The 144,179-nt window shown below is 38.3% G+C and overlaps 6 protein-coding genes, 1 long non-coding RNA gene and 1 pseudogene across 15 annotated transcripts; 3 read left to right on the forward strand and 5 right to left on the reverse strand.

The window, feature by feature from the left end:
* The first annotated feature begins 11,913 nt into the window (after nucleotides 1-11,913).
* On the forward strand, nucleotides 11,914-17,355 carry LOC103322370 (Eukaryotic translation initiation factor eIF2A family protein). Of its 2 annotated transcripts, none has more exons than XM_008224281.3 (14): nucleotides 11,914-12,088; nucleotides 12,725-12,810; nucleotides 12,905-13,259; nucleotides 13,350-13,536; nucleotides 13,913-14,147; nucleotides 14,225-14,293; nucleotides 14,775-14,876; nucleotides 15,265-15,305; nucleotides 15,557-15,690; nucleotides 16,171-16,234; nucleotides 16,341-16,437; nucleotides 16,536-16,654; nucleotides 16,830-16,852; nucleotides 16,952-17,355. In XM_008224281.3, the coding sequence occupies exons 2-14, from the start codon at nucleotides 12,771-12,773 to the stop codon at nucleotides 17,037-17,039; spliced, it is 1,554 nt and encodes a 517-aa protein (XP_008222503.2). In that variant the 5' UTR covers nucleotides 11,914-12,088; nucleotides 12,725-12,770; the 3' UTR covers nucleotides 17,040-17,355. The 2 variants fall into 2 exon arrangements, with proteins under 2 accessions (XP_008222503.2, XP_088901282.1); XM_089045156.1 differs by lacking the exon at nucleotides 11,914-12,088 and adding an exon at nucleotides 12,322-12,432.
* A 640-nt stretch (nucleotides 17,356-17,995) lies between these two features.
* Nucleotides 17,996-20,639, reverse strand: LOC103322371 (mitochondrial ribosomal protein L51/S25/CI-B8 family protein). 6 transcript variants are annotated; one of them, XM_089047346.1, is made up of 5 exons: nucleotides 20,486-20,639; nucleotides 20,282-20,381; nucleotides 19,847-19,930; nucleotides 18,671-18,777; nucleotides 17,996-18,472 (listed from the first exon to the last, which is right to left on the reverse strand). In XM_089047346.1, exons 3-5 carry the CDS (start codon nucleotides 19,924-19,926, stop codon nucleotides 18,300-18,302), a joined length of 360 nt encoding a protein of 119 aa, XP_088903472.1. In that variant the 5' UTR covers nucleotides 19,927-19,930; nucleotides 20,282-20,381; nucleotides 20,486-20,639; the 3' UTR covers nucleotides 17,996-18,299. The 6 variants fall into 6 exon arrangements, with proteins under 6 accessions (XP_088903472.1, XP_008222504.2, XP_088903474.1 ...); XM_008224282.2 differs by having other exon boundaries at nucleotides 19,847-19,926; nucleotides 20,278-20,381; XM_089047348.1 differs by having other exon boundaries at nucleotides 19,847-19,926; nucleotides 20,263-20,381.
* A 1,785-nt stretch (nucleotides 20,640-22,424) lies between these two features.
* On the reverse strand, nucleotides 22,425-31,035 carry EMB2777 (Sas10/U3 ribonucleoprotein (Utp) family protein). Its single transcript, XM_008224284.3, has 17 exons — nucleotides 30,878-31,035; nucleotides 30,533-30,655; nucleotides 30,142-30,233; nucleotides 29,849-29,903; nucleotides 29,149-29,297; nucleotides 28,720-28,866; nucleotides 28,399-28,538; nucleotides 26,887-26,974; nucleotides 25,764-25,943; nucleotides 24,561-24,734; nucleotides 24,386-24,463; nucleotides 24,112-24,251; nucleotides 23,900-24,026; nucleotides 23,194-23,447; nucleotides 22,978-23,044; nucleotides 22,803-22,871; nucleotides 22,425-22,697 (listed from the first exon to the last, which is right to left on the reverse strand). Exons 2-17 carry the CDS (start codon nucleotides 30,642-30,644, stop codon nucleotides 22,566-22,568), a joined length of 2,004 nt encoding a protein of 667 aa, XP_008222506.2. The 5' UTR covers nucleotides 30,645-30,655; nucleotides 30,878-31,035; the 3' UTR covers nucleotides 22,425-22,565.
* Nucleotides 31,036-50,197: 19,162 nt separating this feature from the next.
* LOC148920548 (uncharacterized) lies at nucleotides 50,198-54,826 on the reverse strand (annotated as a pseudogene).
* Nucleotides 54,827-56,826: 2,000 nt separating this feature from the next.
* LOC103322381 (5'-3' exonuclease family protein) lies at nucleotides 56,827-70,728 on the forward strand. 3 transcript variants are annotated; one of them, XM_008224292.3, is made up of 15 exons: nucleotides 56,827-57,110; nucleotides 57,431-57,656; nucleotides 59,260-59,339; nucleotides 59,970-60,008; nucleotides 60,769-60,787; nucleotides 63,049-63,102; nucleotides 65,371-65,498; nucleotides 65,580-65,648; nucleotides 65,815-65,900; nucleotides 67,002-67,111; nucleotides 67,710-67,760; nucleotides 68,180-68,238; nucleotides 68,955-68,999; nucleotides 69,881-69,955; nucleotides 70,392-70,728. In XM_008224292.3, the coding sequence occupies exons 1-15, from the start codon at nucleotides 56,967-56,969 to the stop codon at nucleotides 70,509-70,511; spliced, it is 1,305 nt and encodes a 434-aa protein (XP_008222514.1). In that variant the 5' UTR covers nucleotides 56,827-56,966; the 3' UTR covers nucleotides 70,512-70,728. The 3 variants fall into 3 exon arrangements, with proteins under 3 accessions (XP_008222514.1, XP_088902357.1, XP_016647309.1); XM_089046231.1 differs by lacking the exon at nucleotides 68,955-68,999; XM_016791823.2 differs by lacking the exon at nucleotides 63,049-63,102.
* A 30,234-nt stretch (nucleotides 70,729-100,962) lies between these two features.
* LOC103322386 (uncharacterized) lies at nucleotides 100,963-105,920 on the forward strand. The gene is made up of 8 exons (XM_008224298.3): nucleotides 100,963-101,122; nucleotides 101,740-101,846; nucleotides 102,604-102,647; nucleotides 102,760-102,851; nucleotides 103,148-103,256; nucleotides 104,188-104,201; nucleotides 104,865-104,966; nucleotides 105,647-105,920. Exons 1-8 carry the CDS (start codon nucleotides 101,075-101,077, stop codon nucleotides 105,758-105,760), a joined length of 630 nt encoding a protein of 209 aa, XP_008222520.2. The 5' UTR covers nucleotides 100,963-101,074; the 3' UTR covers nucleotides 105,761-105,920.
* A 3,161-nt stretch (nucleotides 105,921-109,081) lies between these two features.
* Nucleotides 109,082-113,410, reverse strand: LOC148920549 (uncharacterized). The gene is given in 5 exon segments (XM_089044665.1): nucleotides 109,082-110,034; nucleotides 110,037-110,755; nucleotides 110,757-111,302; nucleotides 113,057-113,233; nucleotides 113,346-113,410. Coding segments are annotated over 5 exon segments (2,460 nt in total).
* A 6,866-nt stretch (nucleotides 113,411-120,276) lies between these two features.
* LOC148920550 (uncharacterized) lies at nucleotides 120,277-120,637 on the reverse strand. Its single transcript, XR_016124736.1, has 2 exons — nucleotides 120,603-120,637; nucleotides 120,277-120,513 (listed from the first exon to the last, which is right to left on the reverse strand). It is a non-coding gene; the product is annotated as an uncharacterized LOC148920550 (long non-coding RNA).
* Nucleotides 120,638-144,179: the final 23,542 nt, after the last annotated feature.

The raw sequence follows: 144,179 nt of genomic DNA on the forward strand, positions 1-144,179 counted from the left end.
CTCTTTCTAATAAGATTTTAAAAAGGTTATTTACATGTGTTGCTTGTTTTTGGGCTTTTTTTAAAGGGAAATTTACATAAATATAATCTGAATTTTTAGGCATGTGCGTTATTACCATATAAACTTTTAATTTTTATTTTTAACCACTTGAACGTTGTAAAGTGTTACAATCCACCACATATATCTAATTCTGTTAAAATTTCCATTAAATTTAAGGGTATTTTTGTCCATTCCTTGTAACTAACCAAACAAAAGTATAAAACATTGCTTGTTTGTAACACAAAAAGGAGCAGCTCCTCCTAGTCATTTTTATTTGGTTTATGAAGATAGTTGTGAAAGACTATAGGTTTTGTTCGTTATTGCATGTGAAAAATTATGATTATGTACAGTGTATTACTACGGATATATATGTTAAAATGAGGAAAACTTAACTGCTTGGTTATTTTTATGTTTTTTTTTTAATTTATATTAACTTGCAGTTTGTTATAGGCATGTTCATTATAAGGACTGCACTTGTTGTAGGACTTATTTGCCAATGGTAGATGTTTATGACCTTTTAGTGATATTTAGTAAGACTAGTACGTAATTGGAAGGCAACTGATTCCTTCTCAAAACTATGATGAAGTTATAAAATTCAAGTTCTAGCATTTGATGCTAGATGGAGGGGGAGAGAGTATTTGCCCATAAAATTCACAATCTATGAAGTTATAACATCTTTTTATTCTTTTTAAATCTGTGTTTTACATTTATTTTTAGTTATAAGGAATAAAACAAAATGCCCTTAAACTTAACGAAAACTTTAACGGAGTTAGACATAGGTGGTGGATTGTAATACTTTACAAAGTTCAGGTGGCTAAAAATAAAAATTAAAAATTTAGGTGATCATGGCGCACATGCCTAATAGTTTAGATAGTATATATGCAAATTTCCTTTGTCCACCCCCATCTTATTTCAAAGAGAATAATAATGATTATCAAAGAGAATTTGCTTGAATGAATTATTAAACGGAATTTTAGGAATAATAGTGGGTGGAAAGATAGGATTGTGTTTTTTCAAATTTACATGATGGGTGAGAAGATAAAGTGGGTGGGAAAATAGGACAGGAGTGGAGGCTACTCCATCCCAAGGCCAGTGCATATTAAGGCCTCTTTGAGGACTTATAGAGGGGATAACCCTTTTTTCGGTTTTAACATATTACCCATAAATGGGTAAAATACTGAAAAGAACGATCCTTACCAACCCAACCGTTCTCTTTAAATGGCAAATATGTAAAATATTGATCAGTCATTTGTGACAAGTTGGTTTCAATTATGTAGACAATGATATTATTGGGATTGGGTGGGGTGTTTTTTAAATGGTGAAATGCTGTTTTTGACTGCCAAATCTAAATTTGTGAATTTTTTTTATAAAAATAGAGGAAATGTGATTAATTTAGACTATGACTCACATTAACAAATCATAATCGTATTATAAGACCTCTTTTGTTTGCAATCATCAATTTTGACTACCCACTTTTTCAAGGGAGGTCACATGCATCTATCTCTATCTTAACCACCTATCAAATCCACCTATCATAAGAAAAACCACTATTAAGCTAATTTCAAATTTCCCTATTTCAATAGAAAAATGTCCAGAGAATAGATATTGTACATTGTTTTCTTTTGCGAATTAAATGCTGATAATCAGTTTATTCATGTGCGTATGTGAGATTGTTAAATGATGCAATTCTTACTACGAAACTCACATCAACAAATGAATAAGAATCACATGCCATAGCATGACGATAAATGGAAGAAAAATTAATTTTTTTTGTGTTTGGCAAAATAAATAAATAAATAAATTTGTTGTTACATGCCTAGTAAAAATTTGGTGTCACATGCCATATAAAATAAATTTTTTGAAAGATTTTTTTTAGGGTTCATTATGAGAATTCTCCCATATCAACTTTAGTTAATTCACGCAGACACAACTTCTTTTCACTCCCTCTCTCCCGCTGAAGAGAAGGGGCCGTTAGAGCCAAGAAATAAGCAATATCTTCGTAGGAAAGAGAAACATATCATTTTCACTCTCCTCTCTCCCTCTTTTCCCTTGAAGACAAGGGGAGGGGGATGGACATGTAAATTGCAAGGAGAACACAAGCACAAGTCACAAAAAAACCTAGGCTCTTATACCATGCCAAACAAAGTATATGAGAATGTTTATATATATCGGATATTTCATACATGTATTCTTCTCAAATATTGAGGTATTTATAAAAAGTACAAAGAATATGTGTTAACCTTAAATAAACCAAGAAATAAATTTAAATTACAATAGAAAATAAGTGTTCATTATAATGAGACTAAATAAACGGGTAAAGAACTAAGTAAGGACTCGCCAAACAGAGGGAGAGATAAGGAGAGGGAGAGTGATATCCTTTCAAATTATAAAAATTGTAACTTACATTTGATTAAGGCAAAACCTCCCCAAGCCAATTCCCCAGATTTTTTTATTGGAAAAACTAAACAAAAAAATTTGAAATTCAAATAATTTAATGAGGTTGGTTAATAATGTCAAAGGTTGATAGGGTCAACATCTCTCTTGTAGAGTTCAAAAAGGCTTCTTGAAGGTGCAAAATCACTGTCAAGGCACAAGCTTTTCCCAAAGCAAACAACCTGCCCCATTCATTCTTTTCCATTTTCTTAATGATGGTGATTTGGTGATAAGGAATCTCCACCCAAATCCCTATTTTGAAAATTTTCTGATTATTCAAACAGAAAAACATACCTATCAATCTATACCAAATCAGACGGGAATCATTACTTAAAATTATACAAGAAAAAATTCTGCACCTATCTTTTCTCCCATCACAAGATTGCCAGCAAGATTACGTTGATGCTTTAATTTGTCGGAAGATGTTTTCAAAATAGAATTTTATCTGCATCGCACAAAAAATAAGTATTTTATTACAAAGGCAAAGGGTGTTCATTAAAATAAGCAATAATCTTGTTTTCCATCATATCTAGCTTTGCTATCTTGTATTTGAATTCTGATAAGAGCAAATCAATTTTCCATGATTCTATCTAACGGTTTTTTCTTCCACTCATCACTAGCTAGTAGGATGAAATTCAATCTGTTAATGGATCATTTTTCTTTTGGTCATTCTATTTAGTAAAATTTACATAAATATAACCTAAACTTTTAGGCACGTGCGTTATTATCACCTAAATTAATAATTTTTATTTATAATCATCTAAACTTTGTAAAGTGTTGTAATTCACAATCTACGTCTAATTCCGTTAGTTTCCGTTAAGTTTAAGGGCATTTCCACAATTAATTATAACTAAAAATAATTTATTTTTTTAAAATAAAATAAATTATACCATACTTCTTCTATGCCTTACTAAGGTTAATTGTCGCCCACCCTCTTTAGATACATTATACTTCATGTTGGTCTTTTTTTTCTTCCAATTACATGCCAATTTTCTTAGAAGATGCTATAATAAACAATCCCCAAAAAGTAGCAGGACCCTGCAGCCCAAGATGGCACATAGGTTGATTGTTTATAGCCTGCACTTTCCGACCCAACTTGACAACAAGGAGCCATCTGCTGCAGACCATCAAGAATTCAAGAAGACGAAGAGTTTGCAAAATACATCCTTGTTAATTTGGTGACTGTAATTACTAAGAAATTATGAATCTTAAAAAATAATAGTAATCCAAAACTTACCTAAGGAAGTCTCTGGTTAACAAGGTGGTGTAATCCATGCTAATTAGGTTAAATTTCATTCGGTTTTTTCCTTTTTAAAATTATTTTTAGTTACAATTAATTGAAAAAATGCATTTAAACTTAACAAAAACTTTAACGGAATTAGACATAGGTGATGGATTGTAACACTTTACAAAGTTCAGGTGGTTACAAATAAAAGTTAAAAGTTTAGGTGGTAATGGCACACGTGCTTAAAAATTAAGGTGCTATTTATTCAAATTTCCCTTCTATTTAAATTATATAAATAAATAAATAAAACTAATCTGTTAATCTTTACGAATTTACTAACTAATTAGATTTTGAGTGCTTCTACAAAAAGTAAAAAAATTTCAAAACATAACTACTTTATTTTAAAAGAATAAATGCATAAAACAAATAGTTTATTAAAATACAAATAATTTAAAACAAATGAAACAATATTTGTGTCCAATAAATTTTTTCTCTAAATAAGGTTAAATAAAAAATCTTATCGACAGATGCATAAATATAGATTGAGAAGTTTAATACGATGAAGCATTTAGCAACGCCACATAGGCCGGATTTTACTTTGTACTTAGAAAAAATAAAAAAGTAATTTAGCCTTCATATCCTTAACATTTTAAAAGTTCTAATATATTACCTGTTATCTGTGCTTGTATAAACATTTTGGGCCCAATTTTAACTTTCGGCCTATGTGTCGGCCCGATAGGACCTTGTGTAAGAAATTATATCGATAAATAATAAAAATGTGCAGACCATAAACTATATTTGCATACTTTATTTCATAATTTCAACAAAATAATCTTATGATTTAAGCTTCGTTAGGATGGTGTAAGGATTTAATAGGTTATAGTTAAAATATCATCTAAAAAATAATTTTCTTTTAGCTAAATTAACGAGGGAGCCAATGGCTTGCACATAGATATGGAAGATCTTAGGCCGCAAATCTTTTTTAAAGATTACGCTCTTGTTCCTACTTCTTACATTTGGGTTTCGGATAGTTTTGCTCCAACAACAAAAAAAATGTAAGATCTTATAGGAAGGGTCTAGACTTAGTCTATTTGTTATAGGGCTCGCCCTACCCAGGGCCGGCCCTGACTTTTGGGTGGCCCTAGGTGATAAACTAAATGAGGTCCCTTCCCTTAGTATACAATTGCGAAAAAACAACTAATAAAATAATTTTACGTAGCGCGTAGTGCGCATGAATAAAAAAGGACAAACTACAGTAAACCCCCTAACCTATAGGGTCATTTACGAGTTCATACCCGATTTTGGGAATATTTATGGGTACATACACAACGTCGCAAAAAATTACAGATCGCCCTCTCTATTAGCGATTCCGTCATGAAATCCGTTATGTGCCTACGTGGCGTCTGGCCTTCTGTAATTCAGGAAATCTATTTTCTGCATCTCACGTCCCTGGGTTTCGTGCCCAAAACAACACGTGGCATAACGTAATTAAAAAAAAAAAAACCTAATCGTTCCAAAAGCTCATCGTCCCTAACTTCTATCACCGAAATCGATTTCCCCCCCAAATCGAAACCGATTGCACAAATTGAAACCTAATCCCTATTTTGCATCGATCGAAAGCGCAAAGAAGGCTGGGTTGATGTAATTCGAGATGCCCTGGGGTATTCGTCCTCGTGGTTGTCGTGCTCCTCGTTACTGTAAGTTGAAGGCAGTTTTTAAATTTTCTTGCTTTTTGGTTTCCTCGCAACGGTTTAAGATGCGTGCAGTTTGATTTTGTCTGAACCTTTCAGTTGCTTTAAAGTGTGCTTGATAGTGATATTTGTGGTCCATGGTTGATAGTAAACGTAGTTGTGTTGTTGAAAAGGCATAAAAAAAAGCACTTTTTCTTTTCAAACCAAACTGCTTTTGATTGGAGACAGTACTTAGTGGTCCAAAACCTCTGCATTTGTTTATGTCCTTGTTTAGTCACCAGTTAAATATTGAACAATTGTGTATTGATAGGTTTGACTGTTATGTGGCATTGTAGGTGAAGATGATAAGTTTACTATTCGAATGAACCATGGGGGTTCTTTATGTGACAACCTGTATGTACATGAGACTCTGGATTTCATTGATTTTTGTGATAAGGACCAAATGTCTATGTTTGAAATTGGTCTGATGGTTAAGGAGTTAGGCTATGATGGTATAGTGTTATATCACTATGAGCTTCCCAACTCTGCTTCTGTAGAGAAGCTTATGTCTGATGAAGATGTTCTGAAAATGTGTGAATGTGTGCCAGGAGTAAGGGAGATAGATATATTTTTGACACAGTTGGCTGATGACCCTTATACCTTTTTAAACAAACACAAAGATATGGAACTGCAAAGGGTGGAAGGTTCTAGGGTCCAAAAACAGAGGTCAGTCGTGATTAAGGATATAGGATGTGCTGATTCTATTCCTCTTGTTTCTTATGTAAGGGCAAAGGCTGCTGCAAAGGGTAAAACACTGAAGATAGTGGAGCAAGAACCAGTGGAGGATGTTGGGGATTTTTCATAACCTGAGGCACCAAAGAATGCAAAGGGTAAAACATGTGGCTGAGGTAGCAAAGAAGGGAAAGGCTGCAAGGTGTAGTATGGATAAGGAAGTGGCTGACCCTGAGCCACCAAAGAGTGTAAGGGCTACAAGGTCTTCAAAGGGTAAAGATGTGGCTGAACCTGAGGCACCAAAGAGGGCAAGGGTTACAAAGGCTACAAAGGCTACAAGGTCTTCAAAGGGTAAAGGTAAAGGTGTGGCAATGGCAACTGCAACAGATGGGGAAGATAGTGATGCATCCTTATCAGATGCATCTACTTTTGTTGACAGTGAGTATGGGGGAACATTGAAGAGATAGCTGAGGAAACCATATTTTTGCAACAGTGGATTGCAGACCATTCCCCAGTTGAAGATACTTTTCAGCCTCTTGAAGATGAAGAGATAAATGAGGGTGGTGTTGTTAATGAGGGTGAAGGTGGTGCTGTAAATGAGGGTGGTGTTGTTAATAAGGGTGAAGGTCCAAGTGGGGACCAACCTTCACAAGCTGGCCCAAGTGGGGACTACTCTTCACAAGCTGGCCGAAGTGGGGACCACCCTTCACAGACTGGTCAAAATGAAGACCAACCTTCATAGACTAGTCAAAATAGGGAGCAGCCTTCTCGGACTACGGATTTTCACCACATAGATCTTGAAGACACCAGATTGGAAGAGGGGGATCAAGCAGTGGAGGATGAGTTAAGAAGTGTTCATTCACATGAAGATGATGAAACAGTTGCAAGGGGGAAAAAATTCAAACACTACAACCATGAAACAGATAAGCAAAATCCTGTTTTTGATACTGGAATGATATTCAGTGACTGTAAGGTTTTGAGAAGCTGTTCGTGAATATTGCTTGTTGAGTGGGAAAGAGGTTACTTTCACCAGGAATGAAAAGTATAAGTGAAGGCAGTTTGTAAAGCAGTGAGCTATCCATGGCAGATTTATGTGGCTTGGAAAAACCCTACAGATCGAAGCTTGGTGGTGAAATACTATAATCCCAATCACAATTGTGTCAGAGTATTTCAAAACACACAAGCCTCAAGTAAATGGTTGACAGAGAAGTTCCTGCCTAGGATTCAGTCAAATCCCACCATGCCTCCACAGTCTATAGTGAATGCAGCATCTTCTGAGTTTAAAGTAGGTATATCTAGGATGAAAGCTTACAGGGCAAAGGCAGACGCACTTCGAATGATTGAAGGATCAGTTGCTGAGCAATATGCCATGCTCTGGGATTATTGCCATGAGCTGGAAGACAAAAACCCTGGCTCCATAACAAAGATGCAGTGTGAGTTTGTTGATGGTGAAGCTGTTTTCAAGCGTTTGTACATTTGTTTAGAACCATTAAAGAAAGGGTTTAAGATGAACTGTAGGTCTTTTATTGGGTTAGATGCCTGCCATCTAAACAGGGTTTATGGTGGACAGTTGCTTACAGCAGTTGGGATTGATCCCAATAACGAGACTTAGGTCCTAGAATATGCTGTGGTTGAGATGGAAACAAGGGAGTCATTGACATGGTTCATTGATTTGTTGGCCAAGGATGTGGACATTGTTAATTCTTATGGATGGGCCTTTATATCTGACAAGCAAAAAGGACTGCCTGGTGCCTTTGAAGACATTGTGCCTAATGCTGAGACAAGATTCTATGTGAGGCACCTTTGGGATAACTTCAACAAAACGTATAAAGGTAAAGTATTGAGGGATTAGTTATGGACATGTGCTAGAGCTACCAATGTGCCTTGTTTTAACTATCAAATGGAAGTAATGAAGACCTTAGATATCAATGCATGGGAGTGGCTTGCTGAGAAGCCACCAACACAATGGAGTAAGTCTCATTTCAGAACACATATTAAGTGTGATATGTTGTAGAATAACTTGTGTGAAAGCTTCAACAATAGTATCAAGATAGCAAGGGACAAGCTAATTATCACAATGCTAGAGATGATCAGGTGCTTGTTGATGAGAAGGATCCAGTGGAGGAGGGACAAGATGAGCAGTTGGCCTCATCAAATATGCAAGAACATTTTTGACCATGTGCAACAGAAAAAGCTAGAAGCATGTAATTGTACTGTGCAATGGTCTGGTGGTCCTAAATATCAAGTGGATGTAGGAAGAGGTGACCAATATGTGGTGGATTTGGATAATCACACTTGTTCTTGCAGAAAGTGGGACTTGTCAGGCATTCCTTGTGCTCATGGAATTGCTGCCATACATTACAAAGGAGGTAAAGCTGTGGAGGATTATGTGCATTCATACTACAGCAAGGACAGTTACATGGCCCTCTATAACAATCTCATTATGCCAATTAATGGATCACAGCTATGGGAGAAGACCAACTAGCCAACAATAAAGCCCCCAGCCTACACTAGACAACCTGGAAGACCTAGAAAGGTGAGGATAAAAGGAGCCGAAGAGAGAATAGATAGGAGTGGGAAAAAATGGTTGGGAAGACAAGGAATGCAAATGAGGTGTAGTATTTGTGGCTCAACTGGCCATAACAAAACCACCCACCATCGGAATCTACCTCAAAAGGAAAAACCCCTTTCAAGGGGTAAAGGAAGACCAAGAAAGATATCTAACCAAGACCCTGCAGTTGCTGCTGTGAGTGCCTATTTTTATTGCTAGGTTGTGTAGATGAAATGTTATGTTGTTTCTTCCTTAAAATGGAAAAGAAATTTCATTGTTTTATTGTTTGAAGCTGAGAGTGTATTTTTTCTATAGGATGAAGCAAAAGCAGCTGCAAGAGTTAGGAGAAAGAATGCATATGTAAGGGCAAAGGTTGCTGCTGCTGCAAAGAAGGCTGCACTAAATGCTTCCCAGCCAAATGCAGCTGAAACTGCTGGAATAGGATTGAGAGCATCCAAGAGACAGAGAAAATAGTCTCTTAGTTCTTAGTTCTTAGTTTATGCAAATTCCATTTGATTTTGAACTAGTATTATGTCTGGTTTTGTGATGTGGCCTTTTGAAGTTTACTTTATGGTATTTTGAACTCCAAGTAGGGACCGACTTCTGGTTTTGGTAGCTGTTTTATTGTATTCCAGATTAGATGCTCATGTTCATTTTGTAAAATTGAGATGCAAATGTTGGAAATGTATGCATGTGTTTTGAACTCAAAATATAATGGAATTTGCCTTCAAGCAATTGTTCAATTGGAAATTCCCTAACAATTGTGCATACATAAACATTCTGCATTTCCAATTTGCCTCACAATTGTTCATACATAAACATCTTTCATACAACTTCACATGAGAAATTACAAGAAACAGACCTTTCATACACAAAGCACTTTGATTTTCCAGAATGTCCCACAAATGGCCACAAAATACATCACCCAACTCTTCTAAGACATAGACCCTAAAATGTAAGTGCTAATTTCACATTCTTGGAAGATCCAGAGTCTCTCCATTCCACTACTAGCATTCCCAACAACACAATCAAAAAAATTCAAGAACCCAGAACACTTGCTCGTAGAAATCTTTGTGCTTTCAAGGCAGCTTCAACCTCTTTTTTCAATTTTCGGTTTTCCTCTTCTTCCTTACGCAATCGTTTCAATAGTCCAGATATCACAATCTTGGACCTTTCGCATACCTGTGGATCATACCATTCAAAGAATGCACAACCTCTTCTGACCCCATAATCGGCGCAGCCCCAAAATCTTCTCCCAGGGTTGTTGTCAGTCCATGACGTCGTCGACGACATTAATTGCCGCAGTGACAAATGGGTTGGCCCACTTCGCATCTTCGATTTGCAGACATCGTCGACCTCGTCGACATCGTCGTCTTTGTCTTATTCGAATTGGAACCTGGGCATCCACTTTTATCGATTTTGGGGGCTAGGTCTGAGTGGGGGCTTAGATATGGAACACAATTTGGGGGTTTTCTATTTTTCTTTTTTGAATTAAACTAAACCACGTGTTGGAGCGAAAACCAGGGACCTGATCTGCCGAAAATGCCCTTAAAAAATTATCCAGCTAGACGCCACGTAGGCACATAACGGATTTCATGACGGAATCGCTAACGAAGGGGGCGATCTATAATTTTTTGCGACGTTGTGTATGTACCCATAAATGTTCCCAAAATGAACTCATAAATGACCCTATAGGTTAGGGGGTTTACTGTAGTTTGTCCAATAAAAAAAGGTAGTATGTATTATAATAGGACATATCTCTGTAAAAAAAATTAAAAAAAATAAGATTAGATATTTGATATTATGAAGGAAATTACAAATTTACAAATCAACATTCCATCAACCAATAATGGGAACATGTCCCTGATATTGGTAATTTGTATTCTTAAAAGATACATTAAAACTAAGTATTTGTTCAAAATACTAAACACTTTCCCTTAAGATTGGCTTCAGGCTTCAGGCTTCATCACATGAGTTTAAGTACATTTGCAACGATAAGATACATGCAATTCAATCAAGTATTCATAAATCTGATTACCACTCCGCATCTCTATGTGTTTGGTTCCTATTGGAAATTGAAACAATAGTTTGATGGGTAGGAACAAATATAAAGAAAAAATTATAAATCTGATTACCTTTTCAATTTCTCATGCTCCTCCCCTCTTGGTCACAATCAATCTCAAAGACAATTTGGGAGCTTTTTAGTGTGAGATTGATTCTTGAGGTTACAATACGATATTAGAAAAGAAGGATGAGAGAAATTGAAAATAATGGATATGGATTGAAGGGAGATGGGGAAAACAGAGAAAAATATGGTGGTGAATTATTAAGAGATCGGTGGATTAAATAGAGTTCCATGGAGAAACAAACTAGGAGAGGCACTGCTGCTGGCCGCGTGGGAAACGAAGAACTTATGGAAAGAGGAATTGCCTTCCTCATTTAATTTAATTGCTGACTTTTTATTTATTTTTTATTTATATATATATTCTCGCCTACCCCCAAGGCCCTGGCCCTGCCTGACCCGTACAATACTTAGGGCCATAATTGCCCGTCATTGAGTAGGTTTTGGGCTCCATTAGACCCTACTTAATCCCTTTTACAAGTGGTGCGGGAAAGTATCTCACTTGTTTATTCATATAGGAGAATTCTTAGTAATGGGTTTGAACTTTGGTGCTATCAAGTAGCTCAAATTCTACATTATTCAAGAGCTTCTTTGGGCCTTACAAACCTTCTTAACCTTCCACACCACTCCTCCTACAAGTCCCGTGAATTTATGTGATTTGAGCCCATTTGAGTTTGTTGAGTGGTTTGGTACAAAGGAAGCTGCTTGGCATTTCAAGGATGCATGTAGAAAGTGTTTTTGCCTAGGCAACATAACATCGGTCAAAATCACCAATTGGAAGCTTGTCTCTTTATGCTTGGTGAAAGAGTGGGCTTGAAAGCCATGAGCTTGATACGACTTTGTTCGCCACCTAGAAAATGAGTAGATTGCATGTGCTTGGTGTGATCTTCCCAAGTACTAAATTAGATTCAGACAAAAAAAAAAAAGTGCTAAGTTAGACTTTCGCTCATCATGGTACGAATATTGTCAATAATTAATTGTTTTTAATCCTTGCTGCCATGTGTCGTGTTTGATACGTTGCACATGTTAGGGCCAGGCTTTTGTTGTGAGCGGGCATGGGATTCGTTGGCCCTTGAGCACGATTGGCCTCTGAACCTTTTGGGCCTCAACACCATTTATAGACTCTGTGATGGAATGTGGCGGGATTAGATATAAGATATAACGGAAACTGAAACTCAGCAACAGTAATAAAGTTCATTCACAGAGTCACAGTCATAGTGATTCTTCTCCGACGTCGTTTAAAGTTCTCCGATACCCATTGAGTCCCGCCGGAGCTCTGACGCAGGAAACATAACTGGGACTCTAATCCGATTAAGGTCTCTCTCTGTCTCTCTCTATGATCTATCGTACATATATATAAACCCTAGATGTTGAAAATGACTTAGCGCCGTTTGGTTGCTGAGAAATGATGGGGAAGTAGGGTTCGGTTGATATATTCAGGTTTTTTTTATTCGGCTTTTAAAATTAGCTATGAATGAAGATTCTATTGTTGGAGGACAAAAGACAATGCAAAGAAATGTTTCTCTTCAATTGTGTGTAAAGGAAGTTGCAGTCTGTAAAAAAAAAATAAAAGAAGAAGAAGAAAAAAAGAGCCTAGGAACTAGCCTATTGTTACTGTGCATAAGTTCAACAACAGGGAATGTGAAATTTGGCACCAAAGGTAACTGGTAACTTGAAGGTTCAATAGAATTTGATATGTATTTGGTTTGTAATTTTCCTTATTTGTTTTTTTAGATTAAAATTTAATGTGTTGGGTAATATTTTTTAAAAATAATTGAAGGTTCAATGATTCATATCTTTGTTTATTGGGATTTTGCATATTATTTAAGCAAAATTGTTCCATTGGCAGAAAAAAAGGCAGAATTGTTCTTCATAAATCTGTTATGAATGAAGAATTATGGCTCATACAAAATCTAACCCATAAAGCACTTTCCCAAAACTTTTATCAACAGGTTCAGGGTAAGCTTTCCTTGACATATATACCTCTGTCAGCTTGCTATGGCAGCCTCTGAAACTGCCCCGCCTCTGGATATCTTAGGTACTAAATCATATATTTCATTCAGTATTAGTTAGTTAGCTATATCCTATATGTTTTTTCTGTCTCTCTTATTTTTCTTTCACCTCTCTCCCAGTTCGTGGCCCAGAAGGGTTCTCGCTTTGGAATGGGCCCCCATTTAGCAATGGGCAACCTGGTATCAAGCTTGAAAACATTTCCTGCACAAGTACAAAATTCAGTGAAGATGGATCGAGGCTGATGGTGATGAAATCTGATTCAGTAATTAGCATATATGATTGCAGCAGCTACAGGGAGATCAGATCTTTTCAAATCCCCAATGTTGCTGCAGCTGCCTTGTCCCCACGTGGGACTTATCTGCAAACTTTTCAGAAATCATCAACGCCACAGGAGAAGAATGTCATCTTATGGAACACCGAGACTGGTGATCCTGTTTATCAACAATTCCAAAAGAACATGACAAAAGCTACATGGTATGGCAACCATATTGTACAATGTCTTATATTTCATGTCTTGTTTGCTATGTGAAATGTATTTCGATTGTAAAATTCCATGCTCTTCAGGCCCTCAATTAGATTCAGCTCTGATGAAGCTGTTGCATGTCGACTGGCAACAAATGAGATACAATTTTTGGATGCTGGAGATTTCTCTAAACCATTTATATATCGGCTAAGAGTTCCTGGAGTGGCTGCATTTGAGCTTTCTAAGGCACCTGGCTCCCATGTGGCAGCATTTGTTCCAGAATCCAAGGTTTGTACTTCATGCCTTTGGTTAATAACTTGATTGTAGAGACTTCTTTATGAATGATATCTAGTATGGGAATCATGTGAACTTTAAAAGCAGTATTGGAATTATACTAAATATTGTTGGACATTCTGAACTTCAACTCAAAGTATTCAACTCTTTTGGAGTTTCAAACATGGAAGGATGTAGTGTCAGGAAATTGTGAAACTATGCAGTGTTTTGGACTTGGCACATTGAATGGGTGGAATTTCATCCACTTAGTAGCAGATATAATCTCAACATTTTTGATAATGGGGCTGATTTTTCACATTATTATCTCATGCTAATTTTGTTCTTTCGCTTTTTTGTTCATTTATCAAAGTTCAATTTTCTTTCAATTTAGGGGATTCCTGCCAGTGTCCAGATATTTTCTTGTGCAAAAGCTGTACAGAGTCAACCTCTTGCTCGACGGAGTTTCTTCCGATGTTCATCAGTGCAACTGCATTGGAATAATGGCTCAACCGGGCTTTTAGTTGTGGTACAGTCAGATGTTGATAAAACCAATCAGAGTTACTATGGGGAATCAAAGCTCAACTACTTGACAACAGATGGGACCCATGAAGGACTTGTACCTCTTCGTATGTTCCAACTTCAATAGTAAATCAAAATTAACATTTAACTGCATGCAGCCTAATTATCCTTAGATATTTGCCAGGTAAAGAGGGGCCTGTTCATGATGTTCAGTGGGCATATTCTGGATCGGAATTTGCTGTAGTTTATGGCTGTATCCTTTTATTATGTTTTGAAGAGACAACTTAACAGGAGCAGTATATAAGACTCGGAATGTTTAGTGAGTATTGTTTGTGATGAAATTAAGCTTACTCTTCTTGACTGTATATCAAGAATCTTAGTACCACACGCACACACATATATATATAGGCAGCTGCACTTGGGGACTCTAGTTATCAGAATATTGAGGTGATTTTCACTCCAGGGTTTAAATTATTTGGACAGGGCAATATTATCTGGAGATGCAAGTGATCTTTTGAGTAGGGGTCTCTATGGTCCATCCCCTTTTCTAAACATATTACATTCAACTTATATGGGTTCTTCAGAATCATTGTAAGAGTATTCGGGTCTGAATGCTAATTTCTATGTGTGCATCTTTTATATTAGGATTTTTTATTTTTGTGATTTTCAGCTTGTCATGTATATATCCTTCTTGCAAATGTTCAGAATTTGTTATTTTCCTTGAACTGTATTAGTTATGCCTTCAAAAGCGACTGTGTTTGACAAGAAGTGCAATCCTCTTCTTGAGCTTGGAACGGGTCCGTACAATACTATCCGATGGAATCCAAAGGGAAAATGTATCCTTGAGAATTGCCACTTACTTCTTGAGAACATTAACTTTGTTTACTTGAAACAGCTAATTCATCTCCCTAATACTTTATAAGATGGCTCCTCTATTATTTTTGGTTTATCAAAATTATTTAGTGGGCATTATTTTTTAATGGTGGTTGCCTTTAAAATCAAGTTCTCATTTGTTATTTGGTAGCTTTGAGCAAGCTTAGTAACTTGTAGACATGCTGAAAAGAAAATTAGTGAATGGAAGGGGGGCCAAAAGTGACTACCAACCTGGGAGCATAATGAAACATAATATAATATAATATGGTATAAAAAAGATAATACTTATTTATTTCTCAGAGAAGACAAAAAGATCTATATATATTGTGGCCTTAATTATCTGGTTTGCAGTTCTGTGTTTGGCAGGCTTTGGTAACTTACCTGGTGATATGGTATGTTATTAAGTTATGTGTACATTTTCTCCTCCGGTCTATTTTCTGTATAGCCATTATTTTCTCCTCAATCATATAAAATTTTATGCAAGAAATTCGTCATATGTTATTTTTACTGGTTTTCACATACATGCACTTTGATGGTCTCATGATAAATACCTTTATTCTGGCTTGCAAAAGATGATAAAGATCATATATGTGCATTATGATTTCTAAAGTCAATTTGTCATTTTTTATTTATTACCATTTAGGCATTTTGGGACTATGTGGAGAAAAAACAGCTTGGGACAACTAGGGCTGAATTGTCTGTGACAAGCGAATGGTCTCCAGATGGATGCTATTTCATGACTGCGACAACTGCACCAAGACTTCAAGTCGACAATGGGTATGTTAACATTTGGTAGTGCACTTCATTTGGGTATATTATGGAAAGTTTCTGGGTTAACAAAAGGGTCAAGTATATGGTAGTGCACTTCATTGAACTAATAAGTGCACTAGAGCTATGCTTACCATTTGCCTATCTAGAATTTCTGTGTCACTTGTGGCCTTTGAAAAAGAAATGATTATCAATCTTCCAAATGAGTTGTTTATTGAACCTTCATCATGAGAGTAGTTTATTCTATCCATGGGCACAAAATTTGTTCATCTTCATGTTAACTATTCACACTTTTATATTGATTTTAACTGTTCATTTAAAAGGTGCAAAGGCACTCTGAGCATATTTACTCAGCTCTTGCATATTTGTTGGTGTGTGTGTGTGCACATTCTTTCATATGGGATGGATTGGATACATAGTCTGATGGTCTGGTTCAAAGAAGTTTATTCACCAGTAAACCACTTCATGTTTCTTCTCTCTGTATTGAAGGATTAAGATTTTCCACCACAACGGGTCATTATTCTTCAAGAAGATGTTTGACAAGTTGTACCAGGTCAGTGTTGATGGTGAAACCGTCTTTAAACTGCCTAAAAACAAATCTTTATGTTGTTCACATCTCCCTAATTTGGTTTCTTTCCTGGCCCCAACTATTTGTTCAGGCTGATTGGAAACCAGAGTCACCAGATAGGTTTGGTGACATTGCCGAACTTGTCAAGTCCATAGGATCATTAAAAGTTGTCGAAACAAAACCTCAAGGTTGCTCTCGTTTAAAATTTTCAAGTGCAGTTGACTGTGGATTTGGATTTTAGACGTATATTTTTTTGGTTCACTGAAGAACTTGGATAATTTTTCAGGAGACAGGTCCAAAATTTCTCAGACCTCTGCAAAAGCTAGCGCTAGCAACCCTCCTGCCCAAAAGCCTGCTGCTTATCGGCCCCCACATGCTAAGAGTGCTGCTGCTGTTCAGGCTCAGGTATACAGGATATATGTTGGTTTCATTTTTTTTTGTTGGTTCTTCAAATTCATGGATGAGTTCATCCTACAGATACTATTGACAATCATTTTTGGAAAACCTTTTACTAATTTGTATCGGAATGAAACAATTGCTTGATGTGATGCTGATGGTTTCAATGACTTTGTAATGGCAGCTGTTTGGAGAGAGCTCTACAGAGTAAGTACATGCCTATTTTGTTTGTTTCCTCTTTACATTAGGCTCTAATTTTTTTTACAGTTTATTCTTACAAATTCTTGTCCGTGTTAATTAATGAAGGACGGTGAGCAAGAATGCATTGAAAAACAAGAAGAAAAGGGAGAAGCAAAGGGAGAAAAAGGCTGCTGAGGCTACCAGTGGTACTTGATTGGAAGCAGGGTTTCTGAGTGAGTGATTCCTTTATACCTAGAGGTTGATTTCTAGGCTTGAGGGGTGGATTTTACAATTACCATCCTTACTCAGATCTGAGTGTAGATTTATTCCTTAAGCGGGATTTTTTTCTTCTCTGAAAAAATTTGAGCTCGGCATAGTTATCTGCAATATGATCATATGTTTTGTTAAAATGGGAGATGAAATAAAAGTGATGACAGGAGCTGGGTCTCTGTTTTACTTGATGTGTAACATTATGATGGTATGGTTGAAAATGATGATGATATTAAAGTTCGAGGATTGATTTTTATTTATGTATATTGTCCGTATATTAGTTAATTGAAAACAAAAAAGATTATATGTTGATATGCCTAGATTTAATTCTTGGGACATTTTGGAAAAAGCAAAAGGAGAGAAAAAAAATTTAAAAGAAGCAAAAATGGACAAAAATGCCCTTATTTATTTTTAGAAAGAATCCAATACATATGATTGATGCTTTTTATGCCAAAGTGAAAATTTTATGTCTAAAACCTAAAAAACCTTTAATTCTTTTGCAATGTGAACTTGCTAAACCATGTTGAAAAGAAAAAGAAAAGAAAAGCATGTCATTATCCGGCTGTTGAATGGTGTGGCTCTGTTGGTAGAAACCCTCTCTAGCTTTAAGATTGTTTTCCAATATGGTAAGTAGAAAACATTCCACAGTAACCATTTCTTAGGCTCCTTGTTTAAAATTCAGAAATACGTTTCTATTCAAAAAAATATATATCAGAAATAACACATTCTACACTGCACATTTCTTTTGCGCGCAACTTTTTGTTTTTGTTTTGTTGTAATTAGCCAAGTCTTATTCTTCGATGGTTTCCATTTGCACAGTCATCATATCGGGGTTGTTATCAAGGATGAAAATATTGGTCGTGCAGAAGGCATCAATGTTGGTTTTATATTAGGCCTCTGAAATCTAACATATCGGTGTATTGGCTGATATTTTCGTCTAACGTTGTTATAAATGTCATTTTTACAAAATAATATCACATGAAGGTGAAATATTTGATCCCAAAAAATACAAACAAAAACAAAGAAAGTCACATTCTCATAGAGCACTGGTTGAAATCCATGATTATATTATTTGACCAGGAACATCATACCGTATTCAGAATCAAGCAAATGATAAAGCACAAAACTGAAAACCAATTTGAACAATAGTCTTCAAACTAGGAGCTAAGATTACTTCAGACTCGTTGGGATTGTTTCATGTGCCTCAAAATTTCACGTCTGTTGTCCAGGTACCTTGCACGCTAGGATGTTTGGTTACATGTCTAGTCTTCAGTTTCACCACTTTTCTCCCCAGTGAATTTCTTAGCCTGGTTGCATATTGAAGAACCTCTTCTGGATCCATATTCTTCACACATACCACCCTCTCACTTTTGTTCTCTGTGCATTGACAAAGGAAACTCTTACAAAAGAATTTCTAAGCCTCAAGCTACTCATAAGAGTGCAACTATTTGTATGAGAGAGAGACTCTTACTTTTGTTCAATGTGCATTGACAAAGGAAACTCTTACAAAAGAATTTCAAAGCCTCATGCTACTCACAAGAGTGTAACTATTTGTATGAGAGAGAGGTGACTTACTGTATAAGCCCTTCAAATGTGGATGCTGACCCCGGATGAGTTCAGTAACCACCTCCAGCTGAGGATTCTTCTCCTTAAATACTGGTAGATATGACTCCATAAATGACCTACCATGTCAAAGGTTAAATTTATTAAAATTTGAAAATGAAAGTGCTAAAATTTGAAGTTCTAATATTTACCCATGATATACCATGTACTGTATTTTATTATGCAGGACAGCGCTATACAACACTATCCAGCTCCTTAGTCCAGCACCATACCTAACATAGCCAGGACTAAGTCCAAGCCAATCCTATCCAGCACAGTTCATAAAAATAGTCCAGTCCAATCCGATCTGGGCTAACAAACCCCACCATAGATTATTCCCTAAGGAAAGGATTAGAAATACATGAACCAAAAAGTGCAATCCAATCAAAATATCACAACAATACCAAAAGAGAAATTTCAGACATATACATATATATTAAGCTTTAACAAAACACTATAGGCTTAAAGCTTATAATGATGCTCCTCCTCCAGTAACTGAACCACCAATGCATTATCAACTTCGCTTCAGTTCTAAAGAAGAAAGGGCAAGCATGAGCAAGCCTACTTTTACTTAATTAAGCTACAACCTAACAGGTAATGCAAAATACCAAAGCAATTCCTAACATATAAAACCCAATCTGTTAACCCCAGCCTCATTCCCAAGTCATCTCCTAAAAGTGCAGAGAATTAAGCTAAGTTACGGAGTCTAAGCTCTACGGTCCAATTTCAAACTGCATCTAGAATGGCGTTCCTTGCCTATACTTCAAACATTGTGAGGAATTACCACCCAAGTATATATTATGATGAAACAAAAGCCCAAAAGCAAAAAGAAAAATAGTATCTTGCTATATCAAATTGCATCTAACAAAAACAAGTGGCCAAATTCATCATGAATACTATGGTTTGTTTTTTTTTTTTTTTACAAATTTATACATAACAACATCCTAGCAAATGATCTTGCGGTAAATTATAACTGTATCTTTCAAGCCACAGTTCCACTAGGAAGTGTCAATCAATATTTTAGAACAACAATAAAAGTTTTATCCGTGCATTTAAAACATTTATTTCCTTTATGAAATCAGATATCTAACTTGACAAAATACTCCCGCAATGCTCGGTTTACAAATAGTGGTGATTTGAGCAATCTACCTGATTCCCCTACTGCTTCCTCCCCAATCAGAAAAGCTCACAATCAGCTTTTGCAATTGCCACGCACCTCTCAAAGCCATCTGACATTAGCAAATTAATATATCAATGAGAAATTTTACAAGATACAATGAATAGAAATTCTGTTAAAGCTATGCAACATTCTTATGAAGCATAAAAAATACATCAAACCTCTTATATCATTCTCATAATAAGTTCTCAGTTATCCCATTTTCTGTTACCATATACACTAAAAGTTTCTCCTTCACCACCCATACAGCATCCATTTCCGCCATAATGATATAAAATGCACTCAAGAATTTATCACTTTGATGAAGCCTAAAATTTTAAATAAAAAGGAAAAAACTGGGAAAAAAAAGAGAGGATACCGTCGAGCAGCAGAGAGAAGAAGAAGAAACCTGGAGTCGCTGGACCTAGTGGTTGGTGCTGCGCGCGGTGTTCCTTCGAGAAGAAGGTTAGGTTGGGTTGGATTCTTCTTTCTTCTTCCTCTTCTTCCTTTTTCTTCTTTCTTTTCCTTCTGCCGCAGAAACCAAAGTATCAATCGTCTTGTTCTCATAAAGTTCAATGTTCTGTTCACATAATATAAATAATTCTAAAAAATTGAGATAAATAAAATCTTACAGTATAAGGAAGAAAGACCGATGATGCTTTGAAGAACGAAGATGGATTTGCTTTGAAGAAATGATGCTTCTCACTCCTTGCGGCTGGAGTTCCAGAGAAAGGGTGAGGGTCTCAAATTTCAATCTTTCTATTTTGTATGCTTTTGCAAAAAATAATAATACATTAACTTACCTAAAGATGTGTATAAATAGCAGTTGAAATCAACAATGACTAAAACATGAATTCGGCACTGTTGGAATTTCCGGCAGTTTTTTTACTTCCCTAAAAGTGAGTTAGGGGTTCGACTCCCCTGCCCAGCATTCAATTTCTCTCATTTTTTTCAGATTTATTCGTATAAAATTACAAAAATACCCCTACTCTTAATGGGATTCGCGAATGACACTAACACGACCCGGTGGGTAACGGGTCAACCTGTTATCAACATGATCCAATAACTTGGACTTGAATATTGAATTTTTTGTACGAATTTGTGTCGTATTAACGAATCGTGTACAATATTGTCAGATCTAATACAATGTATATAAAATGAAATAAGGTTTATTATCTGAAGATGTATACTTATACATCTTCAGTTTGCAATACACCTATACATTCCTCTTATTCAGACATCTGGATTGTTTTAGTGTGCGGATTCCAATGTTTGCAGCTGTGTTTCATTGCCAAAAAAAAAAAAGATTTGAAGATGTATACTTCTACAGCATTGACATCTGGATTGTTTAGTGTGCGGATTCCAATGTTCGCAGTTGTGTTTCATTGTAAAAAATGATTTGAAGATGTATACTTCTACAACATCGACTGGATATTTTTATGTAGCAATGTAGTGGCTTGATTTGGCAGCATATATAAGAGGAGAAAACTGAAGGAACATTGAGGTCCGCATGCTAAACAATCCGGACATCCGGATAAGACACTCAAAAGGGCAAAAGCATGACTTCCTTGAGTATAGAGACCGGGGGGGAATTAAGGTCAGTTGCTTCGAGTTCAAATAGCAACTTCCTGTTTCAGTGACATATCTAATCAGACTGAATAGGATTTGAAGAACTATCACGATCATTCACATCAATTTCAGCAGGCAGGAAGGGCGCGGAAGCTACCGTTTCTAGAATGCAAGGAGTACTTACTTAGCATATTTATATATAACGCAGGAAGGGCGCGGAAGCTACCGTTCCTAGACTATATATATTAGCTTCATAGTCATAGGTGATATTTCTTTCTAAAGAAAGGGGTTGTATAGTATCACAGCAAGATTGGTAATTTTCTCTTTGCATTATAATGTCATGCAAGTAATTTGCAAGGCAACTACCAGTTACACTGTCAACTCCATTTGTGTCCCTAACGTGCTTCGATTCCTTGACGCTATGTGCGCAACCAAGCTTACAGTTTCCTTACATCATTCAAAACCAATGGCTCAAGAACCCTATCTCAAGTCCTGAAGAAATACCAACACTCCAATTTCCCTGTCAATTGTGTAGTTTACGATTCGTTTTTGCCATGGGCCCTTGCCCTTAATGTGGCCAAGAGACGGCATATACGGAGCTTCATTCTTTACCAATTCGGCCATGGTGTGCAGCATATCTCCTTATGAGCTGGAAGACATGCCCTTGTTGGTTCCTGGCCTGCCTCCACTCAATTTTCCTTACCTGCCTACTTTTCTTAAGAAGCCAGATAGCCACCCAGAACTGAACCAGATCCTGACGCGGACAATGCTGATTGGTTCTTTGTAAAGACATTCGAGGTACTAGAACGCCAGGTATGACGAATGCTAATCTGGATTAATTATATTTCCCGTCCAACATCGAATAGTTTGACATGCTAATGTTGTCATACTATCAATCTGAAAATTAAATAATTACATATGCCAGACATTCGGTGCTTATCATTCCATTTTGACTCCTGCCTATGATATTCATGCAAAACATTCTTCCAAAGAGTTCAAATCTTGAATAAAAATTTCTTCCACTACATTTTAGAATTATATGACTTTCATAATTGTGCCACAATAAGTTCGTAAAACACTCCTAATGATCCAACAAGAAGACGTATTGGGAGGGGCAACAATGAAGCAATAAAGGGTAACAAATTAGTTCTTGAATCTGATGCTCCGGCTGATTCCTGCGTTGATTCCAGAGGTCTCCCCGCCGTAGGGACCAATAGGCTTCTTGACTTCTCTTACCTGTCCTTTTCTACGCTCTTGTGCTTTCTGGTGCTTCAACTGCGCAGAGAGAGAGAGAGAGAGAGAGAGAGAGAGAGAATTGAGTTAACAGAAAACATTTAGTATCCTGCAACATCAAATGTGCTAACTATTTGATCAAAATACCTTGTACTTCTTTCTTGGATTCTTGATCAGCTTCTTGCGAGCACGAGTAAGTCCTCTATTCTTCTCCATCTGGAGTAAATTTGGAGGAAGAGAAAATAATATGGTTAGACAAGAAATAATGGTAAATCTTAAATAACCGATCATACAAGCAAAGTTGAAATTGGCTCATGTTTACCTGATAAGTAATGTGGCGTTTTCCATCGATAGATTCAGTTTCGACAAAAGATGGAACTGTAGCGGACCTGCAGACGCAAACAAACTTTAGCAAACACAAATTACCAACTTGAAATCAACAACCACTATTTAAACACAAACACAAATTACATCATTTCATGACAGTGGGATGATGTAAACTAAAAACCGTAGCAATTAACTACAAAGCAAAAAACACCTTGAATAAATCTGAGATTTGGCAGCAAGTTTTGCAGCTCGTTTTTCTTTCACTTGTTCATAAAATTCATCTTCTGAATCTCCAGTTCCACTATCATCCATCTCAATATCTCCATCATCCGAAATAGCGCCATTTTCATCTCCAGCATCACCATCAGACTTGATTCCAGCTCCTGCCAATACTCGGAGCTCATGCTTTCTCCGCCTCTCCCCAATATCATCTCTCTGAGGTAAATCATCATCACCTGAGACAACCTTCTCATAAAGATAAAAAAAAATTAGCATAAAAAAGTTATTATTATTATTATTTTTTATAATCATAACTTGAAATTTGTCAACATAAACCAACATCAGGATTATGTATTCTTCTTTGGTTAAACAAAAATATAAGGAAAAATAGAAACCATGCCAGGTTATCCTGAATCCTGATTATATGTTAATATGCTGACACAAAACAACTTGACAACTAATGTTTGGATTGCATTCTCCACAAAACTGCAACACTAATATAGCAAAACAATATCCAGATGTAAATAAAGTTAGGGGATAGAAATGCAAAGACTTTTATCCTATTTGAATCTACCAAGAAAAATGAGGAGCACAATGATTAGCGATGAATCTCATAAATCTCACTATGGCTCGTAAACTCAGAAAGCAGTTAAAAAAACAAGAATTGATTAGGAAGACAGTAGTATTGAAGTTCATACCTTGGACTTATTTGGATTAGCACCAACAAGTTGGGAGCGCTTACTTGCACGCCCATTGGTCAATCCATGGATGGCGCCTTCAGCATTTACAGCGTCATCATCAAAATCATCATATGATTCAAGCTTCCTGTTTAATTCAAACTTTAGTTGAATTAGTCTTCACAGCATACGTACAAGCATATTTAAAAAAATATATAAGAGCATGTTGATACCCATTCAATGGCTTTAGAAGTTTCCGGGGTTTATCAGTTTTTGGAGTGATGGAACTGAAGACACCCTTCTGCTTCAACTTTTCCTCAAGGGCAGCTCTTACTTTCAACATTTTCATGCTCTGTACACCAACTTCATCATTCTACCACATACTAAAAAGTCAGCATAAGACAAATTGATAATCTTCATAAAGCCATAAAGAAAAAAGCAAAAACAAAACTTAGGAAAGAGAACAGAAACTGAAACTAGTTAACAGATCTGCCATGTATGATTTACCTGACATTTGCGCTTTCCCACCTTGTTCTGATTATCCTTCAGAGACTCCACCTTTTCCAACACAGCAATGTCATGTGGCTGCAGTGAATTAACGTATGAATCACACAAGAGATCATTACTAAATAATTATATATTGTATATTGCTGAAAGACAAGAAGATTAAAGCAGTAACTACCGCAGCTGCTTCTTCTGCCTCAACAAAGGCAGGTGGGCGACTGTAACCCTCAGCAAGAGAACCAGATGCTTCAGTAGCAGTCTCTTTACCTGACTTCACTACTGCTTCCATCCCATTATATTTGTTGAGAATTTCCTCAAAGTCAGATGGTAGATTCCCATCAAGTTGCTTCATCTGTTAAGTGAAACCCACATTAGCCCTTATCTTACTGAAGAACCGAAACAGCAGTGTACACTTCACATAAACCACTTTTGTAATTATGCTTGTGCTTAATCAAAAGCAACAGGAAAAGCAGAACCTATACTTCATAGGTAATATATTAAACTGATCTACAGGGCCCATTTTGGGGTAAGCTGACGTTAGACCCAAGGGTTGTCATTTTCATATTGCCACACATCAGTGCCAATTATAACGACCACCAACTCAGTTGTAAAATTCATCCTGATCGCAAATGTGGCCTTTCTTTTTGCAAATTCAATAAAAGGTAGTTCCATCAAATTGAACAAAAAATATACAGAAAGGTTTAGGCATTCATGCATCATAAGTTATACCCATCTATTCAAAGAGGCAGTGAACTTAATGGTCCAGATATGAACCATATTAATGATGTATCCATTGATCTCTGAAGGCTTTTGACTTTTATGTATGAAGAAACACTTTTACCTCATGCATCACAACTATGTACTAACAACTAACAAGTGGTTTCTGCTGTGATATTCAGTGTGCTATAGCCTATAGGTAAACCAACAGAAACAGCATCGCCAAAAGAAAAAGACCAATCAGAAACAGACAAATCCAACTAATCCTGTGCAGAGTATGGTCAAGAGAAGAGTTGTTTAGAATCCAGAGAAGGGACAAAACTACCCACCATATATTCCTCCAAGATTAATTACATACAACTTATTCGCGGATCATGCATATTCCATCCTTTGGAAAGAAACATATAAAAACATAGTAGTTGAGAGATTGGACCAAAAGCATGCTGTATTATATGCATATATAAGATGTATGCACTTTTGTTTTAATTGATACCTTAATTTCAAAAAGAAAACCATAAACAATAATTAGATCTGTATTTTTCTTTTGGTCTGAAATAAATAGATCTGTATAAGGCCAGCAAGCACAAGATGCTTTTTAAATTTAGCAAAGAAAACATGCTCAAGAGGGCAAGGGAGGGTGGTGTATTAAAGAGAAAAAGAAGACCTTATCCAACAAACTCTTGATCTCTATTAGGCGAGCAAGTACAGGATGATCACGAACTTGTTGGCCTTCGGACTTGAGAAGAAGGTAGAATGTTATGGCTTGGCAATAGGCCAGCAGAAGAAGCTGCTTTACCTCTAAATAGCGCATCCCTCCTTCCAACATGACCTCCCCATTTTTAACCTTCATAACAAGAAAACATCAATAATGCTTGACACCAAGTTATCAACCAAATTTAGCAAACAGAAGATAAATAAAAATGATAAAAGAGGGAAAGGGCTCCATTGTTACAGGTTAATCATATTATATCAAACAATAAGAATAAACCTAAAGTTACCCAGCATTCTGCTATCCAAATATTATATATTAAAACCATAACGACATATGTACAAGCCAAAGGACTTCTAAGTGATCCGACCGTGTATTCTTGAAGTCTTCATTGATTCATCATATATGCAAAAAAACACCCAAACCGGATCATTTTATTAAAATTATTATTTCTTTGAAAGCACCATGGGTCGTCTATTTATTTCATCACAATCTGATGTTTTTTACAATTTGGCTAAATTTTTTTCAAAGATGATCCATGAATGAAGACTTGAAAAATCAAAGATTTGGATTGTTGAAATACAATGAGGAGGCCCCACCCTCTGCATTGTATTTTAAGAATCCAAACCTTTCGGGATCCACGTCTTTATTCACAGATCCTCTTTGAAATAAAATTGACAAAATTAAGATATCTCATGATGATGAAATAAATAGACGAGCATGGTACTTTGAAAGAAACTCAAAAATGACTATCATTTCATCAAATGGTTAAATATTTTCCAATTTGGGTGATTTTTTGCAGAACTGATCAATGAAAGAAGATTTGAAGAATAGACAGTCGGATCATTCAAACCAAAAAGGGAAATAACAACGAGAAGAATGATACATTTAAACCAAAAATTGATTTGTCCATGTATCCAAACCAGATTCAAAAGACTATCCTGAAAAATTTCCTCATTACTCTTCCTAACAAACCCTCCATGCCAAGATGCCAACAGAGAGAAAAGCGATTCCAGTAACTCAGAGTTCTACCACGAGAAGCATGGAATAAAAGGCAAAAGAATAAAAGGAGTTATACCTTGCTTAAAAGTGGATTAACTCTGCTTTGAAGCTCTTCAAGTGCATCATTCAGCTCTGACAACAACCCAATTAATTCTGGAGCGGAACTGTAGGGAAAAATGATTAAGTAAGGAGGCCAAAGTATCCTACAGTAAAACTAAAATAAATACCAACCAAAAAAAAAAAAAAATCATGTGTGGATTTGCGATTAGCAACACAATAAGGCAATGAATTGAGCTTAAGAGCATTTGTAAAGCAGCAGAATACCACATTGCACAGAGAAATCACACTTCTCTCAGCAACCAAACAAAAAAAAATATAATATGAAAGTGTCAAATATAAGCACATATCATCGTACAAAACCTATATAAAAAGCCTGATGCCTTCTCCCCGAAGACAACAATTGGCACTTCAACCTATTCCTCAATTTCTAAAACAATATTGTTCCTATTATAACCTATACTATCATGTCACCTTGATTTTATTGACATTTATTTTCTTTCTTTGTTGACATTTATTCTCTTTCTTTGTTGACATTGCAACAATAACAATTGCTGACGAGAACTGCATACAAGAGAAAATAGATAAGGAAGACAAAATAACAAAAATAGAGATCTTTAGATCAATATAATTTTTTTTTAAAAATATCTTAATATAAAAGAAAATATAAGATAAGCATAGTAAAAAAAAATCAGATGCAGTTTTAATAGTGGATGTGCACCTCATATTAAAAGTGGATGTGCTTCCAAATTGCCCCAACTAATATTTCAAAACCTCATTTAATATATGGTAGAAGTAGTTAAAAAAACATTAAAATAGACTATTATGACTCCACCCTCAAGTTAAAACAGACAAAAGAAGGGAAGAAACACCCTTGATTTCTTTAACGTTCTGTTCAAGCCCAACATGAATTTCTGGTCCTAGGGCATTTCAACAAATAGCAAATGCAATTCATTAAAAAATTAATTAATTCCAAACACGTTGGAGGAAGGAAACCTCCATCCCTCCTCGTGAGATGCAGACGACAGTCAATATGTGATGCTTTAAATTAATGATTAGGAAGCAAAGGAGCCTCAACACACAAGATGTATTGATCTACTGAGCAAGTCAAGCTTTGATTCCCTCGGCATCTACAGCCAAGGAATTCTTGAGTTGTTAGATTTGTTGGGAAACTTTTCAGGTTTGATGAGAATGAGTGACTAAACAAATAATAGATCCATATACCAAACTGGATAGAGAGAAATCATGTATAATATATATATATTTTTTAATGTCAATGAAAAACCTTATACAAATTTATAAATAAACCCAATCCTAGACATGTATTTATAAAAAAACCCAAGCACTATTTAAACATAGAAACACACCCAAAATCAACCCCAAAGTCAACTTTTTGGGTGTGTTTATAAATGGGTTTTGAGTGTGTATAATGATGAGTTTTGGGTGTGTTTATATGTTTAAATAGTGCTTGGGTTTTTTTATAATTTCAACCCCCATTTTGGGTGTTTTAGTGAAACTCCCAAAACCTTACCTATATAAAACATCCATTTTCTCCTCCTTTGACAAAGAATTCAAGTCTTTCTTCACCTCCTCATAAGCTGTACCCATGTCATCTGAAACTTCAATTCCCATTGGAGACTTCTTTGTACTTTTTCCCTTACATGAAATTTCCTGCAGAAATGAAAGAATTTGATGATATGCCATTTGTAAGAACATTTACATCATAATACCCGCCTTTGAACAGAAACTTGTAAATAATTAAGTTCACCATCACTTCCCATTACAAGGAGAGACTCAAAAAAAACTGATGATCCAACAAAACCAAAGAAACAACCGTATTTGCAAACCCCACCTCAAAAGTTAATTTGGCATCACTCTCATTTTGACATATATCCTCAAGCCCAAAGTCTTCCCGCGTTGCTGATTTTGCCCTTTCTCTTTGCAGCCTCAGCACTTCTGCCTCTTCCTCTTTCGCAGACTCATCGCCACTTGATTGTTGCTTCATCAATAAAAAATAAAATCTAATTTAAATAAAACCCTAAATCTTATTAATATATAAACACAGGAATCCAGTTATGCACATTCGATTGAATTTGAATGGGGAAAGAACAAGCATCACTGGAAAATGGTCAGCAGTAAATTTGTAATAAATAAAAAACATGAATAGAAGTAGGTAAGCAGACAGATATGCACAGAGATATATATATATATATATATATATATGGAGAGAGGGAGACAGACAGGCAGACAGACATTTAGAACTTAAAGACCATGCCCTCACCTCAAAATCACGATTATCAGCATCATAATATTGCTGCTTCCTTCCACCCCATACAGAGTTTTGATCTTCCTCATCCTCTTCATCATCATCATGCATTTCATCCTCAACTCCACCAAACTTTGCCGTTAAAAACTTTTGCTGCCTAACAACTGCAGGCAATACATAAATAAGAAACAAGTTATGTAAACTCTAAACCAGGTATATAACTTGTAAGAGGAGTTGTTGGAAGTAACTACAGAAATATAACAATTTTTTCACCTAAAACACAAAAAGTGTGCAGGTGGTATAATGGAGTTGAACCAAGGGATTTTGTACAAATGATGAGGACAGAGTCATCCATACAATGAACATAGAGCAAAGAGCAAATCATGTGAATTTCATTATACGCACCCTGTCACAGTGGTGACATAACGAAGTTCACAAAATTTCAACACACCGCTAACGCACAACAATATTAGGAACTTGTAACGTGCCTCTAAAAGGTCACACAATCTATAGAATCAAATAATAAAAGGACATGATTCTATTCTAACAATTCAAGAAAACTTGATTTCTTTTACGCTTGACAACTTGAAGTCGAATTGTCAAAGAACCACTGAGCTTATAGTAGGTCAACAAAGAACTATGGCATAAAAAAATACAACCAAATGACATTTTTATTTTAATGAGAAATCAAAAGATCTTAAACCATCTTCCTTACTTTTTGCAGCAAAGCCAGTATCTTGGGTGTCATCATCGTCACCATCATTAATATTCTGTAAACAGTATCAGCAATACTAAATTAAAATCTGAAAATACAGATATCAATAATTACTTTGAAATTAGGAGATGAAAACGAAGTTCAGAAGTTGATATCCCAATTCTATTCATAAAACTCACTGAAAAGAAGAAAACAAACACTATCAAAAACATCACAGAGTTGTATCGATCTCTGTAACAGGTCCACAGAAACTATTAAAACTTGATGAAAGGGAAAATAATAAAAAAGAAAACCTCAAAGTCAAAGACAGGTTGCTCGTTATCTTCATCGGAATCCTCAGCCTCTTCATTAATGTCCAGAGGAACAATATCTCTTTGTTTGTGAACTGCAACCAAAGAATTTGCAAAATCAATCACTTACTTTTCCAAATAAGAATATGCACAAGAAACGATTTTAAAATATTACGTTAAATTAAGTGCACATTGAACACATCACTTTCTCTCTCCAAATTACACGGGTTGACTACAGTAAACATATAAGAATGTCCAAAAATAATTTTCAGAAAACCAACTCCGTGATCAAATAGGTACTGAACAAACACCAACTCAACTATCAGTACCACAAAATAAATTTCACCACAAAAAAGTACAATTTAAAAAAAAATCATAGAATTAATCAACATACATGCATCAATTTCGTCGTCCATGTCATCTTCAATGACACCATTTTCATCACGGAGCTTTCTCTTATTAGGCTTTCCATCGACTTTCTTCTGACTCTTTCCTCTCTTGCCCATTTTCTTGAAACCTTCAGATAAGATATACAATCAAAGCATGAAGATAATTAGTTGTAGGTGTTAGGTTTCCTTCGCTAACTTGGAAAACAATGACAGTAGTAAAATTAATAGATTGAAAAATATGAACATGGAGGTGTTTGATTCACACCCAAAACTATTTTGAAAACAATTTAGAATTGGTACTTTGATATTTACTAAGAGGTATCGATCTGGAACGAATGATAGAACAGTACCTGATAGACGGCGTCCCTGCTACAGAATAGTACCGGACCGCCGACAGCAGACGAGCAATCGAGCGCACGTGAGGGAGAGTGCTATAGCTGATGAACCCTTTTGGACGAATGGATTAGATGTGATAAATGGATAGGCCTTTTTGGACGAATGGATTCGAAGAGCAGTTCAAGCGGACAGCCCAGCCCAGGCAAAATGGCCCCTGGTCTCCCAAAATCAGCTCCAGCGGTGACATCCAGCCCAGGCAAGAGCCCATCAAGCGTGGGCAAGATAGGCCAAGCTGCTGTATGAGAGCGCTGACATCAGCAAAGAAAAAAAAAATTTAATCGAAAAAAATGTTGAAAAATTACCCAAAAAATTCAGAATTTATTTTACATATCTAGAAAATTTGTAGTTATTAATCTCATACATATAAACAAAATTAATCCCATATTAATAGTAATTTCTCTTGGGTTGCCATAGCAATAAATGGAAAAGTACAAAAAAAAATTACTAAGGCATATACTACTATTCACATGAACAATGGCCACCCTTACTTGCCCTTGCCCTTTGTCATGACAAATGGATGAAAGTGTTCTAAGGAGGAACGTATTAGAAGTTGGGTGGGTGGGTGTGTCAATATATTAAAAGTACAAAATATTACATGAGAACACCGTTGGATCTAATCTAACGACTATGTGAAAAGCAATTGTAAGTGAAAGTGTTGTATTAAAACGAGGCCTACTTCTCTCTCCTCCCTCCAAAACGTTCACTCCAAAACAAACATCCCCTCCAAACCAGCTGTTCGCTTTATTCAATTAGGAGGCCAATTTTTTTTATCAGCTTTGATTGAGGAAGAGCAATAACACTGAAGAGAGAGCGCCCATGTTATTCCTTATTCGATTCGAGAAAGAACACAGAAGTATAGCCCTCATTTTTCTGGCTTTCTTATTTAAACGAAACAAAGTGTTCGTCTATTTTATATTTTCATCTTTATGGTTTGGTCTTTCTGGTCGGAACATTCGTCCATCCTTGAGAAACGTCGAAGCTGACATTGAGTTGGAAATGGTGACCGCGACCGTTGTGGATCTGTTCTCTTAATTTTGAAATCCTTGAGCATGGTCGAAATAGGGGTTGAAGAAGATGAAAAGCGTTTGGGGTTGACATCCGAATCCAAAAGGGCGACATTGTCATATTTGTAGAAATTTTGAAGTTGGAAATCACTTACGAGGTAAGTGATATACTGTATTTATCAATTTTAGTATTGGGCATAAGTATGGGTTACACTAGTTTGTATGTAGGTCTTTAATGTTTCACCAGAGAATCATTTTCATATCATATGTTAGTTAATATATATTTTAAAGCTCTTTGAAAGCATGTGCCAATGTTGGTATGATGGTGGTGAATTCAAGGTTAAATTGCAAGAATTGTGAAATGGAGTGTGAAAGATAGGTGACACAAGAAGTAAGTTCGGAGTTGAAACCAAAATTGGGACTTGAATTTGATTGTTGTGAGGATGTGTTCAATTTCTATAATATTTATGCCGTGAAAGCCGGATTCGGCATTCGGTGTTCTACATCGAGAACGTGCACATTGACAAGAGGGGTAACAAGGAAAGAATATGTATGTTGTAAACAAGGATATTCGTCGATAAGCACTATTAGTCATAAGAGAAGACATCGAGGTTGTGCTCGAACTGGTTGCAAGGCTAAACTTGAGATTTTGGAATTAAAAGACAAGAATAAGTACATTGTTATAGGATTTAATAAGGTACACAACCATGACATGACCACAGTTGATAAAGTCCATCTATTGAGATCTCACCGTAATTTAACAGAGTCTACAAAAGTCTATAGTGCACATATGAGCAAAGTTAATATCCATGTACATAAACAGGTAAGCCTTCTTGAGGTGCAAGTAGGGGGATTGGAAAATGTTGAGTTTGTTAAGAGAGATATCTATAATTATGTAAGGGACGTGCATGGAGAGATGATTGGGCATGATGCAGAGTTGCTTTAGGAGCTTTTTTTGGCTAAGCAAGAAAAGAATGAATCCTTATATTTCAAGATGGAGGCAGATTCGGAAGGAAGGATGAGTAATGTTTTCTGGTCAGATGCAAGGTCAAGACAAGCTTATGGATTTTTTGGAGATGTGGTGGTATTTGATACGACGTTCAACACGAACTGTTATGGGATGGTCTTTGCGCCTTTGTTAGGCATTAATAACCATCGTCATGCATTATTGTTTGGTTGTGCATTCCTAACTAGTGAAACCACAGATTCATTTGTATGGTTGTTCTAGGAATTCAAGAAAGCCATTCTAAGTAAGCCACCCAAAATTATCATCACTGATCAAGATGCAGGCATGTCAAAGGCAATTGTTGTAACTCTCCTGAAAACATTCCATAGATATTGCATATGGCATATCTTGAATAAGTTTACGAAGAAACCCGACTTTGAAGAATGTTTTTCTGAAATGTGCAAATGCATATGGGATATGGACATGAAAGAAGAATTAGATGCAAAATGGGACGAAATCATCACAAACAATGGGCTGAAAGACCATCCGTGGTTGAGCTCAATTCATGCTTTGCGGGAGAATTAGGTTCCATCATATGTAAAACATGTGTTTTCGGCTAGGATGTCAAAGTTGTCATTCATTTTTCAAACAATATGTTCACCGAAAAAACACATTGATGGAATTCATTGTACGTTTTGAAAGAGCTCTTGGTTCACAGAGACACAAGGAGTTAATAGCTGATCATGTTGATAACAATGAAAAACCTCCACTGCCATTTCGAATACCAATGCAACATCAAATGACACGCATTTACACTCGGACAATTTTTGAAATGTTTGAGAGGGAAAACTTCAGAAGTCTTTTATGTTTGTTCGAACTTATAGAGCAAGATTAGACCTACTGTGGGTACAAAGTAAGTGAGCGGGTAAATCAATCACTTACTTTTCCAAATAAGAATATGCACAAGTAACGATTTTAAAATATAATTACGTTAAAGGGAAAGTGAACATTGAACACATCACTTTCTCTCTCCAAATTACATGGGGTGACTACAGTAAACATATAACAATGTCCAAAAATAATTTTCAGAAAACCAACTTCGTGATCAAATAGGTACTGAACAAACACCAACTCAACTATCAGTATCAGAAAATAAATTTCACCACAAAAAAGTACAATTAAAAAAAATCATAGAATTAATCAACATACATGCATCAATTTCGTCGTCCATGTCATCTTCAATGACCCTATTTTCATCACGGAGCTTTCTCTTATTAGGCTTTCCATTGACTTGCTTCTGACTCTTTCCTCTCTTGCCCATTTTCTTGCAACCTTCAAATAAGATATACAATCAAAGCATGAAGGTAATTAGCTGTAGGTGTTAGGTTTCCTTCTGCTAACTGGAAAAACAATGACAGTAGTAAAATTAATAGATTGAAAAATATGAACATGGGGGTGTTTGATTCACACCCAAAACTATTTAGAAAACAATTCGTCCAAATAAAGTATGAAAATATTGTTTAAACAATCCAATCCAAATTGAATAGAAGTGGTATTTTGATATTTCCTAAGAGTCACTAAATTGAAAAGAAAAAAAACTCAGAACATCCCCATACAGTACCAATATGGAACGAAAGATTTAACGACTCGGTTCTAGAGGAGAGAACGATGCACGATAGACGGCGTCGCTGCTTGAAAGTATTTGGCGCGCAGCGAGCAATTAGGTGATGGGCCTTTTTGGACGAATGGGTTGAAGAGGTGGGATGCGTGATAAATGGATAGGTGTAAGAGCGGTTCCAAAGCCCAGGCAAGAGGCCCGGGTCTCCCAAAATCAGCTCAATGGTGACATCCGGCCGAAGAGGGGTCCATCAAGGGCAAGGCCCAAGGCAAGATAGCCCGAGCTATTGTCGATTGACGCCTTGATAAAGAAAACAAATCTGAAAAAATCGAAAAAAAATTCTGAAAAATTACCAAAAAAATCCATAATTTTTTATATACATACCTAGTAAATTTTTATTTATTAATCTTATGCATATAAATAAAATTAATCCCTTGTGAATAGTAATTACTTTTGGGTTGCCGTGGCAATGAGTGAAAAAGTATAAAAAAATTGTTATGGCACTACTATTCATATGAACAGTAACGGCCATTACTTGCCCTTTCCAAATGGGTGGGTGAGTATGTCAATATAATAAAGGCCAAATTGTAGCAATGGTCCCTAAACTATACCCAAACTTTACTTTTCGTCCCTCCTTTTGATACATTGTTACCGTCGTACGTTAATTATGTCTCCAGTTGCAGAATTCGTCCTTGCCGTCATCTCTGTCAAATTTTTCGTTTAATTTGAGGGCATATTTGTCTTTTCAAGTGGTGGATTGAACAAAGGCATGTCCATATCAGCAACTTCTCAAACTTTGGCGAAAAAAAATTACAAAGGGAAAGGAGAAGAAGAAGATGTCGCAGGTTCGGGCAGTAACACATGGAAGCTTTGCGAGTGTGGGGGTGCCATTAAAAGATGGACTTCATGGACAGATTCGAATCTTGGGAGAAGATTTGAGGCTTGTGAGAATAATCGGGTAAGTCACTTTGTCTGACATTTTGTGTTTTTTCTCTGGAATTTTGTGGTTTTTGGTCCACGGGTTTTAGATCTAACCCTGGATATGGAAAATTCTTCAGAAGAACAGAGGCAAAGGTCATTATTGGGAGTGGGTGGACAAAGAGATATGCCCACGAGGAAAGGAAGTTCTTCTTGGGTTGCTAAGAAGAATGAGAGGTATGGAGCAAGAGCTGAATGAAATAGAAGAAGATAATGAAGGACTGAGAGAGAAACTCAGAGCAATTGAGCAAGAAAACAAGGAATTGACAACAATAGTTGGAAGATTGGGAAGGCAGAGAATGAAGATGGATGAGAAAATTATGGTGTATCGACATAGAGGGAAACTAATGTGGGTGGGTCTGTTTATGGCATGAGTTCTTGGTGTCATGGTTGCAATGTTGATGATTAAGATCCTAAATTTGTCTGAAAAAATTCCAGAGAATTTGATGATCAAATAGTGAAATGTGTAATGTAATGTGTTTGGCACATTTGTGCCATTTGCATAACTTGAATCCAAAGTTTGGTAAATTTCTTCCATTTGTGCCATTTGTGTCATTGTAATGTGCAAGTGTATAAGAACATCCCTTAAGATAAGTTATAATTTGGCAATTGCATAACTTGATTCCAAAGCTTACATTAGTTCCAATTGCATACTCCAAATACATAACCAAATTTCAATCAGAGTTATATGCTCAAAATATGCCAACCAATATCCAATGCTAGCCCTGGATAGCAAAACATGGTGAGAAAAGCTAACCCAAACATCAAACCTAACCAGCAAAACACCAAATTGTTCAAAACATCACTTTCAAATTCCCACCTAACCAAAAACTCAAGCAATTACACATCAAAAACTCCAACCTAACCAAAAAGTCTAGCAATTCCACATCATGATGTTTGGATTTAGGAACATAATCATGGTCTCCAAGGTCTAGCCTTATTTGCAGGAGATTTATATATGATACCGTGGCTTGAAACTGGCTGAGGTGAAGATTGGTCAGTTTTGGGTGGTCTAATCCTCTTTGTAGGAAATTTAAATCTTCTATGCCGGGCTTGAAAACGGCTGAGGTGAAGATTGGTCAGTGTTTGGTGGTCTTAAAACAAGTTGAGATGATGATTGCACAATGTTTGGTGGTGATGAAAAGGATGAATCTCCATTGTTTGGGAAGGGTTGTGATGCAACTGGTGTTTTCCTTTTTTCATTCTCATCTCCAACCTTCAACAACATATAGCAAAACAATATGAAAAACATAATTTGAAAACACGAAGTTATGAAACAGTCAATAAGATGTCACACTTACTGATGAAGAGCTAGGTTGTTTGCCCCTTCCTATACCACCACTACCCCTTATTGCACCTCTATGTACACCCCTTCCTCTGCCTCTTGCAGGCCCGGTTGGCCCATTAGATTGGTCCTACAATGAAAAAAACTTGGTGTCAGTTATTGGGCCCAATACATATTGCATAGTAACCCTAATACATAAAGCTACCTTAACTACCTCAGTTACCTCTTGGTTGCTAGAATTGGCAGCATCTCCTTGTTTAAAGTGTCCTATTTTATTGTGTCCTTCCTAGCCACAAATAGAACACCTGATCTTGATAAAAACCCTTCTCAATTTTGCAGGGGTGGAATGTAATTAGGTGGTATAAGATTTGGGGGGACTGGAACATGTACTTCAACCTCACAAGGGTCTTTATTTCTTGATTTCTTCGTCTTCCAGGCTGGGTCTTGTAAGGAGGAGGTCTAATTGGAGGCAAATTTGTCTTCTTCCATTGATCCATGAATGGCACAGGGTGGACAATTGGATCATATGAGGAGAGGTAAGTAGTTTGGCTATAACACTCATGTGCATAGTCAAACACATTTTCTTGTCTGTGGAAAATACAAGAAATTGCATGTAAGCATGAGATCCCACACAAATCCCATCTTCTGCAAGAGCAAGTCTTTGCTCTTAGATCCACAACAAACTCACCCCCATACATATGAGACACTTGGTATTTCTTCTCACCTGCTAGCCTGGGAATACAAATAGTCATCCACACAATTGTCTGCAAAGCACACCTACCCCTACACAATTTTCCAACAAACTAAAATAGTGAAGTTCTAAAGTGCATAGCTCGGGTTTATCTAACAGAAAAAACAACATCACTTTGGTTACAACATCTGACAAGAAAACAATATTTTGACAGCTTTGAAACCACATTTTCTTGCCTCAAACCAAGGACAACAACACAGGACCACACATATAGCCAAACCAAAGACAACAACACAGGACCACACATAGAGCCAAACCAAGGACAACAACACAGGACCACACATATGCAGACAAAGCTTAAACCTATAAAATATTAAATGCACTAAGTTAAAGTTGTAGTAACTTACCATACTTCAGATGGTCTATAGACCACCTAAACACTGTCCCCATGTGAAGTATCTTTGTAACCACTTTGTACACACTGAAACACTGTCACTTTCGACTGTCCCAAAACAGAACCCTCGAATCTTCAATAATGCACTAATACTTCAATCAACACTGTCTCCCTTTCAAATATGGCACTTTCGACCACAAATCGCACTTTGAAACATCGCAATCAAGAAACCCTACCCCCTTTTAACCTTTTCCCCTTTTCGCTCGCTTTTTCCTCTGTTTGAAGTGAACTCTCAGTTTCAAAATCACAAAACATGACAAGGTTTCGCTTTCAACATCGGTTGAATCCCTTTAACGTCGAAAATACTTTTTTGTCCATGCCAATTAGGACTTGTCCATGCCACCTCATCAAATTAAACGAAAAATTTGACAGAGATGATGGCAAGGACGGATTTTGCAACTAGAGGCATAATTAACGTACGACGGTAACAATTTATCAAAAGGAGGGACGGAAAGTAAAGTTTAGGTATAGTCCAGGGACCATTGCTACAATTTGGCCTATAATAAAAGTACTGCTTTTAGTTTCAAGAATTCAGTCCCATTCTCCTGGACATTATGATCTAAGAAAGTTGTGGTTACCTACTCTTGGATCTAATCTAGTGAATAAGAAAACATCAACTTTTCTTGAAAATACAATATCGTTGTAATAACCCAAGTCTGGGTTCATGAATTGAAAAAGAAAAAAGAAAAAAAAGGGCTATCGTCAAAAGATCCCTTGAAGGTTTGGGGTCATTCTCAATTTGTGACATTGAGTTTCAATTTCATCAATTAACACCTCATAGTTTTTAAATCTGACTAATTTAAACCTTCCGTTAAGTTGACCGTTTGGTCACCACAAACCAATTCCTAAAATATATATATATATAATAATAATAATAATAATAATAAAGTAACATAAAACAAAATAAAAAAAGCTTTTAAAAAACATAAAGGGGGTAAATTCAATTGATATTTTAACATATTGTAATTACATGATTTTAATATAACAAATTTCAACCAGATTTGTAATTATATTATTTTACTTATGATTTTAATAGAATGCAATTACATAATTTTACTTATGATTTTATTCACTTAGGATTTTACTTATGATTTTAATATATTACAATTAGAGGATTTTACTTTATATTCTTTTGGATCCGGTCTCGTGGCCAACCGTGGCCTGTGGTGGTTGCGGTGGCTCTTGGAGCCATCAATTGGACTGAGAAAGCGGGAGAGGGAGGGGGTGTCGCACCAAGAGAGAGAGGAAGGATTTAAAAGCTGACTTGGCAAATTACCATTTTGCCTCTCCATATATTTGATCATATTTTCTTCGTTATAACTCGGATTTGAGCCCACAACGTGTCTACGGACTCATATCGTCGAGCTCTACGCAATGGTATCACTGAAATCCCCAAATTCCTTCCCGGTTAAAAAGTAAACTTTTAAACTACTAAAATATTCTAGGGGCATAATGGTCTTTTACTATAATAAATTAATAATTAAATATTAATTAAGGACCGGTTTGTTACAACAACCCTTCTTGCAAGTCCCGTAAATTTACGTGGCTTGAGCCCATTTGAGTTTATTGAGTGGTTTGATACAAAGGAAGCTACTTGGCATTTCAAAGATGCATGTAGAATGTGTTTTTCACGCTTGGACAACATAACATCGGTCAAAAGCTTGAATTGCACACCAACTGGAAGCTTGTATGGTCTTTACGCTTGGTAAATGAGTAGGCTGCATGTGCTGTGCTAAATTAGACTTTCGCTCATCATGGTACAAATATTATCAATAATTAATTATTTTAAATCCTTGCTGTCATGTGTCGTGTTTGATACGTTGCACATGTTCGGGCAAAGCTTTTGTTATGGGCATGGGATTCGTTGGCCTTTGAGCACGTTAGGCCTCTGAATCGTTTGGGCCTCAACTCCATTTATAGACTCTTTGATGGAATGTGGCAGGATTACTGTGTGCAAAGGCATTCGTGATGACGCTTCAGCAAATTTGGGACCATATTTGGCATTTGCACTGGGATTTTGTTGTAATAATTTTTTGGATTAACTACAAAAGATACTCTGCAGGTTTAGGGTGGTTCTCAATATGGACTCTAGGACATCAATTTTATCAATTTATACCCTTACATTTGCAACATCATTCAATTTCATCATTCCGTTAAGTTGACCGTGTGATCAATTGTTAAATGTTGACGTGTCCACTGTGGGACCCACCTACTAATAATTTTTTTTTATATAAAATAATAAAATAAGATAAATTTTTAAAAAATAAACTTCTATACAAAGTCAATAATATCCCTTTCTCCCTCTTCGAACACAAATGAAAACCCCGAAAAACCCATAAATATTGAAGTCCGAACAATAAACCCGTGCCAAGCAAGAAATTTAAATTCAGTGAGTAGTTTTCAGATCCTGTTTATACCAAAATGAATAGCCAATGAGCATCAGACACGTGGACCAAACTAGAACTATGGAGCCTTCGACACCTAGCTTCAGTACCGCGCCTACCGATCTCACGATTAGGGTAACCTTACCCCCAGGGACACGTGGCAGTCCTACAATTGATGTCCAAAGTCCCACATCGAAACTCTAAACAAATTGCACACCTCCTAAGGCCTATAAAAGAGGACAACTATCCCAGCTTGGAGGTAATCAATCAGAACTTACGGCATACGCCCATTGATCTGTAGTTCAAACTTACTAAATCCGTACTTACTTAAGCATTGAGAGCCTTCGGCGGTACCACACCGGTGCCTAGGTCTTACCGAGCGTTTTGCTATCTTACGGATCGAACGCCCTACCGAGGCCCAGAGCATACCGAATGCCCCATATCTCTAAGTTGCGAGGAAAGTGCGAACCATTTTTCTGCGTCACGGTTTGGCGCCGTCAGGAAACAATAAAAATCAACCTACAATTCCTAAAAGAAAAACACATGGGAACCACTTGGGACCATCGTTCTTACCCGAGGGACGGACTACACGTCGGCATGCCAAGCGAGCAAGCCCACTGTACCCTAGCACTCCTTCAAGTAATCCTCCGGTAATTCGGACTACGGTGGGCGGAGCTCTGGCTCAAATGATTTCCCTTGGAAAGAAATGGCCAAGCTCAAGAACATAACAACCTCCTCTCGTCCAAAGTAAGCGAAACTTCGGTGCTTAATCGGTAGGAAGCGCAGAATATTCAATCTACCGAACCTTCCCAGTCTGCGGACCGGTTGGCGAGAAGAAGGGGAAGAAGGCGGCAAAAACGCATGCACCTTCCAAACAAGCTGGTAGTCCCACCCACAGGACCGACCTCATATACCAAAGAAGGTCTCGCCGTCGTCATCGGCTCAGCGACATGGATACCGAAGCGAGGTCCCCAATCGGGTCAATGTACACTTGCGGGACTCACGGATGAGGTTCTTGGGGACAAATCGCCCCTCGAAAGGTGCGAGGTTGGGATCGGAGGCGAGAATCGGCGCAGTATGCCCCTCCAAGGGCACCGAGTCACACTACCGTTCGAAACTCCCACGGAGTATTCGAAGCAAGAGCACCAAGTCCGAGGAGGACCTCAGGGCTATATTTCGAGGAGATGCCACGCCAAGACCACGCAATCCGTCTGCTCTTCCGAGAATCCGAAGATGGAGGGCGGCCGAACCCGGTCCCGAGCTGGCCGAGTGAAGCTTGGCCGGGACCCTTTAAGCGCATCAAGAAGTCCAACCGGAGAAGTACAGCCGTTGTGAATATTGTTTTACACCGCGTGGAAGACCCTTTGGCGCACCTTCACTCCTTTCAATCGGCAGTAGGATGTAGGGGCCTCGGCGATGAGGGCAGTGTTTGCTATTCACATCCTCCCTTACGGGCTGCTCAACTGGTTCTACCGTCTTAAACCGAGCACGGTAGACTCGTTTGACGAGCTAAAGCAGATCTTTCGAACCACTTCATGATCGGATGGACCGTCGTACTCTGCCGACGATCGTATACTGATGCGGCAAAGAGAGGCGAACCCTACGAGAATCTGCTGCGCGCTTGGTCACCATGAGTACTCGAGGTGTCAGAAAATGGGCGATAGGGCAGCCTACGGCGCCTTCAAGAGTGGCCTTCGGTCCTCTCACTTTGGTACCTTGTGCGGTAGCAACTAGTGCACGTATGATGAACTGATGAAGCGGCGGCAGTCCACGTCAAGCGAATATTTCAACTCCAAGCCGAGCCTGCGGCTCGGGAGGAGGAATTGGTAGCAGCTATCGGCGACTTGGCGATTCTTGACGAAACAAGAGGAAGGGCGACCGCGATCATCGGCGGGGTGGTTCCAAAAGGGGTGTGGAAATGCGGTCGCAAGCGACCACCGGCGCCACTGCCGAATCACGATCGTGCTCGGAAGTCTTCACCTGCTGAACACGATGTATGAAGCTGTCACGATGAGCGAGCATGATAAAATCCGAAACCAAACCACCGAAAGCCCAATCGGCGGGATAATCGGGATCTTGGCAAATTGCAGCGGTACCACCAACAAAAGCAGCCACAACACCAAGCTGCATTAGCTTGAGGAAGATCGTTGAGCGGTGATTCGGGAGGAAAGGCTGGACCAATACATCGCCAGCGCGGCGGGCACCGCCCTAAATGCTAATCGGCGGATCAAGATGATCAAAGCCACGATCGTGGAGGCCCCACTCTAGCAGGACCCTTTAACCGGTCAATGAAGCAATATGTGCGTGCCACTCACTACCCCAAGTCTTTGGCATAGAAGATGATCGGTGCCGCAAGGTCCCGAAGGTGGGATGGGAGCCCATCACATTTTGCAAAGAAGAGGAAGAAGGATCATTTACCCCACGATGACCCAATGATTATTCGGGCGAAATCGCCGACTACGATGTAGGTGGTCTTTGATTGACATCGGGAACTCGATAAATGTGATTTTGCGATGCCTTCAAAGGGCGGAATTGCCGTCAAAGGGGAATTGCGGTATGGTCAATCGGCGGATAACGCCTCTCCTCGGTTTTTCGGGATCGGTCCGACCGGTCAGCGATGTCGGTCGCCCCGCCTTGGCGTCGCCCGAAAAGCGATGATCTATGATCAATTCCTCATCGTCGATTGCCCAGCGGCATACAAGCGTCATCATAGGGCGAACAACACTCACGAGTCAAAGCCCACTTGTCCCCACATGTTCTTGATGAAATTCCCTACCCGCAGTGCGGCATTATCAGGGATGACTAGCTCGGCCGCGGATGTGCTATGCCATTGCTCTTAAATCGGTAGCTTGCAAGCGCTAATGGAACCCATGTCGTGCAGGGACTACCGAACGGTAGCGGGCCTAGGTAGAAGTTGGATAGTTGTTGGGCAAATTTAGAAACGCTGTGTGATTGGAGTCAAGACGATGCACGACGGTGCATTGTACTCCGTTGGTGTAGTGTAATCCCTTAAAAGCCTTTGTTGTGGTGGTGGGTCATCTCCACCATTGTTGACTAGATTAGCCATGGCTGGTCTTGGTGAAAAATTCTCCCTTTGATGTTTCCGTATTGTACGCTCAAGTTCTTGATCAATGGGAATGAACTCCAACTTGAGAGAACGCCTCCCTTGCATACAATTTTCAGAAATTAGGTGTTTGTACATGCAACAATAGCAAAGAGTTGTTTAAATAAGAGAATAATACTACAATTAGAGTAGGAAATCAACAAAACCCAAATCGAATTGGAGATGAGAGCTGAGCACGATGGGGTTCTCCAATTGGAACCAAGAGCTGCTGCGTGAGAAGAGTTATCCTATTTCCTTTTGTTGAGCAGCCTTAATTTTTGTTGGTTTCCTCTTTGGATGTTATTGGCTGCACCTGAAAAAAAACACGATTTTAAATGGCAACACAAACAGGATTAGGAGAATAAAATTTGAATGGAGAAAAAGGAAACACAAAAGCCTGATTTTGATGGGTTTGGAGCTCTCCAATTGGGGAAAGGAGTTTCCAATTGATGGGTGAGGCAGCTGCATGAAGCATTTGAAATTCTCCAATTGAAGTGTCTGGAGCTGTGGTGTGTATGCTTAAATGGCTGGAAGACAAAAACCCAAATCAATTGGGTTTGGAACTCTTCACTTGAGATGGCGTGGCTGTTTCTCGAAGACCAAAACCTCTTTGCTTCTTTTTTTTTTCGCTGGTTTGTCTTTAGCTGGAGACTTCTTTGCTGGTTTGTCAATCCAAATGCTAAATTAATTTAGGAATCCCCGGCAACGGCGTCAAAAACTTAGTATGTCCTTGCAAGTGCACAAGATTGATGTAGTATAGCATTTGACAAGTCCAAGTATCGTTCCTACGAGGATTCCAAATTAATCTAATATTAAAATACCTAAATTAAATCTAACTGATACGCAAGTAAATTTGTAGAGATTGTTGTTGTGAAAGTTTATGAAACGACCAAGAAATTAATCAAGGCAATTAAGAATTAAAACGTTGACTTTTAAAGATTGAGAAAGAATGATGAAGGTCTAGGGTTTCAGAATCAACCACAAGCAATCCAAGTTAGATTTCAATGCATTCAACATATTCTTTCAATTCTTTAGGTGATAATTCCCGTATCTAAGTCCTTTTCAGGCACTCAGACCATAGTTTTCCTTAAGTGTAAGATTCTTTTCTAGTTCAGACAAAGATCATATATCTAATCCTGCAATCTATCCTGGTTAAGGCATAAATTTAACAAGTTGAATTCATTACGTTCTAGAAAACGAGAGAACCAAGCAAACCATTATTCTTCGTCAAGCAATAATGTAATTCACCACACTTAATCACAAGAAGCTAATTGAATTATATTGCAAGTTCTGCCTTAAATTCATCTTCCAATTTACTATATGCAAAGCCCTAAGGTGATCAATCAAAGAACTTAAACAAATAGCAACAATTAAAATAGTGATTAAACATTCATCTAAAAGAAACTTAGAATCCATTAAATAACATTAGAAATCATAACTATCCATACTCGGGCGTCATCCTCGCCCTAGAGAATAATTTAGTTACTCATGTTCAAAGAAAACATAATTGAAAAACTAGAAAACATAAAATAAAACTTATGGATTGTGATGATGATTGAGAACTTGATGATGGCAGCGGCTCTTTGACTCTTCTTTAAATTCCAGCATAAGAAAACCCTTATTTTCTGGTCTTCTTTAAATAAGGAACAAATCCTCTTTTGACTTGGTAACTATGCTTTCCTAGTTTGGCTTTAATTGTCTTTCCATGAGTTGGCATCCAAAATCCTACTAGATAAAGGATTAGACTTCAGAAAATAACTCCACATCCTTGTAGACACTTTCCAAATGCAATTGACATAAATTGGACTCCAAGGATTGGACTTCAAAAGGGGTATTTTGCTAAACCCGCAGAACACATTCTGCCTGAACTGTTTGTACTAAAATGGCCACAACTCTCTCCACACACGTCCGAATCACAAACTGTAAAATTCTACAGAAAGCGAACATCCGTATCTTTCCAACGATATAAGGCTCAACATCTGGTTCGGCCTGAGGAAGTACAGTATATTCTGTCAAGTTGACTGATCTGCACAAGAAATTCTGCTCCTAGGATTGCACATTATATTTCAATTCCAAAATTGCTACTCTTGCTTGCTTTTCCATCTTTATCCTTCAAACCTAGTAAAACACAAAACTAAGTAAAAATGGGCTAAATTCACTCAAGAACATAGCAAGAATCTAAGAGAAAGATAATAAAAATGTACGAAATAATGGTTATATCACTTTCAAAGAGTGATGCACAACTTTCTTATCATCATGGTGAGGTGGCCCGCTTGAGAGAGGATAAGATTGCAGTTGAAGAAGCTCCTGTATTATCCACTACCGATGCTGAGACTTTAGATGCGTTACGAGTTTCTTTTGAGAGATTGCGTAACGGTTTCAAGGACTTGTCTTGGGAATAGCAAACTTTGTTGTTGTAAACTTTCTTTGTTTCGTCTATGTTTCTCTTTGAACTTGTCACAGTGTTGATGTTTGCTAGTTAACTATCATAATGAAATAAAAGCATTTTCTTATTTCATTATTTTTTCGAATGGCTCGAATTGATGGGGGAAACCCTTTGTTTTTATTTTGATGTGACTAAACTTGGAATTATTTGTCCAAGCTGCCTACGTACCCTCAGTGAAAAGGGATCAAGACATCACGTAGTTCAAGAGATTTTTTTTTTATGTCCTAACTTTTGCTTGAACCGCCCTTTCGGGTTTTCAGTTCAACGGACTTTCTTGTGCTCTAACTTTTGCTTGGACCGCCCTTTCAGGTTTTCAATCTAATGAGCCTTTTTTTGTGCTCTAACTTTTGCTTGGACCGCCCTTTTGGGTTTTCAATCCAACGAGCCTTTTTTTTGTTTTTGTTTTTGTTTTTTTTTTTTGATGCCATACGTAGTTTAGGCTCATACGGGCCAGGAGCTTGGTGTCATTTCATGCGTAGTATCGTTTCAAGAACTTTCCGTTGATAGGGCCAACTCTTAAACCGTCCTCGGCTACGATCTTGCAAACGCCACTTGTGTATACTTCCTGTACTACGTAGGGCCCATCTCATTTAGAAGCAAACTTGCTTCTGGTTTTGTGTGTTGTGATGATAGGTCTACGTAATGCGAGGACAAGATCTCCTACTTGAAAAGACCTGGGGCGAACCTTTTTGTTAAAAACATTCGAAAGCCGAGCTTGATAACACTCTAAGCGTTGTTGTGCTTCGAGTCTCTTTTTATCTAGTGCTTCTAACTCTTGGAGACGTAGCTTTGCATTCTCTTCATCAGTCAATCCCTCTTGTACAACCATTCTCAATGATGGAATTTGACTTTCTAGAGGCAAGACTGCTTCCACGCCATACATGAATGAGTATGGTGTAGCTTGAGTAGGTGTCCGATATGTCGTCCGATAAGCCATAATGCTTAATTTATCCTTTCATGCCAATTTTTCTTGGTTCTTGCAACAACTTTCTTCAACAGGTTGCAAAGAGTTTTGTTGAAAGCTTCCGCAAAACCGTTGGCTGGGGCATTCTACATTGAAGAGTTGCATTGTTTGAAACTGAAGTTTTCACACAATTTATCCATAAACCAGTTCGAGAATGGCTTTCCATTATCTGTGATGATGTAGCGCGGCACACCATACCGATGAATGATATTCACTTTGATAAAGTTCACTACGTTTTCTTTCTTCACTTCCTTTAAAGGTACAGCTTTTGCCCATTTTGAAAAGTAGTCTGTGGCTGCAAGGATGTAAGAATGACCATCGGAAGATTTGGGTGCTATCGGTCCCATCACATCAAGACCCCATGCGTCAAATGGCCATGAAGTAATTGTGGGATGTAGCGGCTCCGGCGGTTGGTGTATAAAGTTGGCATGGAACTGACATGCCTGACATTTCTTCACACAGTCCATGCAATCCTTGACCATAGTCGGCCAATAGTAGCCCATCCGCTTTATTTGGAAATGTAGCTTTGGTCCTAATTGATGAGCTCCACAAATACCTAAGTGAGCCTCCTCCATCGCTTTAAATGCATCCTCTTCGGCCAAGCATCTTAGCAACACTCCTTCGAATGAATAACAGTAGAGAATTTCTTTGTAATAAATGAATCAAGGTGCCCGATGTCGTACCTCTGACCGATGTCTTGAATCATCTGGCAGTTTCTCATGCTCAAGATAATCAATTAAAGGTTGTCTCCAATCGTCAATGTTAATGGCCAATACCAAGATAACGTTGACTCCTTCTTATGATGCCCCTAAGGCTGATGGAACGACCCAACGTTGGCAAACTGGAAGATTCACCGCCTTATCTTTTGTCAATGCCAACGTAGCGGCAAGGTTGGCTAAGGCATCTGCCATTTGGTTGTCTTTTCTTGGCACATGCTCTAGTGTTACGAAGCCAAACCTTTCCAGTAATTGCGTGGCCATTTGGTGGAATGGAATTAGATCATCCTTCCTAACTTCGTAGTGGGTCAACAGTTGGTTGATCACTAACATGAAGTCATCATATACTTCTAAGCTCGATATCTTCATCTCCACAGCCATTTGTAAGCCCATGATCAAAGCCTAGTATTATGCAATGTTGTTTGAGCAAAGTTCACGTAAAGAGAATGAATAGGGCAACACGTGTCTCTCGGGTGATACGAAGACTACGCCAACCCCCGCCCCATCTTTACGAGCCGATCCATCAAATAACATCATCCAAGCATGAGAAACGTCAATGAAGAAAACTTGTTCGTCGGGTAAGTCATCTGAAATTTCCCAGTCTATTGGAATTGGATGATCGGCTAGGAAATCTGCAACACTTGCCCCTTAACCGCCTTTGCTGGAGTGTATATGATTTCATATTGATTGAGAAATAACGCCCACTTGGCCAAACGCCCTGTCAAGACTGGTTTTGATATAACGTACCTCACCGGGTCGATCGTGCAATTAGATGAACCGTGAACGCTTACATGTAGTGCCTTAACTTTTGAATAGCAAAAACAAGTGCAAGACACGTCTTTTCGTAGGCGTGTAGTTTAATTCGGGACCGATGGCGTTCGGCTTAGATAGTAGTGATGGACTGCCAATTTCTGGGCGGACCCGTCTTGGTGCCGACATCACACCGATGCCGAGCCCACTTACTAAAAACCAAGACATCCTACCAAAATTTTGGCAGAGTCTCCCCTGCAAAATGCTCAAACCCAACAATATTCAACCTGCATAATTTACATAATATAAATCCCAACTGCTAGCATACTTTCAACATACAACAATCCAAAATAAAGTGGCCTCCGGCCTCAAGTAACAACCTAACATGGGCGATAACAGAGCATCTATAATTTGTTTACAACAAACAGTTGAGTAGAAGGAATTTACACAAGTCCTATCTACGGATGAAATGTTTTGAGCTCGCAACTGCTCGAACGCTTCCAAGAGCAACTACTGGGGGCAAGTTCCCGTGCGTGTACGTCAATGGAATATCCTAAGGTCCAGGTTTGAGAATCGCCTAATCGCATTATCGCTAATCCCCAAACTTTGAATTACTGAATCGGAACATCCGGGGCTCCGATTGACGATCCGCGAATTCCATAGGTTTCTAAGAGTACCTAGATCAACATACTTTAATTTGGAAACGATCCAACGGTTAGAACTTATCGAACCTGGATAACGCACAATATGCGAAATCCGTTCAATAGTCAAACGACATCCAAATTGAGATCCGTAAAATCCTACGCACTCGTGACAACCTAAGGATCTCATCAAGATAAAAAGCAACTTCACCAGCCTTGCCCACGCGCCGCCACACGCCGCGGCGCGTGGGTGTGTAGAGAAATTTTCGACGACGGAAAATCTCCAAATCACGAGCCACCCTTCCTATCTTAGATACTACTCGACGAATGGAGCATCTTTTTCAACTACGCCCAAGTCCAATTCGTACGAGAACTGGCCGAAATTTCACATTGAAAACCGGCCAAAACCTAACTTCCAAAATCAAGATTCTAAACCGCAAATCGATCAATTCCTATGCAACAGCCAGCTAGAACTCAGAAAATGGATGAGAAACCTCACCTCACCCGTCGGTGGCTGGAGGAGAGAGATCGGCGGTGTGAAGTTCTGTAAAAATCGGTTCATTTTCGATCGCTTCCGCGAGCACAAAGTGGACGGTGATGGTGGCAGTCGGGAAAGGATGAGGGAAAGCTAGCGGTTGACGAGGCGGTCTCGAGGCGGTTGTGGATGGCGGCGGTGATCTTGGAGGGTGGCGGTGTGAGAAAGCGAAAGGGAAAAGGGGCTGTCGTACGCAGAGAGAGAGAGAGAGAGAGAGAGAGAGAGAGAGAGAGAGAGAGAGGTAAAAACGAAAATCTGATTTTTACCAAACTTTTGAAATAATTACAGTTCCGCCATCGACTTATTTTGATCGTCAAAACTTCATTAAATCTCCAATTCAAGCCTACCGCTTGTCTACGGTTTCGTCTCAGTACCACCTACGCAACCAAACCACTCGTGGTCCCAAAATCTTCCCGGATATGAAAATGACCAAAATTACCCTTAACCCAAAAGTAAATTCATAATTGCTCTTAATTTAATTAAAATAGGAAATAATTGGAGTCGGGGTGTTACAGTAGAGTGCTTGCTCTTTGTGTGACTCATTCTCTTGCACTAGAAGGGCTCCAATTAATCTTTCTTGAGCCGCAATGTACAATATGAGTGGTTTGCCTAGAATAGGAGCTCCTAATAGTGGTGAACTCGATAGGTACTTCTTTATGCTTTCAAAGGCATTGTGACAAGCTTCATCCCAAACAAATAGAACATCTTTTTTCATAAAGCGATTGAATGGCTGACACTCCCTGCTAAGTTTGAGATGAATCACCGAATAAACACGAGGCGTCCTTGTAAACTTTTCAACTCACGTAAATTTCTTGGCTCGGGCATATCTCGGATGGCTTTAATCTTGGTATGATATACTTCGATACCTCGATGTTTAACAATGAAACCAAGAAGTTTACCTGACGTGACGTTGAAAGCACACTTTAAAGGGTTCATCTTGAGTTGGTACTTCCCCAATCTGTTAAACACCATTCTCAAGTCTTTCAAGTGATCTTCTCTTCTTTTGGACTTGATCACCAAGTCATTAACTCAACATTCTTGTGAAGCATGTCGCTAAAGATATTTTGCATTGCACGTTGATAGGTCGCACCTGCATTCTTGAGGCCAAATGGCATCACCTTGTAACAGTAAATTCCTCTTGGAGTGCGGAAGGTGGTGAGTTCTTCGTCCTCTGGCGACACTCTTATTTGATTGTATCCAGATGAACCATCCATGAAGGATAAGGCTTCGTGACCTGTGGTTGCATCGACCATGAGCTCAATTATGAGCAATGGAAAGTCATCCTTCGGGCAAGCCTCGTTTAAGTCTCGGAAGTCGACACAAATACGAATTTGTCCAGTAATTTTCTTCTTCACCGGAACAATGTTCGCTATCCACGTCGGGTATTTCACCTCCCTAATAAATCCGGCGACGATCAACTTGTCGACTTTAGCTTTAATTTGACTTAGGAGCTCCGGACGGAAGCGACGTTGAGTTTGTTTGATTGGACGCGTTCTAGGTTTGACTGCAAGGTGATGAACCACAACTTTTGGATCGAGGCCTGGCATTTCCTTATACGTCCAAGCAAAGACATCTTTATACTCAAGTAACAATTGATGGTATGATTCTTCTTCACTAGGATTCAAAAGTGCACTAATGAAGATAGGTCTTGGGTCTTCATTTGTGCCCAAGTTGAGCTCTTTTAATTCATCAACAGTCGCTTGGCCCCCATCTTCTAATGCAGTAGGAGCATCATGAACCTCATCCTCAAAAGGTTCCTCTTCATCGAACTTTTTAATCGTAACGTGATGAACAACTAGAATCTCTGCTTCTTCATCGTCACTTTCATTTTGTTGACTCAAAGTTTTCCGAGTTTGTATGATTGTTCGTCGTTTCACTTTGAGTTGGTCACCTGAAGTTACGTCTAATGTTGAGAGACATTTCATACGTGACGGAATTAGGCTCCGGATTTCATTATCTTCCGTTGAATCAATACAAACTCCACTTTCCAACTCTCGCTGGCTTTTCTTTTTAGACAACTTGCTTAGGGCTCCGATTCTTTCTAGCGCTAATCTGTGTGAAGCTGGTTGGATTCTCCTTTGAGTCTTATGTCCATATATCCTTTTGAACACATAAGGTCGTGATGTCGATTCTTTGATGCGGTTAAAAACTGAGATCTGCTGGGTAGGCTTGGCTAAACGATCGAACACCGAGGCTCTCTTAACAACCTTTGGTTCTTCTTCCTCCTCAACCGCTTCGACACTAATGTGTTGAGCTTCGCTTTCTTTTCTTTTCTTCTAGCAGAGATCTTGACAGGTACGACATGAGTAAAACCTAGGCCTGCTCTACTGAGTCAATTGTGTAACCTTGCTCCTTCAACTTGTTTTGGGTTTCGCTAAGGCCATGCGTCCTTTCTCCCGTGACATCTGGATTAAGCTCTCCCAGTGAAGAAGATAAGCTAAAGTCATAACTTGCCTTTAACATGAGCTTATAAGCATTAAGGTCAAAACCTTCTTTCGTTTTTCTGACCGGAAGAGATTCGTGTCTTGTTGCCTCCTGTAATGGTGTGACGAACCATGGTACCGAAGATTTCGAAACGTTTGAATTACTCAACTTGGGTAAAGGTATGGTTGTCGACTCTTTCAAGAACTTCATGTCGCTTTCTCCCCATTTCCTTGGCTTTACTTCTTCTCCAAATGGGGATTGTCCTTCTTTCTATCAGGATGATGAGACATAACAAAGGATGGGAGTAGACACCTTCCGTGAATTTGTCGATGTTGATCCCATTTGTCCGGACGAAGTGCTTTTTGACTTCTTCGAACCATTCTCTTCAGCGGGAGGGCACTTTGAATGCTCTTCTCTTCTTAGCATGGCTTTTCCTGTCGAGTAAACCTCAACGGGAATAACTCCAGATACCATGTCTTCATCCATGTAAAATTTGGCATCAACGAAGTAAGACTCGGCTTCTGTAAATGGTTTGACATCACCTAGGATTTTCTTCACTCTACCTCTGTAAAATTTGAAACATTGATGTAAAGTCGAAGGCACTATCCCATTTTCAATCACCCACGGCCTTCCTAATAGAAGATTGTAGGAAGTTTTGGCATCAATCACGTGAAATAAGGTGTTGGACCTTAAATCACCTATCACGATCAATTCTGATCATGCCCATGGCTCATTGTCCTCCTTGATTGAAACCTTGAATCATGAGATGACTGCGAGACAATTCGTCCATGGTGATGCCTAACTTCATCATCGTGGATTTAGGCATGATGTTTACTGCCAAACCTCCGTCCACAAGCATGCGACTAAGTTTTTGTTCTTGCACATACCCTGACATGAAAAGCGGACGATTATGTGGTTTAAACCCTAACAAGAGGTCTTCATCGGTGAATGTGATGGGAGCACATGTCGCACATCAAATAGCATGGTCTTGAGACTCAGGCTCTAATTCTTCAGTCTTACTTATCTTTTTTGGTTGGATATCGAGATCCATTAGTGCCTTTACCAATGCTACACGTATGGCTTTAGGGAGTTCCACCGTTTCTTCAATATTTGAATGCGATGGTGAATTTTCTGCCTGTGCTGAGACCTTTTGCTCCTCATGAGTTTCAGATCTTCCTTATGAGGCATCTTCATCATCTACTTGATAGCAAGTTGTCATATGGACTGTCTCCGTTGGCCCTCTTACGAAGAACACTTTGGGAAAGTATTCTCCTAGCATAATTGGAGTTTGTGGCCCTTGGATTAGTGGTCCACCTTCTTGGTTAGAGTCTTTCCTCACCATCCGTCTGGTTTTGTTCTTAGAATGTTGGTGCGAGCCTCTCTTTCGCTGCTCCTTCTTTGATTGAGTATTTTGTCGTTGAGGAATGCGCTTTGTACGAGACTTTCGCCGAGTAACGAGGGTCTATCCTTCATTGTCATCGAAAGACGAGTCACCAACAAAGCCATCACCACATCGATTGTTTGGTTCGCCCACCACTTCTTTTGTACATAGATCAGTCATCTGGTGTATGCCCCTTATTGATTGAAACTCCGATCTTTTTGACAATACGGGCAACGGCATCGGATCAAAGGATCCAAACACAATTGTGGCAACGTTTGCATTTGAGATTTCGTCAACATCCAACTCAATCCTTCCTTACCTAGCTAAGTTCATAATTAGCTCCTTCAACATGAAGCACTTCTCTACTGGATGGCTGACAATTATGTGGAATTTGCAAAACTTAGGGTCGTTGACCCAGTTCATCTCCTCTGGCCGCTTACATTCCGCAATTCGATCACTTTCTTTTCAAGCAAGTCCTCAAGCATACTTGCAACATCGGAGTCAGGAAAAGGGTACGTTTTCTCTTCCAATTCCTTCAAGGTGCGCTGACATCTATCTACTTCTCGAGATGGCTCCATCCTTTTGACTTCCATATTTTTATCTCGGGTGGAGATTTTGACCGGGACAATGTTGATTGTTATCGCTTCCTTGGTAGGCTTCTTAACCGGCTTATTTGTCTTTTGTCCCAAGACTTTCTCCTTTTTATGCTCCATGACGGGCTCATGCTTTCCTCCGTGGCTAGCGATGCTTAACTCCATATCATGGGAACGAGTGGCTAGCTCCTCAAACGTGCGGGGTTTAATCCCTTGTAGAATGTAGAGTAACCCCCAATGCATCCCTTGAATGCACATCTCGACTGCCGATATCTCCAAAAGCCTATCTTTGCAATCCAAGCTTAATGAGCGCCATCGATTGATGTAATCAACAACAGGTTCATCTTTCCATTGCTTAGTATTTGTGAGTTCCATCATACTCACGGTGCGACGAGTGCTATAGAATCTGTTCAAGAATTCTCTCTCCATTTGGTCCCAACTATCGAGGGACTCGGACTCCAAGTCTACATACCAATCAAATGCATTTCCCTTCAAGGATCGAACGAATTGTTTCACAGGTAGTCGCCCTCCGTTCCATTGTTGCATGTTTCAACGAAGTGTGCAATGTGTTGTTTTGGATTGCCCTTTCCATCGAATTGTTGGAACTTGAGAGGTTGATATCCCATCGGCATCCGCAAGTTGTCTATCATCCTGGTGTATGGCTTGGAATATATGAGCGTGTCTCGGGAAGATGCTCCGTATTGAACCCGATGGTGTTCGCGATCATGTCCTGAAGTTGTTGGACCGACAAAGAACCCACCGAGGCGGTGTCAACTTTTCCGTGCGACTTGGACCCGACTGCTTCATGACCCAATCCTTTCTCGCCGGATTCACTTCATGATGTGGTCCTTTCTTGTTTGCGTCTTGACCGGGCTCCTTATCCCGATGCGCTTCCCACTTGTTGATGAGAGAAGTAATTTGTGCATCCTTCTCTTCGACCATCTTCGCTGGCTTCGTGACCGCTTCGCTCATATGGGCTAGTTGTTCTTCAATAGACATTGCTCTCGTCACCATAACCTGCATGGCCATAGAATAAGACTCACCTATGGATGCCGAGGCAATCTTCTTGTTGGTCGTCAAAGTGGGATCCATGGTATGAGCCCGTGCTCGAGTAGTGTCAAATAGGCGAGAGGAACTTTCACTTGAATTCTTTGAGCCCGAAAAACTCATTTCTTCGTTCCGAGAGTTTCTCTCATCCGCCCGGAGATATTCTTCTTTGACCCCAATGAGGCCGGATTGATAACCGGTTCACGCCTTCGGTTCACATCTTTCGCCTTGGCTTGAGTCGTATGGAAGTGACATGTGGAGTTGCGGATATCACCTTGGCCTTGCTCCGGGTGACGACCCTAGCAGAATCTTCGCTTGAGAAGGAGGCACTCAAGCTTTTCCCTTTCGCCGCAAGAACGGTTTGAATCTTCTTAGAGGCCATCGTTTTTGGCGTGTTGGTTGATTTTGGAACTTGAAAAGGAGATGAGAGGTAGAGATTGTCCCACCGGGCATGCCAAATTTGTAAACACGAAAATCCTGCGACAAATGAGACAAGAACATGTGTACGAAATAATATTTGTATTAATGAAATTTAGGGTTACAATCTCTATATTGAATCATCTTTGATTCAATCTCCAAAGTGTATAAAGAAAATTTGTGTTTGATGCAAGGGTCGTAGAGACTTGATCTTGATCAAATGGGTAGCACAAGGCTTGTTTGGTGTTTTTGATTTTCTAGGGTGGAGGAACCGGCATGTATTTGTTGTGCTTGGTGGCTCTTCCAAAGTGTAGGTGAAGAATGTAGGGAGTTTTCTGCTTCTTCTGAATGCTAGGTTTTTCTGTCCCCTTCTTTCGTCTTGAGGCCTCCTATTTATAGGCTCTTGTAGGATGCTTGACCTAAATAACTTTCCTTATTTAAAACCTAGTTTTGTGGGATTTTGATTTGATTTAAATCAATTCCCATAATCTGACAATTTAACCAGATTATCTTCAATTGATTGACCTGATTAATATTTGATTTAAATCAAAGTCAATCATAGAAGATTCTTTTCCTTAATTTTGTCTTTATCTTGAACCGTTTGATGCACTCTGTTGATGTCGCCACGTGTCACTTTTTGACAACTAATCCAATTATGATGAGTCACACGCCACATGGGCGAATTATGGGGCCCACAATTTAATCCACTGAACCCTAATTATTTTCTTGTCCAATGGAATTTATTGCACCAAAATTTCTTTATCTACAAACCTATTTGGGTTTGCAAAAAGTCTTCATTTTTAATTGTTCTTATTACTAATGGTGTTGTGGGTATGCGACGTTCACTCTTGAGATCAAGGAAAAGAGGTTTGATTTCACAAGCCATGGAATGCAAATGTGCTTCTTTGCTGTGAGGACAACTTAAGTGTTTTTTCTTCAGTTCTTCACTTGTTTAGATCCATTCAATTTCCAGATCTAATTATTCTTATCATCCCAACCTTATTTAGTTTTGCTGTTGTTACTGCCATGGGTGGGTGTTGAGGGAGGGTTGCGGTGGCTGAGGGTGGGTTCTGGGTTTGTTTTTTGTTTTTAGTTATTCAATTTTTAATTTTTTTTATTTTTTATAATAAGTATATAATTTTTCAATACTTTTTTGTCCACTTGTAAGTCCACGTCATTAAAAAATGAAACCCATATTTGTCTCACAAGCATTTAACAAATTCACTAACGGTTTGGCTAACAGAGGAGGCAAATGGTAGGGTTTTCGTGATGTTGATTATGAATGTCCATAAAATCGGATATGAACTTGTAAATGACCTTATAGATTGGGGGGTTTTATGTAGTTTATCCAATAAAAAAGCGTTATCAAAAGAGATGATTGGTCCATCAAAGCCGCTTGCCCCCGCGCCAGAGAGGATAATTACCCCAGCAACCCTGCCAAAATTTCAAAATACCAATAATACCCTCAAACCAGATAGGTATTTACAACTAAAGCTTGCGGCGTGTTTCGTTCCGTATATTTTTATTTGGGCGGGCAATAGGCTTTAGGCTTAATAGCTGTAGATAGAGACACAGAGAGAGAGCTCCTTCTCCTCCTTGAGCTCGCTCTCTGCTTCGAGTCTTGGCCAATGCCATTGGAGTGAATGTGAAATGGTGCTATGAATTCATGGCCTTTTCTCACTCATCGCTGCTTCACATTCATTCCCTTTCCCTTCGGAGAAGCTTCAGATTATTTGCCAGAAGCTTCTCAAGCATTCAGAGTCCAAAGAAATTTGATTCACTCCGCTTTTCTCCAATTAAATCCCCAAAGGTATTGTATAAATCTCTGTTTGTCTTTGAAGAGTTCGTGTCTGAAACGGTTTGAGCTGGTGTTCTTCTTCTTGCTTTAATTTAATGTGACAGTGTGATGGAAGACAACCCCTTTGAGTACGAAATTTAGGGTTTCTGTGAGTTTGATGCCTGACAAGTTAGGTTGGATTTTGTGATGTGTGTGTGCTTGAATGTATGCTAATTGGTTCTTGGGCAAGGTTTTGAATTTCCACAGTGCATGCTGATTCATAGTCTTACATAGTAAGTGGTTATAAGATTTTTTATTTATTTTTAACTGGATTTCTTTCCATATTTTTTTAGGGCTACTTTAACATATCCAGTAGTTTTAATTCGGCTTTACCGGGAGTTGTTCGTGAGAATGGGGATGCTGCATTTTACTCTAAAAGTGAGCGAGTACTACAGGGAGATATGCCGCTAGGTTCAGTCAAGCAAGAAGAGAAAACAGTGAACAGTAACCCTTCAGATGGTAGAGTCATGCTCATCGACGGCACATCAATCATTTATAGAGCGTACTATAAACTTTTAGGTATGCTGTACGTTCCTTCTGTTGCTATAAGTCAAGTGATTTTCTTCATTTTGGAATTGGAATCAGATGTATTGTTTGTTGTCTATGTTGAAACAGATGCACTGCTTTACTTTTTATGAACTTTTTAGCGCATCTACTTTGGTTACTGGAAATGTTAGCATTTATTTATTGTTCACTGATACAAGTGATTTAATATTTAGAAAGCTTCAAGTTTTTGGAAGCTTGGCAGTTTGGAGGTCCCTGTGTTTCATTTTATAGTTCAATGGAAGATATTAGGGTTGTGCGGACATTTCTACAACTATCTTTGACATAGCACGTGGAACCTGAAATGACAAGAACATAAGTGAACTTAGTTCTATACAAATTTAGCAGTTGGGTGGTTCACTAACTCACAATTATTCCTCAACACCAATGTATAATCTTGTTGCGCCTTCAAAGATTATCCATGTTTCAATCTGACCTAGAGTCACTGATCAATAAAATGAATGTCGCTTTTGGTGTGTTTACCCGCATTTGGATAAGAAAATAAATGTCACTTTATGAGGTACAATCTACTGCCAATTTTTTCTTTCTAGAAAAGCCAATATCCAGTGCTTCTTTGATGCCCCATGGTTAATTTTAACCTATGACATTAAATTCTTAGATGATGAACATCCAAACCTTTGGTCAACATCTGTCTGATCTCTTAATCTTTAAAAATAAAACAAAGCAAAATAAAAAACTGATAAACTTTGATGTTATACTCTGACAGAAACCTAACATACGGATTTTGATTATTGTTTTCTGAAGGCCTTCTTGCAACTTTTGGATTCTACGTTTTTAATTTTTAATTTTTATATTTTTCTGTTCTGTGTTTCTGTCCCTCTGACAGAAACCTAATTTTTGATGCCTTTTTGTTTCTGTCCATCTGTTCTGTGTTTATGCAATTTCGAGTTCTCTCTCACCATCTAAAGCAACTTTCATGTTTAACTTCGTATCCTTTTTAATAATTTTCCTATCTACTAAAGTCAGTGTTTACTTCTGGAAATGATTTAAAAGTACTGCAAAATTAGAATTTTAAAGATTTTCTCAGTCGTGTGAGGCTAAATTTATGGCAGACATCTTATATGCACTTTATTAGAATTGTATAGTTGGCCTATGATGCATGATATCCACAAAATAACATAGGCACAATATTTATATACTATGTTAATTCTATACTCTGATGATTTCTGCAAATTTTGAACCTTGCACAAGAAGCTGCTGCCCTTTTGAATTTTTAACAACACCATTAGCAAGAGGATGTTTCCATCCAGATTTTTAAAAAGCATTTGCCAATTTCCTTTTTTATTACCATCTGCAAATTTGCCAAGACAACTTTAAGCTTTAGGGAGATATCCCTGACAATATGTATTCGGAATCCTATTTTGTATTATTTTGTATTTTTCAGAATTGGTTATAAGAGGTAACACATTTGTAACAATTTCAATTGTATGGTAGTTTGCATCTAGAGGATACAAGTTAGTTTTAGTCATAAAATGCATCCAAAAATTAGCTCATCTGAATTTCATTAATCATTTGGTAGTATAGTACCACTAATCACCGCTTTATTTATTGAGAGTAGCAAAGTTGCACCATGGCCATCTTACACATGCTGATGGAAACGGAGATTGGGTACTAACCATCTTTTCAGCACTTTCTCTTGTAAGTGATGTTTATCTAAAAGGTTTTTTTTCTATTGCTTGTTTTCATGTATTTCTAATAACAGACCTTATGTCATTCTCATTCTCAGATGCAAATTTATATGCTTGCGAAAGTTGTGATTTCTCATACATGATAAATTATAGATTTAGCGCACAAATTACATTACTTTTTGTGTGAATATACGATTGTGTGATCAAATTTCAATTATCATTGTTCTTCTTTTCTATTTGATCCCTGAATCCTGATTTGAAGAATAATAAATAGTAGTCCATTATTTTAATTGTGGAAATAATTTTTTTTCGAAGAGAAACGAAATTTTATTACAACAAAAGCCAAGTATGAAATTTTGAAGGAAATAATGTTTATTGTGTAAGTTACTAAATGCAATTAACCCTTAAAGTCTTCTTGTTACAATTGCCACAAAAAAAAAAATTGAAAATTTCCTAGTTCAACTCCTTTTTCACTGGTATCTGCTTCCTGTTAACTGGGTACATCTTATTTAAGATTGCACTGGTTGCTCTAAGAAGTCTTTATGGCTGGGTTGAACCCAAACCAATAGTAGAAACGTTTTCTTTAATCATTTGTAATTTCTAGGTCTAAAGGCCTTTTCTATTATTGATTTTCTTGCAGATAATTGATGTGCTGAAGTTTACCCCTTCCCATGTGGCGGTATGATTTCTTCCATTATGTATGTATGCCATCATTTCTGTATTATCATTCCATTTCACTCATAATATCTCAGGCATGTTATTGTTTTGTTTTGTTTTCTTCATTACTATTTTTAATGGGTTGGATTGCATTGTGTTTCTTCTTGGTTGGTCTGGTCTATATTCATTTGGTTAGACAAACTCAAAAATATTAGTGATGCAAAACTGATAGGGAAAAGAGAAGACAGAGAAACGAAAGAGGGAGAGAAAGAGAGGAGGAGAAGAAGAGGGGAAATACTGGAAGAGAGAAGACTAATTGCGAAGCAGTTGGATTTCAATAATTCAAAACTTAAGTGTGTCCCAAAGACGAAGTTATAATATGGCCCGTTTATGAGGCCAGTCTGAAAATCATAACAAAATCAAATCCTTTAATCAAGTTCTTGTTCAAGTTAATTACCTCCATAATCCAAATCAACTTAATTTAAAATCCCTAATCAAATCCAATTCAACCAAATTCCTTAATCAAATCAAATCCCTTAAATTATGGTTCTCTTCATTCTCCATCTTGTTTCCATTTATGTGGTTTCAAATTTATTTCAATCATCATATAAGATGCATATACTGTTTCTACAAAATAGTTATTTTATAAATAGGACGTGCAGCCAGTATTGTTTGGTTTGGTTAGGCTCTTCTTGAGTATTTCTGAAATTGTCCTTACTTTTTAATTGGACGAAAGTACTTATAATATTTTTTTTCTTCTTTTTTTTCATCCTTTTATGCAGGTGGTGTTTGACCATGATGGTGGGTTACAAATTTTTGTCCGCTTCATTTTGTACTTGATTTGCTTAAATATTGTATATATGTGTACTGTACTAAATGCTCTACCTTTTATCACCATTTAGATCTTTTGAATGCTGTATACGTTGGGTTTAGCTAGTGTGCTCAATACGTAAGTGGGGCAGGGTGTTTCCTTCAGAAGCAAGATTACCTATTCATATGTCTCCTAAGGTTACTTAGGTTGTACAGACAGCAGTTTTGCAGGACATGCCACTGATCTACATCTTCAGGAAAACATAATTACAATAAATCTGGTGGATATTCCCCGTCAAAATGGGCCACTTTGTTTGTGTGAGGTTTCTTTTTTTCTTGGTTCCACTTTTCTTGATTTTTCAAATCTTTTCAGGTAAATACTATAATTTATCTGTAGACAAAAGTAGCTAACGATGATGAGGGAAATGAAGAAGTTGAGAGAAATGAACTAGCCACTTACTGCTAGGAGTTGTAATGACAAGGTGGACGAGGAAGTCAAATTTAGGAACTAACAATCATTGCATTTCAAATATCCTCAGAATGAACTGCAACTTCAACCATAGGAGCCCTTTCAAGTCTAGATGGCTATTTTTCACTGTATAAACATTTAGCTACTATCTGCAGATTTACGTATAATGGCTTTTGCCTTATTAGTTTGATGGTAGTGTTAGGATTTTGGCTCATCAAATATGTCCTAGTTGGTTTAGGATTGTTTTAGGAAAATTAGAGGTATACCAATTCTTGTCCTAGAGGGATTAGGAAAGAATTTCAGTTTTCCTTATTCAATTTAGGTTTGGATTTCTAGAAGTCTATTAGGATTTGGATAAGTGTAATTTCCTAATCCACTTAGGAATAGGAATCCAATCAGCCTTGGGACATGTAAGCCAACTCTATATCTATAAATAGGGTGTGGTAAGGCTTATTTTTAGAGAGGAAAAACAGCCAGAGCAGCCAAGAGTCTTGAGATTAGTTCTAGGGTTGCAAAAGTTCTGTAATCTCTATTATTAATCAAAGGAGCGGTGATTTCTAGAGAAATCACAACTGAACGTAGGCAAAAGTTCTGCTGAACCAGTATAATTCTTGTGTGTTTCTAAGTATTCTAATATTTGCTAGTTTAGTCTATTGCCGTTGGTTAAATTAAAGAACAAGATCTAGAAGGCGGGTTATTTAACAGGTAGATAAGCGGTCAAACTTCAAAATTAATGCACTCAGACCTCTTTATAGATGGAAAAAATATCCATATATAATGTGGTGATTTCCCCAGTTCTTACTCTGTTTATTTAATAATTTTTTCTTCTTGTTTTTCCCAACGTTCCTTTCACTTACACCTTCTCATTAGCTCTCCATCTCTCATGTTCACAAATATTTGCTTTGATAACTAAGTATACTTTGTATACATCGTGCAATGGTGGTAATGGCTTTTGGTCCTCCCAGCTATTATTATCTAAGATCTATGATTTTATCACACATAGGTTTATGCGAACATGGTGTTTGAAGTGCTTACGAGCTTACATGAAACTGTCTCAAGAATCTAGTAGAATGATTAGTGATAATTAATTTTGAATGTAGAATGTGCTCCTTCTAGGCAGCATATTCATGCTAGATTGTGCTTAGGTGCATCTTATGTTTCAATTATAACGCCTACTGTACCGGGGCTATCATGTAATGAACTTTCTGGATAAGCTTCAAGGGCATTATGCTAAAGTAGCACTTTATGATCCAACTAGTAAACTACATATTCCCAGAGGATCTTACTTCTGAGGATGCATAATGTCTCTTGGTTTTTATGTAATATGCAACTCTAGGAGCTTATTGACTTATCTATTTTCTTTCATGCATCAATAAGTAGTTAGATTAGTTGAACATATATTATGCATTTCTGGAGGATGAAATCTCTATTTGAATGATAGATTTGGATAAGAATCCACAAAAAGTACTTTGTTCCCTCTTTTTATTAGGTGGTTAGAGAATACAAAGAGCTAGAGGTGCTCATTCAATCTTGTGCAGATAAATGAGACTATTCTTTTGAAAATAGTCCAGTAATGGTTTGTGTTCAGTAGTTAGGAGTTGTGCTCATATAATATTTGTTGCATATGCTTCTAGAAGGTATTATCTGAATGTTGATGTTGAACACTGTTATCCAGTCTCATACCTTTCTTCCGGGCACTAGCTAATTATGGTTACAAGATGCTTTGCTACGTATAACTATTTTTCCAAGCCTAATTTTGATAAGACAAACCTTCTCTTTTCAGGAGTTTCATTTGGTCAAACTTGTATTTCATCCAAAGAAAATGTTAAAGGAAAAGGTATGTTTAATTTATTTATTAATTTTTCTCAGTTTGTAATTATGTTGGAGTTGAGAATGTAAGCAAATCTGAAAAAGTAAATCGTGGTGGTTTGTAGGTAGGAATGTGTACCTGGTTTTTGCACAATTACTTACAGGATGTTGTATCCTGTAATAATACTCTATATAATATGTTAGACGTGCAGAGTTTACCTAAATGATAAGATACAACTAATGTAGTCATCAAGTACCTACCTTGTTATATGACGACCCCAAGTTACCTCCTATGTGCCAACATGAATATCAAATTCAAATGCATATGAAATTTTTATATATATTTATAGGTATTTTAAAAGCCTCCTTGGAATTTTTTAGGGAGATTCACTATTATACCAAATATAGGAGCCCAAATTATAAAAAAAACCCTATATGAAATGGACTATAGAAACACACCCAAAGCCCATTTACAACATAACGAAAAGGCTTTTAACTTCTTTTAAATTACAAAACTGCCATTGATTTCTTAAAACAAACCCAACCCCAAAACCTCATAAAAAGCCCCAAAACACTCCATAGGGCATCAGAGTAATTTAATAATCAAAATTAAATTCAATAGGGCCAGCTGTCATTTTTTGTGTTTTTTTTTGGGTTTGTTTATAGAAATTATATGGTGTAAGGTTTATCTATATTATTAGTGCTAAGAATGGGTATTGACTAAATCTTTTATTATTGTACCAATTGTTGCTTTTTGATTGTAAATATTTTATTTTTCTGTTATGGTTAATCTGTTAGAACGCGTTACCGACTCCTGCGCCTATTGGCTGATAATATTGGTGTATTGGCCGATGTTTTCGCCATTGGATTTTATTAGCTTCGTATAAGAAAAACTTTGTTACACTCGATATAGAACTTTGCAAGAGTCAGTTTCTTAAAAATATCTATAAGCATGTACAAATATCTGAATCTTGTACCAGTCTTCAAGTTTTGGGTTCATTAAACAGGCCCAGAACGGATTTGCTTCTAGGAAGAAATCTTGGGCACACCATTCCTCCTTACCCAGAACTGATTTTCTCAATCCTGAGTGGATCTCTTTGGTATCTTGACGAGCCAAAACACAACAGCGATGACTCAAATTTATAAAGAGTTTCAACCTTTTCTTTTCATTCTGTTGAATATTAAAGGTCCTTCTGGAGAAGATTTGCCCATGCTCCTGAAGTTTCTCTTCGAGAAATTTTGGGTGATATTCTTTTAGTGCTTCCTCTACGTTATGTCGTCTCCCATGGCAATGAGGAGATTGAGAAGGTTTCATGTTCCTTGTTTTTGTTTTCACTCATTGTCATTGGTGGAGCAAGTTTCTGGTTGGCACTTGTGCCAAAGATAGGTTTCTTATTCTAAAGTTTACAAGTAAAGATGGTCAATGATAATTTCAATTGAATGTAACTTATATGTAACACTTTTGAATGTCACTTATTTTCCGCTCCCTTTTTTTCCCATATGGTGATGAAACAATGAGTATGGTACTATAGATGGTGAATTGAGACATGCTTTTCTCTGTTACCTTGTACATTCCAGACCTGTATGCCCATGTCAATGTAACATATCTGTCTGATCTCTCTCTCTCTCTCTCTCTCTCTCGGGCCCTCTCTCTCCCTTTTCACTTGTGGGGATGCTGAATATTGAATTTGGAATTTACTGTTGGGTACTGTATATGTACAATCAGAGACGTACTTTTCACTGTTTGTTTGTTTATTTTCTAACTTCTTTTTAAATTGGTCTAGGAAAAATATTTTGTTTAGGGCTTATTTTACCTCTTTCTTGATCACATTTCTGACTAGATTAAATCAATTTTTACTGTGGTTCAATGCCCCAACTACCTACCTTTGCTTTTAATTACCCTTATGTGCCATTTATCTCTATTTAGAGTGGCATCTTATTACATATATCATAGATGCTCTTTACCATAGTCTTACCCTTTGTTTTCCTCCTTTCCATTTATCTTTACTGTGCCTTGAGCTTAAAGTAATTTATACGTGTGAAGTTTTGACTTTAGGATATATTCTGACATCTTTGTTTTCCCTTTTTATTCCCCTTCTCTGCCCAGCATGAATCAGTTATTTTTGTTTCCTTATTTCCATGATACTGCTTAGAGTTGGGTGATTGCTGAACTTAATAACTGTTTGCTATAAAATTTGATGTTTTAAAACTATGTGCTGGCTAAGAGATATGATCCATTATCCGTGATTCTTTTTCACGAGGGACGTGTTGTAATATGATCTTTATTTATCTGAAGGGTTGAATTTTCGTCATACTTTATACCCTGCATACAAGAGCAATCGCCCACCCACACCTGACACCATTGTCCAAGGCCTTCAATACTTGAAAGCTTCGATTAAGGCTATGTCCATTAAGGTGATTGAGGTAATAGCTCTACATCACAGCTTTATATTACTAGGTAACCCTGTTGGTTGTGGTGATTGATTGTGAGCTGCTCGAAGGCAGGTGCCAGGTGTGGAAGCTGATGATGTGATTGGAACGTTGGCTGTTAGGAGTGTTGATACTGGGTACAAGGTTAAATTCTGAAAAGAAACTATTTTTGAACAATAAATGGCATAGTGGGATTATGTTTAGTTTTTGATAATTCACATAACAGGATAATGGTATAAAAACTTAAAAGAATTGTATGAATTCTTTAATTCTTCTCAGTTACATTTTTATTGCACTGACTTTTTAACAGGTACGGGTTGTCTCCCCAGACAAAGACTTTTTCCAGATCCTATCTCCTTCATTACGTCTTTTACGAATTGCTCCACGTGGCTTTGAGTAAGTAACCCTTTACTTCACAGCTTATACTCTAACCTGTTTGATTGTATTTAATTTATGATGTTCATTCAATATTGTTTAACATATTCTCCTGCTCTTTTTACTCCTTGCATTGATGCTCCTTTTTGCACTTGAATAAAGTTGTAATAATAAAATGGTTCAAAATGATATACTTCTAATCATGCTTCTTATTTATAAACCCAATTTCATTAAATTTTGATTGCAGCTCTAAATAACCTTACACCTTGATTTGCTGTTATTGATTATGAAGAATTGTTACATTATGTTTCTAGAAAATGTCTTGTTGGTGCTATCTTTGTAGAATAAGAGAATCTGGGTGCTGTGTTCATGAGGAGTTTCTTTTCTTCCAAGGCCTATTCTTGGAAACTAATTGATGACCCTCCACATAAGGTCCAGGTTCTAGCTTGGGTTATTGCTCACGAGAAGGTGAATGCCTGTGACATGGTGCAGAGGAAACCTTATTGGTAACTCTCTCCTGTTTGGTGTGCAATGTGGAACAATTGTTTGAATCATTTAATGTTCCATTGTCCAGTTGTATATGCTTTATGGACAAGGCTATTTAGGAGACCTGGTTGAGTTGTCAACATGGCATACTGTGCGGCATTACTGTTTGAGAATCCTAAGTTTTTCAGAGTGAGGAAAACAGGCTTGGTGCTTGGTAGATGTGCTGTACTGGAAATCTTTTGGGTTGTTATGATGGAGAAAAGAAAAGAGGATTCTGAATTGTGAAAAGGGAGGATGTGGATTTTTTTATTGGACATAGTTCGTTTATGGGCATCCTTGTGGGCTTTAGGTTCTTTAGATTTAAAGGACTGGTCCTTTCAGGCTATTTATTCTAACTGGGGATGCTGTTAATTAATTTTGTTCTCATTGGTTTCTGTTTTGTTGTTTCTTTACTTGAGTGAACTCCAGGGTGCACCTTTCCCTTGTGTTCTACGTTTGCTTTTCTTGTTAAAACAATAAAAATTGAAGTGTGAAACTTTGTAGGCATAATTTTCATTTATTTTGATTGTCTTATTTTGTATTTATTATTTGGCTTAGTAGAGTTTGGACTCTGATATATGTTTATTGTTTTCTCAGTATGGTTTCATTTGGCATGGAAGAATTTGCTAAAAAATATGGAAGCCTTCAACCTTCTCAGTTTGTTGATGTGATCTCACTTGTTGGTGACAAATGCGATAATATTCCAGGTTATTTGCTTTTCATTTTCTGAAAATTCAAATGAAATAGGAAGAAAAAGATATTTCATTTTTCCTTATTTAGTGTGAAAAAATGCATAAAAATATTAATGTCTAGTATTGAAAAATGATGAGTAATTATAGCATGATTTCACTGTTTATTTTATGGATTTCAATGCATGAGATGAGATCCAGTGAAAATTTTTAATACCTTGAATTGCCAGTCATCAGCCTGATGACAATAATTTTATATGAGAACAGTGTTCATCCTGGGGAAAGTTCCACTGCCAACCATACATCTGTTTCTTCCATATTAAAAGTGGAAATGTAAGAGAGCATTTATTTAAGAATATTGTAATTAAGTTTGTTTTGAATGAAGATCCTAGATATCTTCGTAAATTCTCTTGGCATCATACTGATGACTTGAGAGAGAAATCTACTTTCACTTGGGGGAAAAATGGAGCTCTAATGAATGACAATGGCTTGTAATAACATCAAACTCGGCTTGGAAAAGGATTCTGGAACTCTGAACGAGATTTCTCCTTTATATTTCTGAGAGGAAAAGGAGCATTAAAGTTTGTCTCTCAAAACTTGGTTGTTATAATTGCAGGAGTTGATGGAATCGGAAATGTTCATGCTGTGCAACTCATCACTAAATTTGGTGCGTCAATATGCCATCCTTTTACTTTCATTTGGAAATGAACTCGCATGGTTCTAGCAGTATGGAATCTTTCATGAGGTCCCATCTGCTTAATGTGTTGCTAGGCTGTATCTACCTAGGATTCAGAGAATGAATACACCATTCTATTAATGTGCAGTCCTCTTGCTAACTGCAGTAAAGCTAAATTTTTATGATGTTCATACTCTTTTTCTAGTTTACCGTTTTTCCATCGAAGCAATATACAGATGTCTTTTAATATACTTGACTGTTTACACGTCTTTCTATATGCACAATTTTCTTCTTTGGTCACCTAAGTTTACATGTCTTTTTATAAACCTGATACTTTTCCTCAGTTAGTTCCTTGATACAGAGACGGTAATGCTTAATATGCTAATAATAAATCTCATTTCTGCGGACAGGCACATTGGAGAATCTTTTGCACTGTGTTGATCAAGTTGAAGAGGAACGAATCAGAAAGGTAATACCATAGTAATTAAATGCTTGGTACAATAGCATTTCATTCATATATCAACTTTTTGATAAAATAAAAAAAAGAAAAGCTAGTATAATTTTAGGGGGATAAGCTGAGGTTAACTAAGCTAGGAGATTATTTCTGATTGGTTGACCCTGTTGGCACCATCAGTCAGAGTTTGAACTCTTCTAATGCTTCAGTTTGTTCTTCATGTGCACAGAAAAGCTTCATTGGATTACTGAGGATATCATACAATATTAGAAACATATTGGTTGATATAATACTATAATCATTTGATATTGTTGTGTCAGAAAATTGATAAATCCAAATTAACAAAATAAAGATATGGTGAGATAAAATTTTCTTTCTGAAGAGAAACAAGATAACTACAATGCGTGGATAAGGAATCCACCACTGAGTTACAAGAAAAGAATATAAGTTTTTTTTTTTAAACGAAAAAATAAAATAAAATATGACATGCAGGGTGTAGCAAAATTTATAGTCAGACAAACTGTTTAGAACTATTCCTGGTAGCCACAGGGTGTATGCTTTGCTGCAGTATTATAGATTAAGTGTATGCTTTATTGTTCTTTTTATTTTTTATTTTTTATGTCCTCCTTTGCCTTAAATGGCATGGAAAGACATTACCTGCAAGCCAATTCATAAGTGTTCAGAACTTATAATGGCTAACTGACAATGCTATGCCTGGGTTTTCCCTGTAGATCTTGATAACAAGTGCTGATCAGGCTCTCTTGAGCAAGAACTTGGTAATCATATCAACATTCGCTTTATGTATTTTTCTGTTCTAGCTTTCTTTCTTCTTCCTCTTATTTTTTATTTTTTCGGTTTTGGGTTTCTTTGTAGGGGAGGGATGGGAATGTGGTTTCCTATTTAAATCACGTATTTGTCATAAATAAATAAAAAAGGAAAAAAGATACTGTTTTGTTCTTTCATATATATATATATATATGTATATATAAGGGGAGATAATAAGTATTTCATGTTAAGATTGGTTACACACTTCTAATCTTGACCGTTGGATTGCATTCATTAAATGTGTTGGTAGTCTCTTAGATGCAATCCAACGGCTGAGATTAGGAGTATGTAACCAATCCTTAACTTAAATACTTATTGGACAATGTCCCTATATATAAGCACGTATTTATCTGAAAAATGAAGTGTTAGAAAGTTAATTTTTTTTTTAAAAAATTTCTGGTAAATCAGAAGAAAAGAAGAATGCTTTGTAAATTTGGAATCTGTTATAATCACCTTAGAGTACATTCTTAATGTATGTTTGTTTTTGTGAGGGATTGATTGATGTGCCCTTGTAAAACATCCTTATGGGGCTGCAAACAAAGCTGCTCATGAACTGCGCAAGCTTGGTTTTTTCCAAAAAGCCTGTTTTATTATTTTTTCTGTTGAACTACCAATTCAAGTTATAGCTTCTTTCCAAAGCTTGAATCCATACCTGACCTGTCTCAGCCATATATATTAATCTTCCAAGTTTAATCCTCACAAGCTTGTTTGTACAGATTGACTTTTTTCTGGTTTGAGTGACCATCTGTTTGATGTCATTTTCATTCATATGGCTAGTACCGTCTAACAACGTAACATTGTTTTGATATGTAATTGCTCTATATAATGACAGGCACTATTACGTTCTGACCTTCCATTCTACATGGTACCTTTCACCACAAAAGATCTGGCATTTCAAAAACCTGAGGTTTGTGCAATTTTAATAATACGAATCTTTTTCAAACAAAAAAATTTGGAGTACAGTTAAGACAAACCCATAAAGCAAGTCATCTGAATACATCACTTTTCTTGTTTGATTCCAAATAGTAAATTAATTGAACCACACTTAATTTGTGGTTTAGTGTTGCGTAATATCTCTCTACTTAGTTATCTTCAAATTTTAAGATATCCTTAGATGTTGCTTGCATTATTAACAGCTTCCAGAAACCACTAAGCTTATCAATGTTCAAATTATATATACAAATACAAAACGGTTGAATTTCATCTATGTCCTGCTTAACTAATCTAAACATGAACACGTGCGGTTAGTATACAAAGCTAAATCTTCTTACAACTGACACGATAAACTAATTCATGTTTGTGCTTGTTCATGAGTTCTGATTCAGAATTTTGGGTGGTTACAGGACAATGGGGAGAAATTCACGAGCCTCTTAACGGCTATAAGTGCATATGCGGAAGGATTTTCAGCTGATCCAATCATCAGGAGAGCATTTTACTTATGGAACAAACTTGGAAAACCATAATCAAGTTTTATAGTTTTTCAATGGGTCATAGTAGTAGGAAGCCTATGCTGGTTGCAAAAGTCAAAAGCACCAGAAATGCATCAACTTCGTATGGCCTATAGGTTCAACACTGGCCATCATTTCTCGCTTAGCAGTTTCATGTTTTGTGTGAATGTTATGTGTATATATAGTTCCTAGTTCTTCTAATTAAGTTAAATAGAAGAAAAAGGTTTTGAAATTACTTGCGGCCAATGATGCTTCAATTTTCTTTCACAACCCCAAAAACTCCCCAATTCTCTTGACTCACTTTAAGATCCATTTGATAACCATTACATTTTCATTTTCACTGTTTTTGAAAACTGAGGTAACAAATTTTTCGTTTTCTATTTTCGAAAAAGTAGAACACTAGTTTCCTAAATCACCCCTAGTTTTGAAAATTGCTTGCAAGTGTTTTCAGTTTTCGTTTTAAATTTCTTATTTTTACCTTCCCTTATACTCCAGTTATACCGAAACTCGGTATTTGGGGCATCCCTTACTTGGACCTTGCTGCTCAACTCGTGTGTTTGGCCTAATCTACAAAGTGATAAATTTGGAATTACACTTGTAATTGACTCTAAATGAAATGTCACTGGCTAACAATGACCTAATCTGAGGTACATAAAGGACCTTGGCCTTAACTGGTTCAACTTCAAGGGCGCCAAGATTATGAGACTTCATCGTCCTCAAGGCTAGGAGATTCAAGAGCATTGTTAGTAATATTTGTGCTCAAACGAATTTCATCCTGGAAACTGTTTGTAGAGAAGGGTCTAGCTTTATTATGTCTTGTTCCTTCTCTTGGTACTACGTATGTTTATTTTTTTCGGGGGAAAAAATCAGAATTCCATTAATCCAAACAAACCAATACAAGTCTTAGTTATGCACTAGAGTGGCCTCGTTAAAATCTTCCTGAAGAAAACCCAATGCGACAAAACTTCAGGTAAGAAAAAGTGTCACACAAGCTCATGCAATCAAACAAACAAGAAAATCACACAACAGGACTACTACACCCTGCGCATAATCCATAAGCCATGGGTGTCCAACATCCAACCAAAACCCAAGGCCTCGATCACGGAGACTAAACTTGGCCGGCTGATGAGCCACCATATTTGCATGTTTGAGAGATATGTGAGACCACCACTTGTGGTGCCGAGTGCAGCTATCTTCGAATCTCATCAACTAATCCACCCTCTTCCACAAAACACTCATCATTTGAGTTCACCAGCTTGACAGCTTGGAGGCTATCCGACTCAAGAAGCAGTGCCTCGAACGACGCATCAAGGGCAAAGGACAAACCAGTCTTCGTGTGTACAATTCGGTAGCCAACACGGACACCAGACCAAGGGCCCTCATAACCACTGCACCGCTTAAGACACCACAAGAGTCACAAACAACCACAGCAATCCCTCTGGCACCATCTTGTAGGTCAATCACATCACCAACGTTAAGTTTGTAATAGCCCGGCAGCGACGACCGCCACCGTACCATGGGACCCGGCAAAGAAGTTCTCCTATGAGTCATAGCCAAGATTTCGATTTCTTTCCATTTGCTTTATATGTTTTTTTTTATTGAATTGCAGTATCTAATTTTAATTATATCATTGCATGTGTGCACCACAGATCAAGATTCAAGTGGACTTACAGATTAGAGTTTCTCCAATTTTATTTTCAACAGAGCTAGCCTAATTAAAGAAAGCTCTGCAAGATTGAGGCCTTTTTTTATATATATTTTATTATTATTATTATTTTTTTATATACAAGCACAAATCAGGTTTTATGCTCTTTGTTTGTTGTTTAAATTTAGTTTTTTTATCACTTACTTTGGTTCATTGGTTGTATTTGTTTGCTTTGTTGGTTGTGTTTAGCGTGTTTGTTTTGTTCATTTATTGTCTGTTTCAATTTCTAGACTTAAAGAGTTGCAATAAAAAATGGTTAGGAAATATGAATTTGGAAGTCAAAAAACAACTAAAATTTGAGAAATATAGACAAAATGATTAAAACTCAAAAAGGAGCTCTTAATAACTTTTAAAAACTAGTTCAATTGAAGATTCATCTAATGATTTAGTTAATGAATCACAACAACCAAGTAGTCAGAAAGAAATGATAGAAAATGTTGGAAAATCTAGATTTTGAAGACATTATTGATGATTTTGCTTCTTAAAATGCTAGAAGATGAAGAATTTTTTAGTGATTGTTTGTATTTTTAATGTTACTAATTTGTTTTTTGATTTGTAGATGGTGTAATGGAAGTCAAAACAGCTTTTTGTGTTCAATTAAGTCACTCAACTAAGTCACTTGAGAACTTTTGTTTTGTTGAAATGTTAGAAGCTATAACTATGAACCTAAATATGATTTTTGTTGTTTATGGATCATGAACTTTTATTTTGTTTTGTTGAATGAAATTATTCTCTTTAAGCAAAACAGATCATGAGCAAAGGAAAAAGAATTCGTTCATTTGATTATGTTTTGCTCTAGAGGAAGTCGACAGTCCTATATTGGAAATATAATTCAAAGTATCAAAATTCTTCCAAAATATTAACCAAAATATACTAAGAATATGGTTAAATATATAATATAAAATATACCCATCAGCAACAAACACATCATGTCTCATTAATAATTTGTCGACAAGCAAGGGCTTCTCTTGTAGGCAAAAATATTATGTGCTAATCTCCAGAAAATTTAATATTTTAGGGGGAACTTTCAGCTTCCACAGGTTCCACAACTTAGAAGGTGAGGAGGAGCTCCCACAGAGATCAATGAGGAATTTTTGGTTCTCTTAATCTCAATGGCAAGCCAATACCCATTCTTCACAGTATAGCGTCCATTCACGGTGTAGAGCCACATTCTCTGGTCAAGGTTGCAATTGGTAAGGGGGAGTAGGATGATTTCAGCTTCCAAGAAAGTAAAGATGCTATAAAGTCTGGGCACATCCCAACCACCAGAAGCAGTGATTAACGTACTCACTATTGAAGTTGGTTCATCATAGATGCGAAAGAGAAGAAGAAATCAAAGGGGTTGCAAGAGATGAGCAACAAGGAAGGATAAGAAGTCGCAAGGAGGCAACAACATAGTAGGCGACCGGTCACTTTGGCCAAGCGACGAGTCGATTTTGGCCGAGAGCTCAAGTGTGATTTCTACTTGGAGAACGCTCGCCCAATCCCAACGACCGATCATCACGAACAGTGTTACACGTTTCTTTGGCGTTTTTGGCATGTTTTGACGTGACTTCCTATTTTATTATGATTTCTTAGTCTAACGTAATAGGGTTTTGGTTTTCTATTCCTAGTTAACTTGTAGCTAAAGTCCTATGGATTATAAATAGGACTTTAAGTAAGGGTTCTACTTGAGTTTGGATTTTAGACTTGGGATGCTCTTATCATGTGTGTTCAAATAGGAGTGTATTGGATACATACGAGGAAAGGAAGGGTAGCAAGATTTTTTTGGGAGACAAAACAAGCTGTGATGTTTTGGGCTTGAGAATAGTGAAGATCAAGATGTAAGATTGTGTTGTTAGGAGCCTTAGTGAGGTAAGGCATGTACCGACACTAAGATGGAATCTTATTTCCCATGCCGCTCTAGATAGAGAAGTGTATTCGCATAAGGGACGGAGAAGGGAAGCTCTTAGTCCACAAGGTTCAGTGGTGAATATGAGGAGGGAGATTCAACTTACGTTTATCAGCTTTTGGGTGTGGTACAATTGTAGGTGGAACATAAAATTCTACCAAGGACAAGCTTTGTACCAAGTTTAGACAGCCCCACAACCCTCAGTGAATTGCATATTCATAATTGTGATAGATTAACAAGTCCACCGAATGGGTTAGCATCCTGCTCGTCTCTTTCCTCTCTCGCAATATGGAAATGTAGGAAACTACAACAGTTTCTGACTGGGCTATAGTGCATATCACGGAATCTAAAATTGGTGGGTTCTGGGAGGAGTTTCATTTCTTCCCAAGTTTCCCAAATTTCCCAAGTTTTGAACAGGTGGAAAGATTAACATTGTGTGGATGGTCCAAGCTCAAGTCTTTGCCTCAAGAACTTCGGCGCTGCACTTCTCTAAGATTTTTGTATATAGCATCTTTTAATGGAATGGACTCTTTCCCGGAATGGTTGGGTGACCTTACATCTCTTCGATTGCTGAATATTAAGAGTTGCAAGAATTTGATGCATCTGCCTACAGCCAAAGCTATGCAACGTCTCACTAAATTAAGAACGCTAGCGATTTATGATTGTCCCCTACTAAAAGAAAGATGCACCAACGAGAGGGGCCTAGAATGGCCCAAGATTTCTCACATTCCAATTATCTTGGTAATTTTTTTCATCTTCAAACCAATTGTTTATGATTCATTCAATTTTGTGCTCACTTTTCATTTAGCTTTATTACTTGGAAAAAGAGATAAAAGAATTGGGGTTTCATTCCGGATATCTGCAACCATATATATTAGTCAGCTTCTTTGGAGATAATGCACAAGCTATTTGGTGACTAATTTGATGAAAGTTAGCAATATTATTCATTTCCATTTAATCATAACGTGCAATTGATCACTTTCATGGAGAATATACAAGCACTCTTAGAAATATAACATATATATTTGACTTTTATGTCACATATTTTATTTGAATCGTCATAAATATTTGAGATATCTACTTTTTCCAAGAAATGTTGTGTTGAATTTTTATTTTAGTTGTGAAATTTTTTGTATGCTTCAATTTTAGTGTCATTCTCAAGTTAAAAAGCCTCTTATTTTGCTACACTTTTCTGGTTTGGCAGTCCATTACAATTGCTGATGTATGGACTGAAGGGGGAATTATTTTGTCATCAGAATTGTAAAAAGTTTCGTGATATTGGTTGGTAGAAGATCTCCAAAAGATAATTTCACTTGCTGTTACATTGGTAGAAGATCTCCATCAGGAGTGTAAAAAGTTTTGTGACATTGCGGATGTATGAATTCTCTGTATTTAATTAGGTCAACTTATTAAGTGAATTTATATTTTGTAGGAAGTTGGAAAGTCAAAAGACGAATATATATATATATATATATATTTATCAAAGTTCAAGCCCAGTGTGAAGAGCATTGTTGATGGATTTTATTGAAGAATTGATTGTGTGTATATATATATATATATATATATTTATTTATCTAAGTTCAAGCCAAGTGTGAAGAGCATTGTTGTTGGATTTTATTGAAGAATTGATTGTGGGATTATTGTGATTATCCTCCCAAAAGAGAAAAAAAAGAAAAGAAAAAAAGAGAGAAGTAAAGAGGGAGAAGAGAAGACAAAACTGTTGAAGTCTATTTCATGTCATTCATAGCCATTTAACTCCCACTGTATCTCACCATTATTTATTTTCCACTAACTCTCCACCATTAACACATATTTAATCCAATTAATCCCTCATTTAAACCCATCATTACCCACCATGAATGTATTAACTTTCCACTCACCTCATTGACTACTATAAATCAACCATCAACTTATTTGGCAAGGACACCACTACGACAGATTTCTTTATCAATTTCATTCAAAATTTAGCTATGTTTTTCTTTGTAATTAGTTGCCAGAACTCTAGCTAAGGCTAAAGGGAATGTCCTTTGAGTAAGTTTGTGAATTGTTTTTTAATCTAATTGTGAGAGCCTATATATATAATAATAATAATTATTCATACTACATGTTAATTATTTATTAATATGAAATTTTCTTATTTAAATATTTATTGTAAAGATTTATATGTAATTAAATATTAAGCTTAGTATGAGATTATCCCTTTAGTTGAAAGATACCGTTCTTGTTATCCACGTGTAGAGACTTAGAATTGGTTTTAATCAAATCATCATTGTCATGCCACCTTGCATGCTAGTAACAAGTGATGTTGTGATATCATTGGCCAAAGGCGAATGACTCACATTATTCCCTTATCTTTTTATCTTATCTTTTGGTGGTGGTATTGTGATATCATTGGCCAAAGGGAGATGAGTCATATTATTCCCTTACTTTCTATCTTATCTTTTGGTGGTTTAAAATATTGTATATATAAATATTATTTGGGTGCATCCATATCCTATAAGTTTCATGCTTCCTTACTTCATTCATTCATTCCAATCCTTTAAGATAGATTTCTTCCATGAAGTAGTATTAGAGAGAGAGAGAGAGAGAGATAAGGAAGAGAGAGAAACAAGATGAAGAGCGTGTGTGTTTGTCTTGCAATATTTCATACTTATCATGGTGAGTCGTTAGGTAATATGTTCTAAAAGTTATTATTTTGTGATAAATGTGAAAATCATAGGTTCATTCTATTTACAAACCTCTCTCTATTTTCAAGTCAAGCATGTCTAATTTGTACAATATTTCACACAATATATATTATTTGGAGTTTTTGTGAAGTATGTATTATTCATGGAACATGAGAACTTCAGTGATGGGGTATCCGAAGGATAAATGTACCAGATAGGGACATAGGGAAGTGAGGCCAATAGGGATCACGTACTGGGTACAATTTGTGAAGGATAACCAAGATATGAAGTAATGATGTGATATGATTTGGATTGTGTATATTTTTATTATATTTTTCTAGAGTGTGTAAAATGACATTGCTTTGACTGGCATATTACACAATCTACTCACTGAGCAGTGGTTTGCTCATCCCTCACCTATTTTGTTTTTCAGATCAATTAGTGGGCAAGACAAAGCCAAAATCAGAGAAGTTGGATTAGTTTAGAGTGATAAACTTTTATTTATATCTTGTACACTTGTAAGATTATTATAATTTTTTTAAATAAATATAATGTTAATGTATTTTAACTAATTTTTCAGTCTTTTTATTTATTTCTTTCAATTCACGAACCTTGATACGAGAATATTCTTTATTCTCGGATCAGGTCGTGACACTAATATATGGTATGAATTGTTTAATTCTTTTTTTTTGGTTGTTCAATATTTTCATATCCTTTTATTTTGATTGATGTTAAGTGCTACTATCTTTTCATGAGTTCAATTATATTTTTCTCATTGTTAAGAACTGACTTGACATGCTTTTAAATTAAAAGATTAGATATTAAGCAATTCCATTTTCTGAACAATCAGTAATAAAATAAAACATTGAAAAATTAAATTGGTTTTAATTTTTGGCTGACTTCATCACCATGTACAAGGGAAAAATGTTGAAGGATGCCTTCTAGGCAATTGCCAAGGCAACCACAGTTCCTCAATTCATAAGGGCAATGGAGGTGATGAAAACAATAACACATCGTTGAACATCGGGGATTGACCGAGCATGTTGAGGTCATTTTGAGATTTCGCAACTCTGAAAAAGGCATGCCCAAATCCATGTATAGAATGAAGCAACGGCTTCCAGAATGATACTTTTTTGCCATTTCTTATTCCCATAATCTCCTTGCTAGGCAGTTGAGAAATTCTTCCATTGCTAGTGCATACAGTCCATGCTTCCAATCATGCCTGGGAAATCTCGAGTTTCTGCTTTTTGTAGAAACCTTTGGAGGTCCCTAGGTGTAGGTTTCTGAAGGTAATCCCTCGTGTAGAGAGTTTCGATTGCATCACAGAATCTAACCAAGCTCTCTAAGATAGTGGACTTCCCCATCCTAGTAATCTCATCCACCTAGTTTGCAGATGCACCAAACGCCAGCATCCGTAAAGAGGCTATAAGCTTTTTCTCCGAAAGAAGCCCAAAAACCCCAGTTATATCACACTTCTAAATGAAGTATGCGTCATAATTGCAAACATCATGCATGACTTTATTGAACAAATGGGGCTACATTCTATATCGCCCTAAAAAATCAACAATAGAGTACACTGAATTTGGGATAAAGTAATCTTCCAAACTATTCTTACTTTGAGAAAGCCTATTGTTCACCCGTTTTGGTGTTTACCCCTGAGATGGAAGGGCAAAGTTCCCCACTGCCTTGGAAACCATTGACTGGTCAACAAGTCAGCTTTCTTTGGTGTATGAGCGTGCCACTGCTAGCAATGAAGATTCTAGCAGACTTCTTCTAGCATATATAACTTGTGCCCCAAGTTACTGATTTCTAAAACAAGCGATTGTGAATTTGGGTGAGGAATATCTCCCAAGTAAGTTCTTTTCATGCCTCAGACTGGTGAGGACTTTCATAATTTATCTCAGTATAAAACATTGTTCGCCGAATAATCGATAGAAATTGGATTTTTAGCGTAATCGCCTTTACAAAACTATAAACATACATATCAATGCTAGAAAGATTAAAAGACAGTTGGAACTCCGTTTCGCTTAGGTAGAAGGCTCGATCCGGGCTAGACTGATATATCTGGCTGGACTGAATCACAACAACTTCAATCGCTAAGCTTTTGTAAATCGATACCAAAGTTCGATTTTGCAAAGCTTTGATCTACTTCAAGCTTTGTGAGGCTTTTGAGTGGGCGAATCGCGCTTCTTCAAGATGAAAGGGAGAAGTGGTTCTTGAGGACTCGGTATGCTAAGGACTGCACTGTAAAATTTGTTGAGGTTTTCATGTTTGGGAAAACTCAAACTCTGCCTGTCTTGGCGTTTTGCTAAACCAAATTTGTAACGAGAGATCTCATTTTAAATGATTTATTTTCTAAGTCTGAACTTCGGGATTTTTGATCTAAAGCTGGCTTCTCTTGGAGTTTGAGTGAGCTTTTTGGTTGATTTCTTGTTGTTTGTTTGATTGATGAATTGAGTGTGAGATTTTTTGTGTGTTTGCCTGTTCACTCCCTCTTATATTTATAAGAAATGCACAGGCGCAGGGTTTCTTTCTTTAAAATAATGGGCGGCAAGTCTTCTCAAAGATCTGCAAAGAGATACAAGAGAGGGAAGGATTTCTGATTTAATTATGTCAGATAGGCTTTTATAAATCAATCTTTGAGATCACTTCCCTGTTTTTTAAAAGAAACCTAATTCCTTTTCCCAATTTAACTGCCCTTTGTGAGATTTCAATCGTGATGGTTAGTTTGATTTCTTCAGTTTGAACAAATCCCGCTTTCCGCTTATCTTCTTTCTGAAAACATAGCCTGCGTATCCCTTGAAAAGATGGTGCCTCTTTGGGGTGGAAATAATATCTTTGAATATATAAGAGGGATTTTGATCTTCGGATGGCAGAGTTTCAGAGATATCTCTTCCTAGTTTGCCAGCCACTACTCTTTTCTTTTTAAATTCCCAATCAACTCTGTGATAGTTGAAATTGTTGACTTTTTCCATTCCTGTGGTCACGTGGGTTCTTGAAAAATAGGCTTTAATCAAATCTGTGACATTTTAATTTGGTCTGCGCTAATGATGGGCTCCTCTCTCTTTCAAAAAGACTTGGGCCTCTTTTTTTCTTAATTTATGCCGGGCCCTTCTTCCAGTCTAAAGGCTGGGTTTTGAAACCCGAGTTTTCTTGCCACTTTGATCAGTCTTGGTTTGGCCCTTTTGGTTTTTCTGGGTTCCTTGATGTTTAGGCTGGGTGTGCCAAATTAGGCTATGGGTGATTCCTTTTTCAAGCTCAAGTCTTCATTTTTCAGTAGATTCTGGATGGGGCTTTTAATGTTTTGGGCTGAATGTGTATTTATGGCCCAATTTCAAAGAAGTGTTGGTGGCTGCCAAAAACCGAGATGGGTTTTTACTTCCTCATACTGGTGTACCAATTTAGGCCCAAACAATGCCCCCTAAGTCTGAATCGTTTTTTGGAACGGTTTCAAACTTAAATGAATTGGTCATTTAATTGGCACGTGCCAATTTCTTATGTTAACCCACGTTTGCCACTTCTTCCCACGAGCTAAAGTTCGTGGAAAAGCTGTTCGATTACTAGCTCATTACTAGCTAGTCATTATCAGATGACGCCTTGTCTTCTCCACGTCCCTGTCTTCTCCTTCCCATGTTTTCGAGCTTCCTTTAAAAGAAATTCAAAACCCACAGTTCCTGTTCACTCCGAAACCTAATATTTCAGACGTTGCTCCTTTGAGTTTCTCTCCGAAAATTCTACCCCTTCCTTGCTAGAACCTGTCCTTCCTATCAACTCTTTTGTTTCTCAAAAACCAGAAATGTCTTCCCCAAAAAACTCGTGCTCAGTCTTCCTCTACTCTAGTTCCTCCCAATTACATTACTGGGACGGAATTGACAAACATGCGATAGAGGTCAGGAGCAAGCTCCATCCTTTTGCCTAAAAGAATCTAGATGAGAATGTCCTTCATCTGTTCAAGAATACCTTGGTACTAGGGCCTCACTGGTTTGGTCCTGCTCCAGTTGGGATGGCAGAATCGATGAAAAGGATGCCGAGGCTCCTTTGTGTTTTGAGAGTACTTACCTCGGCTTCTCATTCTTGGGTTAGCAAGAATATGAGCCGGTCTTTCCTGGCCCAACAGTGAGAAACAGTCCGATGAAATGGGTAGACTAGATTGATGAGCTCCTTCCAAGATATGGAACTCATTGGAAGCGGGCTAGTATCTATGATGAAATCTGCTGTCTAAGCAACTGAATTCTACCAAGAACACCTTTGACTTTCACGTAGGCCCCATGGCTCCAACTCTGTTGGACATGGCTCAGATTTTTGGGTTGGTGGAAGACCTGTTGATGCAGTTGGTGATTATCACAGGAGGAAGAACCAGCAGAAACTAGCTAAGCCATTCACCATCTCTCTAGCCCTTATCAACCATAACTACTCCTTCTCCAATTACCTGAGGAAATTCAGTGCTGAGAAGGACAAGGACTAGCGGCACATGCTATTCCTTCTATATTGGCTGAACAAGTTCATTCTTCCCAATCACTCCTCAGCAGTTCTACTTGAGTATATCCGCGAAGCCCCGCACAACCATACCGATGTTGACTCGGCCTACAGCTCGCTCATTTATTCAAGAACCTCGCACACCGCGACTCGAGAATCCGCTAAACCTCGCCTCGGTGCATTCGGTTGATCCATATCGTTGCAAGTCTACTTCTAGAACCGAGGTTCCTGCATAGTTCCGCTCAAGATCAAGTTCGCTTAGCCTCTAATGTCGGCGAAGTGCCCAAGCACTCCTTGAAGAGTATCTAATGTTCTTCCGCACTACACTAAAAGATCGCAGCTCGATTGCGGTTGGTAATCAAAAGGACCTATCCTTGGTTCCAGCTGGACAACGCTTGTTCGAGGGAGAGCCAAGAAGAAGAAGCTGTAATTGATTTTAGGAAGAAGTTCCTGAGTGTGACCTTGCCAAGAGACCTGCCCCATGGAGGTGGGAAGCTTCCCAATTATCATCTGGGGCGTAGTGTATCATCCCAATTTTGTGCAAGGCAGCTGCCCATAGCTCATTCCACTCAAATCTTATAGGAGCTGCAATCGAGCTTCTTCCTGGAGGGACTTAGATGATCCGAGATACACAAGGATGCAGTCCGTGGTGAACAAGATCAACAACAGATGCCTCTATCCGCCCCGGGAGCCCATTCCTGCAGCTTTGTCAATTTCGACGCTGATGGAAGGCTCGATTTGAAATCTGCCGCTTTCGCATGACCGGTGCTTTTGATGGTTAGGATGGTCGGGCCATTCACACAAGGGAGGAGACTCATAAATTTATGGTGCACCATAAAGGACATCAATGCCCAAGTTCGAAGGTAGTGTCTCAATTATGTCTGCTCGCTTATTCTGCTTTTGTAGTGGTGATATCTAACACTTTGTTCTATCTCGCAATGATCCCTTTAATGACACAACGCGTTGGTGGGCGATGCCGTGGAGAAGTATTTGTAAATTTTCTATCATTCTATTCCTCTACCTTTTCCTCTGAATTATCTTTTGACATTGTCATTTCTGTGTAGTTACTTCTATTATTTCATGGGACCTTGAGCCGCTTCTGAGAAGAAGAAGAAGAAGAAGATTAGCGTAACAAACTCCTATTGAGGCCACTCCTTCCGAAGGAAAAGAAAGGAAACCGCTCAACTGCGACTTGTGAATTTTGTGACATTTAAGTATTTCATAGTTCTTCATCTGTTCTAGCTTATGTTTTAATGGCCTATTTTCTGTCTATTGCAGCTGAAGGTCCTTCTCCTCCTCCTACTAAGTCAAAAAGGCTTAGAAAGAAGACAGTGGTGGAATATGTGGCCTGAGAAGGAACTGCAATAGCTCCCACCACCACCTCGACACGGATGAAGAGCCGAGAGAGGCCTTTGAAGCTGTGGAGCAAGAGAAAGAGCTGGAAGAAGTAGGAGAGAGGCCAAGATAGTGGAAGAAGAGGTGAGTCCTATTTCCCTGGCTGTATAAGCTTTTTCTGTCTTTTTATTCCTTCTATTCGACTTCTATCTCAGGAGGAAATTCTGCTGAGGTAATAGCGAGAAAGTATTGCATTGGCTCAAATGTAGGAAGACACAAAGCGAGTGGCTAAGTAGCTCGAGTTGGCCTGCTTGAGGATCCAGAGGCGAACACTCTCGCTATTCCAGATGGTGAGAGCATGTAGGATAGTTCAGACGAGCTCGTGGACCAGCCGTTGTGGTTCTAGAAGCCGGAGTGCAAGTGGCTGTATCGCCTCTGGTTATGGTAATTTTTCTTCCACCTGCTAACATTTTCTGCAATTCTGTTTTGTTTGGCTTTAATTGTTGTAGTCCTTCCGTAGATGTGCCTAGACCATTGGTGCCCTTTCAGTGGTGACCAGCCTTGAAGCCCCCAATTGTTGCCTGTAATTGTTCATTATATTTTTCAGGCCTTTTTCTTTCTGTTTCTCACTGATTCTGACTCATGCTCTCTTCTGCAGATGCCTATCCATTCCCTCCCAAGTTCATTTACCACGGCCTCCTTTGCTGATGCAGAATCGTAGTGTTTGAAGCTATAAACCTAGACGCCAAATTGGACAAATTGAGAAACTTAGCTCCCTTCAGGCAAGGTAAAATCCAAGGCAGTGGAGGAGGCTATGGAGAGATCAAGATCCGCAGCATCGAGGAGCTAGATGAGGATAGCGAAGCCATTGACCACCGATGAAAGACCTAGACTGCTGCGAGGCAGAATATGGCCCCCAAACTATATTTGAGATGAGTCTTGGCATGGCAAGAGATGTGCTCAACCTCCATGATCGTTATGAGGATCTCAAGCCCTCCTTCAAGACTTCGATTTCTGCAAGGCTACTCACGAAGCCAACTTGGCTGATTTTGCAAAGCGTATGCGAATGGACCAGATGGTGGCAGGATACAAGGAGGCTAAGTTCACTGCAGACAAGTTGGAAAAACATATTGAGGAGCTGCAGAAGCAATTGGTAAAATGCAGGAGGTGTAGAATGTGCTCGGGGGACTGAGCTCCAAGACCAAGGCTACTTTCCTTGTGCAGAGCATAGTTGCAGCTTCCATGCCAGCTTTGGAAATTGCAGAGGCTTCAATCCACCAGGGGATGCTGCTTCAGAAAGAACTCTCCATCAAGAAAGTGAACTTGAAAGAAACCCTTAGGACGTTAGGGTTTTGAATTTTATTATTTATTATCTTTTAGTTTTGGCTTTATGATGAACAATTTTCCATGAGGATGACTATTTATTTTAAATAAAGTTTGTTTATTTGTTGCAATTTGCGGGTTTTTAATTTCTTTTGATGAAATAAACAAAAGTAAAAAGCAAAAGGGAAACAAACTTTAAACAACTTAGAACAAACAAAACTCTTAACAGAATCAAACAAACAGTTTGAGTGTTGTTCCTTCTCTATCTCGGAATCATGCATACGACTTGTGAATCCACATAGTTGGAAAAAACTTCTTCAACCATTTGCCATTGATTAGGGCAGCATGAACTTCCCCATCTCGATCCTGCAACCTGTATGCCCCCATTCCAAGGATCTGATTAATTATGAAAGGGCCTTCCCATGTAGGTGACCACTTTCCATAACCACCACATGTGTTCCAAGGGTAGAACTGCTTTCCAGACTATCTCCCCCTCTTCAAAACTCTTGTTCTTGACTCTTTTGTTGTAGGCCCTTGATACACTTGCTTTCCCGCCAGAGTTTATTGAGGGTGTCAATTTTGCTTGCATCCAATCCTTCCAGTTCTAGCAGCATGGCTTGAGAGTAGTTTTCTCCAGCCAGATTGTGTTGATGAGCAATTCTAAGGGACAACAGCTATCTCCATAGGCAAAATTGCATCATGGCCACAAGTCAGAGCATAGGGAGTCATGCCCGTTGCTTCTCTCTTTGAAGTCCTATATGCCCATAGAGTTTCTAACAACTTCTCATGCCATTGCTTCGGATTTTTCTCAAGCATTTTTTTGATAATGTTGATGATCACTTTGTTGTTTGATTCTACCTGCCTATTAGCTTGAGCATAATAAGGAGTGGATTGAAGCAGCCTGAACTTGAATGCCTCTGCCATGAACAGCATTTCTCCGATATGAAAGAAGATCCCCTATCAGTTTTGATTGATTCTGGAATGCCAAACCTCTGTATAATCTGTTCTTCTATGAAGGTGATGATCTCTTAAGATGTAGTGGATTTAACAGGCTTGGCTTCCACCCATTTGGTGAAGTAGTCCTGTAGCAACAATAATAAAACAGTGATGCTGGCTGGATATATCTTGCCAATGAGATCCATTGCCCATCCTCTAAAAGGCCATGGCTTTACCACTAGATTCATGGGAACTAAAGGGGCCTGCTGGATTGGGTCGTGCCTTTGACAGGCCTTATACCCTTTGGAATAGTCAATGCAATCTTTCATCGTGGTTGGCTAGAAGTAGCCATATTTCCTGATTAACCAGCACATCTTTCTTCCTCCTTGGTGAGCTCCACAGATCCCTTCATGAGTCTCTCCCATGACTTTCACGTATTCTTTCCTTCCGAGGCACCTTAATAGTACCTCATCCTTGCTTTTTCGGACTAAATCTTCATTCCACATAAGGTAGTTCATAGCCATGATTCTGACTCTCTTTTCAGAGGGTAAAGTTGGATATTGTAAGTTATGATAAGATTTATCCAATCATCTTCAGTGATCATGGTAGAATTGATATCTATCTTCATCCCTCTGGTTAGAACTGATGGTAGACTTTTATTTCCTACCTTGATGATCCTCTTTACACAGTCTTGCATTTGTATGCCTGTTGCTACCTGAGCTAGCTTATTGGCTGCAAAGCTTTCTTCTCTTGGGATATGTTCCCAAGTAGCTTCTCTGAATTCTATTAGAAGATTCCTAGCTGCTACTAAGTAGACATCTAGAGAAGGACTTAGGCACTTGTATTCTCCAGCAATCTATTTTAGCACAAGCATAGAATCTCCCAAAATCTCCACAAACCGGATTCCTAATTCCACCAACATTTCTAGGCCAATGATTAGAGCCTCATATTCAGCCCTATTGTTGGTGCACTGGAAATCTAACTGGAAAGAGTAATGTGTCGATTCCAAGTGGTTCCTCCAAAACAATTCACCTTGCTATGTCAGTCTTTGATCCATCAAAGTATAGCTTCCAAGGTGTGAGGTGAACTAAATAGTTAGGATTGTTTAAGCAGGCATGAGCTTTTGTCAACAGATCTGCATTTGCTATATCCAAAGAGTCCATGTTTTCAATTTCTTCCCTTGGATGGTCTCGCTAGGAAGTCTGCTACACTTGTCCCTAGACTTTTTGGGAACATACCAGAGGCAAATTCTGTCAAGGCCAAAGTCTATTTTCCAATTCTGCCTCTCAGCATTGGTCTTGTTAGCATGTAGATCTGTCTTGGCAATAATGTAGATGGTATATGGCAGCATGTAGTGCCTGAGCTTTACAACAGTGAAGTATAAGGCTAGGCAAAGTCTTTCATTGCAGAATATTTTCTCTCTACTTCGTCAGAGTTCGCTCAGATAATAGACTGCATGTTCCTTCCCTTCCTTGTTACCTTGGACTAAGAGACTCCCAATGGATACTTCCGATACAGATACATAGAGCTTGAGTGGTCTGCCTCTCTTTGGTGGGGACAGAAGGTGGATTTGAGAGGTAACTCTTGATTTCCTCAAAAGCTTGTTGGTGCTGTTCTTCCCACTTAAAGTTCTGTTCCTGTTTCAATCTCAACAAAGAGGAGAAAGGCTGGATCTTTCCTGCAGAATTGGATATGAATCTCCTTAGAAAATTAATTTTTCCTGGGAGACTTTGTAGTTCCTTCTTGTTCCGAGGTGATAGAGCTTCTATGATGGATTTTTCTATGTTCTTGTCAATCTCTATGCCTCTCTGGTGGACTAAGAACCCTAAGAATTTTCCTGCTTGAACTCCAAAAAGACACTTCTTTGGGTTCATTTTTAGTTTATGTTGCCTCATTCTTAGGAATGCCCTTCTCAGATTTGATACATGATTTCCCTCCTCTGGGGATTTAATCACCATATCATCTATATATACTTCCAAAGAATACCCTATCATATCATGGAAAATAGAGTTCATTGCTCTTTGATAAGTGGCTCCTGCATTTCTTAAACCAAAAGACATTACAGTATATTCAAAAGCACCTATATGCCCTGGGCACATGAAAGCTGTCTTGTGGATGTCTTCTTCTGCCATCATAATTTGATTGTAACCTGCATTGCCATCTGTAAAGGATAGCATCTGGTTATGAGTAGCTCCATCTACTAGCATGTCTGCCATTGGCATGGGGTATTCATCTTTGGGAGATGCTTCATTTAGATTTCTGTAATCCACACAGATTCTAACTGCTGTTTTTCTTTTGAGAACCAGTACAATATTGGCTAGCTAATCAGCATAGATGGCTGGTCTGATGAATCCTGCCTTGAGCAACCTTTCTATTTCTTCTTTCACTTTTAGTTCTACGTCCATAGACATTCTTCTTCTGGCCTGTTTAATCTGGAAGGTAGCCATCCTTAATTGGCAGCTTGTGTTCCACCAATTCCCTATCTAATCCTGGCATTTCATGATAATGCCAAGCAAAACAATCTCTGAACTCCTGCAAAAGTGCAATGAGTTCACTCTTAAAGTGGTTCTTTCAACAGTGCGCTAATGAAAGTAGGTCTTGGATCCTCTTCATTACTAAGTTTATTTCCTGCAAAGGATCTTCCACTTATGGCAGAGAATCATCCAGGGCTGCTGGTGCAAAATCTAATACTTCCTCCTGCAAACTCTCTTCCTCTTGATCTTCCGTGCTTTCATGGGTGAATTCTGCCATATTGATGGCTGGATTTTGTGTGAAGAGCTTTCTTTCTTCCCAATACACCAACAATCTTTTTGTAATGGATTGGATTGTTGCAGCTCGATCCTTTTCCTGTTGATGGGGACTAAATATTAGAGTTTTGGACGTTTAGAACAAAACGTCTATTCCAGTCCTCTAGGGAATTGGCTAGACCATCTTTAATGAGCCTCTGGGCCGTGACACCATGGGGCTGGCCGTTCTGGTTGACTCCAAGGAAAGTGAAAGGACCAAGGTCATCATGATAATACCTTGCCTCAAAACACATGGCAGAAGACAAAAGGCAGAAATGGCCGTGGATCGGCTTCTACTATCTCCATGTAACCTTCTTCATTCCATAGAGCTAACTGCTGATGGAGAGTGGAAGGAACACATAGACTCTGGTGAATCCAGTCCCTACCAAGCAATGCATTATAAGTGGTAGAAGTGGTGTCTACCACAAAGTATGCAATTTTCAGTCTTTTGCTTCCAACTATGACATCCACATCTAAGATCCCATGAGTTTTGGTGATGTCCCCTACGAAGTTGGTGACAGTCAAGCATGTTGGAATCAAATCCTTCTCTATTCTGCCCATTTTGTTCAACATTCTGTGAGGCAGAAGATTAATGGCTGCTCCTCCATCTACCATGACTTTGGGAATAGGAACACCCCCAAAATTTGCTATTATGAACAAGGGTCTGAGGTGATTGGCCATCTCTTTGGTTGGTTTGGAGAAGCAAAGCATTCTGCTCGCAGTTTGTTGGTAGTTCCTCTGTCCTCGACACTGCTTTGCTGTTTTGGTGACTCCTTTGCTTCGCTAACCCGCATTCAAAACTCTCACAGGAGAACACATCTCCCTCAAAGTGCTTTCTTGTCCTTTTCGCTCTGAATTTTTTTGGCAGAATGAACACCATGTTGATGCCCAAATCACCGTGCAACAAGTCTTCCAATTATGCGCCAAAAGCTTCAGATTCTGCATCTATTTCTCCATTTGTTCCTCCCTATATTCTTCTGCCTTGTCTCCTGTTACCTGCTGAGGAGTGCATTCGTCATCTGCAGACGGTTCGTAATCTAGCTGCTCTCTTCATTTTCCTCAATCTAGTCTTCCGTCCTTTTCTTTGGAATAGCTTCGGATTTTCCTTGTGGTGGTTTAAGTTGATTGTTTGAGGATGAGGTAGGGTGGATAGGAGATCTTCCAGAGATTCTTTTACCAGCTTTTTACGGTTGGCGGGTTTTTCGCTTTGTCCGAGGAAGTGCTTCAGATTCTTCCTTTCTCGCAGAACCGCTTCGAAGCACTGTGCATCCTTTTGTTATTAAGGGATGTGCGATCGCTTTGAACCCTCATTTTTCGAGTTCGTTAACTCCATAGTTGGTCTGCCACTTTTTCCGACAAAATACCACTTGCCTTCTATGATAGTTGCCAAAGGTTTCTCATTTCCGGGCATCTTGATTGGTATTTCCTTCTTGGGATGCTCTGTCACCCTCCTCGCTACGGGTAGGCTGGGATAGTTTTTCGCCACTTTATCTCGGGATGAGGTTCCAACTCGCTGTCAAAAACACTCGAGTGGGCTGGTTACATCTGTCTGTGACTACTTCTAACTCACTTTACACTTGCACTTGTTGCAGAGCACTACCCCAGCTGAGATAGTTGCTTTTGGTCTTTCAATAGTTTCCCTTGAGACTATTCTACCTCTGCTGGATCTAGCTTCTGTTGTTGGCCTGCTCCTCTTTTGTTCTAGCCAATTTAAGTTGACCATGTTGACTTGTGGTTGGGGAAAAGGATCTGTTGTGACTCATGGAGGTTTCTCCGCCACTTGCCTTCCATTATTCCTTCATGTATAACATCTTTGAAAACAACACAACTATTGGTAGAATGATTCCAAGAGTTGTGCCACCTGCAATACTGCCTGCCTTTGAGTTCTTCTGGCTTGGGTATTCTGTGGGGTGTCTCTATTGCTTTCTGTAGCAACATTTCATCAAACAAAGCATCCACCTTGGTCAGATCGAAGGAATAAACCTTGTTATGTGTTGGTTTGTTTGGAACAAACCCTCCTATGAATGGTGAGGGCTTTTGATCATTTGGTGGCTTTGTAAGGGCCTTGCAGCTGATGAGATGTTTTAACTTTGCCATCTCTGCCACTGCAATCTCTCTTTCCTCCGACTCCTCTGCTTCCTCTTCTGATTCTACCTAAACTAGGTGGACTGAAGAAAAAGGGGTCTTGTAGTAGGTACCTTTGGAGGAGTTTCTCCTTTGTTGTTCTTTCCTGAGCAGTTCCTCATATTTGGATGCTTTGTTAGCTAGTTCTGCCAGATCTCCAAACAACATCCCGTCAAATCTCTTTCTCAAAGAGATTTTAAGGGTAGCCTGAGCCATCTAGATGAAGTGTCTTTCTTCCATAGGGATCCGGCACTTCATTTTGAGCTTCCTGAACTCTGGTTATGAAATCTTGAGCAGTTCATCTTCACTGCTTGGTAGCAAGGTCACCGATGGTGACTTACGGTCAATCTGTAATAATAGCTATGGAAAACACTTTCCATTTGCTCCTAAGTCCAACATAATTGGGCATCGTGTACTGTGAAAGCTTGTCCGAAAGAGAAGTCCAGAAAAGTCTTAACTTCAATAGAGGGTTATTCTCAATAGCTATGCATTGGACAGAGAACCTGCCTATGTGCTCAACTGATGAAGCATGGGGTCCTCTCCGTTAAACAAGGTGAAGTTTGGCACCTCGAAACTGGAGATAAAGGTATCTGATCAATATAAGCTGGATATGGCTTTCTATAGGTGGGCCTTTCTCCTCTCCTGGCTTCAGGTTCCATCATCTCTCTAATCATTATTTGTAATGCCCTACATCATTCAAAGCATTGACAGGGAAGATTTCGTCCCTGCTGGCGTAATCAATCTGGCTTCGCCTATATGGCACGGCGAGCTTCCTCCTCGTGTTCTTCCCGCTCTTCCAGTGTCCGATGATTCCTCCAGTTTGCCCTCCGCCTGCCTCGCCATTGTTAGCAAAAGGTTGTTTCCCCCTCTGCCTCTTCTTCCTCTTGCAGGTGGAGGGAATGGAGGATCCATCCTTACGGGTATGTAGGGCAACACCGCTGTGGTTCAGTAGAAGTGCCAAAGGTCGACCATGTGGGGCGACGGGTTGTGGAATAGGCCGAGGCCGAGGCTGGTTCTCACTGAATACAGGCGTGCAGGGCCTTCGGGCCGACTAGGGTCTCACGTTCTTGGACGGGAAAGGCTCTTCCCCTCTGTCCAGCTTTGGATTTCTCCAATAAGAGGATTCTCTTGGTATGGCCATGCTAATCCCGGTGGGGGCCATAAGGAAGGTCTAGTTCTGACTACAACATCCGGATTTGAAATTCGCCATGGCACCTCACGGTCCTTCCCGAATCGCTCGTTAACTCGCCATTGCATCATGGCTGTCATATTATTGAGAGTACCTTGGCTTCTTTGTATTGTCATCTCGCCGTAATACGATTCTCGCATTTGATTCATCCTTCGAGCCGGTCCGAACGCTCGCTTCTGTACTACCGTGGGTGATGGTTTGGCATCGCTTTCTTCGACTCGGACCTTCCCGAGAGCTACTTGGTTTATCTCCATAGCGTGGTGCGGGTTCGGCTAGAGCTTCCAATATTCATAAACCCGAAGAATTCTATCGAGTATGTATACTGAGAAGTCCCACGGGCATGCCAAATTGTTCACCCGTTTTGGTGTTTACTCCCGAGATGGAAGGGCAAAGTTCCCCACTGCCTTGGAAACCATTGACTGGTCAACAAGTCAGCTTTCATTGGTGTATGAGCGTGCCACGCTAGCAATGAAGATTCTAGCAGACTTCTTCTAGCATAAATAACTTACGCCCAAGTTACTGATTTCTAAAATAAGCGATTGTGAATTTGGGTGAGAAATATCTCTTAAGTAAGTTCTTTTCATGCCTCAGACTGGTGAGGACTTTCATAATTTATCTCAGTATAAAACGGTTGTTCGCCGAATAGTCGATAGAAATTGGATTATTTTAGGCGTAATCCCTTTACAAAACTATAAACATACATGTCAACGCTAAAAAGATTAAAAGACAGCTTGGAACTTCGTTTCGCTTAGGTAGAAGGCTCGATCCGGCCTGGACTGAATCACAACAACTTCAACTACTAAGCTTCACTGTAAATCGATACCAAAGTTCGATTTTGGCAGAGCTTTGATCTACTTCAGCTTTGTGAGGCTTTTGAGTGGCGAATCTGCGGCTTCTTCATCAAAGGGAGAAGTGGTCATTCTTGAGGACTCAAGATGCTAAAGACTGCATTGTGAAATTTGTTGAGGTTTTCATGTTTGGGAAAACTCAAACTCTACCTGTCTTGGTGTTTTGCTGAACCAAATTTGTAACGAGATCTCGTTTTAAATGATTTATTTTCTAAGTCTGAACTTCGGGATTTTTGATCTAAAGCTGGCTTCTCTTGGAGTTTGAGTGATCTTTTTGGTTGATTTCTTGTTGTTTGTTTGATTGATGAATTGAGTGTGAGATTTTTTGTGTGTTTGCTCAGTTCACTCCCTCTTATATTTATAAGAAATGCACAGGCGCAGGGTTTCTTTCTTTAAAATAATGGGCGGCAAGTCTTCTCAAAGATCTGCAAAGAGATACAAGAGAGGGAAGGATTCTGATTTAATTATGTCAGATATGCTTTTATAAATCAATCTTTGAGATCACTTCCATGTTTTTTAAAAGAAACCTAATTCATTTTCCCAATTTAACTGCCCCTTGTGAGATTTCAACCGTGATGGTTAGTTTGATTTCTTCAGTTTGAACAAATCCCGCTTTCCGCTTATCTTCTTTTTGAAAACATAGCCTGCGTATCCCTTGAAAATATGGTGCCTCTTTGGGGTGGAAATAATATCTTTGAATATATAAGAGGGATATCTCTTCCTAGTTTGCCAGCCACTGCTCTTTTCTTTTTAAATTCCCAATCAACTCTGTGATAGTTGAAAGTGTTGACTTTTTTCATTCCTGGTGGTCACGTGGGTTTTTGAAAAATAGGCTTTAATCAAATCTGTGACATTTTAATTTGGTCTGCGGTAGTGATGGGCTCCTCTCTCTTTCAAAAAGACTTGGGCCTCTTTTTTTCTTAATTTATGCCGAGCCCTTCTTCCAAACTAAAGGCTGGGTTTTTGAAACCCAAGTTTTCTTGCCACTTTGATCAATCTTGGTTTGGCCCTTTTGGTTTTTCTGGGTTCCTTGATGTTTGGGCTGGGTGTGGCAAATTAGGCTATGGGCTGATTCCTTTTCCGAAGCCCAAGTCTTCATTTTTCGGGTAGATTCTGGACTGGGGCTTTTAATGTTTTGGGCTGAATGTGTATTTATGGCCCAATTTCAAAGAAGTGTTGGTGGCTGCCAACCGAGATGGGCTTTTACTTCCTCATACTGGGTGTGCCAATTTAGGCCCAAACACCTGTGTCTGTCTACATTCGGCCCACGGTTGACTTGTGAACCATAGCGGCGGCCTTGCCTTAATGGATCGAGCATACCCACTGCCATGGCAACTTGTTCATCATCTTCTTCCTCCTCCCTTTCTTCTTCAGCTCGTCTGCATCTGCTTTCTTTAATTTCTTGCTCTTGCCACTCTAAGCATCTCCTCATGTTCGACATTAAGAGTGGACTATGAAATCTAAAATTTGAGAAATTAAAGAATAGAGAGGATATGGTGTGAGAGGTCTGAGTTAAGCCTCTGGTTTTATAGAGGACTTAGAAGATAGAGATGACATGTTGCACGATTTTAGAGGGTGAAAATCTTATTTTAAATTTTAGATTTGTATTTTATAATAAATATCGACACGTGGCAACTGAAAATCTTATCCGAAATTTGAGAGATGAATTTTATAATAAATATGGATGTTGAGGCCCAAAAAAATCTAAGGGTGGGCCCAAATATATTTCTAACCCAGTACGACACCTAACTTGGGAAGAAACCCAACTTGGGTATGCAAGAGTTCATCATATGAGCTTGCACACGTGCCACGCCAATCAAATGAGCAACACGCCATACTACAAGCTTAAGTGGGCCCAAGCCACGCGAATGCAAGGGGTTTGCTGAGCGGGTTGTAGTATGGATAGTTACGAGCATTCACGAGGCCCATTGATGGGCCAAGAAGTGGAAGTTTTGGGCTGCTTGGGAGCCCCAAAATTCAAGCCCATTTCTTGAGCCCATTTATGTGGGTAAGCGTGAAAGAGAGAAAAGGGTAGATCATTACCCTAGAAAATTGGCCCATCACCTTAGTAAAAATAGTCCATTGGCCCATCCCTTTAGTGAACTAGCCTATTACCTTAAAGAATGGCCCAAGTGACCAATAAAATATCTGAAAGTCTCCAGCATATGGCTGGAGACAAAACAACGACAAAAGCCAAAGGTTACCTATGTATGTAGGCAGCTGGGAATCTGCAGCACATGGCCAAAGACAAATCCCAACCCAAGCCATCCAAAAAATCTAAGGATACCTGAGCAAAACATCATTTAGACCAGAGTCATTACACACTCATTTCTCCTATTAGCTCTTGCCATGAAATAAGGGAGGAAAGAAGGAGAGATGGTGGCCAAAGATAGGAGATTGCCACAGGGATAGCTGCAGGAAGACTCTAGAGCTCCCAAAAATCTTGTCTCTGTGTATTTGGATTGAGGGAGATTTCATAAAAAGAGGTTGAATCAAAGGAAGAGAAGAGAAATGAAGGAGAAGACTTGGCAAAATTGGAGAGAACCAACTAGGGTTTTCTTGGGAAGAATGAGCTTCCAGTGCCTATAAAAGGGAGACACTTTCTCCCTAGCAAAATAACTCAAAAAGGGCAAGCAACCCACATCCAAAGAGCAAGCTTCATCTCTCATCCTTGGAACCCTTCAATTTCGAGCTCTATTCCTCCATCTCTTCTTATTTTCTCTTATGGCAAGCCATTCCAGAGTCTGATAAAGCTTTTGTTAGGTTGCCAAAAAATTGCTCAAACCACTCACTTCTCCTCCCTCATCTTTCTCCCCCCCTCTCTCTCCTCAACGAATCTTCTTAAAATTCCTTCCCCTTTACTTTGAACCTCTATTTCTCATAGGAAATCACAGTTCTCTCTCTTTCATGCTAAACTCATGAGTGCTTAGCTTCCATGCCACAAGCTTCTCAAGCCAAGCCAAGAGTTTATTTGTAAGCAACTGTTGATTTCATTGGTGAAGGAGACCAAGGTGTTTCCTAAGGCTCAGCTACCCTTTCGAAACACTCTTGAGGTATGATCCTTGAACTCAAACTCAGGGGGCAATTTCACACATTTGGCTCTTTACATCAGCTCAGGTCCATCAGTAGCTGCTGGAACAAACCCACATAAATTGGCAACCCTGCTGGGGATTAGGCCGCTATCTTCACCAATACTTTCAAAGAAGAAGGCCAGAAGCAATAAACCAGAGAAAATAAAAAGATAAGAACATTTCCTCTTTCTTTTTTTCCTTTATTGGGTATCTACTTTACAGAACAAGCACAATAAGGGTTACTGACATGTGCCTTTTGCTTGTGTCTTAGATCTCCATTCTTAAGCAAAACTAGATCTTGTATGAGGGCTGGGGGCTTAGGCAAATCCATCATTCATGCCATTGAGCGAACTACACATGCAAACTTCAAAATACTTAGGGGCTTCGTGCGAAGTAAATCTATAAAAATAAAAAATGAAAATAAAAAAAAAGAGTCAAGCATAGGCACTTCAAAGTTTCTCATGCTAAAGCAAGCTATACCTCGGTTCCAAGAGCTGTGTGATTCATATTATTCACATCTTCAACCAAGTCCAAGGTATATACATTCATTCATCACTGTTTCCACCATTTCTAATATCTTAAATATTGTCCAGGCACTTGCCTTATTTCAAACCTTCTTAGCCCCTGCCTTATTTCAAACATCATGCCAGTGTATATGCTCCTTAACCCCCCAAAGCTCAATTTATCCTTGCAACAATTCAACAAACTCATTACATCTCTGAAAGAAAACTCAAAGAAGCCTTAACAACTAGCTTGTTCTCTGTCCCATCCAAAGTCTCTCTAGTCAAGCAATTCAAATCTTCCATAAGCCTTAACATTGCAAGTCAAGATGAAAGTAACCAGAAAATCTTCTTTATTCTATCAAGTTCATAGCAAATCAGTAAGAAGATGACATTTCTCATGCTCTGGAGCCTCTAAATCAAGCTTGAAAAAGAAACATGAGAGTACGCTACAAAATCAGGTGTGAGAAGGGAACTCGTAAACAAAAAGGGGGTGCCAAAAGCATAATCGCTATTGAAGCATAATTTTTTCCAAAGACAAGTTGCAAGCAACCAAAACTCACTTTGATGCCATCAAAATCCTAGAAAATTAGACTTCTCATGCTTTCTCATGCTTTGGAGGTTCTAAACAAGAGAATACGTTAGCCAAAATTAGGTGCTGAAAAGGTACTCATACATAAAGGGAGGCACCGGAAGCATAATTTTCTTAGAGTGCAAACAAACTCATCTATCAAGCATTTGACAAACTCAAAGGGCATAATACCAATCCACATGCCAAGAAATTTCATTTCATTCAAGCATTCTAAGCAGTTCAGGCATTTCAAGCAAATTGAAGAACTCATACCCTTACGACAATACCATTCAACATCATTCTCTCCAGACAATATTGCCCAAGAACATGCTCTAGCAATACCCAGATCAACACTCAATGCCAAGAGAAAGGGCATGCCAAATTCTCAAAAAAAAAAAAAAGCAACATGCCAAGCAAAACTTATACACAAGATTTCCAACCATTCAAGCTAGAACATCCCACGTTTAGAAAATCACTATAAATCAAGTTCACATCCAACAAATCCCAAACTTTCCAGATTAAAACCAGACATACCAAGCCTCATTTTTCCAAAATTTTGTTGAATTTAGAGCTAGGGAAGCATGTCAAACAGATTCCTGAAACAGCCCATGCAGCACGAACTGCACAGCTCCAGCAGCTTAACCCTTACTTTGAAATTCCACCGAAAATTCATTTTTGCTTCAAGTGATGCAAGACCAATTCCAACATAACCACTGAGAAGTCCATTTTCATTTCTCAAAAGCTCCAACTCAGATTTGAAAAGAAATATTTCAAAAGTTCAAAAAATAGCCAGCAAGCTACTTTGAGATATTTTGACAAACACTTGGCATGCATTACCCAAGTAAGCTTGTATGACTCTTGTTTATTACCAAGCTAGAATCCTAAACCAGAAGCTCAACCTCCGAATTCGATTTCTAGTTCATAAATTCTGGGAAATACAGAGGAACTCAGGCATGCAAGCATAGAAAACAAGCATGCAACAAAGGCATCAACATCAGTTCAAGAACATCCTTTAGAAAAATGAAGGCAGAGAACACTACAAAGGTTGGATGATCTGCAATTTTGGATATGTTATAAACAACATAATTTCGAGCACATTTTGTGAAGCAAGTGCAATCATCCGAGGATCAGAAATTAGAAACACATGTAGAAGCAGAATCTGCAGAAACTCACCAGCCATGGATGAATACAGAAGTTGTAGACTAACTTTGAGGCATCAGAAAAATTCAAAAAATTCTCAAATTTTTACAGGCTAAAGTACTCGAGCAGATGAACAACGTTTATCAAGGAAGTTTTTTGATCCGACCTTCCAAAATATAACTCCTGTACCAATGAACAATACCCACGGGTTTGGATCTTGAAGAAGAAGAAGAAAGAAGAGAATGAGAGAAAATCAAAAAATAAAGCATGCCATGCCAAATGAAAGGAAAAGAGAGCAGCCACTTGCAAATAAAAAATTCAAAAGGAAGGGGCAACACAATTTTGCCCACGTGAAGGCCAAGCCAGTCAAGGAGATAACGAGCCCAGCTCTCTTATGCGCTCTCAAGCCCGTATCTATTCTTAAACCTACCATACATCAATAGGAGTATTTGTGAATCAATCCACACAAACCATGCAACTCAAGCATTTCACTTGATGCAATCATTTCAAGCAAACCAAACTAGATATCACAATATCAAGGTTTTCAAGCAAGACAGTATTCATAAAAATGACAATGCTAGAACTTGGCAGTTCTAGCTGCTGGAATCCCAGAGAAGAAGCCATGCTATCACCATGTCCTAAGTTCATCACACCATGCAATGACCTAAATAAATACTCAGAAGGCCATGCTCCAAGAGTTTTTGCATCTCATCCCAATCAAATCTTTTTATGATGATTATGGTGCACTTGGCGGCTGAGGAAGGAATTCATTGAAATCACCACCAGCAATTGCAAAACCTCGATAACCAAGATACAAGCCAAGAAAAACATGGAAGACAATGATGCACTGTATCAGATGCTCCTAGAAAATAATACAAGCTTTATATTCATGATGCCGGAAGAGTGAACCCTCATGCCAGACCAAGCTATATCTTGATTCAACTCAACCATTAGATTATCCACATCCTTATAGCAAATCCAAGCTAATCATGCAAGCCAAGTCATGTTCTTCCAGCACCTATTCCACAAGAAGTAAACACTGCTAGCACTTACTCCATAAGCAAAGAATTTCCAACACCTATTCCATGCCAAACAAAACAGTTTCCAGTACCTGCCCTATTTCAAACATCCTTCTAGCGCATGCCCTATTTCAAACATCCTCCCAGCATATGCACTATTTCAAACATTCTTCCAATATCTAGCCATCATGTTGCACGTTATCACCTTCAATGAGGTTTTGTCCGCCAAATTCAAGTGTTCTGAGGCTGGTGCTGTAAACTCAAACACAATGGTGAATGAAAGCTCATTGTATCCGCAACTCCAAGATTGGATCCTTACCATCCACTAGCATGTATGACTACTGTCAAATGACATCCACCATATCCCAAAAGCATACATGCCAACATCAAGCATACATGCCAATACCAAGCATCCAAGCATACAAGCCAAAGCCAAGCGTACAAGCCAAAATCAAGCATACACGCCAATGCCAAGCATCCAAGCCAAATACCAAGCATACATACCAACATCAAGCATACATGCCAATACTATATATACACATCAAAATTGAGCGTGCGAGCCAATATCAAGCATACAAAACTAATATCAGACACACAAGTCAATGCAACTCTTGCAAACCATAACCATGCAAAATCAAGCCTCTCTAGTCACTCAAGCAAATAAATCATGCAAGCTAAGTTATTTTGAGCTAATCCACTAAGCATTTTCTTCTATGTCATGCCACAAAATAAGTCAACTCTTGGTAACTCTAGTGAGTGACCTCCAAAATTACAGTATCTAGTAAAGTTCTTTAAGGCAATACCTTCGTGTTTAAGAAGGATTGAGTTTTAAGCGGGACCAAGGGAACCCCTCCAACCTTCCCGGAAAAAACCTAGCTGTAATTTCAGAGACACTTAACTAGTCATCCTTGAGTTGTTCCTAAACCCATGCCATTGCCATTTATTTTGGGCTGGAAATTGATTATTTAGACCATTTCAATACACATTCATGGCCCCAATAATCAAGGGTGGGCCCAAATATATTTCTAGCATAGTATGACACCTAACTTGGGAAGAAACCAAACTTGGGTACGAAAGAGTTCATCATATGTGCTTGCAAACGTCCCAGGCCGAGCAAATAAGAAACACGCCATGCTACAAGCTTAAGTGAGCCCAAGCTGCGTGAATGTCTGGGGCTTACTGAGCAAGTTGTGGTATGGATGGTTACGAGCATTCACGAGGCCCATTGATGGGCCAAGAAGTGGAAGTTTTGGGCTGCTTGGGAGTCCCCAAACTCAAGCCCATTTCTTAAGCCCAAATATGTAGGTAAGTATGAAAGAGAGAAAAGGATAGCTCATTACCCTAGAAAATTGGCCCATCACCTTAGTAAAAATAGTCCATTGGCCCATCCCCTTAGTAACTAACCTATTACCTTAAAAAATGGCCCAAGTGACCAACAAAATATCTGAAAGTCTCCAACACATGGCTAGAGACAAAACAATGACAAAAGCCAAAGGTTACCTATGTATGCAGGCTATTGAGAATCTCCAGCACATGGCCAAAGACAAATCCCAACACAAGCCATCCAAAAAACCAAAGGATACTTGAGTAAAACACCCTTTAGACCAGCGCCATTACCCATTCATTTCTCCTACCAGCTCTTGCCATGAAATAAGGGAGGAAAGAAGGAGAGATGGTAGCCAAATATAGGAGATTTCTATAGGGACAGCTACGAGAAGACTCTAGAGCTCCTAAAAATCTTGTCCTTGTGTATTTGGATTGAGGGAGATTTCATAAAAATAGGTTGAATCAAATGAAGAGAAGAGAAATGAAGGAGAAGACTTGGCAAAATTGGAGAGAACCAACTAGGGTTTTCTTGGGAAGAATGAGCTTCTAGCGCTTATAAAAAGGAGGCACCTTCTACCCAGCAAAAAGACTCGAAAAGAGTAAGCAACCCACATCTAGAGAGCAAGCTTCATCTCTCATCCTTGGAACCCTTCAATTTCGAGCTCTATTCCTCCATCTCTTCTTATTTTCTCTTCTGGCAAGCCATTCCAGAGTCTGACAAAGCTTTTGTTAGGCTACCAGAAAATTGCTCAAACCATCCACTTCTCCTCCTTCATCTTTCTCCCCCTCTCTCTCTCCTCAATGAATCCTTTTAAAATCTCTTCCCCCTTGCTTTAAACCTCTGTTTCTTATAGGAAATCACAACTCTCTCTCTTTCATGCTAAACTCATGAGTGCTTAGCTTCCATAGCACAAGCTTCTCAAGTCAAGCCAAAAGTTTATCTGTAAGCAACTGTTGGTTTCATTGGTGAAGAAGACCAAGGTGTTTTCTAAGGCTCAATTACCCTTTCAAAACACTCTTTGGGTATGATCTTTTAACTCAGACTCAGGGGGCATATTTACAAATTTGGCTCTTTACAGCAGCTCAGCCCATCAAGAGTCGGAACGAAAAAGCCCCCACAATGGACACGTGACAAATGAAAATCTTATCCGAAAATTTAACCGAAAAATTCATTCGAATTATGAGATATGAATTTTATAATAAATAACACGTGGCAACCGAAAATTTTATTCGAAAATCTTCTCCAAATTAATCGTTTAAGTTAAAAATATATATATATATACTTAAAAAAAAAAAAAGTTAAAGTGAATAGTATTTTCCTTTTGCTATGACAATGGATGAAAACACAACAAGCCTTTTACTGCCATTATTCACTTGCCTTACCCTTACCCATTACCATGACAAATGAGTAGAAGTGCTCATAATCCCGAAGTTTGAAGGCTGATGTTGTTTTGTTTTATGGTTAATTTTTATTAATTTTTTATTTTATTGGGAGTTAACAGTGTTATTGTGGGAGTTAAGTGGGTGGACAAGTGGCAAACAGTTAGATAGGGAACACACACGGACAGTAAACTTGGAGACAGCATATCGGCTCCCGCACTGCAGAGACTCGGGGTCCTTTTCTCGTTTCGTGCTTTGGCTGCTGGGCGTCTATCTCGAACCGAAGAAGATAATGGAAATAGCCGTTAATTGTTCCCTCTTCTCGGGTTTAAATCCTAAGGTAACCTAACCCTAACCCGTCCTCTTTTTTCTTTTTCTTTTCCTTTCTTGTTCTACATATCAATTATATATGACATTGTCAATTCAATATTGCACAAGAAAAATTCAGATATCATCAGTACCCAACTATTGGCTGGTGGGCTTTTTGTTTTTTGTTTTTGTAACTCTGGTTCCCATGAACTATGAAATTGTCTGTGTGCTTTTGTGTGCTGGATGTGTTAATAGTATGTTGTTTGGATTTCCTTAGAACTCTGTTCTTGGGTTTAATCCTGTTCAGATCCTATTGAACCCAAAAGCCAAGTATTTGTGTAATAATGTGTATTGTTGTTTCTTTCAGTGATGTTAAAAGGAAAAGAAAAAAGGTTTTTGCTCTGCTCTACAGCAAATTTTAGCTTTACCAAACCTATTTCTTGGGTCTTTCTTCATGTCTTGTACCATTTCTCTTCTGATTTTTATTAGTGGTTTCATAGTTTACTACAATAACCCATTTGATTGCTGGAACTGAGAGTAAGTATATACATTTTGGAATGAACACCCGGAGAATTATAAGTCACTTTACCCTGAAAATGTTATCCAACAAAACAAATGTAGCCTTCCACTGACCTAAGTTTTGTACAGATAATTAGAAACAATCGGAGGATCAGTGCATCTATTCCCAGCCTTACTTGCAGGAGAACAAAATCCTCCCATCAAATCATGTATTCTGCTCTAGCACTTAGCAGAAGGTAATCAATATATTCACTATTTACCCCTTTAGTTTTGCGTGCAAATCTGAATGCTCATCACAGTTTGCATGTATTCACCAATGTTGTAGTGCAATGTTAGAACAATTGGAGATCCCTGTCTAGTTTATTTATATATTTTCAACAAAAATGTAAAATGTAATAGACTCATTTTGTTTTATTTCACTTGAGTAGACTCGGTTTAATATCAATGGACCATCTTTTTCTTTCGAGATTCTTGTTCAATAATGGAGAGTTAAATTGCAATATACCCTTGCATTCTTCTGATTGTTAACAGTTAACCTACTTTTGGTATGATTACTATTGACTAAACTAATCTTTCAGCTCTAGCTGCTTTGTTTCACCCTAATCTATCCATCTTTAGTAATATAAAGTCACATGCTATGCATGTGTGAAGTGAGAAGGTAGTTATTTCAATTTGCAGATGAGTGGAGAGCGAAGGTGGGTAATTTAAAACTAATGGCTAATTACTATTTACCCATATTCTTTAATATTAATATGAAAAGGGCACAAGAAGGGGCCTCTTACATATAGTATAGTATCTTAGGATTTTTGTTTAACATAATATGCTGTTATAATCATTGTGCTCTGTTTTTTTTGCTTTTCTAGGTACTTTCTATCTCTTTTGCTTGATTAAGTTCTAGGGGCAGACTAAGAGTAACAGTGTTTTATAAATGAGTGAACTTTGATTGATCTTGATTCCATATTTGATTTTTTGAATTTCCATTTCATTTTACAGGGAAAGTAATAAGTATATTCCTGCAATTTGTGCTGTGTTATCAGGTGCAGTTGTTAAGTATTTTCTGTCAAGTTCTAACTTCTAAACAAACCTGTGCTAGTACTTTCTTATTCAATTGCTAAGTACTTTGTAAACTCTTGGTTTTATTAAACATAGGCACAGAAGACATTGGAGTATCGTCTTCTCAGTTTGAAGATGTTCCTATTACAGTTACTACTTCAGGTACCAGTGTTGCCGGTGAACTAAAGGTATGTTTAAAAAAAAAAAAAAATCTTTTGGGAAGCTTTTATATTTAATATTTTCTGGAAGGTTAGTAAGAACATGACATTCTGCACTGCCCTTTGAAAAAAATTTACATTCTGCAGTGGACCGTCGAAGTGAAAAGTATGATAATGCAAAGATATTTAATGGCGTAAACAGTGATCATGATGACCTTTGCTCTCTCTTCTTGTTTGATGATAAACAAAATTCTATGGTAGATGGTCACAATTGTTTTATACTGTTATAAATTTTGACCACATAAATTCACATTTTTTTCCATCAGTTAAACGTAGAGGTATCTGGTGCTAAAACTCGAGCAATTTTTGACGAAGTTTTTGACAAAATGGTTACTGCAGCCCAACCAATACCTGGATTTCGAAGAGTGAAAGGAGGTAAGATTTTAAAAGTCTATTATGTTCAAATAGATTACTTTTGGGTCATCTTCATTCTTCAGATGACATCATAGTCAATTGAGTGGCTTTCATCATATTTTAGACTGATCTATGCTATGGTTTGGTAGTATGGATAATAATAATATCTCTGCATAACCTAAAGAGATCTGTATTTGCCTCCAGTTCAGAGTTTGACTCTGCATATATTGAGTGCGTGCTCTGTTGTAACAAATTTCCATAGTCGATGAGGATGTTGGATCTTTGCTCTCGCTGCTGTACATTTCCATTCTGACTGTTAACAAACATGTGACGGTAGTTCAATCTTGTGAGGGTAGGGATGTAACTGGTATAATAGTTACCAAATAAAAAATTTCATAAACATCTTCTATGGATTAAAATTATAATACCCTGCTGACCTCTTCCAGTCCTCAACCATTCTATTAATTTCTTACTCCAGTTGCCACCCTAAATGATAAAGTTGATTTTCTGGGATCATTTATGTAATCCTTCTATTAGCAGTAAGAAGAAAATTTAGCACATATATTAAAAGGTATGTATGGAAATTACGATATCAGATTGAGAACAAATGTTTTGTTGTGTTGTAACTTTGAAATTAGGAAGCACTTTGTAATGAAGCTTCTTGCAATGAATTACTAAAGACATGATTTTCTATTGAATTTGATATCAATTTATATAATAGAACTTCTGTAGAAACACTGAACTCAGAAACAAGATATGACAAGACAAAAGAAGAGCAACAATAAAGTTGCTAGGTTCTTCCTTTTTGCTTTGCTTTAGTACAGCTAATTAATTTGACTTCTAGACTGAATTACCTCTTGTGTATGTTGTTTCTTCTACACATTCCTAACTTCTTTTTCTTCTTTTCTTCCCCTGGCTATATGTCGCTGACAAATCAAATCTCAATTACCAGGGAAAACACCGAATGTAAGTTTTTAACTCGAAGCATGGTTATGCAGTTGATATGCTGAGTTGGATATGATTAATATCTAAATGGAACTTCAAGCGTAACTAAAGTTTTTTCTGCCACATGATTGCTTGCACCTCCTAGCTCAAAGGGCTTTGAGATTTTTCTGGGGAGGAACACCCGCCTGCAATTTATATCTTACTTCCGTAAATTGTATATATACATCTTCATATCATATACAATCTCGTTTTCTTATCTTGAGCCATGTTCTCAGGGCTTTAGCTGCAAAACTTCAGCACGCTGGGTGGATTTACCACATATCATATGTGCAAACACATGCACAGATTAGTTCCTTATGCTATCAAGGGCAATTGGTCAGCCAAAAGAACTTGTTTTTAACCTTGTCCCAGACATGCTTTTCTTTGTTTATAAGTTATTAACCCTGCAAATGTAACTCTGACTGTTGTCTCCCCTCTGCGGATGTGACCATTTCATATGCATCAGCAACTTGGTTTTTTTTTTTTGATTACACACCTACACAAAAAGCTAGTGGCTCCCTTCGGCTCCCTTCAGAGAGAGAGAGAGAGAGAGAGAGAGTACACTGGCACACAATAAATTCTGTATCTTATTAATTGTGAACGCAGATACATTTTTTTTAATTTGCCTTATTTTCTGTCTATCAGATACCTAGAGACATTTTGCTAGAAGTCCTTGGACCTTCTAAAGTTTATAAGCAAGTAATCAAGAAAGTGATCAATTCTGCGATAGCTGAATATGTAGAGAAGGTAGTTGTTTGGTATTCTGATTTTTTTTTTTTCCCTTGTACATGCTTCATGCTCGCATATTGTTGTTAGGTTAACTATGAATAAGCATACTTTTTTAAAATGATTAATGTTTACTAAATTTGTCCTGTTCTTTGTATCAAAGATCTATTGCTATCAGCCTAATAGAAACTCCAAACGTCTTTGCAATTTGACCAGTGCATGACATCATATTTAGTATGCATAGAGTTGAATCCGGTTATAGTTGTACCACAAAGTGTGTTCTTTCAAAATAACTGCGAAACTATAGTTTTGACACTTTGTTTATAAATTTTTATATGATCCATTACTTGTTTTACTTACTAAAACCTCACTTTATAAGTAATTTATCGGATTGAAATTTTGCGCACCATATTTCAGTGACGATCCCAATTTCCTTTGTTTGATGGGCATCATAGTTTTTGAGTAGTTAGTTACCTTAGTTGAAAGAAGGTACCTTTGTATGAAAAGGTTGACGTTTTCTTATTTATAAATGTATGAAAGTATTCTTCGTAAGCATCTCAAAATGCTCCTGGGAAATTTGTTCATCTCATTCTTTTATTCTCAAGGCATGTACGTGATCTGCATGTGTTTGTTTTTCCTCCAATAAAATGGATCTTGATAAGCCCTGAGGTTGTATTGTTTTTATTTTTTAATTGGTGCAGGAAGATTTAAAAGTTAGAAAGGACTTGAGAGTGGAGCAAAGCTTTGAAGATCTTGAAGTTGCTTTTGAACCAGGTGAAGATTTCAGCTTTGATGCTGTCATTCATCTTCCCTAGTGACCGAGACAATATGTATATTTTCCTTTACCATTCTTCAATTTTTGTACATACTTTGTTTAAATCTCAAGCAAAGTTATTACATATCTATGCCTAAACTGATAAGGGAATCAGACCGGAAAACAGAGAATGATAGAGCACCTTGCATTTGATTTGCCAATTTAGTGTCTTAATACTTGTATGTCTGTTTAGAAAGACATAATGTTCAACGTTAAAATGCAATGCTCATGCCTATATTGAAAAACCCACAAATTTGCTATGGACAACCAAACGTGTTGAACCAAAATGAAAGGCGAGGGGGTTGATGAGTTTTTAGATTTATTTACATCCAGACAAGTAGCGAACTTGACGGAAAACGTGTGTTGGTTATGGATTTGGCACAAATTTATTGGAGGTGGGTACATTTGATCTACCACATCCAATGACCAAAATTATTGAAGTTCGGAAATGTCTAATTTCCCATGTGGGAGGAAGTTCACAACCTCAGCATATCCTACCCTTTTCCTTTTTCTCCTAAGTTGGGAATTCTTTGATGGAGCTTTTCTTCTTATAGGACGGAACATTGATCATTATTTTTCAATGACGACCAACAATTACTAATTTTCATAGATTGGTCTTTGTTACCCTCTTTTCGGCCGGGGCGGCCGACGGAAGGAACTTTTGGTCCTTCTTCTTTGGATGCGGGGCGTACCACCAAGCCCCGAAATTGGGCTTGAATGGAATGAGAATAGATGGATGTGTTGCGCTTCTAACTTCGAGCAAACGATTGATCGACTGCAAGGAACCTCTTCTTGGCCTAGATTCTTTCACTTTCTCGGGCTCGAGAATGGTTAGGTTTCGTACGGATGTTTTTGTGATTTTTATGGTTTATGTAAAAATAATGCAATTAAACTAAATATGCGTATAAACGTAAAGACAAGAATTGAAATGCAATAAAATAAATCAAAGTGACAGATAAAGTAAGAATAAAATAAAAGCGATAAGAACGATAAGAACGAAAAGGAAATAAACTTGAAGTTAAATTTAATCGAAGTGCAATAACAATTAAATGTAAAGGAATTGAAATAAACTTGAATTGAAACGACAAGAAATATAAACTGAAACAAGAATTTAAATGACAAGGAAAATATAAACTTACACTAGCAAAACGAAGAACTCACTACACTAGGTGCTTGAAAAATAAAATCCTAAGTCTAGGAAAAGAAAAGTGCGAGACGAAAGATAGGTTTGTTTGTCTGATGTTGTGTCTTTGATGTCTCCATGGAGCAAGGTTTATATAGGGCACTCGTCAGCCCATGGGCTAGCCATTGAATGGCCAAATGTCAACTCTTCTTTAAAATCTTTCCTTTCAAGCCCTCCTAAATCCGTGAGATTGCGCTGATATTCTGACAGGCTTGATTCTTCCTTGTTTTGGAACACTCGGAGTTACTATAAAAACTCCCTTGATTTCTTTCCTTGTGAGGCCCTCCGTCATGCACATTATCCTCCAAAATCTAGAATAGGATGGGAAAGGTTTCAATTTTGAAAACTGGCCGTGCCCAACAGTTTCCTTAGTTTACATATATTTGTATATGTATACAAATAATTATATATATATATATACCAATATATGCATATATGGGAGAATGAATCAAGACAGCTTGGTTGAAATGCCTGGCCCATGCGGATGGGCTCATAAAGTGAAGCCATCCATTGTGATATACAATATTAATATATATATATATTAGGTCAATAAGTTGGCAGCCGATTCATCCGCCGCATATTCATCACACCCGCCGCATATTCATCACACCCGCCGCAGCCTTCCATTCTCGCCTCGATCAGCCTTCCATTCTGCCCGCCGCAGGTCTTCCATTCTGCCCGCCACGACCTTTCCACCCGCCTGCCACGAACTTCCACCTGCCCGCTACGATCTTCCATTCTGCCCGCCATAGCCTTCCAATTCGCCCTGCCATTTACCTTCCACCTTCGCCTGGCCATTTAACTTCCACCGCCTGCCACGATCTTCCACCCTGCCCGCCACGATCTTCCACCGCCACCACATTAACTCCTCCAATCTCGCCGTGCCTAACAAACAATCCATATGCACTAGCTCACGCAATTTTTTCTCCCACACACCAAATCGTGCCTCACCGCCTATTCATCACACCCGCCGCATATTCATCACACCCGCCGCTTATTTCCAACTCCATTCGAGCCGTGAGGCCGATCTTGTATGCCCAACTTTTTCTGGTCATGCCCAAATGAAAACCTTGGCCGCAACCCCGCTTTCAGCCCTTTTCGAACAAAACCCTACCATGATTTTAGAGAGCTCGCTCACCTGACCGATTCTCCTCGTACAATCCAATATCCCGTGCCCGGATTAGGTGGGTTTCCACCACCCCCAAACATTGCCCCCCGATTTGTTTAGCTTCGGAATTGGTGTAGAGGTAAGCAAATTGAAACCCAAAACTTTTCAATTTCTGAAATTTGAGATTTTTATTTCTTGCTTGCCTTGCCACTTCTTCCACATCGACCGAGGCCCTACCAGATTCAGGGGCTGAGGCCATACTTCGGTCATACAGAGATGGAGACCTCATGTCCTTGGAGGACAAAGATGAGAGAAGCAAGATCAAGGCCGCCATTTAGACTTTGGCGAGTTCTGGCTTTTTCCCGATCCACGCTACTGCTATGATTACTCATATTTTTGGTCGTGGAGAGATTTGCCCTCACCGCCGCCCTTTTCTAGAGGAGCAAAGGATAGGCCAAGACTTGGAGCAGCGGATTACCTCATGTAGTGCCACCATGAGGAGGGAGATCGAGATCGCCCGCCAAATGCAACAGGAGGCTGCGGATATTGATGAGCAGGTGAGGCAGCTTCAAGAAAGGAAGGCTGGCATTGTTGCCAAAGTCTCCGAGATTTTCCGGAGCAATAGGCCTCTCGAGGCTCAACTTCTACAGGATGCAGCGGCGGCGGGAGCATATCGAGAGAGGAAGTTGATGATTCAGTCTACCTTGTCCGCCGGAGATACCGCGATGGAGAGCTTTAGGGCTGCCCTCCGCACCCTTTTCCCCGATGCTTAGGTTCATACTTGGCCATTGGTTGACCCATTTTGTACTTAGCTAGTTTCCTTTTCTTTGGTCACCATATGTGGTAGAACTAGCTTAGTTATTATTTCTTGAACCTTTGGTGGATATCTAGGCCATTACTTGGCCCCATTTTGTTGTAGACTTTTGCCCACCTATATATATATGTGATATCTTTTGGAAGAAATTCTTTTATGATGCCCATTCTTCCAATAAAGATCATTATTTTATTGTGATATATTTCTTCGTGGCAGGTTATCTCTCCGCCATTTCCCAAACCGTTGGGTAATATTTTTCCAAAAATCGACCATTGATCGGCGCATCATGGACCCGACCATTTTGGTCACTTAACTTGTACGCCCCCTTTCCTAACACTTGGTGGACGAGAAATGGGCCTTCCCAAGTTGGAGACCACTTGCCAAATTTTGGATCCTTTGATCCCACCGGAAGAATGGTCTTCCATACTAAGTCTCCGACCCCAAAACTCTTGGCCTTGGTCTTTTTATCGTATGCTCGAGCCACGGCCTCTTTTTGGGCCTTCAATCTATCTAAAGCGCCCAATCTGACCTCGTCAAGGTCATCTAACTCTTGTGCCATGGGTTGCCCGTATTCTTCCTCACTCCATTCGGGATGGCGAACCACTCTTAAGGACTTAACCGAAATCTCAAGTGGCAAGACGGCATCATGGCCATAGGTGAGGGCGAATGGCGTTGTTTGCGTGGCGGACCTTTTCGAGGTTCTATACGCCCATAGAGAGTTGGAAAGGAGAGAGTGCCATTCCTTGGGATTTTTCTCAATCATTTTTTCCAAAATTCCTTTTATCACCTTATTACTAGCCTCCGCTTGGCCATTTGATTGGGGATTGTATGGGGTGGATTGAACCATCCTAATTCCCCAATTTCTCGTGGCTTGAACAGCCTCGCCATGAACGCTGCCTCTCACAACCATGATGGACTCTGGCAAGCTAAATCGATGGATGATATTCTTCTCAATGAATTCTATCACCTCAACTTGAGTAACTTGCTTGAGTGGGACAGCCTCCACCCACTTTGTGAAAAAATCGGTGGCCACTAATATATACTTATGGCCCTTAGATGACTTTGGGTATATTTGGCCAATCACATCCATTGTCCAACCTTTGAAAGGCCAAGCCTTGACAATGGGATTCATTGGTCCGCCGACATGTTGGATCGGCCCATGCCTTTGACGCCTTTGCAACCCTTGGCATATTCAATGCAATCTTTGAGGATAGTCGGCCAATAATAACCGTGCCTTCTTAAAAGCCACCTCATCTTGATCCCAGCTTGATGAGCACCGCATATCCCCTCGTGGACCTTGGTCATTGCTACGAGTTGTTCCTTTTTGCCCAAACATTTCATGAGCAAGTCATCGGAACCTATGCGGAACAATACTTCATCCCTTATCACATAATATTGGGCCCTCCGCCGAATTTGTTGGCTATATGACCCATTTGGATTTTTCAAATACTGCACGATGTCGTGCCTCCAATCCTCCGGTGCTATGGTTAACACCATAACTTCTACTGGAACCCCTCTTTCAAAGACGGAGGGGAGAGACCTCTTCTCAACTTTAAAAAGCTCCTCAGAGAGCCCTTCGGAGATCTCCACTCCGGATGCTAATTGGGCCATGGCGTTGGCCTGAGTGTTATATTCTCTCGGTAAGTGGGCGAGTCTCACATCATCGAAATCTTCCATCAATTGGCTGGCCAACGCATGATATCCAAGCAAAGCTTGGCTAGTCACCTTGTAGTCGCCAGACAATTGTTTTAAGACCAACATTGAGTCTCCCATGACCGCCACACTTTTTACCCCAAGCTCTTTCAAAATTTCCAACCCTATGATCAGGGCCTCGTATTCGGCCTGATTGTTGGTACAATCAAAGTCCAATTGAAAAGAATAACGAGTTCGAATCCTTTGGGCGCTCTAATGATGACTCTGCCCCGCCCATGTTAAATGTTCGAGACCCGTCAAAATAAAGGCGCCATGGAAATAAACTCAATGTGCCCACCTCGAGGAAATCCATCTCCTCCATTTCAACACAAGGGTGGGCCGCCAAGAAATCGGCCAAAGCTTGCCCCTTAACGGCCTGCTGGGGCACATATCGGAAAGTGAATTCCGCCAATGCCATTGTCCATTTTCCTATTCGCCCTCTAATGATTGGGCGAGTGAGCATATATTTTATCAAATCAGTCTTGGCGATTATATGCACCACGGAGGGCAACATGTAATGCCTTAACTTGGTCGCAGTAAAATACAGGGCCAAGCAAAGTTTCTCCACCGGAGAATATTTTCTCTGGGTGGCCGTTAGAATTCGGCTGTAGTATACCGCTTGCTCTTTCTTCTCATCATTGTCTTGGGCTAGTAAACTTCCGATGGAGTTTTCCGCGTCGAAATATATAGTTTCAAGGGTCGGCCACGCTTTGGTGGAATGAGCACCGGAGGCTTGGCCAAATATTCTTTAATGGCGTCAAATGCCCTTTGGTGAATCTCTTCCCACCGAAATTTCTCTTCATCTTTGAGTTTTAGCAAAGATGAGAAAGGCTCAACTTTCCCTGCAGAGTTGGCTATAAACCTTCGAAGGAAGTTAATTTGGCCTAATAAACTTTGCACTCCTTTCTTGTTTTTTGGAGGGGGCGCATCAATGATAGCCTTCGCCTTATTTTTATCAATCTCAATCCCCCTTTGTTGCACCAAGAATCCTAAGAAATTTCCAGCGGATACCCCAAAAGCACACTTTTTTGGGTTCATTTTCAATTGATGCCGCCGCATTCTTTCAAAGGCCGACCGGAGGTCATCCAAGTGGCCTAGTCTAGACTCCGATTTTATAACAACATCGTCGATGTAAACTTCTAAATTTCGACCGATCATGTCATGGAAAATAGCGTTCATTGCCCGCTGATATGTGGCCCCGGCATTTTTCAGGCCGAAGGGCATCACCACATACTCAAAAGTTCCAATGGATCCGGCACCTGAAGGCTGTCTTGTGGACATCCTCCTCGGCTATAAAAATTTGGTTATAGCCGGAGTGCCCATCCATGAATGATAAAATTTCATGCTTGGCCGCCCCATCGACTAAGAGGTCGGCCATGGGCATGGGATATTCATCTTTGGGAGTTGCAAGATTAAGATTGCGAAAATCAACACATATTCTTATTGCTCCCGTTTTTTTCTTTACAGGTACAATATTTGAAAGCCATTCTACGTATCTAGCTGGCCTAATAAATTTGGCTTTTACAAGCCTTACAATTTCTTCCTTAACCTGTAATTTACTGCCGACATCCGCAAGGCCGCTGAAGGGCTTGAAATCTTCCACCATTGGTAAGTTGATGCTCGACTAAGTCACGACTAATCCGCATCTCGTAATCCTGCCGGCAATCCTGAACTCTCTCAAAAGCTCTTCCATTTTGGCCCAAGTTCGCTCCATTAGACCACTTATGTAGATCGGACGATGGTTGTCTTCCATCCCTGTTGATTTCTAACAAAGGGTCTTGACTTCCGCCTTCAATCATCCATCTCGCTGGTGCCAATTCTACTTCTTCGAGCTCAAGTGCATCATCCTCCGGCCTTCATGAAGAAATTCCACCAAGTTGGCGGACCCATGCTCGGCCGCTCTTTCGCCCAAAACCATATAGCCGCCTCAAAGTGTCTTCCACCGCGCCTTCTTCTCTTCCTCGATGTTTGTATCACTCATTGAGGGAGAAAATCAGCTGTAGTGGGACGCCCCATCCGCTTGGGCATTATGTGCCCCAAGTCTATCAACTTTGGGCCGAGACTCGTAGGTCGGCCGCTCTTATCTGACCCTCGTAAAATAAAGGGGCCCAATGTCATCTTCATAAAACTTTGCCTCTACCGCATTGGCGGAGGCTATGAAGGGTCGACATCGCCTGAATAATCTCTACGCTCCATCCTCGTACAAAATTGTAAAAATTGATGAAGTGAAGAGGGCACGCACATGCTTCCATGGATCCAATCTCGGCCCAACAAAGCATTGAAATGGGCCGTTGTCTCCACCACAAAGAAGGCAGTCATTCTAACTTTTTGCCCCACTCTAACTTGGAGTGGGAGAATCCTTTGAAGTCGTGGTGTCTCCCACGAACCCACCTGACTGTTGTCTCACGGATTAACTCATTTGACCTTTCTTTAATTTCCTCATGATTGAGGCTGGTAGGATGTTGACCGTAGCCCCCATATCCACAAGGACTTTACTCACCGGAACTCCATCGAAATGAGCTCCACATACAAGGGCTTAAGGTGGGAGGACATTTTCTTGGTGGGCATGTCATAGCACACCTTCTTGGGCACTTTCTCCTCCTTTTCGGGCACCATGATGCAAGGTTGGGCATTCCCTTCCTTTGGAGTTTCTTGGGCCATCCCAATTTCTTTGGCCCTTCCATTTGGACCATGGACTCAACCTCATCAAACACATCTCCGTCCATAAAATTAGGTTGATCCGGCCGAGCTTCGAAAAATAATGGGAGTGTAATAACCATGGCATTTACCTCACAAAGTCTCCAAACTTTACTTTGACCTTGCCCACTTTTAACTCATTCTCAAACTTGGCCATCTCTTCATTCCGCTCTTTCTAAGTGTTCTATAGCTTCCTCCGACAGATCTCTAAGTATTCGTCGTCCGTGATACTCCTCATCTTCCCCATATATCTCTTCGCCTTCGCCACTAACCTTCGAGATTTTCCAATGGCTCCTTAGCTTCTTCCTCGCCGTGTGCTCGGCCTCTTCTTCTACCATATTAATTTCACACCATAACTTGGTCTTCTTCCGCCCTAGGCTCGCTTACTATTTTATGGGGCACATCCCCAACTTCTTGGACCATGTTTTGGTCATTTTCTTCTTTACTCTCAACCTTGGTGGGTTGAGCCACTTTGGTCATGGCCGGGCCTTGGCGACCACAGCTTGGCTTTTGGTGGAGCCTCCCTTGCCTTTTGAACCTTGAGAGGTTTATCTCCTCTCCTCTTAGTCGGTTCACTAGCTTCCACTTTAGAGTTATTTGCCTCGAAAGCCCCACCAAATGGGCCTCCACCGAGATTGGCTCTTCTGGGCCAAGCACACAACTCGCCATTCACCCATTCTCGACGATTTTCATCTCCTCGGCCGCGGCTGCCTCCAAAGAAGCGACGGCATCGGCCTTGGCCAACTCCAACTCCTCCAATCGAAGTTTTTCGCGAAGCTCACCAATCGGTCAAGTTGAGCTTGCCTTTTATCCGCCCAATCTAATTCTGCCTTGCAAGTGGTGGCATATTGCCTTTGAGCCCTTCTTGTTTGAGTCTTGCTCAAAGGTACAGACGGGAGTTTTGGGCCCCTGCTTCTATACCATTGGCCCACCTTTGTGTTTGGCACCTTGAAAGTTGGGACACCACTACCGTCCGCGGGGCGGGGTCTTGATACATATGCCACATCTCGGCTTTTGCCTTCTCCCACCGAAATCCACATGCTTCGGTTTTGGCTTGAATCGGGCGAATCAATGTCTTCATATCTTAAAGGGGCATGTTGATTTCTCCTCTTCGGCTGATATCTCGGCCTCTCATACCTATCTTGGTACTCATGCAATGGCCGTTTGTTCGACCATTTCCATTTCGCCCTTGGGCTATGTGGGCCGTAATTCTCGGCCGGACTTGTTATCACCTTCTTTTCAAAACTCCTAGATCTGCCCACTTGGACTTGATCCTTGGTTTGCTCCTTAATCAGCCCCTTAATGGGTTCATTGGTTGGCCCCTTGGGCTTTGGCGAAACCACTTCGAGAGTCACCTCACATTGGCATCGACTACATAGCACAATGGCCTTTGGAGGTTCTTCCTTGGTCAAAACTTTTGTCTCGGGAACCTTGGCCACCTCAGAGTACATTTTAGCCTTGCCCTTCACCTTAGGATCCGCCGGAATTTCCCTTGCCCTTCTTTCTGCCGCAGCTCTTGCTCGAGCCACCCAAGTCCAACCTAGGCCTAGGTTGGTCTGGCCTTGGGAAGTTAGCATTCACCATGTTGACTTGAGCATTTGGGAAAGGATTCTGGTCGACACCCATTGTAGCTTTCTCCGGAAACTTCAAGATCTTCCGATCGATGAGATCCTGCACGGCATTCCGAAAAACCAAACAATTGTTAGTCGTATGAGACCACACATTGTGAAACTTGCAATCAGTTTTATTTCTAAGTTCGTTAGCCGACGGAATATCATGATCATTAGATAATTTTATGATCTTTTCTTTCAAAAGTTGGTCGAAAATTTGTTCGGCTTTAGAAATATCAAATGTGTAGGACTTAGTCACGACCGCCTTTTGGGAGGTTCCACTAAACTTGGACATTTGGGCCGTGGTCGGCCTTTGATCCTTAGAGGCTTTAGACAAAGCCTTGCACACATATGGCCCTTTGGCCACAATCTCGGCCAAGTTTACCTCGGCCGACTGTTCTTCCTCCTCTAAGTAAACTTCATCACCTCTTTCTTCTGAGTCTATATCTCCAATGTCTACAGCGTGGACCGCCGTGGTCCTAGACCCTAAGGTTTGGTTGAATCCCTATAAAATGTCGGCCGGGGTGCCGGCCGCCCTTTTTGTTGCTCCTCCTTTAGAAGGGCTTCGTATCGATCCACCCGAAGTAAGAGATCATAAATGTCGCATAAACTCAATTCCTTCAATTTCTTTCGGAGGTCAAGCAACAATCCTCCTTGGGCCAATTTTGCAAACTCGTGCTCCGGCATATTGACCGTACACCTAGTCCTTGCTTCTCTAAACCGCCTCAAATATTCTTGGACCGACTCACTTGGCTTCTGACTTATCTTTGCCAAGTCGGCCATTGAGACTTCCGGCTCCGGTCGATAAAATTGCTCGTGGAAGACTTGCTCCATAACTTGCCAATTCGGACGGAATTTTGTGGAAGCTTAACATACCATGAAAAAGCTGCCCTCGTAAGGGTACTCGGAAATAGCCTTAGTTTCAAGGCCTCGCGATGCCCAATCTCCACAAGATTGGGCCGTGAATCGCCAATGTGCTCAACGGCCGACCGGAGCCCATCTCCCAAAATAGTGCAAACCGAACCTTGAAGCCCTCGAAATTCCTCTTGATCAAAATGCTCGATATGGCCTTCGTAGACTGGCCTACCAATCCTCCTAGCATGGGGCACCATATCTTGAATCATTTGTTCGACCGCACCTCGGTCGATTGCTTGATTCCCTAGCAATGGGTTGTTAGCATTCCCGCCGGGGTTATTCCAACCACCAACTCCGAATTGGTTGATATGAGGCCCAGTGAAATTGGCCCCAGCCGCTTGGTGAGCTTGTGGGCGGAATTGATTATATGGCGGGAACACTTGAAATTGGTTGACCGCCGCATATGGGTTGTTGCCCATCGGTGGAATATTAACCACTGGGGCTTGGTTGCCCCCAGCTGGTGGATTAAAGTTGGGGCAGATTTACTCCAAAACCATTTGGTTGGGCCTCCACTTGTGGCCCAACCGCTGGTGCTCCAATAGGCGCCCCTTGGTTTCCATTTTGGCCATTTTGCTGGCCTAACCATCGATCAAATCTCTCGTTGATCTGAGCACTTTGAGTGGCCATCGTTTGGGCCATTGTCTCCATGACACGCATGAGTTGTTGGAGTTCCAATGAAGTGGCCGGATTTGGCCTCACATCGTCCCCGACGACTTCCGAATATCCTCAACCACTACGTGATCGTGGCCAACGGCCGTGTTTCGGCCGGGGCCATTTTGCTCTTGAGTGGCCGGAACATTTTGTGGCCTGAGTATTCAAAGGAGGAACCAGCCATGCTTGTCTCTGATTCCGACCGAAGTCTAGACTCTTCAAATTCTTGATCTCTTCTAGGATTCCTCCTAGTGTTTACGACCATACAAAACCTAGTGGTCCCACCGGGCGTGCCAAATTATGTTACCCTCTTTTCGCCGGGCGGCAACTTTGGTCCTTCTTCTTTGGATGCGGGCGTACCACCAAGCCCCGAAATTGGGCTTGAATGAAATGAGAATAGATGGATGTGTTGCGCTTCTAACTTCTCGAGCAACGATTGATCGACTGCAAGCAAGGAACCTCTTCTTGGCCTAGATTCTTTCACTTTCTGCTCGAGAATGGTTAGGTTTCAGATTTGATGTTTTTGTGATTTTTATGGTTTATGTAAAAATAATGCAATTAAACTAAATATGCGTATAAACGTAAAGACAAGAATTGAAATGCAATAAAATAAATCAAAGTGATAGATAAAGTAAGAATAAAATAAAAGCGATAAGAACGATAAGAACGAAAAGGAAATAAACTTGAAGTTAAATTTAATCGAAGTGCAATAACAATTAAATGTAAAGGAATTGAAATAAACTTGAATTGAAACGACAAGAAATATAAACTGAAACAAGAATTTAAATGACAAGGAAAATATAAACTTACACTAGCAAAACGAAGAACTCACTACACTAGGTGCTTGAAAAATAAAATCCTAAGTCTAGGAAAAGAAAAGTGCGAGACGAAAGATAGGTTTGTTTGTCTGATGTTGTGTCTTTGATGTCTCCATGGAGCAAGGTTTATATAGGGCACTCGTCAGCCCATGGGCTAGCCATTGAATGGCCAAATGTCAACTCTTCTTTAAAATCTTTCCTTCAAGCCCTCCTAAACCGTGAGATTGCGTTGATATTCTGACAGCTTGATTCTTCCTTGTTTTGGAACACTGAGTTACTATAAAACTCCTTGATTTCTTTCCTTGTGAGGCCCTCCACACGTGCACATTATCCTCCAAAATCTAGAATAGGATGGGAAGGGCTTCAATTTTGAAAACTGGCCGTGCCCAACAGTTTCCTTAGTTTACATATATTTGTATATGTATACAAATAATTATATATATATATATATATACCAATATATGCATATATGGGAGAATGAATCAAGACAAACTTGGTTGAAATGTTCTGCCCATGGATGGGCTCATAAAGTGAAGCCATCCATTGTGATATACAATATTAATATATATATATATATATTAGGTCAATAAGTTGGCAGCCGCATTCATCCGCCGCATATTCATCACACCCGCCGCATATTCATCACACCCGCCATAGCCTTCCAATTCGCCCCGCTAGCCTTCCACCTCCGCCTGCCGCAGGTCTTCCACCGCCCGGCATAGCCTTTCCACTCGCCGGTCTAGCTTTCAAATTCTGCCCTGCAGCCTTCCACCTGCCCGCCACGACCTTCCACCTGCCCTGGCCACGAACTTCCACTGCCTGCCACGATCTTCCAACTGCCACCAGCCTTTCCACCCTGCCCGGCCACGACCTTCCACCCCGCCCTGCCACGAACTCCCTAATTCCGCTCGCACGATCTTCCACCTGCCCTGGCCACGATCTTCCACCTCGCCTCGCCACGAACTCCTCCAATCTCGCCGTGCCCAATGTAACAATCCATATGCACTAGCCCACCGCAATTCTTCTTCTCCCACACACCAAATCGTGCCCACTGCCTATTCATCACACCCGCCGCATATTCATCACACCCGCTGCTATTTCAACTCCATTCGAGCCGTGAGGCCGCGATCTTGTATGCCCAACTTTTTCGGTCATGCCCAATGAAAAACCTTGGTCGCAACTCCCGCTTTCAGCCCCTTTTCGAACAAAACCCACCGCGATTTTAGAGAGTCGCTCAACCCGACCGTATTCTCCTCGTCAATCCAATATCCCGTGCCCGGATTAGGTGGGTTTCCACCACCCCCAAATAGTCTTATAACGATTTTCACGAATGTCGACTATAACATGTCCAAATTTGAGAGCATTCAGACTGGTGGTGAAGCCTTCTCGGGCACATCAATGATTAGACACATATTGATGTGGTAATGCTAACTTAAAACATAAATTCTATCATTTCTTTCAAGCCATGGGAGCAGTCCATATCATGGACGGCCTCACTCTCCATGGCCTTACTGGAGCCTAGAATCTTTTCCACATGCACGTATGCGTTATAAACAAAGAATCCTTCAGAAACGACATGAAATCAACTTGTGTCCCAGATCCTTCTGGCACCGGCAACTCCACAGCCGGTCTGAATGAGGGCGAGGTAAAGAGCCAAGATTGCTCCCAGAGATGAAATGCCCACCACCCAGCTGCTTAAATAGTGGTGCACCAAAACTGCTCTTAATCTTGCATGTTTAGAAGCATATTAACAGTTGGCATCGCTAACCACCCTGCACAAGTATGACAGGGACGCGTCCAGCCCAACTTCCTTGCCTCTTGTTGACAAGTTTAGCCACCATTCTGTTGCTGCCTAGAGAATGCAGGAGGACAGCGTGGTAGTAGAGAAGCTCTACATCCTTGGATGAGTTAATCACATCGTCTAGAAAGACAAATAGCTTGTAACATCTTGGCGGCAATGCTGGTGACATGTTGAGTGCTAGCAGATTGCGAAACGAAGTGCCTCTGTGATCATCTATGTGTATTGGAGGGATTGTCAGAACCTTCCCCCTCAATGTGCTACTGAAACTTATATCTAATGGCTGACGATTTGTGTCGGCCTTGAGCTTGACACCAGCCTCCTTTAGCTCTTGTATGGACAGGACCAGCTGGGTTTTCTTACCTCGTGGCTCTTGCCATGGAAGAGTAGAGAAGCAATTTTCATGATCAGGATGGATACAGTGGTAGAGCTACTCTCTTCATGAATGGCAATCTCCATTTCTTTCAGGCGAAGCTTTCCTATTTGATGAACCGCATGCTTCATGAAAGCCTCTTGTTTACAAAATGGGAACTTAAATATAAACCCAAAATGGGTGAAGTATTTATAAAGAAGGACAAAATTAAAGTGTTTGGACAATAATGCCCTTACTTATTTTTATATTGCCTAAGGAGTTTTTCTATTTCTTCTTTTCAGATGATGCCGTATGGAGCCAAAGAGTTTGGATTCTCTTGCTTTGGACTTGTGGGAGCAAATATTTTCGTCTCCAATTCACGGCACGTCGTGTGGAAAAGAAGAGTATCTCTTAAATTAATTAATTGGACCAATTTATTTGACCAATTAATTAATAGGGATAATATCTGAATTAATATGATATTATCTCTATTTAATTCAGATATTATCCTAATAAAAAGAGATAATATCATTAATTCAGATATTATCTTCAATAAAGAGATATAATCAAGTCCGACTTGATCCCTATGAATTTGAGTAAAGAATAAACTCATCATAATAAGAGTTTATTCTCTACGAAACCCTAGCTCCGAGGCTCTTATAAATAGATGACTTCATTCATCATTCAAGATACATCTAAACCTACTCCTAATACTCGAGAAAAATACCGAAGCTCTCTCCCTCTCCTACTCTCCATATTTTCTCCACACGGCTCCGGCCACCACATATGGTCTATGTTGCACGGACACGGGTATGGGGACACGGGAACGCGACACGGCAACATGAAAATTCTCAAAAAATTAGGACACAGACACAGCAATTAAAATAATAATTAATTCTCAATACTTGTTTTTTTTTGCTTAATTAATTCTCAATACTTCAATGTCACATAATTCCATAACACATAATTCCATAAAACAAAACAAATAACTCATTGTTCATCATCCATAAATAATAATTAATACACCACAAAAAAGAATCGTCCTTCTTGTTGCATTTCTCTTCAAAAAAACAGAAGAAAAGAATCCTCACCTCACCACCAAGTCCAACTCTTCTACTATTATGGAGGGACATAAGAAAAGAAAAGAGAAAACATAAATGAAATTATTTGAAAACAAAGGAAAAAAAAATTGCAAAAAGACTCACCTTTGCAAAAGTTGGAGAAGAGGAGCTGCTGCAACGGAAGAAATGAAATGAAGTGGCTGGCTTGATACTTTCATGAGATTCATTTAGGTTTAAAAAATTCTTTTTCCACTTTCAACCAATCTTTTTAAAACTATTTCAAATCAGTCCACTAAAGTTTCAAAAATCACGTTTAGACCCTTACTTTTATTTTCAAAATTTCAATCTGGTCCCTGCTGTGTCTTGATTGTGTCGGAGCCGTGTCTTGACTGTGTCGGAGGAGTGTTGGGAGAGTGTCGGAGCCGTGTCGGCGTGTCCGACACTCCAACACTCCAACATTTTGGAGTGTCCGTGCAACATAGCACATGGCTCCGGCCACTCGATTCACACCATACATACAACTCCGTATCCTTTGCTTAGCTATTGTTTTCCTATAAACACTCGAATTGACTTAGGCATCGGAAGGGCTTTTGGCCAACACCCCCCAAGTGTGGTCTATTTACTCCAATCTTTTTTTACAGGAATTGAGGAAGAGAGAGAAGGAAGATCGAAGGTTGAAGGATCTAGAAGCGAATATTCTCCTGTGAGATTATTTGCACAAATATTTAGTGCTTTCATTGAGAGCACAAGTTATACTCAACGCGTGCTCAAGGAATCCGTTCCTCCTATTTTCCAATCCAACGAAGCCTTCCTAAACAACCATGGTTGGAAGCAAGAGCACGAGGAGCAAAACCACCGTGACTGCCCAAAGCTACTCCTCCCACGATCCCGCAATCGACATGGCCGCTCCACCGCCTCTCGTAGCCATGAACCCCATAGCAAACCCTTGTTGCCGCGCCACAGAGCCACCCCGTGTGATCTGGAACCATCGTGCCACCAGCCGAACTCGCAGCTAGGACCACCGCACCGGCCTCTGCCGTCATCGTACCATCTCAAGGCCCCGTCGCTAGATCTAGCCATCAAGGTGGGCTCACTACCACCACCGACTTAGGCCCAATCTTGGAGCAACTTCAAGCATTCCTTCCATTGCCTCTGCGCTCGACTCACTCTCATGCGTACACCTCTAATGAAACCCTAGCCCGTGTGCAATTAGGCTCCACACCCTTCTCTCCTCCCGATCCATGAAGTCAAGTAGACTTTAATCTGAGAGTTGACCAGCTAACTCAAAGAATGGACGACCAAAACAATTTGATGAGGCAACTCCTCAACCAAATAAACTTGGCTCAAAACCTTGGCCTTGGACAACAGGCGAAAAGAGAAGGATGGACGAATGCGCCAATAGGCAGTTCGATGGGTACCAAGCAGGTCGAGCAGGAGTAAGCAGACAAGGAGATGGACAACAACACGATTAACTTGCCGACATGTCGCAAGCATCTGCAAGCCACACTCAAAGCAAACGAAGTCTCCCATCCAGATTAAGTTTAAGGACCAACATGCCCGAAAGGATGGGCCCACATGAAAGCCTAGGCTCCCAGGGAGGTCAACCTAATAGTCATCGCAGTGAAGATAGTGAAGAAAGGCGCCCGCTGCCCGGGCCGCAGGTGAACTGATAACCCTCACAATGAGGACCGTGAAGAAATATAAGAACCACCTATGAAAGCCTGCAAAGCAGGGCCTAAGAAAGTCGATCATTGAGAACCAACAAGGAATTCAATCAAGCCCAAATCGTGAAGGTCATCAATGTGATCGATCGGCCATGTGCGCAGAAGATGTTGTGAAGTGATAGGATTTTTAGTACCTGCGCAAACAGGGTTAAAATCACTGAAAATACTTGCAAGAATACTAATTGTAGTATAAATGCTCATGCAAGGTCGTTGTCCCCAAAGATTGTTTGACTAATCTGTAATTAAACTAACTCTTAATTAATAACTAAAATAGCAGCAAAGAAGAGAAACGATTTCTTTTTAAAGTAGAGAAAACTAGGGTTTAGCCAACACCGTCGCAATCCTATGCAATTCTATCAATTACTTATGAATTTCCACATATATGCTTTGAAGGTTAGGTTTTCCGCATACTTTCCTTGTGATGTTCAAGCGAAAACGTATATCTAACATGCAATCCGTCTATGATGTTCAGATCAAATATAAACATGCAAGACTCATTAAGCTTTGTGAAAACCCTTTGAAAACCATGCAACCCTTAAGGACCGTGATGTTCGCCTTAAGTGAACTTACAATTACTAATCACAAGAAGCCCTCCTCAATTTCAGGATGATGTTCAGAAATTGCATCAAATTACTTGTCTACATATCCTAATGGTGATCAATACTAAAATAGATAGATAGTTTTAAACACAGTGATTAATAATTCAAAGCAAACATGCATCCATTCATAAGCAAATTAATAAAACTACAATTCATGCTAAGGCTTACGCCCACCCTAGCAAAAGGAATTAGTTACACATAATCTGAAATCCAAGAAAATATCATTCGAATGAGTAAGAATGAAAACACTGAAAGTAGCGAAAATCCAAAACCCTAGCAATTGCTCCAAAAGCCCTTGAAACTAAGTTAAAATAAAATAAAACTAGGAAATAAAGTCCAAATTGGATTAGAAAGCCCAAATCTGCCCAGCCACGGTTTGGTATCAAATCTCCTCCAAATCATTGGCCCGAGCTCGTTTTAAAGATAAAAATATTCCGAAACTTCTCCAGGCCAGAACCCATCCGAGGTCATCTTGGGCTCTTCGCAATAAAATCAAAACGTCGCCCAAATAGCGCACGCTCCTTTATTTATTTGCCAGGATCATCGCTTGGTGGAAAATTCTGTGACACGATCAATGTGATCACGAACGATCGGAATTACTCCAAAATTCATCCATTTGATTATGTGCAGAGGAAGTTGAAAGACCTATATTAGAAATATAATTCAAAGTATCAAAATTCTTCCAAAATATTAACCAAAATATACAGAATGGGGTTAAATATATAATATAAAACGTTGTGAAGCTTGTAAGTAACCGACTTCAAGACTTCAGGATTGGCGAAAATTTCGAAGATGCACTATGCATTGAGGTGGACTGAGCAAACTCCTCACCTTTCACTGCCGAAATAGAGCAGGTTGCTCCACCAAACGATTCTCAACGCCCTCTTTCACATGTTTCAAAGGAGATTCTGATCCCGAAAGCCATCTGAAGCATTTCAAGAGCCTTATAATCCTCTACAAAGTTGAAAACGCGTTAATGTGTAAGGTGTTTGCAATGACTTTGCAAGAAGTAGCTCATGATTGGTTCTATACCCTGCCATCCGAGTCGATCATCAGCTTCAAGGAGCTTACTTACGTCTTTAATAAAGAATACATTTCTTATCAGACGATCAAGAAGAACCCTAACCATCTATTCAACCTGCACAAGAAGTCCGATGAATCCCTTCGAGACTACATTAAGAGGTTCAAAGCGGAGATGGCAAACATTGTAGGATGTGAATACCAAATTGCGTCCTCCGCCTTCAAGAGGGGATTGCCAACTGAATGTGAGCTATATCGCTAGCTGACCACTCTCTTTGCCAAACACTGATCTAGTAAAATTCTTGCAAGGGGGGCTATCCAGCAAATCAAGGATTGTGACGCAACTAACAATGAGCCTCCACGAAAAAAGTCATATGAATCAACACGATCCTGACCGCGCGCTACCGCAATGAAAGGAAAAGGCAAGGCCCATCACCTCTGATCAAGCTATAAGCTGACACTAAGTAGGCGGCAAGCCTCCCTCACCTCCAAGAGAAGTTACTTTTGATGTTACTCATGCAACTCATCTTTTTTGTTCAATAAAGCAATGTAGTCACACAAACATCAATACAAGTTCAAGCTTTTCTTTCCAATGGAGTGCTCACAAAAACAATCGACACGTCTCCAGGCGTAGGCCAATCGGGCCACTCTCACCGACACGTCTTCGGACGTAGACCAAATGGGCCACTCTCAACGACACGTCTCGGGACGTAGGCCAAACAGGCCACACACATCGATACGTCTCCGAATGTAGGCCAAACGGGTCACACTCATCGACATATCTTTGGACATAGGCCAAACGGGCTACTCGCATTCGACACGTCTCCGGGACGTAGGCCAAACGGGCTACACTCATCGACACGTCTCCGGACATAGGTCAAACGGGTCACTATCGCATCGACACGTCTTCGGATATAGTCCAAACGGGCTACTCTCATCGACACGTCTCTGAACGTAGGCCAAACGGGCCACTCTCATCGACATGTCTCCGGACGTAGGCCAAACGAGTTATGCTCATCAACACGTTTCGGGACGTAGGCCAAACGGGCCACTATCATCTCTGGCGTAGGCCAAAAGGGCCACTATCATCGACACGCCTTTGGACGTAGGCCAAACGGGCCACACTCATCGACATGTCCCCGGATGTGGGCCAAAAGGGTCATTCTCATTGACACGTCTCTAGACATAGGTCAAACGGGCCACTATCATTGACACGTCTCCGGACGTAGACATGCCACAACCCAGAAACATTTGAGCAGTTCACAAGACACTATGCAAATTGAAATTTAAAAAAAAACAACTGAAATTTCCATAGCAAAGTGACCAACCGGCCGAGTTCAACAAAAAGATGGTCAAGCATGACTAATTATTCTAAAAAAGAAAGCACACTATAAAAACTGAAAAAAATTAGACGAGTCTTCATCTACTCCAGGATGCTGGTAGGAGATCCATAATCTACATCCTCTTTGGCATCCGCCTAATCCGCCACGCTCTTAGCAGCTCCACCTGCTGATCAACGACGTCGTCGACATCTCATCAGTCTCGTCCTCCTCTACTCCACCTTCTTCGATTCTGCCTCTTTGGTAGCCTACTCTTCACCTCCTTCCATATTCGCAGCATTGACTTACTCACTTTGAACATGGAGCAAATCAGGGCAGAACTCCTCGATGTCTTCATCTCCAATGGCATAAAGGGAGTAGACCCATTTTTGCAGTCCAAACGACACAGCTTGTACGCATCCATGGTAGCTTCAAACTTGGATTCTCCTGCAAACTTTGATAAGCGCGAAATCCAGCCAGGAGCTTATCATAGCTAAGAGAGATGTCAGCATTCTTGCGCTTAAGACGAAAGTATGCATCTTTTCGACTGATCAAGTTAGCAGAAAAGAGGGGGCAACAACAGACGAGTTTCGGATAATTTCAGCAACAAAAGCTACTCATTTTTAAAGCAAATGAAATATTGCTTCCCTATGTTTTTTCAAGGAAAAAGTTGAGAAAGTACCAAGATGGCCAGCCTGACGGATTTGATCAACCAGCTAAGCACAAGTGGATGGATTTGAGAGAAAGTTAATCTTTAGCAGATTAGACACACCTGCATCCTTTGCAGGGTTAGACTTGTCCACCTTGGGATCAGCCGTTGACGTTGCAGAAGAACCCTTCGCCCGGGCAGATGACTCTCTCCTCTTCTTTGCCGCCGCCATCCTCACCTTCAATGAAGTCAATGACATTGAATCAACTCCACGCTTGACTGCTTGTGACTTAGTAACTAGACCTTGATGTTTGGGCAGATGAGCAGACCTCCAAGTTCTATCTCCATCCTTTCACTAATACAGACAACTCTAACCACGGAGAAGAATATCAGCACCTCTTTGCCTCTTAGCAGGTGAACCAGTTCGTCAGCGAACCACTTCACAGAGTAGATCATGATCTTCGAGCTTGTCTGCATGAGGCTTGAGTGGAACATCACGAATATTGCCCCTACCACCAATCTTCTTGCCATATGCACCAACAAGATGTTTAACCCTAATTGATGATGGGGAACAGCTCCTACTTGAGTCTTCTTAGCAGAAGGGATCCTTGCTTTCTTCCTCAAAGGAGACACATCCTTCGCCAAATAAGTCATCAGAGTCCTGGACCATTAGAACACTCCTTTTTTAAGGGGGTCCAATATAACACTCCTCCAGCCTAGCTAGCAAGTTCATCAAAGTCTGGACCATTCTATTTCCATCTCGCAACATCCTGGGCAAGGCAGACCACCAACTTCTTCCAGATACTCACTCAGCAGCAACTAGCGGCCACCACCACTCCAACCGTATTTGACCGCCAATCACAACGTCAACCACCTGGTCTCACCTAGCTGGTCCTTGCCCCGAAAAAAGAGAAGATGAAGAAGAAATATACGTGCTCGACTTACTTTGGATGCACGACAACTTCTCTTTTTGACAAGCAGTACAAATTCTCCAAGATCTTTCTCAAGCTAGAAGGTAGAGAAGTTAAGTTTGCGATGTGAGAAAGAGTGAAGTGATGCCCTGTATTTATACAAGTTGGACAACTCGGGTCAAGAAGGAATCACAAGCTCATTCCTACTGGGAGTCCAACTCCAAGAATAGTCAGAAGCCTACTCCAATTGGGAATCTGATCTGCAAAGGAGTCCAACTCCTAATAAAGCCCAGACACAGCTGGAGAGCCGAAAAATAATTTCATCTCCTACATGCTACACAAGCGCCACGCAGAAGCTAGGGGGCATTTGTAGGAGTAAATATTTTCATCTCCAATCACGGCACGCCACGTGGAAAAGAAGATTATCTCTTAAATTAATTAATTGAACCAATTTATTTGGCCAATTAATTAATAGGGATAATATCTGAATTAATATGATATTATCTCTATTTAATAAGATAATATCATTAATTAAGACATTATCCTAATAAAGAGAAGATAATATCATTAATTCAGATATTATCCAAATAAAAAGAGATAATATCATTAATTCAAATATTATCTTCAATAAAGAGATATAATCAAGTCCGACTCGATCCCTACGAATTTGGGTAAAGAATAAACTCATCATAATAAGAGTTTATTCTCTACGAAACTCTAGCCTCGAGGCTCCTATAAATAGATGACTTCATTCATCATTCAAGATACATCTAAACCTACTCCTAATACCCGAGAAAAATACCCAAAGCTCTCTCTCCCTCTCCACTCTCCATATTTTCTCCACTCCACGGCTTCGGCCGCCTTGGTTCACACCATACATACAACTCGTACCCTTTGCTTAGCTATTATTTTTCTATAAACACTCGAACTGACTTAGGCATCGAAGGTTGAAGGATCTAGAAACGAATATTCTCCCGCGAGATTATTTGCGCAAATAGGATTGATGTTGCATCTTTGTGCTTGAGATGGTTTCTTCACGTCAGATGATGATGCTGATGCTTTTTATCATGAGGGCTTCACATGGAGTTTATGCTTCAAACATGTTATCTATATTGTGTAACTCTTCTTCTCCTAAGCTATTCCAGTATGCGTTGTTGTTGTCTTCTACTAAAATTTGTTCTACTATCTGGTTATAGATTTAATCAAAAACTTTTGCTCCTGTTGTGCTTATCTTGAATTCATATGTGTCATATGGTCTCCTGGAAATAGTCTCTGAATAAATCTTGATAAAGTTGGATTGATGAAGGAGGTTCAGACAATCATCATTGAATAATTGTTGCTCAGCTATTATTGCTCCTCTATGTTTTTGAATGTCTTGCTTGGTAAGGATCTCTATCTTTGTTGATTCTGTCAGACTAAGCAGTTCATTATAAGAAATAATAATACTATGTTGTGCTCTGTCTGGGCAAATACTATCCTTAAACTACTCTGGGGGTATGCTAGTGAAATCTAATTTTACGCTCTTCCATAGAGGAATATAAATGATCACTATTTTCAATATAAAGTTGACCTAAATAACCATACTCTGCTAAAAATGCTGGAGTAACTGTGATAGTTTTCTGTTTATGCTCTAAATGCAGTTCTCTATATTCAACCATGTTAATACTAGCTAAGTAAATAGTATAATGAGAACAGCTTTTGGTAATAATTTTTATACCAGGATTTGGATTATTCTTTAAATTAAAAAGAAAAGCCTGAATTTATAACTGAAGAGATGTATTTTGTTCATACTTTAATCTAATCATATGACTCTTAATTGTTATGTTTTCTATTTAGATCGGTGCACTAGATTCTAAGTTATATCAGGTTTTGATAAGAGTTTAAATTAAGTTATACATTGAGGCCCAAAACCTTGTGGAATAAGGAAGGGTTTTGAAGCCTATTAAGGGGTCCTATTTATTTCCTTTTTGCCTAAATCAATTAAGTGGGCTTGGAAGATAAGTCAAGTCGGCCCTCGGTGATGAGTAGAGACGACTTGACCTAGCCCTATATAAGGTTAAGGCCCTGCTCTCATCATACACGTTCTCTAACCCTATTCTCATCATAAAGAGAGAGCTGAAACAGATTCTGAGATATAGCATAAGTCTTGAGTCGTTCCTGTTCTTGCTAGGATTGTTGCTGCTACGGATTAGATGAGTTCAGAGGTCGTGTACTCTAGGAAGATGGCTCCAGGTATGTGTTCATATGTTTACGTATTTTAGATTGTGTAAAAGATCTAGAACATGTATATGATAGAAATCTAACAATTAGTATCAGAGCTTAAGGTTATTCACACACACTAAAATCGTTGTTCAAGTATGCCTACTATGATTTCATATCTATTTATGTCATGTTGAGTTATTTGGTTACGTTTAATTTTTTGAAGATGCATTAAACATGTTTATGAAAGTATCAAGAATATTAAAGAATCTGGAAAAGCATGTTTTGATTTGGTTTTCCATATTTTCAAAACTTTAAACATGTTTTTGACTTACCAGATGATCTTAAAACCCTAAAAATGCCTATATGTCATAGAAAATTTGTGAGTTGTGTTAATTAGGTCATTCCCTATTCATAAAGGTATTTTGCGTCAAAAACAGACACCAAAAACCCCTAAAATACTGTTCACAGCAGTTTTTATTATTCACTGCAAAAGGGTTTTCCTTCTTGAACTATATTTTGTTTGGTTATTTTTCTAAGCTAGATAGGTTTTTGTCTTTGTTATGAGAATCAACAAACTTTCCATAACAAAACCAAACCTAAATACTCAAACCCTAAAGAAATAACCAAAAATTGCATCATACCTAAATTACTTGATAAGTTTCTTCAACATATAGAATCTGTCATGTAATTTGTTTGTGATGGCACAAGATAACATGTAATTTTGTATATGCTATGAGTAATATCTTGCCACAAAGGTGTGATACTTAATTAAGGAGGCTTGCATATATATTATTTGTTAGTTTGTGAATATAGTTAAACGGAAAACTGTTTCTCTTAACAAATTGACAATCAGTTTCTTGGAAAGTATTCAAAAGAAAGAATGAAAATTCTTGTTAAGGAACAAATCTTGCCATCACTGACTTTCGGTTATGACGACATTTGTATTGAATGTGTTAAAGGAAAACTCATTAAGATTAAGAAGAAAGGTGCAACACGTTGTAGTGATATTTTAGAGATCATCCATACAGATATTTGTGGATCATTCCCTCATCAAACAATTGATGGAAATCGCTATTTCATCGCCTTTATAGATGACCATTCTCGTTTTGGTTGTCTATATCTCTTAGCAGAAAAATCTCAAGCTTTTGAAATGTTCAAGATTTTCAAACTGAAGTAGACAGAAACTTGAGAAAAAGATCAAAATTGTGAGGTCAGACAGAGGGGTGAATATTATGGAAGTTTTAATGAAGGAGGACGACGAGCTGGACCTTTTGCTAGGTATCTACAAGATAATGGAATAGCTGCTTAGTACACAATGCCAGGAACTCCGCAACAGAATGGTGTGGCTGTGAGAAGAAATTAAACCTTGAAGGATATGGTTCGTAGCATGATTTTGAAAACTAATTTGCCTAAGAGCCTATGGGATGAAGCAATCAAAACAGCAAATTACATACTTAATAGAGTGCCCAGCAAGTCTGTGCCTAAGACACCTTTCGAAATTTGGACTACCAGAAAGCCTAGCCTGTGACATCTTCATGTATGAGGTTGCAAGGTTGAAGCTAGAATCTATAACCCTTAAGAGAAGAAGCTCGATCCTAAAATGATTAGCTGTCATTTTATAGGTTATCCCACAAGGTCAAAGGGTTTTAGATTTTACTGTCCAAATTATGGTAATTGAATTATTGAGACTGATTGTACAAAATTTATAGAGCATGAGGAGAATGCCACTGGGAATGAAGATTTTATTTTTGAAGAAAAAGGTGATGTAGCTGTGATTGAGAATGCTGAGCAAGATGTTACACCATTGATTCCTTTAAGTGAAACTGTATTGGAAAATCCTCAGTTTGAAGAACCAGTTGAACCACATGAACAAGCTGTTCAGAATCCTGAGCTACATAATCCACAAGAACCAGTACAAGGGAGGAGATCTGACAAACCAAGAAGATCCACAGCAAATTCAAATTATATGTACTTACAAGAAGCAGATTTTGACATTGGAGATGATGCTGATCCAACAAGTTTTAAAGAGGCTATGGAGAGTCATAATGCAAACATGGAGGGAAGCGATGTTGAACGAACTTGAAAGCAGGAAGAATAATCAAGTATGGGAATTAGTTGAATCTCACAAGAGCCAAAAATTGGTATGCTCAAAATGGGTAATTAAAACAAAGAAGGATAAGGATGGAAGAATAGAAAGATTTAATGCTAGATTGGTAGCCAAAGGATTTACCCAAATGGAGGGAATTGACTACACTGAGACGTTTTCCCCAGTTTCCACCAAAGATTCTTTCCGCATCATTGTGGCTTTGGTTGGGCATTAAGACCTACTTTTGCATCAAATGGATGTCAAAACTGCCTTCCTGAATGGTGAACTCGAAGAAGAAAATTACATGAGGCAACCTAAAAGGTTTGTAAATGAGGGAAAAGAGCATATGGTTTGCAAACTTGGCAAGGCAATTTATAGACTGAAGCAAGCAATCAGGAGGTGGTATTTTAAATTTCACCAAACTATTTCATCTTATGGTTTTGAAGAGAACATAGCAGATTAATGCATTTATCTAAATAAGTGTGGGAGTCAATTTATTTTTCTGGTGTTGTATGTCGACGACATACTTTTGGCTGCAAATGACCACAATTTACTGAAGAACACCAAGGAGCTACTTTCAAATAATTTTGAGGTGAAGAATTTGGGAGAAGCTGCTTTTGTGTTGGGTATTGAAATTCAGAGAGACCGAGCTCGAGGATTCCTAGGCCTATCACAGAAAACATACATTGAGAGGATACGCAAGCATTTTGACATGAGTATGTGTTCTGGACAGAAAGTTCCGTTAGGTAAAGGAGATTTAAAGAAGGAGCATTGCCCCAAGAATAAAGAAGAAGAAGATGAGATGAGGAACAAGCCGTACGCTTCTCTAGTTGGAAGTATTATGTATGCACAAGTGTGTACAAGGCCAGACCTAGCCTTGTGCATTAGCAACATTGGATACCTAGAAAGAAGATTCTAAGGTACCTACAGAGAACAAAGGCTTATATGTTGATTTACAGACGCACAAAGAATTTAGAGCTTATTGGTTATGCTGATGCGAATCTTGGAAAAGCAGAGGATGATTACATCTCTACTTCAGGTTTTATCTTCAAGATGGCAAGAGCAGCTGTTGCTTGGAAGCGTGCTAAACAAACTGGTGTTTCTAGTTCAACCATGTTTTCAGAATATATAGCTTTCTATGAAGCCACTTCTCATATAGTATGGCTAAAGAATTGTATTAAAGACATTAAGGTGGTGGACTCGATTTCTTGACTAATACAGATACATAATGACAGTACTGCGGCTGTTTTTCACTACATGAACAACAAGATGTCGTCTGGACTTCAACATATTGTCAAAACTCAAGATATGATCGCAAATTCGTTCACAAAGTTTTTGCCTTCAGAAGCTTTTCTGAGACATGTTGAGAGCATGAGATTATTTCCTAGCTTTGATGCTGCAATCTAGTGAGAGTCTTGTTCCCATTATGATATTTTACTAGTTTGTTTATTTTGTTTATTTTGCTGTTTTCTGGATTGAGGGATTTGCATTTAAGGATGTTAATTTGGTTGATAGTTTTATTTATTATTAAAAAAATTCTACCATTTTTGACTATTTAGCTGTTTAAACTTATTATGCAACTTTTTTTATGCATGTGAGTTTATGGTCTCTTTTGAGATACTATTGTTTTTAATAACATTGTAGATTGACTCTTGCTAAGTCGTAAAGGGGCACTTGTACTGAAAAGCATAAAGATTCACATTAAGGAATAGTACATATTAAGGTGCGCTTTGTAGGTGCTTCATGTGTTTTGAGATTGCATTATGCAATTATAGATGGCCTGGTTTTCATAAAGAGAGCAGTGCTTGTATATAGTTCATTTTGTTTAATCATTTTTCACTATAGCTTGAAGGGAATGACTTAACTGTTTTAAACTCATGGCCAATAAAGATTATCAAACCTTTTGAAATACAGAAGCTTAGTGCTCTATTGCTTGATCTAGTGGGAGAATGTTATGTTTTCCTATTTAGATTGGTGCACTAGATACTAAGTTATATAAGGTTTCGATAAGAGTTTAAATTAAGTTATACCTTGAGGCCCAAAGCCTTGTGGAATAAGGAAGGGTTTTGAAGCCTATTAAGGGGTCCTATTTATTTCCTTTTTGCGTGAATCGATTAAGTGGGCATGGAAGATAAGTCAAGTTGGCCCTCGGTGATGAGTAGAGATGACTTGACCTAGGCCTATATAAGCTTAAGGCCCTGCTCTCATCAGATATGTTCTCTAACCCTATTCTCATCATAAAGAGAGAGATGAAACAGATTCTGAGAAAGAGCAGAAGTCTTGAGTCGTTCCTGTTCTTGCTAGGATTGTTGCTGCTACGGATTGGATGAGTTCAGAGGTCGTGTACCCTAGGAAGATGGCTCCAGGTATGTGTTCATATATTTACGTATTTCAGATTGTGTGAAAGATCTAGAACATGTATATTATAGAAATCTAGCATTAACATCTTTTGGTAAAAATCTATACCTTTCTCTAGCTAGAGTTTGAAGGAAATATAGATTTTTAATTTCTTACTCAAGGGAAAATTCTCTATTATTCTCAAGTAAGTTGGGCTCATTAGCCTCTTTTTCTTGTAAAACCATACTTAAATTTTGACATCTTAAATTAATGATTCTAAAATTTCTTACTATTGTATCATACTCCTTCTTTTGCTCTTCATGTTTTTCCTGCAAAAAAGAAAGTTGTTGTTTTGCCCTTTTCTAATCATAATTATATGCTAAAAACTCTTGCTCAAGGGCTTTAATAAGTTTTTCATGCCCTCTTCTTAGGCTTTCAGTTTTAGTTCTAATGTTCCAAAAGTTGTCTAAAAGAACTTTTTGTTTATCTGCTAATGATGCTTGAGTACGACATTTTAAAATAGGATTTCTAACTTCTTGTACTAGAATTCCATTATAAAAATAAGTATTCACTATTGGTCTAGCTTGACTAATCATGCTTAATGGATTACCACCTTGTGATGATGTACCACTATTTTTGCCGCCAGAGGATGATGGTCCAAAATATTGCATACTTGTTAATAAATAATACGGGATAAGATGTCTACTAAAGTATTGTCCATACCTTTAATATGCTCAAATATTAGTCTAAATCCATTTCCTATAATAGAATCACAAAATTGACCCATCTTCGGGGTGCTTGCTTATTAGTAGTAATTTTATTATAATGTGAAACAATATTCTGACAATTTGTTCTAATAGTAAATATCTCATTAGTAAAAACAATGAAAATTCTTCAAGGGAGTTAATGACTCCTAAAATTTCTAAGTCAGTAACTGGAAGTCTAGCCTGTATATCACTAAATTTTCTTGATGCATATCTACAAACTTTTTCTTCAGATTTTGGTTCTTCCTTATGTTTCTTTTTATATAAAATTCATGTCCATCCTATTGATGATGCATCTGTCTCAACTATTTTGTAATTATTATCTAATGGTAGTGCTAAAGGTTTAAGTTGAGTTATATCTTGTTTAATGCTTTGAGCTAATTTAATGTCTTCACGATTAAAATATTTTTTTTACCTCTTTTACTAGTTTTATTATGCAATGTTGTGATTTTTCTTCCTAAATTAGGGATAAAACTTATAGCATAATTTAATAAACCTAAAATGCTTGTAATTGCTTTTTATCCTCTAGTTTATCCGAAAATTCTAACACTTTTTAAGTTATGTGCTTTTGTAATTTTATAGTTCCTGACTTAATATACATACCTAAGAAATCTATATCTTGTTTTTCAAGCTCTACTTTGTTCCTACTTATGACTATACCATTATCAATAAATTCTTTCAAAATAATTTCTAAATGTTTTCTATGTTCATTTTTATTTTTACTATGAACAAGGATATCATCTACATATACACTATAAAAATTATCATACTTCTTAAAAATTTGGTGCATTCTTTAGCCCAAATGGCATTACAAGCCATTCAAAATGTCCTTTTGGACAAGTAAATGTTGTTTATTGGATTGATTATTCTGCTAATCTAATTTGCCAAAATCCTGATTTACAATCAAATTTACTAAAATACTTACTTTCTTGAATTTTATTCATAAGTTCATCTTTATTTGGTAGTTTATAACTATCTTCATAAGTATTTTCATTTAATCTTCTATAATTATACACTATTCTAGCTATCTTTTAAGTTCTGAGTGTTTTTTAACTACGAAGGCTGCTGATCTATGCCTAGACTTTGAATGTCTAATTACTTTTAAGTTTTAAACTTCTTTTACAAGGCATATCTTGCTTATATAACAAATTACAAGGCATATCTGCTGTTTTAATTGTTAAGTCTGGATTAATAATGTCTAATTTTACTAATATCTTATTCTTATTCCAATGTAATTAGGGATCCTCTCCTATAATTCTAGTTTGTTAAGCTAATTGTAACAATTCTTCTAAATTTTTTGGTCTATCTATTTGCATAATCTCTAAAGGCTCTATTTCTCCTATCATTGGATACTCATGGTCAAGTATTATATCATCATACTCTAAATTATTTTGTTCATCTATTTTTTGTTCATTTATTTCTTCTCATTCTTCCATATTATAGTATTTAAAATTTTGTTCTTCTATGTTAATATTATTCTAAGACTCTGATATATTATTTTGATCTATTGTGGTTGTACATTTCTTAAAAAATGTAATATCTGGAGGTGTATATAAAAATCCTCCTTGTAAACTTTTAAGAAATTGAATCCTAAGATGTAAGGATATGATCCTACTGGGGATATAAAGGTTAAGGGTAAATTAAACTGTTGTCTTTCTATCCTAATTAATATATTATTAATACAGTGTGTTAAGTATATAGGTATTGTATCAAACTGTATAATTCTTACTGGTCTAGCTAATTTTTACCTAAATTGTTCTGGCACTAACTCATCCTTTTTTACATTTTTTGTGCTTCTTGTATCTATCATAGCTGTTGTTTGAATTTTATTTTCTTTTGACAATTCTAACACACAATTAATTGTTATTAATAAACTAGTCTTTTGTTTCTCTATACTAGGGCAATTATTCTTTTGATTATTGTTATCTATTACTTCAACTGTATGTATTTATATTGATCTATTATTAAAACAAGGTGTACAATAAACTACTGTTTAGTGTAATTGATTATAAGTCTTCATCATCTTCTAGTTGAAATTGTTCAATTAATTGTATTTTTTCTCTAGGTTGCTTTCCTAATTTGGGAGACGGTCTAATATGTCCTACTTCACCACAAAGATAACATTTCCATGTACTTTTATTAGGTACTTTACATTTTCTAATCCATGGTTTATTTGTTCTTTTCCTAAATTGTTTGGGGATATATTTTCTTCTTCTAAAAGTTTTTGAAGGTTGTGTTCTAAAATTTTATATTGTTGTTTATAAGGTATATATTTTCTATAACTCTTTTTATATGGCTTTTTCTGCTTAAATTTTCTACGACATCCATTTTGTTTAGGTAAATCTATATTTTTATAGCTCATGTAAAACTATTTTCTAATTTTTCTTTTTGCTTTTATTTGACTACATTCTTATCGTAATATATCATATACATGATGTATTCTTGCTCCTATGAATACATCTAGTTTCCTTGGGTGTTTTTGCCATTCATTCCAAATTCTTTCTCCTATTGGGCCTTTAATTTTTTTTCATATAAGTATCTAATAAATTAAGATCATCAATTCTGCCAGTTCTTCCTAAATACTTGAAAAAGTCTAAAGTATATTCACTAATATATTGTAAATCACAAATTTGTAATTGTTCTAAATTTCTTATGGCTCTAATTTGTTATTATTCATTTCTACCATCTAATCTATTACGATCTAAAAATTCATATTTCATTAATTTAACAAATGCATCTATATTAAACATTTCTTTTGCTGCTTGATGTTCTCTTGGATTTTTAGTTTTCCATGCTTGGAAGTAATCAAAAACCATTCCATCTAAAGTAAGTTCAAAATAATCTAATATATCTTTATTATTACTCAAATCTAACATTAATGCTGCATGTACACATCCTTTTCCCCATCTTTCTATAGTTTTTTCCCAATCTTGTGGGTCTACATGATCTAAGTTTAATATGTTTCCTGCAAAACAAATTTGTTCAATTTCTTTATAAGGGATTCTATTTTTTCTTATTCCAAATGTTTCCTGCTGAAAAGCATTCCTAAATGTTTCTTCATTATTTTCTCTATATGGTTAATTAGTTTGTCTAAGATTTTGCTGGTCTGTTCTACTTGCAGGTGCTACAAATGGTCCAGTTGAACTACATTGATCTTCTGTTGGCATGCATTCTACTTCAATTAACATATTTTGATATTCTTTTTTTCCTTAAATATGTTCTAATCCTATATTTAAAATTAAATCTTTCATACCTTTATCTGATAATCTATGTAATCCTAAATCCTATCTTATATTTTTATATATATTTTTCTTCATTTAAATTATCTATGTTCTTCTTCATTTAAATTATCTATGTCATCTATGAGTTTATCAACTATATTATCAAAATTATGCTCAATCATATTGATTTCTAAATTATCAAATGCCATGTGTATTTCTTCTTCTACTTCACTTTCCAAATCTTCTATATCATTTATTTGTTTATAATTAGTGAATCTTACTATTGCTTCACCTATGCGATTTTCAAAAATTTTTGCTTTATCAGGTTGTCTATTTTTTGTAAATTGGGTAAAATCCATTATGTTTCTTCTAAAAAGCTATTATCTACTGGTTTTGCCTCTATCATGTTAACATGTTTACTACCAAAAGTTTGCACTAAATTTTGAAATTCTACATTAAATTTATAATTATAATTATCTGACAATTTTCCAACATACATAAGACTAGTATTTAAATTTTTGTATTCTCCTTTCATATTATAATTTTTGTTCTTATACTAATTTTAATATGTTTACTAAATTCTCTAATATTCATGACATAATTAGGAATACATCCTATCACTGTTAGGTTTGTGCTAAAATCTACTTCTGCTTTGGCTATAGCCGCTTGCTGATGGTTATCTCATCTGTTATCATATATGTATACTAATGCTTTAGTTCCTACTTGTGCTCTAGTGAGTTTATTAATTGTTCCTATATGAATTTATTAATAGTGTAATTTTTTAAGATGTTCTATTGCTGTGTTACTAAGTAAATTAACAGTTACTTCTTTATCTATACAACTAACTTCATGTTGACTAATGCTACGTACAATACTATGTTTATTTTCAAATCTTCCTAATTGATATAAATTATCTTTATTTTTATGAGATTTTTCAAAACATTTTCTAAGAAATTCTTGTGCTTCTTGTTCACTAAGGTATATATCTTCTGTTCTAACTATTTCATTTCCTTTTCTTCTAAAGAGTTCAATTTACTATTTTCAAATGAATTTATTCTACTTTTTCTTTTATGAGGATTATTTCCTAAGGTTAAATTTTCTAATTTATCAACTAAGTCTTTGGATAGTATGGAAGTGGTATTGTGCACTACTTGATTGATTTCAGTTATTTCTTCGTGTAATTGATCTACTTTTTCAGCTAGATTTAAGATTAATTGGATAATTAAATTATTTTGTCTTATAGGGATATTACTACTTACTATAAATGTTGTGAATTCTGTAAGACCTACTAGTTCATCATCTAGTTTACTAACTTCTTCTAGTGCCTTCATATATTTATTATTAATTTTATAATATGTCATTAAAAAAAATCTATTTATTTTATTATGTAACTTTTCTACTTGTTTAGTTAATTTTTTTGTTCTAATTGAATTTTTTGCGCTTTTATTTTTAATTGCTCAATGATTTCTAGTGATTGGAGTTCTATTTGTTTTGGCTTGCTATCTATAAGATCTATGAGGACTTTGATTTCTTTCTTACTAGGAAATCTTTGAATATTTTTATTATTATCTTCTAATTGAGATGTTATGTAGTCTAAGTTTTGTCTAATTGTTTTTAAGGAGTTTTTTTGAAAATATTCTAATGACTGTTGAAGTATTCTATTGTTTTTGTTATGTTCAAATTTTACACTTTCTGCTTGACTAATTAAAAGATCAATAATACTATTTTCTAATGGACTATTACTGCTATGTAATAGATGTTTGTGTTCTTTTATGGAAAATAACAAACTAATGTATTATTATCTAAGGTTAATTTTTTCTTTTGTTGTTCACTGATTTCTAAATCAAGATACTCTATCATATAATTACAGTTTATCTTAGTCTACCTTTTTCTTTTAAGATGCCTAAATGCTCTTGAAATGCTTCTATGGATTCTTTACAAACCTGTAAATGATGCTGGTTTCTTATTATACTATTTTGTACTTCTAATTTTCTTATAGGATAATTACCTACTTTTGGTGATTTTATCAATTCTTCTAGATTTCTAATTTCTATTTGGTATTCAACTTTTTACCTCTTTAATCTTGTAACCTTTCTTTTATTCTAATAGGTGTCTACCAAAGGCCAAACATGCAAAGGGTTTATTGCTCTTAACTAGTGATTCTAGTAATTAGCAAAATTTTAACAGGTTATAAAACATTAGTTTTTATCAGTTGTGTTGGTTGACTTCTATCCTAAAGGTACTTTACTGTTATAATCAGTGGCGGAGGTCTGTATGGCTGAGGTGGCTGGCCCTCCACAATTTGTTCTCAATGCAGTAAAGCTTGGGTTTTAGTTCATATATTTAACAATGCAAACCATATAACCAATATATTTAACAATGCAAACCATATAACCATTCTAATTGCCCCCAAATTGGAATCCATAAATAACTTCATTTATCATTATATGTAAATTGTTTGTAGGCCCATTGCGCAACTAACATAAAAAAAGGAAGTATTAATCCTCTAATAATCAAACCGATGAGCCAAGGGAATAGAAAATAGTTTGACAAAAAAAAAAGGGGAATAGAAAATAAATAGTTTAAAGGGAAATGAGATTTTATCAGTAGACTTTTCCGTTTTGATACATGAAATTAAGTACAAAGTTCTAAAAAATATCAATTTTTTCTTATATATATATATTATTGATGTAAGATTGAATTTTTTTTTTCTATACTTGTATTACGGTTCGGCCCCTCCACTCATACAATCCTGGCTCACTGGTTATAATCATATTATTAGGGTGCTCAACTAAAGCTCTGATACCATTATTTTTCGTGGAGTCTCAATCAAGGTTTCTAAATGCTAAAATAACAACCAGACACCATGCCTAGAACATAGAACAAGAATATGGAACTGCAAAGACACCAACTTAAAAGGCTGTGGAGCATAACTCAGATGTTCCTTGACAGACATCTAATTATTGTTATGACAAATACAAAACCTAACCAAGTGCTCAAACAAAGTATTGATCGTCAGTTTAGCAAGATAATAATATAATTATGAAAAGTGTTTCCCTATTTTGGACAAGAAATCTACTAAAAAAATCAAAAATAAAAGAGAAAAAGACTTACTTAATTGCTTTTGTTGTTGGAACTGTTATGACCCGATATTAACAATGGTTGGAATAAGAGAGTAGTAAGAAAATAAGAGAAAGTATATGAACAATATGAGTTTATTGATTGAAAATTGAAAGAGGAAGTACTGAGAATTTTTCTTCTCTAGTGCTGTTGTACTTCTCTCTTCGGAGTTACAAACCATATACACCACTTTCACCGACTTCTATTCTTTTGCTAAAGATGGCTAAGGATGAGAGGAGAAGCCTCTCTGTCTGATACCATCTCTCTTTCTCTGAAGTTTCATATATACATCACATGCCAACTGATGGCAAACAAACGATTCTTTTGCTTTTTAAGACAAAATGCACTCAAAAATATGTACAAAGAAACAAAAACACTATTTATGATACTGCCGTTGCGCATAATAACTGTTGGATAGATGCAAAGTGACAATATTCACATGTTCTGGTTGCTTGAAGAAGAAATCTTCACATGCAGGTCTGGTTTCTTCACATGTTGATGGTGTTTTTCGGTGGAAGAAAGAACTCTAGGATTTACATGTCTTTGATGCTAAAGATAAAGGTTTTTTCGTCATTTTGAAAAGTTTTTGGGTGTTTTTGATGTTTCATACAAATATCACATGCCAACTTATGGCAAACAAATGATTCGTTTGCTTTTTAAGACAAAATGCACTCAAAAATATGTACAAAGAAACAAAAACACTATTTCTGATATTGTCGTTATGCAGTAATAACTATTGGACATATGCAAAGTGACAAAGTCTTCACATGTTCTGGTTGCTTGAAGACAAAATCTTCATACACAGGTCTGGTTTCTTCACATGTTGATGGTGGTTTTCAGTGGAGGAAAGAGCACTAGGATTTGTATGTCTTTGATGCTAAAGATAATGGTTTTTTCGTCATTTTGAAAAGTTTTTGGGTGTTTTTGAAGTTTCATACGTACATCACATGCCAACTGATGGCAAACAAACGATTCTTCTACTTTTTCAGACAAAATTCACTCAAAAAATATGTACAAAGAAACAAAAACATTATTTCTGATACTATCGTTGGGCAGTAGTAACTATTGGTCAGATACAAAGTGACAAAGTCTTCACATGTTCTGGCTACTTGAAGACAAAATATTCACATGCAGGTCTGGTTTCTTCATATGTTGATGGTGGTTTTTGGTGGAGGAAATAGCTCTAGGATTTGCATGTCTTTGATGCTAAAGATAATGGTGTTTTCGTCATTTTGAAAAGTTTTTGGGTGTTTTTGAAGTTTCATGCGTACATTGTAAGATAGTTTATTATCCCAATCCTTATAGAATTGGTCTTCTATTCATTATCGGATTGCAAGACTCAAGACTGATCAAGAACTCAACACAACTCTCGACCTGCAGCCTCTGTGTAAGTGTTCCATATGGATTACAAGGCTAAAGGGGTTTCTAGTTCTATGAGAATTAGGATTAACAGTTCTATAGCAATAAGGATAGCTCAAGAAGTCTCTTGATGGGCAAGACTCCTTGAGTGACGCATATAAATAGAACAGCTCCCTCTAAGAGCCGATACACACAAAAATCTCATCAAGTAATTCACCCCATTTGGAATTTGAGAATAAGGCAGTCGGTTATCTTAGAGAAGAGTTGTCTCCCAAGTGTTCAATAAAAGACTTCAATGGCAGAACAAGGTTAGTGTTTAAGTTATTATAGCTTTAAAGTTTACATGTGGTATCAGAGCATAAGTTATTTTATCTTCTACCTAACCAATTTTGTTGCAGCATTTAGAACTTGAAAATTGAAGGATAATTAAGTTTTCAAGGTTAAAGAAACTTGACACAGCAAGAGTTAAAGTTAACACCTTGTTGTGACAAACAGAAATTGATCAAAGGTTTGTATAGTTCTTGTTGTGCTCTGAGCAAGCCAAAGCAACTCAGACACAATGAGATCTGTACATTCAAAGTTTTATGATCAAACTTGTGTTGAAAATAAAGGCATAATGAATGATTCACTGTCCAAAGATGTGAATGATTTATCGTGCAATTATTTTCCGCAGAACAGCATAAGAGACGAAACACGTAGGCTATCAAGGTTGTTCTTCTGTCCAAAGATGTGGAACTTTTCTTGTACAGGAAGCTTATGTGATTTTCGTGGCTTAGTGTTGATAAACATGTTTTGATTTCTTCACCTAAAGGTGAGAATCGATCATGTTTTAAAGTTTTTGGGGTTTTTTTTTTCAGTTTTTGAATATATGCAATATATTTTTCAGTTAATCACAACTCGATTGAAACTCTCATTGGTTCTAACTACACCAAATGGCAAGAAGATGTAGAAATTGCTCTAGGTCTGCTGGACTATGAGATGGCTATTGAAGAATATGCTCCTGCAGAACCTGATGCAGATGCATATGCTGGAGCAAAAGCAAAATATGCCAAATGGGTCAAGGCAAACAAAATGGCTATTCTAATCATGAGAAGGTCAATTTCACCATCTGTCAGGGGAAGCATTACATCATGTGATAATGCCAAGAAGTTTATTGATTCCATTGGGGAAAAGTTTTGGGAATCAGAAAAGGCTGAGATTGGAACTCTAATGGGTCAGCTTACTAATACAAAATACAATGGGGAAAGATGTGTGAGAACACATATACTGAACATGCTGGAAATCGGGAACAAACTGAAGGCACTCAAAGTCAATGTGGATGAAACTATGATGGTGCATTTTGCTATAAACTCTCTGCCTAGTACTTTCAAGCATCTTAGAAGCACATATGTAGCTCAAAAGGAGAAATGGACAGTAATTGACCTCATAAGCATCTGTGTGCAGGAAGAACAAAAAATGAAGAAAGATAAGGTTGAAGAAAAAATTAATATGGTTCAAAACAGCTTCAGAAGGGATTTTGGAAAAGGCAAAATCATTGGAAAGAAAAACAACGAAGAAAAGGAGACTAAAGGACTAAAACCAAAGGACTCAAGTGTTACTTCTGCAAGAAGTTTGGTCATATGAAGAGGAATTGTGACAAGTACAAGCGTTGGTTGGATAAGCAAAAGGCTAAAGGTAAGACTAATAAAGTACATGTTTGTTTTGAGTCTAATGCAATTGAGATTTCTTCATATTCATGGTGGTTAGATAGTGGTGCATTAGTTCATGTGGCTAATTCCTTGCAGGGGTTCAAAACAAAGAGGCTGCCAAGCAAGGCTGAGATGAAGGTGTTCGTGGGAAATGGAGAAAGAGTCAAGGTGGAATACATTGGATTAGCTAGGATTGAGTTAGAATCTAGTTTTGTTTTGGAATTAGTAGATGTAGTTTATATTCCTTCTATGAAAAGGAATCTTCTTTCTGTTAGCAAGCTTGTAAAGTCAAACTTACAGTTTGAGTTTGATGAGTCTGGGTTCTCCATTTTCAGAAATAAAGTTATGATTGGTAATGGTTTTCTAAATGATGGAATGTTTCGATTAAATTGCAAGAAACCAAATCCCCGCACTGGAAATCTAAGTATTAATGTGATAAGCACTAAAAGCAAAGCAGAAAAAGAAGAATCTTATCAACTTTGGCACAAGAGACTAGGACATGTCTCAGCTGAAAGAATGAATTTGCTTAACAAAGAAAATCTGCTGCCACCACTTAACCACCATGACAAAGACAATGTTTGCATAGAATGTGTTAAAGGGAAATTGACAAATTTGAGAAAGAAATGTGCTACAAGAAGTGAAAAAGTGCTAGAAATCATACATACAGACATTTGTGGTCCTTTTCCCACTCAAACACATGATGGTGTTAAGTATTTCATAAC

Source organism: Prunus mume, linkage group LG2, assembly GCF_029339155.1.
Source record: "Prunus mume cultivar Tortuosa linkage group LG2, ASM2933915v1, whole genome shotgun sequence".
Classification (NCBI taxonomy): Eukaryota; Viridiplantae; Streptophyta; class Magnoliopsida; order Rosales; family Rosaceae; genus Prunus; species Prunus mume.

Bases quoted from the DNA above. Each gene is read 5' to 3' on its own strand.
- LOC103322370 (XM_008224281.3), top strand. From the start codon at position 12,771: ATGGCAGCCTCTGAAACTGCCCCGCCTCTGGATATCTTAG. The intron at 14,148-14,224 runs GTATGTTCCAAC...GATATTTGCCAG, and splicing joins TGAAGGACTTGTACCTCTTC to GTAAAGAGGGGCCTGTTCAT. The intron at 15,691-16,170 runs GTATGTTAACAT...TCTGTATTGAAG, and splicing joins AGACTTCAAGTCGACAATGG to GATTAAGATTTTCCACCACA.
- LOC103322371 (XM_089047346.1), bottom strand. From the start codon at position 19,926: ATGGCTTTGAGAGGTGCGTGGCAATTGCAAAAGCTGATTGTGAGCTTT. The intron at 18,778-19,846 runs GTAGATTGCTCA...TTGACATGGTAG, and splicing joins GGAAGCAGTAGGGGAATCAG to GTCATTTATGGAGTCATATC. The intron at 18,473-18,670 runs GTAAGTCACCTC...GTCAATGCACAG, and splicing joins ACATTTGAAGGGCTTATACA to AGAACAAAAGTGAGAGGGTG.
- EMB2777 (XM_008224284.3), bottom strand. From the start codon at position 30,644: ATGGGCAAGAGAGGAAAGAGTCAGAAGAAAGTCGATGGAAAGCCTAAT. The intron at 30,234-30,532 runs GTATGTTGATTA...CTTTGGTTGCAG, and splicing joins GGACGACGAAATTGATGCAT to TTCACAAACAAAGAGATATT. The intron at 24,735-25,763 runs GTCTTCTTTTTC...TTCACTTAACAG, and splicing joins TCAAGAGTTTGTTGGATAAG to ATGAAGCAACTTGATGGGAA.
- LOC103322381 (XM_008224292.3), top strand. From the start codon at position 56,967: ATGGCCTTTTCTCACTCATCGCTGCTTCACATTCATTCCCTTTCCCTT. The intron at 59,340-59,969 runs GTAAGTGATGTT...ATTTTCTTGCAG, and splicing joins TCTTTTCAGCACTTTCTCTT to ATAATTGATGTGCTGAAGTT. The intron at 69,956-70,391 runs GTTTGTGCAATT...GGGTGGTTACAG, and splicing joins TGGCATTTCAAAAACCTGAG to GACAATGGGGAGAAATTCAC.
- LOC103322386 (XM_008224298.3), top strand. From the start codon at position 101,075: ATGGAAATAGCCGTTAATTGTTCCCTCTTCTCGGGTTTAAATCCTAAG. The intron at 102,648-102,759 runs GTGCAGTTGTTA...TATTAAACATAG, and splicing joins AATTTGTGCTGTGTTATCAG to GCACAGAAGACATTGGAGTA. The intron at 102,852-103,147 runs GTATGTTTAAAA...TTTTTCCATCAG, and splicing joins GTGTTGCCGGTGAACTAAAG to TTAAACGTAGAGGTATCTGG.